This window comes from Notolabrus celidotus, chromosome 10 (genome assembly GCF_009762535.1).
Source record: "Notolabrus celidotus isolate fNotCel1 chromosome 10, fNotCel1.pri, whole genome shotgun sequence".
NCBI classification, from domain to species: Eukaryota; Metazoa; Chordata; class Actinopteri; order Labriformes; family Labridae; genus Notolabrus; species Notolabrus celidotus.
The window spans coordinates 15,936,374-16,044,985 of NC_048281.1; the positions used below are offsets into that span (position 1 = coordinate 15,936,374).

The following is a 108,612-nucleotide window of genomic DNA, read 5'->3' on the forward strand; positions in this document are numbered from 1 at the left end:
GCCTCTGAAAGATGATGGAGCAGCAGAGACAAACACCTGCATAAGCAACCATAACGTCATTATTATAGTTTTCATCACATTCATTTTCAGCTGCAGTGGCCACATGTTTCCTGTCCTGACCCATAGTTCCCTTTCAGGAGCAGGGGCAATGACAAACAAAGACTATACTACAAAACAAAAGAGCTCTGGATTACTGTCATGCCCTGGAGGAGGTTGTTCTGTTCATTTAGCATGCATGATAGCAATCACCACTTAGAGCCTTGCTTAGCTGCAGTGTAATTGCTCCTGAGCTCGTGCTTTTTTTCTTTAGAAAATGTCCAACAGAGACATTTACTATAGCAGCCTTTCAACTTTAACAAGTGCCACATTAGGTTTACACTCCCCAAGCTAAAGAGACAGGCAAGTTACAGTCCTTGCACTATTAATCTCCTGCTTAAGATTTACTTTCTGCCAAGATTAATCAAGCTGTGGACACACAGTCAATAAGAGGAGGCTATTTAGATAAGTGTAACCCATTATAATTACTTTAGGAGTTGGAGGCCTTAAGGTGCTACAATTGATTCTGTTATCACTGTTTTTTAATGTCAAGCAGCGTGGCTGTTTGATTTGACTTCAAGAACAAATTGCTTTGACACAAAACACACAATTATTGACCTTTCAGTGTAAGTCTAGGAGTAAAATATGCTGCCTGTGTTTGCCTGTGGATAGAAATTAGGTGAAAAAAAAAGAAATGGTGTCATGTGCCAAATTGTGGCCATAGCTTCATGTGTGTTTTAATGGTGTGTGGAAAAGAGGGGGGAAGGGTTGGCAAGCTGCCAGCAGTCAATATTATCATCATCATCGTCATCATCATCATCATTTCATTAGACTTGCCTTGCACAATGGGACCGTCAGTATCTATCAGGAAGCTAATGTGGCAGTGATTCCCAGGGGCGGCAGATATATTTGGCACATCAGTGAAACCACTGACAAGATTCATGGACGTTTAAGAGAGAGGAGTTACACAGCAGAGAGATGAGAGATGTGTCAACGGTTTATGGTGCGTGAGAAGAAACTTTGACCTTAAAATATATTCACAAACTAACAAACAAAAAAGAACACAAGTTGGTAATGAAGAAAACAATTAACACACAAGCAGGGGAGGAGAAGCAATGAGCCCAGTAAATTTGATGGTCTTTGTTTCAGTTGCAGTATCCCAATGAGGATGGAGCATTTGCGTGCCGGTATGTGTGTGTGTGTGTGTGCCAGGTGTGAAATGGAGGGTGAAGGGACCAGTGCAGAGGACAGACATTTCAGCAGTCTGGTGTTCAGAGTCGGCCCACACCCACACTCATCTACCCACACTCCAGCGGCTACACTGCAAAACAGAAACTGTTGCGACGCTGTTAGTTCTTCTGTACCAAATCAAACTGATTAGTTACAAAAATAAGAAAAGAAGTAAGACAAGCAGGATTCAAATATAAATACACTGCAAGGACTCAAAGCTTCATTTAATCTTTATAATAAAAAATGATATATAAGACTTGATATAAGCCACATGCACTGATAAACTCAGATAAATGACTCATCAAGATATTACAAGTCATAATATGAACCTGTATTGAGTAAAAAATACTTTTTAAGTTTCCTGAAATAAGATTTTTTGAATATTCAAGTATGTTTGAAATTAATTGTTATGTTTTTGACTATTTTTGCCTTTCCATTGAATAGTCTGATCATTGTAGACACTGTATCCGTGATTTACTTGTGCTTTGCAGGCCATTCATGCAGTATAGGCCTGGTTAATTTGCATTCAATCGTTGTGAAATTCTCCAGCACCTGCTTCCCAAATTAGCCACGTCATTATGCTTTTGCAGAGCTTTGTTTTGGAGCAACGAAAACGTGTATTCTCTCCTCCTTCTACATCCTCGTCCGTCCAGGTTTGGCAAGATGTCCAAGTGTTATTATTTTTATTACATCATTAGATGAGCATTTATTCCTTGAATCCTTTGTTCCTGTAACTTCACACAGCAGCAGAGACACCAGCTCTGTAATGATCGCTGCACTGAAGCATGAAACAAAGAAGCAGCAGCAGCAGCAGGGTCTGCCCGGTGGAGGATGGGAGGAGAGAAACAGCCAGTCCCTCAATGGCTGTGTTGAAATAACAGGCAGCCAAGCAGAGCCTCCAAATAGCCCCCCCCCAAAAAATAGTAAAGAGAGCACAGTCTAATGCCTTTTATGATAAATATCTTAGAAGTGTGAGTAATGAGAGGAGGTGGAGAATTGGCAGGAGCGACTCGTGAAATCTCAGCTGTGAGATGATCAGCCAATAAAAAAGTCCCTGCAGGGTGATTAATCTGACCAATAGCTGTGACTGCCAGGTGGATGAAGAGGGTGTCGAGACTTTTGTGTGGATAGTATCAGACCAAAAATGGTTAATTAATCTACCTTACTGTGAATCTTTCTACATCTATTGTGCTTATTTTATATATGTTAGTATAAAGGTCAGATACTAGAGCAGAGACAGACTACTTAACTCTCAACTGTCAATTCCCCCACACCTCTAAACATTTAACCCGTCTATCAAAGAGAGTGATGAACAGTCAGAGCTGTAGACAGACACCTGCTGACCCTGAGCTCTTTTAACAGCTCACAAAACATACATCACTTTTTTTGTTAAACACACTCAACATTATATATATTCATTGACTTTTATGAAGATTTTTTATGGACATGATTTTGAAGGAATGACTTTAACCAGATGTCTACTAGCTTGAATGACACAAGTTGCTGTTAGACCCCAGTTGTAAAATATGTTCAGTCATACAGATTTGATTTTGCTTTGTGACTATCATAAGCCTTTGAGAGAACTTTAAAGATAACACTACCCCTTCAAAATGCAATATACTGACAGTTTATTTTTATATTTCAGGATTTTAATTTATAGATTTAACTCTTCTGATGTCCAGTTGACCCTTAAGTGACAATATATTATGGGATATTACATATTTTGCTGGGCGATTTCTTTGATTCATTTGGGGATTTAAGACATCCAAAACATTTAAAAAAATGGTGTTATCACAATGCATCATGGGATTTTTTTATTCTTATGAGCATGCTGAGTTCATGGCAAAGATTAAGCTCACCATTTCAATATATTTCTGTCTTTCTAAAAAGGCTTCCTCCTTAAAAAAAAGTGCCCACAGATGTTTTACAGCTCATGTCTTTATTAGTGCTGTGGATACAACTGTAATACTATGCAAATGATGGCGTGAAGTTAAAGTGCCTACAATAAATGTAACAAGGGAATGTTCATCCCACTAATTCAGGAATGTACAATTTTACAATAAATAAATCTTATTCCAGTAGCAAACACTGTGCATTTCATTACTCAAGCTCAATTCTTAACAGATGAATAAAGCCAGCTTCTCAGATTGTTTTCTCAACATAAGAGTGTGCCTATAGAATTCATAAAGACAAACTAAATTTGCATATAATAGCTTTACTTCACTTAACACTTAGACAATCATATGTCCATAGAATAAAAGCTGCTCCAGCATTGTGCTCTTAAATTACTAATAACGCACCAGCAGCAGGAGCTGCACTGCCAGTCCTACCTCCCTCTTCTGTCACAACAACATTCAGTCAGTGAATCACAACGACATTGCACAGTTACACAACATAGATTGCACAAAAGTTAAGGGCGGGAAGTTATGTGTTCTTATACAACTGTCTGAAAGCATCTATCAGGGAGAATCAGGTCAGTGTACATGTTGATAAATGCAACTTAACCCCTCTTTGGTTCACAAACACACTAAAAGACTTCAACATTATTGAAAACATTGTGATATAATACAGTTTCCCAATAGGAAAGAGGATACATTACAAATGGACAGCAGGTAACCTATTCACAATTATAATCTCTGCTTACAAATAAAGTGATTTATCTATTACACACTATACGGTATTGTCCATTTACATATAGGATTTTCTCACTGTAAAACTAGGACACATTTGGCACAAAGGCAATGTAACAATACTATACACAATCTACACAAAGATCTCTAAAAACACAGCAGTCAGGTACAGATCTGTGTGAAATATTTCCACCTATGTAATATCAAAGAGAAGAACAGCTAGGGTACAATGTGGCGGTGCATCAGGCTCGATAATTACATAGACGACATGAAGCACCAACAGTCAGTACATCATATATTTATGTATATATTTTACATTTATACTGTTTGTGTCAATCATATATGGTTTCCTATATTGTGCTCTGTTAAGTGTGAAAAAATATCTTGGTTTCATTCTGTTTTTATACTGATCTTGATAAAGTACAACAGTGACTTGACATATTTTGTATCAGAGGAATCATTCCAGTGTGCAGATATTCTTGCAGCATCATTGTCCCATGTAAGATAACTGCATATAGTTACATTTTATTTGTTGTTTTGTGTTAATGTAGGGTTTTGCAACAATACCAGTGTGCTTTTCTTATTCTCTCCAGTTTTGAGCTGTGTCCTTTTTACTCAGATGACCATGTGTGCAAACTTTTTGAATATATGTCATCACTGCTAACGACAGAGGTGGAAAATATGAGACACACAGGGCATCTTTTTTGTTTTGCGTAGCCAGAAAAAGACCTGAAAGCAAAAGTTTTGATGTTTCTGTCAAACAGATGGGACTCAAAGCCAAGCTCATGGCTTTCCTGAGTCCTGAAAGATGAATGTTTAGGGGGTCAAAGGTGATTTAGCTGTAACTCTTACAGGTCATTCCCAAGTCGCTCAATCTCCTCTATCAGGAAATCGATGTCTGACCGGGTAGCTGCAGGGTTGGAGATGACCATGCGGAAGAAGTTGACCTTGTCTCCTTGCGGCTGGTAGCCCACCATCGTCGTCCCAGACTCCATCATCATCGCCTTGATCTTTGGTGCGACCTGATGTAGAAAACAAATCATCATTAAGCACGCTTGAGCACAAGAGTCCGTGACGTTCCTGGATGAATCACTAGATATAAGCACACCCTTTTTGAATCGATCTGTGTGTTGTGGATATAGAAATGTTTCTAGAGGAGCAGATTGACAGGTCATTTACCTTGTGCAACCTCTCCCGCCTCTCTTCACCATCAGGCAGGCTGCGCAGGCTCGGTGGAAGATACCAGAAACACAAATTTGTGTGTTGTGGCTGATAACAGAAAATGAGAACAACATTTGTAATGACTGCCGATAAAAAAACTGCTCTATGTAATTTCACCTTTTCCTGTCATGTTGTCAGGAATGTAAAATGATGTAATCAATCCTCAAAGCAAGTTAAGATACCAAACATACAGTTTATTTATCACACAAGACAAACAGATGTTTTGTATGCAGCAGTGACTGGTTTATATTCATCTGATAGCTCAGTACAAATGTGGTTGTTCACTACAAAGTATTGCAGTATTGAAAATAAAGTTCTCACCTCTCCATTGAATACCATCACATAACCATCTCTGTCTTTTATTTTATTGTAGAGGTAAGCTGACAGATCCAGGCACTTGTCAATATGTTGTTCAAATCCTTCCGTTCCCTTTGAGAAACATTGAGTTAAACAAACACAAAAAAAGAGTTGACACCTTGATATTCTAGATATGGTATAATGGGTAGAAATAGAGATCTAGGGATGGAAAGAAGAGTTAAAACACTCACCTTTGCCTTCCACATGAGCCAGAACTTGAAGATGTCGACATGGCGTCCACACTGAATGGCCTTGTCACCTGTGTCATACATGGTATCGTACTGTTTATCCGGCTGGAAGAGGTATCCAGCGCTCATGGAGTTGCAGCCTTGTAGTAATCCCTGCAGAGGACAAGAGAGGTAAGGTGCATTAAACACCAACAGAAAACTGCTATCTGTGTCAGTATATGTGCATGCATTTGAACAGCAGAGTGGTATTGTGTGCAGCAGGCAGCACAGTCTCACCCTCTCTCTGACCAGAATGGCAGAGCACTGCAGCGGCACTCCCATCATTTTATGGGGGTTCCAGGTGACTGAGTTGGCCCTGCACAGATATTGAAACAGTAAACACAGCTCTGTGGGTGAGTGTGAGTATGTGTGTGTGCATGGTATCAAATCTAAAAACAGAATTAGACTATCTAAGATGTTTATGAAACCACTGTGCACCCCTTTAAGAGGTATTTTTCTGTGAAATCTGTGGTTGTGTACAAGATAATCACACCATAGACTGCATAACCCATAGACAAAGTCTGTGTGATGTCACCCATTAGTTTCTGCAGAGACATTTTGAAGCGTAACGATGACGCTCAACATACTGGGAGTGCAGAATCAACCTTACATTCAGTCAATGTAGAACAGAGACAAAGAGGTGGAGCTGAAGAAAGCATTTAGCTACCTTGGAAACAGCTACAACACACCCAACAGTTCATCAATCCAGCTCTACCCCTTATAATACAAATTCATGAATAACTCTTACACTTTACATTATCTTAAGAGGTGCGTCATAAAAGTAAAAAAAAAAAAAAATCTCTCATAAAGTGCATATGAATAAAAAATTTAGCTATATCGACCAAAATATTATTTTGAACCAGGCAGTAAATATTTTTACTTCTGCTGTAAATTTTGACATTTTGATATAGGACCTACATGGGGATTCCTTGGCTTTTGGGGCAGGCCTCAAGTGGACACTCAAGGAACTGCTGTTTTTTGCACTTCCTCATAGCTTCATTTTCAACACAGTAGGTTGCTGCTTGGACTATACATCTGAGATTATCTTTACCCAGATTTTAAAGGTGACCTCCAACAATTTTGTTTTGTTTTTCAACAAAGAAGTTGTGGATTTGGGTCCTTCTTCGGTATTGGTGTTATGAGCAACAAGGCACTCTATTGAAGTGTCGCTCCCCTCATTTTACTATTTCAAGTTAGTTTTGGGGCAGTTTTGTGTTAATTAGAAAATACAGATGAAGAGAGATGGGGAATGTTGGCACTAGAGAGCAGGGGGTGACATGCAGCCGAGGGTCGAGTCAAACCAGCGACTGCTGGATCAAGGACAACAAGGCCTTAACCACTGGGATAAATCAACGCCCTGTCTCCCCTTATTTTGGCTGTTTCTCTGCTGCTTGCTATGCTGTCTAACAAAGGGATAACAGTATTGTATCTGTCGAAATCTAAGCAGCAGAGCTCAGGGTATCCTTACTTTGAGTCATAAGTATGTGTTAAGCTCCCAGAATGATTAACGACATTTCCCATAATGCAGCACTAAGTAGCATCCATCTCTTTCTTGAGTGTATCAAACTCAATACCCTGAACGTAATACTGGTGTCTTTCCTTAAAAGTTTGACGTCAGTCCAAACCCTTACACTATCATTAGATATGACATAAGCCTGATGATGTCATCAGCTTTATTCTAAAGTAAGTGTTGACTCTGTGATAAGTAAATTGAATTGAACCTGGTGGTGAAAATCTGTGTTGTCCCCCTTTTAAAGTAGTTGACATCAATATGTTAGTATACTGTGTTGTTGGTTTTTTTACCTCTCTACTCCGTTCAGCTTGTGTCTGTGCTTCCTGGACATGAGCAGACCTCCTCCCCATGCACCCTGCACAGCAAATGACACATTTATAACTGTAAGGATGCTAATATTCATTACAGTGTCTTAGCAAGTAGCTGTCATGCACAGATGATGCATTTTTATATACATTAAAGATAATGAATATTCTCTTACATCCACATGTAGCCACATGTTGTACTTTTCACAGATGTCTGCGATTTCATTGATGGGATCGAAGGCTCCGTAGACTGTGGTACCAGCAGTGGCATTCACAAACATGGGAACGTAGCCCTGCAAAGTAAAAGCATTGGAAAATAGCATTTGCTACAATTATAGGCTGAATTCAAGACATGTTCATCCGCTCTTTGAATGTTGACATCAAAGAGATCGACTAAAACACAGGTCTCGAATAATGCACTCCTTCAGTCTGCACCTCCTGCTTTCCCATTTCTTTTAGTCTGCACATCACTTTACCTCGAAGACTTCTCTCTAGGAGAGGCACTTAAGAGCGTAGGAGAATCACATGTGATCAGACAGAAGCATTAACCTTACAGAAACAACCAATCTGTTCTGCCTCACATCAGTGTTTTACTTTCCAATAAGTAAACTCCAAGGCTCAGAGTAGTGCTTCTTGTTGTATAGAGTCACTAATAGGAACAAACAAATAAGTAAGTAAGAGGGAACAACGTCTGAGTCATTGTTGTGGACATTCACCTTCTGCTTGGCTTCTATTACTTTGGCCTCCAAATCTGCAGGAATGACTCTCCCTCTGGGAAACAAGACGACAAACAGGAGTAAGACATCCAGATGGAATATCCACATTTGAAACCTTGTTTTTTCAGGTGTTTGAAGCAGAAAGCAAACCTCTCATCTGTGTTCAAAAGGATCAGGTTCTCCGTCCCGAAGCCCAGAGCTGCACTGGCTTTCTTGATGGAATAATGACTCTGCGAGAACACAGGTTGTTCAGTAAGAATACAGACAGTCATTTCAAACCTGCTGTTAAAGTTACTTGAATGGACAGATAGCAGGGGAGCGTGATGAATTTACATGCTCTGACGTGAAGAGGACCAGTCGGGGTGCTGCTGCCATGCCTTTGGTCTTAACTTCAGGGAAGAACTTGTATCTTGCAATCATCACACTGTACATGTTGGAGATTGCTCCTCCTGTAGAAAGTTAAGTACCATAGTTAGATACACAATTGAGGTAGTGTACTTTAATCAAATGTTTCTATTGTATAGTACTTTTGAGTTACACTAAATGAGGTGAATATTCCTCCCTACAGTAATATGATGGCTAAAATAACTAGTAGCATTGCAAATACTCGAGATCCAATGTAATCAACACATCTGTTATTATGGAAAATGTCATGCTGCCTTTTATGTTGTGGCTAAAATTAGCCCCATCTTTTCAGCCCATATTATTAAGAGATGCTAATGGAAAAAGGCAGAATTATCTGTTATCAATAAATACTATTGGTATGATCTTGAATGTATCATCCTACATAATAAGCATGTGGATGCTAATACTAGTGTACTTCAAGATTTGAATGATTGACTTTTGTTTTAAATGAATATCTCTCTGCACTTTCACATTGTTTATTTTCCTTGAGTGAAAAAAAGAAAAGAGAAAAAGAGATGGGACATTTTCTTACCTGGAGAGAATATTCCATCGCCCTCTCCATCACGCCAGCCGATGATCTCTCTCATCTTCCTCAGCGTCAGCTGCTCCATGAGTACAAAGACAGGTGCTATCTCATAGGTAAACCTGAAGGCAACACACAAACAACTGAGATCAACAGAAGCCCTCCTTTCATTGCTGATTAAACAGATGAAGATTGTCTTTATCTTTGTTATCCTGTGTTAATGAGACAAAGGAACATAATATTGTTTCTCCTCACACTTTAATTTTAGTGATAACTGTTTAACATTCATGCTGATGGGATCGATATAAAATACACTGCTATTCAACTAAATGCATTTATATACAGTAATTGTCTGTTTGCCTATTACACTGCTCTCTTAATACAAATGGGACAAATATAGCGTTCTGTACACAGTCACACTTCAGTAACAATACTATCTCATTGTTTTGAAAATAGCCTCTTGCTGTCAAGATTATGACAGAGAGAAGCCGTTGAAGTTTTGGGCTCATAGACACAGCAGCAACAGCAACAAATGTTATGCTTACATATTGAGAATAGTCAAGGTATTAATTCTGATGTCTCAATTACAAAATAAAAGCTTTCAGAGATGCCTGTATGTTTCTTATTAAGGGAATATATCTGTGTTTTAACTTGCTTAGTCAAAGTACATTAAAAATTCCTCTGCCTCAAAGACAGTCAATTAGAAGTTAAAGCAGAGGCACGTTCATCCATCTCCTGCAGGCCAATATTCTTCCACTTACATAAGTATCTGTCTCTTCATGCACAGAGAGTCAATGAATCAGTGGGACATTAAAGAATGTCACATTGTGCCCCTCAGCATCTTCAGTATACACACACAGATAAACAGACAGTATGTATGGAGGGAGAAAATAAACAAGTCAGATGCCACGTCGCAGATGTCACACATTAATTTCACCGCATTCATTCATGCAGATGACACTCAGTCATTGTGATTATGTAAGACCTTCATGTGATTGTCAGTCTATTAGTGTCAGTCAATATCTGCCAGGGGTAATTACAGTTGATGGAGTAATTAATAAAGGTAAATTACAAGTATGTAAGCAACCTCCACCCTATGGTTCAAGTCATCCTCGCTAAAGACAACAATGGAAAACAAGCTAACAGCACTGAGTCTCTCACATAGGCAGGGCGACAAGCTGTGGTTGAACCACCAGGCAGAAACAAGACTTTGAAATACCTAAGTGAAGATTGTTAAGATTTAAGACTTACACTTAAGTTCTAAACTAGTGTGAACTAGAGTCTCCACTGCAGTTACAATCTCTTTATACAATCAGATCATAATTGTTATACAGATGCTCCACATAAGAAATTAGAGTAAGGGGTCCTTTTAAAGGTTGTTTTAAATTATAACTTTCTACTTTGTTAATGGTAAGTAAGTATTTAAATAATCATTTACACATCCATTATAAGACATTAGCTAGCAACAAAAGGACAATTCTCCTTTTCTAGTGTCAGATCACAACAATGGGGAAGGCACTTAGACCAATCTGTCACAAGGACATTCCTCAGTTCAAGCTTTCAACACACAAAAAAAGAAACAAATTTCCACACATGAAGGGACACACCTTTCACAAACAACACTCTTTCTAAAATGTATAGACAATATGCTCCTTAAACTACAGTTGTGAAAAACAAATGATATAAATGTATTAGAATGGAAAAACTGGATCCTTGTGATAGCTGTTTATAATGTGTACAGATGGTCTGTGGGGAACGCTGGGTCCCCTCCTGCCATTGTTATATCCCAGGAAGTAGCAATAGAAACAAAGACAGCATGTAAACTGTGAATGTGAATCAATATGCAATTTAGATTGCCCGCAGGGCTGAATGATGTGACCCCAGCCTGAGTGCAGGCCAACATTGACAATACTGTGTTTGTGTGTGTGTGTGTGTGTGTGTGTGTGTGTGTGTGTGTGTGTGTGTGTGTGTGTGTGTGTGTGTGTGTGTGTGTGTGTGTGTTCACAAATGTTGCCTTTTGCAATTTTTGTTTTCCTGCTTGACTGACATGATATGAGAGAATGCAGGGTGTTTTTTCCCCAAAGATGCTAATTAACCACCTTGATTTCTTCCTCTACATTAAAAACTTAATTCTACACAGGATATTTAAAAACACTCAGCATAGAAGAGTAGAATAAAATACACTTTGTGGACTCCTGCATCTTATTGCTTTACCCCAAGGCATTGGCTGCATTTCTGGGGGAATCGTTACTTAAAATACAAACTGACCAATGACACTTTCAGTACTCACATGTTTGTGTTGGCTGTAGAGGTGAGCCACTCTCCTGCCAGCCCAACAATGTCTAAACCAGTGGACAGCTGGTTAAAGAACCTTGGATGTCCTGCAATTGATAAAAAAACAACAGAGCAACATAATCCCCCAGAAAACAATTAATCATGCGAGAATCTGAAGGAGAAAATGACTTATCTGTAATCATTACCCTGGCATGTAATCTAATGAGAGTTATTGATTGCAGCAGGCCCCACTGCATCTCCAGGCCTCTTTGTTCTCACCTGTCCTCACTCCGTACTTCAGGGTGTCCCTACAGTCCACCAAGATCTGCTCCAGGGACTCAGGCTGGTCGGACAGCTCCAGGTTGAAGCCCTCCATACCCTCCAGCAGCTGGTGAGGGTGGTGGAAGTCCAGGACCTTTGTGGATCTGTCAAAGGTCTTCCGGACATAGTTGGTGAGGATTTCCACAACCTCGAGCAAGAACTGCATGGTCGGCTCCTCTCCATTTTTAGCAGGCAACAGCTCTGCAAAATAAAATACATCTATTAAATTGATGTTTGTTTGTATCAGTGCTCTTTAGCCTGAATCTGAAGATTGCTATCATGTTGAGAATTCTATCTGTGTGTGGTTTACACTCAAATTATCTTACTTTGGTAAGTTTAATCGTTCATTTATGCAAAGTTTGAAAAGTTGGGTTCTGATATGATGTCTTACATATACGATAATGTGTTACTATTTGATTGCACAGCATTGGTCTCAACGATGCAATGCAATGTGATAGAATACAGTACATTATGATATGATAAGAAGGGATATAATGCAGTACAATGCAATACCACACAGTGGAATTTGATACAATAAAATGCAGTACATTAGGAAACGATGGGATACGGTGTAATATGATGTGAAACAGTATGAAACAATAGGATACAGTATACGTTACAATACGATAGGATACAATACTGTGATACAATGCACTTTACAGTCTCCGTGGGCCCACTTGTTTTGACGCAAAGTCTGCAAACAATTACCCAGTCATCGAAGTTACGTTAAATAAGTTATTATAAATAAGAAAACAACACAACAACGTGGAACCGAGCAGTAAAAACTCATCACAGTTAAAAAATGTCAAGTATTGCATATTACCAACCATGCACATACTCCACATACAACAAAAAGGGTAAAAAGCAGAGCTGAAGAGTTAATTCCATGCCACTACGGAGATATCTGAACTGAGTTAGCCAATTAATCATTTTTGAAGCAACCTGATTCGTCTGCATGTCATTTACTTCTTCTAATTTTATACAGTTTGCTGTTTTTTTGTTAAATCTATATTTAGTTTTCCACTGGGGTTTAGATTTCTCAAATTTGTGTAATTAAATCAAATTTGATTCCAAAGAAAACAAAACTCGTGTCTGTTCTGAAGCTTACCTCTGGCGTATAGGTTGGAGAAGTCGGTCTCTGTGCGTCTGAAATGCGCTTCTCCGCCGCTGTTATCGCAGGAGAGCAGGTTCTTGGCTGCGCGCTCCTTGAGGGAACTTACGATCCTGCTCCTTTCCTCCAGGCTGTTGTTCTTCTGCAAAAATCCTAAACGTTTACAAGAAGAAGAGGAATCCGTAGGGTGATTACAATTTCCGTACATGTTGAATGCTACAACTTTTTCGTGTTTACTACTACCAGGCCTGTTCTAATAATTCTCCTCTCCCTTATCTGACTTTTTCTCTTCGCGCAGGGGGCCCTATTTATGGGCGGAGGGCACTGTGGGATGTTCAGCTCGATGACATCAGCATAAACTCCAGTCAAGCATAAACAAATCGTTGTCATGTAGAGGCTGTAAATTCTTATTAAAGCTCCTCCGATGGTGTGCACAACAAACAGCACAAGTAGCCTATACCAGTGCAGCACTAATGCACATTTGAAAAAGGCGTGAAGATGTCAGTTAAGCCTGTTTTTGGGAAGAACATTGTCATGAAATACATTTATAGAAAATGTCTATAGAAATGTGTGCACCAAGCTACTTTGGAGACATTGAGTCTACTAATCCCCTCTGTGATGATCCAACCAAAACGCAGATTTGTTTTCATGTTCTTCACACACCTTGTGTTTTGCAGCTTTTTTTTATGTCCTTAGTTAATTAAATGTCCTTAATGAAAGCAGCAGAACGTGTCGGTCAAAAATACCTGGAAATTGCGCTGCGCACTGGCGCATGACATTCACTATTATGGAAGATGTCAGTCCGTCTTTGGTTGGGATAGGGCGAAACAGAAATAGACTGTTAGAGGGTAAATCGAAAAATCCATGCTGCACAGTCCCTCCTTTTATTTTATCAGCTGCAGGTCAGGGACAAAGATGGTTTGATGCTACTTTTATTTTCCAATTTTAGAAACATTTTACGACCAGTTTAGATGGTATTTTAAAACCTTAAATGATGTTACTGGTTCCTCTTTGTCTGGGTGACATTTTAAACTCCATATGGTCTGAAAATCCTTGTCATTTCCCATTGAGCCGCGGGGGAAATGATGCAGGCCGTGCAGCCTTAAGTCACGCTTATGGGCGCAAGAAACCTTGGCAAATATCTCTTTCTAGAATTTTATATTGTTTGGCAAAATTGCATTAGGAAACAGAGAAAATATGGAAACTTACCACATATTTTCATTCCCAATTTTCTTGTACATCCATGAGCAACTCCACACCAAGCATCATAGCCTAAAACAATTTAAGAAAACAATTACAAGGCCTCACAGAAGAAAAAGGAAAAATGGATATCAGCATATGTTTTCATCCTACTCGATTTAATGTTGGAAATAAAAGAAGAGACAAGTGAGGTCGAGTGATGTCGCATGCTGAAACAAAAATAACCAGAATGAGACACTGGAGATGATTTAACATTAACTCCCCTGGCCCCTGCATGTGGATTAGCCCATTTCTAGTGTATGTCACCGTTCATGACCCGGACCAGGACTTAAAATTAATTAGCCGTTTGGATCCACGCTATGCAGCCTAAAGATCTAATTGAGTGAAAAGATGCTGGTTTTAAAACGCGGGCATCAGTAGACATGAAGCGGCTGGCCGCTGACAGATAGAGAATTACTGCGTTATCAAGGGCTCACAGCCACACATGAAGGAGGGGGGAGGGAGGGGGGGACCATAAAAACGAGATCCTCAAAAGCAGCAGTTTAAGGGAGGAGGGGTGGGAGGAGGAGGAGGAGGGGAGGTTGGAGATTGGGGGACAGAACCATTCCCCACATCCCAATTTAACCCTTTGCTTTGGCTCATTAGATAAATCATTGCCCTGTTCAGCTCATTGGTCGCACTTTAACTCAGCGTTCAGTGATTTTCTTCACACAAGAGGGAGCGAGGTAGATAACAAAGAAGCAACAAAGAAACAACAAAAAGCCATAAAACAGGAAAAGGAAGAAAGGGAACAAGAGCATTTGTGCTGACGAGAGGCATTCAGAGGAGACTGCTAACATTTGTAAAGGTGCAGCCTCAATGCATGTTATAGGCTAGCTGCTGTAACTGCAGGGGCCTGACCCAGAAGAGTCACTGCTTTTGTCTGAAAAACATCAACTGACAATGCAAGTCATGTCAGTATCAAAAATAAAAGAATATATTATTCAGACATGCATTTTTCAAAAGCAAAATTCACCCATAACTGTGTATTTCTTCCATCAATTACACACATCCAAACCTGTCACATGGTTTTAGACCCCTATTCAAAAGGACAAATCAGGCTTTTTATTTCCCTGTATGCTGACAATGAATGGACGGCTCTCTACAGTGCCCCTTCTCCCCTTCTTGAAGGCGACAATGCCTAAGTGTGCCATTAGAGGCAATTTAATATGGCTGAATTAAAAGCCACTTCAGGGGAAATTTGAATTTTTTCCAGGCAGGCACTTTATTCGACCAGGGTGCATTCAGCCAAACCAATGAAAAAGGAGTAGGACATAATCATAATAATAATAATAATAATAATAATAATAATAACAATAATAATAATAATAATAATAATAATAATAATAATAATAATAATAATAATAATAATAATATTTGAAAGATAAGGAATGATATTGTAATTTATTGTAATGAGTTGTTCCGGTAGCTTCGAGCTAATAGCCGTCAGTGTAATGTTAGCAGAGGTTTCAGCTTCTGACAGTACATTCGTCTGTCAGCAGAAGCCGGGAGGTCTGTGATGCTGAATGAAACACAGCGGTGATTTGTGGCGAAGGAAGCCTCTTCAAATGGCAGCGGATTTTCTTTTCCCCCTCTTTCTCTCCCTCGCTCTGTCTCTCTCCCTCCTTCGCCCCTCTCTCACCCTCGATGAAAATGATTAATGGCATTGCCTACAAAGTAAATAGCACACGTGAAATAGCATTTTATCTGTGATGGACCTACTTGAGCCCGGTGGTCGTAAATTTGTCGAGTTGGGATCCGGTTCGCCACCAGAGGAGGAGGAGGAGGGTGCAGACGCCGCCATCACTCCCGAGACCCTGTGCCAAAGTCTTCACCTCAAAAAGCCTGGGCACTTTTTTTCCCCTTAGCCCCCAAAAAATCCCTCTTAATATAATTGAAGATGAAAAAAGAGCTCACTGGTGAGAAAAAGAGAAACCCATGGAGCGTTTTTAAACAATGCACATCCTGCTCTCCAACACTAAAAGAGATGCTCAAGTTTGCGACACAGACCTGTAGACGACAAGGACACTGGCTGTCTGACAAGTTAACATTTAATTCACATCGAGTTCTGTTAGCTCACAGACAGAAGTCCAACTTTAACCATTTAATAAACTCTGACAGGAGCACATTATTCCACCCTCATGTCCTGGTGTTTCTCAGGATGGCTGATGGTCAACACGCATCCTTACAATATCATATTTATCATAAAATCCTCACATTTCATTTCTGTTTCTAGAGATAAGGCCATGCATAAAGAGAGCAAAAATGCAAAACAAAAATGAGCCTTCAGAAATCAAATTACTGTCAATTTTTACTGTTTACAGAATTTGGCCTGTATGGTGGCTAGTTCCTTGGTTTTAGCTTTACAATCAGTTCAAGGTGATTGTTACATGAATGGCTATGATGCAGGTAAGTCAGCCATGGAAAAAGGCACATGTAACCTTTTTTTTCTGATGCGCCATTTGGGTATTAAACCAGTTCTTTTTTTCATGGAAACATTTCCCCCAGCGCAAAACTCACTATTTCTGCACTCATGCAATTTACATACACCCCACTGCTAATAACCAGCTTTATATTTCAGGGAGAAAACCTGATAAAACACCTGTTAGAGCATCTCCAAAGCTAACAAAGAAGAGTTCTATTAGTTAAGACGTGTTAAGAGATAAAAAAAAAGGAAAGCGAAAAAAGTCGCTTACCTTCTGTGTGTCAGTCCAGGTGAACAGGTGCAATCCAAAAGAAAAATATATGAATTAACCAACAATTAATTCCAGACTGCTGCGCTACTCCAAGAAGAGGGAAAAAGAAGACTGAGGATCAGACCTATGCTTCAGTTCTCCGTTAGATCCCACACAAGGTGACCTTGCCTTGGTTAAAGAAGGCTTGATTTGCTGATATTTAAAGCGAGCCTTGTCTGTTTATTGTCATTGCGCACCAGTGAGTCACTGTGAGTGCTGATACCTCCACCGGTGCTGCACATCTGTGGAGCAGAGCCCGTCTGCAGCCTGTCTGGCAGCTCTGACACTAAATATCGCCGCTTTCAGCCCCTGAAACTGGGACTTTTTTGGAAGTGTTGATAGTCTTCAGATCTTTATAGCTCTGATTTGAATCCCGGTCACGAACATGGACTTGAAGTTTGATGCGATGAGCAACACATTACGTGAGGAGGGATCAGGATCAAAGAGGGGAGGGGAGAGATGGAGAGATAGGTTGTGTTCCTTTGGAAAAAAAACAAGGGGACAAAAGTAAAGGGAGGAAAAAAGCCACAATCACGAGCCCAAATGTCCCCTTAATTGCTTTTATTTATTTATTTAATTTTCCCTTCCAATCCCATGGAAGCTTCTGCTAGCTCTGCGTCATGAACTGAGACGAATAAAGATGTTTACAATTGAAATTAATTCCACTTATCTAATCTTCTATCTTATCAATCTTATTTTTCCACTTTTTGTGCAGACAGGATGGTGTTTGAATGGTGAAGACGTAACCGACGACATCATGACACATGTGATAGGGAAGTAAAACCAAAATCCACAAGGTGGCAGTGAGAAACCAAGAATGGCTCCTGCAGGCGCACAGCACAAATGGGCCAGTCCAGAAATACTTCACGAAGCTAATTATAAACCCCAGCCATTTATCTGGAACACGTCACCATCACACATGAACGAAGGGACGAGAGTGGACACACACACAAGGCAGCCAATCACAAGCCACCATCTATAATTCCCCAGGAGATTTGTTATCTAGTGGATCATGAATCTGATTGAAGGCCATGTTCTGACATTGTTGGTATAAAACAAAAACATCCCGTTACATTACACACACAGGCAGACAGTGACGAGTGAAGTATTTCAGCACTGGACAGCTCCACGGCTGGCTCCTGCTTTTACAGGCTGCTCTGGGCCTGACTTATCCTCAGGTCGTTAGGATCGGATAAGCGGCAAATCTCAGCTTGTGCCCCCTGTTTGACCTCTTCGTTCCCTCAGGTTTGGGCTCCAACCATTGACTTGGCCAGTTAGGAGACAAAATAATTTGACAAAACATTCATCTATTTAGTGGTAAAGTATAATTTTAACAAAGCATAAAATGATCAAATAAGCAATAAAGACTTGTTAATGAAGGACCTACCTTTAGGGATAGGCACTTATTTTCATGACACGCTTTTAGTGTGTGCTGAAAGAGTGATCAGCAGCTGCTTTTGTTCCTTCAGTCCAAATTGGCAACCCTTACATGAAGAAAAGCCTATTTAGCACAAGATTTCCTTTTTGTTACCATGACTACAATGCAGTTTAGCATAGGAAACATTGTCTTGAAAAAGAAAGAAAGAATTTCATGCTAATAATACTGTAACGTTGAAAACACCCACTCAGTCAGAGTGCTGAAGACTCATAGTGGCCTGAACTTAAATATGCATCTCCAGAATGGAGAGGAGAAACAATACAGTGACCTATAACCCCTTTATAGCCTAACAGAGTGCTGTATTTATAGAGATAAGAAGGTGAATCTAGTCATAAAGGCTGATATCCTTTTGTTTTATATTGTGCTTGATGTGTTTTTTTGTAACCAGAATCACCTCTGTTGGAGTAATACGTGAACGCTTACCGGAGATTTGACTCCAATTGAAATTGCTCCTGATGAATTTACACACAGGGCAATTTAAACAAAAACAGAAGGATCAATAAAACTAAATCAGGGAAGAAAAGGTGGAAAAATAAAGGAAAACATCTGCAATGAACTATGGGTAAAACGTGCCAGCTTTGGGTACAATGGATACTCTTCAGAAAAAGTGCATTTGTCTTTGTAACACATCTATTGTGTACATGTTCTCTCTGAGAGAAAAAAAAAAGAAGCATTGAAGTGGTGCACAGGAACATTTCTATACTTTTAATTTCCCCAGCTGAAAGGGAGTGGTTAAGAAAAAACAACAAGAGATGTAAAAAAAAAAAAAAAAAGGAAAGAGGAAAAGAAAAGGGTGTGCTGGTTTTTTAACAGTAGCTGTATCAAAATGTCCACAAGATGGGGCATTCTCCAAACACACAGAGTGAGAATGGGAGTGAGAGGAGGGGGTGTCTTCCTGGATTTGTGTTTGTAACAGAGATTACCTTCACTGCAAGCTGACAGCAGAGTCTGTCTTTCACATCTCAGGTTTACTGAATTGACATGTCAGTGAGTGAATAAGCTGAAGGGAGACATAAAGAATCTCTTTGCTTTGCAGGTCAGGTTCTTGTTTGTCTTAAAATGTGTATCCCATCGTCCAAGTTTTGAACTTTTCAACTTTTTCCTCTGCTTCATGAGCCTGCCTTGAGGAAATAATGAAAGTTGTTATGGTTGAAAAATAGAATTATGTTATGGGGCAATTTATAAAACAATCAGGGAAAGTTAATAAAATTGACCCAGCCACATTTTGAGTTTTTGGAAGTTTTTCTCCATATGTCAATGTTATGGCAGGTGGCAGCTCTTAAGTCTACAGAAATCTGTTCTAAATCTTAGCCTCTGGCAAACAGTCACCTGCTGCGAGAAGACGAACACAGGTGATGTTCGACTGTTAACCCAATGCTGTGATGTAATGCTGCATCAAGGATAAGATTGGCAAATGCTGCAATATCTGAAAACTCCTGTTTGATCTTGTCAAATCAGGTGAAACTGTGCACTCATTAAATGGTAAATGGACTTGTACTTCTAAAGCGCTTTTTCTAGTCTGTCTGACCACTCAAAGCGCTTTTACATTACTTGTCACATTCACCCATTCATACCCATTCACTCACTGATGGTAGAGGCTGCTATTTAGTGAGGGACCATCAGTATTAGCTAATCTCATACGTTCGCATTCACACACAGCTGAACAACAGAGGGAGCAATTCGGGGTTCAGTGTCTTGCTCAAGGACACTTCAGCATGTGACTGCCGGAGCTGGGATGAACCGCCAACCTCTCGATTGATAGACGACCGTCTCTACCCACTTAGCCACAGCCGCCCCATTACCTAGATCATTTTCAGGGCCAGAGACAAAATTTAAGAGGAGCTAGAGACGTTCATATGGACAGCCCTGTGACGGAGCAGGAAGCAGTTGGTATGACCAAGTCTGCTGTGGGTTTTGTCATTATCTGTCCGAAGGTCAATGCAAGATGCTGAAAGAGCAGACTAGAGGAGAACCAAGGAGGAGGCTTGCTTCAAGACCAGAGGCCAGAAGCTGGGACACTGGCAGGTATGTTCAGAAAGACAGAGAAACATAAAGCTGGTGGGGCACGAATACAGGAGACCGCTGTAGCTCAGCTGCAGGACCAGTCTTTTGCTGCAGGTTCACATCAGGAATCACTGCAGCTCACCACGAAAATGGAGAAGCTTTCTGCTGCTGATCCACAGGAACAAGAGATGATTGCTGCAACTCAATAGGAGCTGAGAAAAAATGCTGCTGCAGCTCCACAGGATCTGGAGGTTGCATCTCAGCAGGAACAGGAGACTGCTGCTAAGGCTCTGCAGGAACATTTGTCAGATTTTCTACTAGCTGGTGCCCTGGCTGGGAATTTGCAGAGACAAAAGATGAGGTTTTAGTAGCTGAATGAGCTTGGACAAACCTGTGGCTCAGAAAAATCTACTGATGCTCAGCAGGTGTGGCTGACTGTCTGATAGTCCAAACTGGGGTTGACTGGGGTCATAAGTCCAGGCTGTGAGTTGATGGAAAAGACTGACAGGTGCTCAGACATGGGATGCCAGTGTTGACAACACACAGAAAATGAAGAGGAGATGTTGGCTGGGCTGCCCACTGGAGAGAAGGACAAGGTGTTTTTCATCAACTGGATACCAAACGTAGGTGTCAGACAAGATGCCCAGTGGAAACCAGACTGGAACTATGGTAGCTCTGTTGCACAGTGCAGTGAGGTCTCTGAAGAGACTCTTTGGCAGCAGAAAGAGGCTGGGAAGCAGAGGCTCGGATGACATTAGAAGCCATAATGACTATATCTGTTGCATCATCAGAACCCAGTGATATTGGCCAGAGGATTTTACATATGAGGAGATTGTTCAATGAAATGGTTAATCTTCACACTGTTCACAAAGTGCTCACATATTTCAGGAGATTCAGCATCAGGACCAGCAGGCATTAGGGTAGCTGGCTCAGAATACACAGGTAGTGGGCTAGATGGAAGGTGAGACAACTTATGACACAAAGGTTACAGGCTCACAAAGCAGAACCTTACAGACTGAAGATGGCTGAGAAAAAGGCTGAGGGCTAGAGTGCAATGAATCAGGCTGGCAGATAGGACATCTGGTTGAAAGGTGGCAGAAGGAATGCAAGAAAAGTACATGTCCTAGGAAAAGTGATCCGTGTCTAGAGAAAGGGAGCGAAAGCAGACTTTAACAACAGATTTATAAAAAGGAAATCTTCACGCTGTGTCAAGGCTGTCCTCAAGATGTCAAGTAAAGAGTCCCATAAATGTTTTCTTTCTGAAGGGTGTCCTAATTTACCGTTTCTAAGGCTGCTAGGAAAATCTCAATTTTTTTTTACAACACAGCATCACAAGAATTTCTCAACCAGTTGAAAAGATGTGATTGAGCAAATTGGCATGATTATGACTTTGAATGTAACCTAAGCTACACAACAAAAAATGCCTCCATTTCTATCTGAACATTCAGCTCAAGGTTGTTGAGAGAAAATCTGTAGTTTTGGCAGGTTAGAAAATACTAACAATTCTTGCAAAATGTTGCTCTGAGGGACTTGATGAAGTCCTCTAGTCTAAACTGTTTAGGGGGTGAACTTGTGCAACTTCATATTTTACTACAGATATAAAATACTGCTTTTGCCTAAGATCATCTGCAAACATTTTACAAATAATACAATACAAAATAAAAATTCTCTAACAGATGTAAGTAGTCAGCATTCATTTTCATTTTTATCTTTAATTAATATATTTTTCATAATAATTAATAATGTGCAATCTGGCATTTGTCATGTCAACAAATAAATAAATAAATAAATACATCTATCAATCAATCAATCAATCAATACATCAATCAATCAATCAATCAATCAATCAATCAATCAATCAATCAATCAATCAATCAATCAATCAATCAATCAATCAATCAATATTTGTATAGCCCCAAATCACAACAAACATTATCTCAAGACACTTTTACAAATATACCAGGTCTAGACTGTACTCTATGTTAAATTATTAACAAAGACCCAACATCAAGACAGGATAAGACTCAGTCTTATCTCATCTTAATCTACCATGAGCATTGCACATGGCAGTGTTTAGCTAGTTACAGCAGCAAGGAAAAATGTCCTTTTAACAGGCAGAAACCTCTGGCAGGACCAGACTCATGTTAGACAAACATCTGCCTCGACCAAGATGGGGTTGGAAAGAGGGATAGAGGTCTCATGTGGTCTCTTACCTGTGTTACTAATAATCAATATCCTTCTTGAGTAGCTGGGTTATTATGACATGTTAATCATCCCTACCAATATGCAGCAGTTAATTCAGAGTTGTTTAAAGGAGCTTCTCCTCAGCAATACATTAGTTATTGGGCCACTGAACCAGTGAAGGCCATTTAAAAGATAAATATACATGGCTGTGTCAGGTATCCCTTTCCCTCCAATATATTGAAATATTATGATTCTTAAAATACACACATTACGTCTCTTTGGCAGGAACAGTTTGACATGTGGGGAACAGATGTACAGTTTTGCCACATGCCGGCTGCTAAAATCTCTCAATAAAAGTAACTTGTTCTGTCTCAATGAGGGTCAAGGACAGTGCTTCAACAAGGTTAGATAATGATTTCTCAAGGCGTAAAATCATTTACATAGGGAGTGGTTCAAGCACTTTCAATGCTTTGTATGCTTGTGTATTACTATAATTGGTAAACGTTATAAATGTTATCTGCATCTAAACATACTGATGTTTTCAGTTAAGAGATTTAAATCTGTTTTGGAGAAAATATTATGTTTGAATGACACTTTATTCACCCTTCACTGCTGTATAAAACAGAGCACAGCGTGAGACTGACTGCTGACCTCTTACACATATTTCTCCATTCAAGAGTCGCCATTTTAATCAGAACTGGCATGAAATTACTCTTTATCATGGCACTTTTATATAGCTACATATAGTAAGCCAATGTTCCAATCCAATTTATCAAGTTTTTATGGTTTAACTACCCAATACCCCCTTTTTCCTCAAAAGCCAATTAAAATATGCAAAAGTACAATCCTTTAATTTTCTCATAAAAATGTAAATGACTCAAAATGGCTAATTACAATCAGAGGAATTATTTAAGAATGAAATACAAACCTTCATGTTCTCATAAAATCGTAAGGCAATGGCATCTCTGTGTGAGGTGAAGTAACACATGTACATTAAATAAACTATGATACAACAGGGATATTTAGTCTTTCATTCCTCTGATGTTGATGTTTTGAAGATGGGATGAGATTCAAATGAGGCCATCTTGATTACGTTACATTACAAGGTTTCTTTTTTTGTTCAGGGGCCTAGCTCTGAGCAGCTACTGAATGATCTTCAGGCACCACCATCATTTAACTGTAGCTGCTCACAGGCACTGCAACTTGGTCAAAGTAGGCACTAGCTGCACTCAGCTCTTTATGGTCAAAACAGCACTTAACTGGAAGTTATTACTTCAGTTGGACACGTTAACCATCAAAGCAGTCTGGACATCCACATAAAATGTAGCAAAATTTCCTGGCAAGGTTAAAGCAACAGTGTCTGAATTGCTGCTCCACTTCAAGGTTAGGGGTCACTTGTCATAAGGGTAGCAATGATTGGTTAGGTTCAAAGTAGGCTGTAGTATCAAAGTCTGTTGTTCTGTTTGAGTCACAGCACGGATTGATGCCAGGAGAGAAACTCAGCAGTAGGATTCCAAATCAATCTTAAGTCCACGACTAGATGGTGAATAGACTGCACTTAAATAGTCCCTTTTGCCACTTAGAGCACTTAACACTACATGCCAGCATTCACCTTTTCTCACACACACACACACACACACACACACACACACACACACACACACACACACACACACACACACACACACACACACACACACAAACAGAGTGTGCTAGAGGCTACCCTACTACTTCCTGCACAGTTTAAAAGCACAATTAGCTGAATATGGTACAATACACTAAAATAAAGTATGATATGATACAATACAAAATGATACCATACAATACAATTTGAAACAATACATTATAGTAAGGTACAATACTATATGATGTGGTACGATACTAAATGATACAATACCAAAGAAAACGCTATGATATCGAATGATAATTTATGATACAATAAGGCACAGTATAGTACTATCTGCTATGACACACTACTGTCTGGCATGACACCATAGGCGTTTCTAGCCCATCTTTGGGGGTGCTGAAGCACCTCTAAATTGAATCCCAGCACCCCTAGAATTTGAGCGATTTTTACATTTTATTTTTACTGTATGTCCTTTTTTTTTTTTATGACTCAACTTTATTGGATTTTGAATTTTTAACAAAACATATCAACAACATACAGGACAAAATAGTGCCAAGCCGAAGAGTGAAAAAAAACCCAAAAATCACGATAAAATGTGTGACTTTGACTGGCATGAAAAATAATAAAAAACAAACAAAAAAATAGACAAAACAACAAACAGAGAAGAAAATACTGTATCAAACAATAAAGAAAAAATAACAATAATAAAATAATGCACAAATAATGAGAATGACAAAATATCAGTATTAACAAGACATTTTGGACAAGTTAACAAGATGTCCAATGTACCACTGTCACATGCCCTCTACCCATACTTCACATATAGATATTTAATCAATGTTCGTCCAACAGTGTCCACACTGCTTCCTTTCAACGCACCATTGCCCCACCTCCTGCATTCAGTTCAGAGCCCCAACAACCACACACTGTATGTCCTTTTTAACAAGCTAGAAAAGTTTCAAAACCATACAGTACTTGGTTGAAACGTAATACTTTAACAACAGAAGTCCAAAAAATAACTCCAATGTCAATTTTTTAGTACTCACTTTAGGGGGCTGGTTTACTCCAGAAACATACATACTGTTTATATATATGTTGAGGAGCTGCTGTATCTAAAGGAGTTGTCTTTCCCCAGAAATTAGGGTTACCATATGTTTCTTTTATGATTCCAATATATCTCTTTTGCTGTGGCTCAGCATTTAAATAACCTTTATCAGATTTGATGAGATTGATGGTTTAGTCACAGACTTTCCCAAAAAGTGTTATACTTTTCTTTCACAAATGTGGGAATGAAATCGCATTAAAATGTACAAAACAGTGAAATGGATCTTGCCCGGCCGGGCAGCTCTCTGGGTGCTCAGCACCCCTAAACATCCGATCCTAGAATCTCCCCTGCATGACACCCAACACGATCAAAACAATATGACACAATATGATACTAGACGAGGCGAGACGAGATGAGACAAGGTGATACAATACGAAACGAAATGGAAATGAAACAGTACGGTACGGTAGAGTGCGGTGCAGTGCAGTGCGGTGCGGTGTGGTGCGATACGATACAATGTGATAAGAAATTGTCCAGTACGGTACGGCACAATACAAAAACAATGTGATACGATACGATCTGATGCGATGCGATACGATATGATACAATACGATACCATACGATACCATACGATACCATACGATACCATACGATACCATACTACACGACCCGACCCGACATGATATGACACTATACAATGTGACAGAATGAGACTAAATACAATGTCTTTATAGCAAATTTTGTCTGACTTAGACACAGTCACATTCAGCTGTTTCAGCATCAATACTTATCAATATAAAACAATAAAACTAAAAAACAATGAGCATAAAAACATACTATAGCTTGTACCAGTCATAGGTAATGACACACAAAGGACAAAAATAGATGGTTTCCTCTTCAACAAGAAACAAAAAATTTATCTAAAATTTAAATTAAAAGCTTGGTGAGGCCTGTTATTTATGTAGAAATGTGTAAATATCTGCAACAAGGTTTTATATTTTCAAGTTGACTTACATGGCACTGTTCAGTTTGTGCTCCTGATATTTTGCTCATCAGCCAAACTAAGAGACATGGAAACTCATTCATACCTTTTGCCATTTCACAAATACAGAGGACATTGGCTCATCAACTCATTAAGGATCTGAACGTATATACTGTATTGAAATACTGAGCTTAAAATGTAATTGTTTTAAGTTTATACTCATTAATTATTTTATATTAATTTTACTGTGTGTACTTTCTATTCTTTATTTAGATGCGTTTCATTATGACAGCTGTATAAACCAAACCAGCTAGGCAGTACATAACTTTTCTCAATAGAGAGAAGCAAAGCTGTTGATGTCAGGGATTATATTCATGTCACTGCTTGTCAGAGTCAAAGCAACAATGAAATAGTCTTTCCTATTGCTGACTGAATCTGATCCCCAAAGCTCAGGTGACTGCAGTAGATTTTATTTTTATTAGAGGGTCTCAACTTTGTTCTCTAAACATGAAATGTAACATTTGAACTTTTTCTTCAGTATAAACTCTTTTTTCTCTAACAGTAAATGTAGTAAATTTGAAGTGTTTGTTTACTGTATTTGTCCACAACTATAGTTTGAACAATCCAACTTAATGAATGATTGATAACACGGTGCAACAAAGCAGCAATTATACTTAATGATTCCTGATTACACACAAACAAACCTCAGGGTTGTATAAGCCTCTTTAACTGTTACCACAGGTGTAAAGATATTTCACAAACAAACTGAGTTATGTGTTTAAAACTAATGCAGATGTGGTGAGCCACGATTCATCGTGATGTTGGATGTAGAACCCATTGAAAATGTTTACCTCAAAATCCTCGTATTAGATTTCCCATGAAGATTTGAGCCAAATCCTGTACCCTTCATCGGGGTATCCTGGGGCTGTGATGGGGGAAGAAAATCTATCAACAAGATCATCAAAAGATTAATGATTTTTAGAGAGGATAAACAAACAACTTTAAAATGATGAGTATCATTATTTCAAATATATATATTTTACCATTGAACATCTGATGATGAGTATGACCTTTGACCTGTTGACACACTAAAAATAACGTTCAGATTTAGTCTGTTTATCAGTGCTACAAAGCTTTACATGTAACTGCTAAGTTATTACCCCAAGCATGTTATATTTGACAAAACAAATCAATTGCACCTTATAACAGCTACAAATATGTATAAAAAAAGAAAAAGATTGTGCATGACGTTTGAAACTACAAAATACAGACATTACGTTTCAGATCATTGTGGCATACAAACTGAAGAAGAGATGATGCAGATTGTAGTCAAAATACACCAAAAATATTATTAGCTGCTTTTCTATGTATCATATTGTGTAGGTTTAAACAGCTGTTGAGCCTACATACCCAAATCTGCTCATTAGAGCCATTGATTTTGAGGATGTAAAGACTACATCGATGCTCTGCGGGTGTTTCAACTGTGAAGCTTTCACAAACATCATGAAATGTATATTAGCTTATAACTGTGATTTAAGAGCACATATTAACCATTCACTTTCTGCTTATACATAAATATTAGAGCAGAACATGAAAAATTAATATAAAAAGTGACAGTTAATTACAGCATACAATGTAAGAGACGAGTTACCACTAAAGAGAGTGACATGCAGAATGAGATAATTAGAAATGAGCATATAATCTAAAATGGTTCTTATACTTCAATTATTATTGATGCTTTTCTTTTATGAGACAGCAAAGATTTAATAATATCAAATCATACACAGCCAGACCACATAAATATTTCAAGCTCTTAAACCTTTCATTCATTTTCGGGAAATAGTCCAAGGCCAAAACATATGATATTATTTCTATTACCAATTAAGCATGATGGCCCCCTGCAGTGTGAAAGAAAAGTGACTCCGTCTGTGACAATGAAGAGAGCCACAGCTGAATGACGCCTTTGTGCAGCCTGCTGCATTTAACTTATCCTTCCATATACCCTTTTATAATAGGATCATACAGCTTAGATCCATTTGGATCATACAATATGGATAAAGACTTAAACGTTCAGATGGTTACATCTCATTGTACTACTCAAGGTTTTTCCCTATTTGGTCCCCTTTTGTGATGCCATTTACTATTAACGGGAATTATGTGAAACTAGAAACATTTCCTGAATGCCCCCTACTACCAAGTTTATACAGGAACATGTGAACAACAAGGCTGTATAAAAATGTAATACAATTTAGAATAATTGATCAAATCTTCCAAACACCTCAGTGGAAAAAAATATGATATAATTCTAGAGCAGAAAGTCTAGACTATAACTTTTAAACTGAATGAATGAGTGCATTCATCACAAACCAGGAAAAAAAACATTGTAATTCCACTTTAATTTACTTTTTCAGTGCTTGTTAATTTATAAGAATGTACATTGTTTCAAAATAAGGAATGTAGAGAAAAAACACAAGGCATGTGGATTGTCCGTCGGGTTTTGTTGTCCCCCTTTTTCGCTCAGCTTTCGGTTAGGCTACAAACTCATGTTGTGGTCAGTTTGGATATGAGCGGGTTCAAATCATCCTTTTTGTGTGTTTTCAAACATGTTGGCAAACATTAATTTGGAGGATTATTTTCATCAAAGTCACACTGTAGCTTCTTTAAGTCACCCACTGGAATAAGGTCATTTAATTAATTAATTAAACGTGATCTTAAATTTCATTGAAAAAATGTTCTATCCTTCAAAGAAACCTAAAAACTCTCCATGTGTTCACGGTTACGCCAAGGTTGAGACATAACAGTAATCATGAATCTGAGGAAAACAAACCGACCCAGGCAGTCTGAACGTTCTTGTGCATTTACAAAAAATGAAGATGTAAAAGAATAGAACAATGTCTTTCTGTTTCAAATGAACTTGTCTCTGAAGCATTGACTTCTCCAGAAGAAAATTTGCCCGCTCTGTTGATCACCGAGTCAACTTACAAAAGGGGGCGCTGTTGAGGTAGAAAAGTCAGACTCAAAAAACACAGAGTGGCATCAGTAGTTCTCATGTCGACATCAGTGATTCCTCATAAGACTGGCAGGACAACTGTGTGACTGCTGGAAGAAGTAATGCTCCTCTCTGCATTACTGAAATACTAACCTGAAGTCTGGATTATTAGGTATTAGGACACATGTATTCGATATTGACAAGTGCATCTTAATTAAAGATTGAATATGAAGGTGTGTTTGTTCCAGATTTATTTTAGTCATGATGGGAAAACTTTTAAGAGCACAGTGTGAAATAATGAGCTGAAATTAGTATGATGCACTTTGAGTTGGGCGCTGCACTGGGCAGAGCATTGATCAATATACAAGACAATACATGTAGTGTGCTACTTAATGTGCAAGGTGACTCCAGGTAGCAGTTATTTCATCACTTTACCACAAAAAATAAGCCTGAATTGATATTTTTTTACAGTAAAGTGTTTAGTGCGGTTTTAGTTTGGCCCAAAAACTGGTCTTTGGGTGTCCATAAAGGCTCTAACAGGTGATAGTCGTAAAACCTGCTGCATATCCTGTTTAAGTGGAATGTAGTGGTTTTCCAACTGATAGATAAATGGGCATCATCTTAGCCTACTGTGAGTCTGCAAAGTTATCAGCTGTGGTGTGAAATGGGAAAAACTGTGGCATTAAACAAATAGTCAACATGTATTGGAGTGCATTAACACATTATGTAAGCCAGGGTTAATCTGAAGGTAGAATGATTAACCTCAACTATGATACTTTCCAAACCACTAGGTGCAATGTTATTTACCTTGATTCCTTCATATTTCAATAATATAAGAGCACATTTTTATAACTTGTTTAACATATATTGGAGTTACTACATATGATAATTGTATTTTAAATACTGGCCTATGTACGCTCAGGTATACCTATGATAAAGAGGATTCTCCGACCCGCTTCAGTCAGTTTTTACTAAGGTGGCGCAGGACATTTAGCTCTGACATAACTGTGATTTACTTTCAAAACACTGTGTTGTGTTTTTTTTTTATTTTAAACATTGCATGTCTAATTTCTGTGAATATTTCCGAAACCTGTCTGGCCCAACTTCTGTCATTTCTCCACCTCTCAAATATCAAACAATTTCTACTTTGGGTGAGCTATTCAATTTTCATAATCTCAAACAGCTGGACATGAAATGTTAGTCATTTTTTCTCCTTAATCCTTTAAATTTTAAATTCACAAGACAGAACAGAAGTGAATAAAGAGATGAACTGTTTAACTTTGTCAAACTTTGACCACATTTAACAACGCACAGTGCTAAATATCATAACGTTTAGGAGAAATACTTCTGACCTCAAATCTGATTTGTCATAACAAGTGAATGATTTCACATAAATTATTCTGAGTTGAAGAAAATGTTATAATCTTTATTCTCACACAGTATTTGGGTCATATCAACAATAGCAGATCTTTTCAAGAGCATGCTTAAAAACACCCCATATGGAGCAAAAAACGGACACTTTCATTCAACAAAAGCTATTAAATATAATTTACAGGGGAGTGAAATCTTCCACCGAAGACAATGATCCAAACACAAGTTGAAAACTTGTCTTCTTGATATGATATAGACAGTGAATTCAAACTCATGATCTAAAACTTCTCAATGGTCCCAAATTAACTTATGAAACTTTATATTTATACACAAATGTGCTACACAGACCAGTAATGTTAGAAACTATTGTCAGGGTGTAAGAAATCAACCAACAGAATGAAAAGGTATTTAAGAAATGCAGCTCACTGTGTACTAATGAAGGACTGACTGTATTGCACTAGAGTGATTTCTACTGTTTCAAACGACTACAATGTGTGTTACAACATATTCCTCGTGTCCTCCCTTTTCACGTGGTCGAGTGTCTTGTCGTGGCACTTGCTTTTTTTGTTCTGGTGAGTTTTCACATGTTTTGCCAAGTGGTCACTCCTCATGAACCTCTTGCAGCAGTCCGGGCACACAAAGCGCTTCTCCCCCGTGTGAGTCCTCAGGTGTCTCTGCAGCTCGTCCGACCTGGTGAAACTTTTGCCACAAAAGAGCCAGTTGCACACAAACGGCCGCTCCCCAGAGTGCCACCTCAGGTGGGCTTTGAGGTGTGAAGTTTTCCCATAAACTTTCCCGCAGCCCGGTATGTGACAAATGTGTTGCTTCTTCTTTCCAGGCTCGTCGCTGGACGTGGAGGACTGGCAGTTCGGACACCTGCACCTCCTGCACCGCCGCGCAGTCGCGAGAGGGGACTTTGTGTGCAGTAGAGCTGCGATTTGCGTTTGGTATTGCGCAAAGTCCGTATGTCCAAGAACCAAGCCCCTCTGCAGCTGGAAGCGATGGGGACCCAGGGCGGAAGAGTGGCTGACATGGTTCCCCTGCTGGAGGCTCCACCACGGGATATCCTCTCCAGGATTCGGGGACAACTGTCTCTGCTGCTGGTGGTGCACGAGGCCGGACGGTCCCGTGACAAAACTTGGCATCGCGGGCGGGATGGGAGTTGGTGCTGCGTAACTCACAGCGGGGACGTAGGTGGGAGGGCAGGTGGACTGCAGAGACTGCATGGAGCAAGGTAACATCTTCACGGGGGAGAAGTCATAGGGGTACGAGGGGTCCGCCGGAGGGGTGAGGGGCAGTTCGTGATGCGAGCTGAAGGAGCTCTGGATGTGCGCAGACAGCTGGGGCTTAGAGGATAGTCCGAAAGTAGTGTTGCCTGCCAGGCTGCTCTGTGGGTTCCCCTCGTTAGTCCACGGGTGAAATAAGCGCGAAGGAGAGCCCAGAGTGGGGTCGTAAGGGACCTGGAGGAACTCCGTGTGGTTGGATCCGTGGTGATGCCCGATCCGGTTACAAGTGGCAGCCAGGAGAGCCAGCGGAGAGTGCTTAGAGTTCTCTGGAGAAGAGTTTGGAGTGCGATCCTGAATAACCGAGACACACATTTTCTGAATTAGAATCATTATTTAACAAACTTTGCGTGGCAAAAACACGGATAATGAGACACGCTTTAATATTCAAACAATAATAAAGCAGTCGTATAAAAAGGCAAGCTCGGTTATCTGCTCCAAATGACTCTGTAGCGTGAGTCCTGATGATGTGACATAAAGTTGTTATAATGTTGCAGAGGAAGTCATTTACGCGCAAACAATTAACGTTAGTAATTAAATTATATGACACTGGACCATCAATGTAGCACGGGTTGGATTCATTCTATCTTTCAGACTCGTAACCGAGCCGTAAATCAACTCGGATGAGTGAGTTCACAAGTTATTAAAGTCGTATAAAGTAAACAGAAACTTGCGCACAAACCTGGAGAAAAGCCTGGAGTGTTTCATTCCGCAGTACAGCCACTGCTGCCATGGTAAACGTCCTCCTCCCTCTCGATGAAAGCAAATAAAAAAGAACAGCTAATTTAGATAAATGTGAGCATTCGCAGTAAAATATTGCGTCGAGCAGGTCTTCACTCCTCGCTGCTTCCTCTCTCTGAGATCTCCTTGCTCTATCTGAAGAGTGAGGGATCACTTCTTAGAATTTGATAAGGACTTTGGTGGGCCGCCAGCCAGTCAGAAATAAGATTTATTACTTTGAAGTTTGCCGCTGCCCAATCATCAAAGAATAGCGGCTCTTTGAGAGGGGAAAGCAAATCCTTTGAATCCACAAAGCTCCTATGGTGTGTTTGTTGGTCTGGATAAAGGAGCTGATTATTAGGGGGGATGGGAAGGGAGGAGATAAAGGCGGGACAATTAATGAAGTAATCACTATGTGGGAAATGTATATACACAAATAATTGGATTTTCTTGATCAAAGACCCCCATGCCGCCTGGAGACCCCGGTATTGGATGCTGTAGTCATCTGATCCTCTTTTTGTAATTAAGGATTTGTAGCAGAACCCTATGTGACAATGTGACATTGTTATCTCTGGAGATCTCCAAGAGACTGTTTGATGGAGGAAAGAGACCAAATCAAGTGACTCAACACAAAGTTCTCATCTCTGCACAATCTGCGTCTCTTTTACATTTCTAATTTGAATTAAAATTTCTTTGTTGTGCCTTTGAACTACAACACGGCATTAAACACTTAATTATGCCCTCTCTGAATTATTTAAATAAGTATTTCTTCTTCACTCATTTGCTTTATCGGAACCTTACTTCTTTTTTTTTTCTCCCTCTTTGTTGAGCATCAGAAAAAGCAAGGTCCTACAGCCTGAGGGTAAATTCCCTGCAGAAAACTCACATTAAACATGTTACTTAACATGACACAAAAGGGAAACCTCTGTTTTAAGTCAGGTGACAAAAGCAGCACTTGCAAATGGTGATGTCTCAATTATGTTGTAAACTTGTGGATATGCGAGGGGACAAAGATACAGAAAGAAGCTGTTTCTCTGAGGCACTAAGGCACCCAAATTAAACTGAGGTATTACTACGTGAGATCACTTCATTGCAAAAGCTAAACTTGCAAAAAATATCATATTATGACCTTTTTTGTCTCAGAACATTAAGGCAAAAGTATGAAGCTTTCATAAGATAAAATCCAAACTTTTGCAGCAGAGCAGCCGAAATGGAAGTTGCAGTTTTCAATATCAACCCTCTGATCTTTATCTGGCTTCCCTGCAGAAACAATCACTGTCCTCTCAACTAGTTTGGAGCGGCAGATTTTGAATTAGATCTGTTCCTTTGAAGGGATTAATGTTCCCAGTCCTCTCCCACGGCTTTACACACAGTCATGAGGGAAAGGGGGAGTCCTGCTGGGCTGAACTGGAGCCATGTTAAACTACAAAAACTGGCTACTGGAGTGGTGTAGTCACACTGTTGACTGGGAAAAAAACTAGTGGAGATTAACCTTGTTTACATCAAGTTATGATAGCAGTGGGAGATTTTTCTAATACCTAACAGAAAATATGAAGTAAACAGCAAGGTCGCTACTTTGAATCATGAGCAAAGTTGTATTTAATCTGTGGTTTAGACATGAGAGTGTGTGTGTGTGTGTGTGTGTACTTTTGAAGTAGCTTTTTAATAAGTTACTCCCACACATGTTTGTTGGAAAATCGTCTTAGAGAAGTCACGTTTGCAACCTCTGAATGAGTGGGTGGAAGATTTCTATTTACCACAGTATGATAGAGCCTCTTTATAAACACTTTGAAAGTTATGTAATTATTTGACTTATAAATCATGAATTAATGCTTTACAGTATCTAACCAGAAACTTAGAGGAAGGAGTTTCAGGTTGCCAAATGTGAAAATGCAAAGGTATATCCTTCAAGAAAACAAGGTAACACTAATCTAAAAGCACATTTAAATTGTGACTTATGAACACGAACACACTGCAGACTAGAGGTGTTTGTTAATATTATATTCACATTTATAATATAAACCAAACAGAAACAGAAAGCATGTCATCTCTGAAAGGATCAACATGTGCTAATGAGCTTTGTCACAGCTTAGCAACTGCATCCCTGTTCTTATCAATGAAAAGCATTTATAAATTATTTACTATCATGAAAGCTGTTAATTACTGTTCATATATTGTGCATCATTAGTGTCTATAATTCAATTTCTGAACTTTGGTATCAAAGGACTTTGACAAAAAGGATCTTAAAACAGGTGAAAAGAGAATTATAAAAGGGCTTAATGGTTTATAGATCAGTAAGAACAAGTTAGGGTTGCCAGGTTGTGAAATATTCTTCAACGGGTGTTTATCCTTTCTATTTGAGTAATAATTTAGTTAGAAATGTGGGTGAAATATTAATACACACTCCTTGGTTTCTCGCTTTCTACTGAGCATTTTAAGTCTGCAGTATGTTGATCAGTCATTAGAAAGGGCTTTTATTTTGGAAGACAATATGCAGCAGCGAAAGCGTAAAGCAACCCTGTAGTTTTTTTATTAATTAAGTGAGTCATAAAGCATTAATGAATGATAAACGGATAATTTATGTAGCAGCTGTTTAAGTGTTATATCCTGTTCAAAGATGCCTTTTCAGAGAATTAAATCATTTGTTTTTGTCACAGCTGGGCACAAAACAGGTAGAAACTGAGTGGACTGAAAAATGACTGATCACTGCGAAATCAGTTAGCTAGCTGTTACAATTTCCATCACTGACCAGCTCAGATATCACTACTGTAAACATTTTCACAGTGTACTCCTAAAGTTTGTTTTTGTGCAGAAAAATACTGTCAGCTAGTTTTTTTTCCTGCAGGTTTAAATGTCAGATAAATGTCAAATGTTGTAATCTGCTCACTGTCAAAGCAGATGACTGTTAAAGTAAAGGGAGAATTCACCCTAAAACTGAATCCTGACTTTCCTAGAATCCTGAACAGCAGCAGCCATGTGTGGATATTAAAAATAGCAGACGTTAATTCTGATTTAGGGTGGATTTCCTCATAAACCAGCTTTACATGTGGGCTGTCATGCCATGCAAAGGAAAATTTCAGCCATATGTGACAACTGCATGAATTTTGTGAACCATCAGCGTTACAAAATTATTGATATCTTCCTTTGAGGTACCCGGTTCAGCCCCAAAAGCAACTTCTTACATTTTAATGCATCTCAATGGGACTCCAGCTGAGGGATGGATTTGGCTGAGCAGGACTTTGATATAGTTTGTAAGAAATTCATGACTGTGGGCTCCACACAATGTCCAATCCCCGAGGTAATTTACTTGCTCCAAACCTTTACCTTCTTTTGGCCATGCCTCAAGTTTTACAGGGTCACCTCAGCAGTAGTTTTGGCTAAAAGATTTTATTCCGGTGGCATTTGATGGGAAAATTAACCTGGAGGAACCCCCACTAGAGTAGTTTTCTACCTGTACTCCCAAAGATTTGAACATGGAATAAGTCTGTAGCTTCCGTGTATTACATACAGTACTTTAAAGCTTTAAGCAGAGAGTCGATCAGAAATACTGTTACGAGTTGGAGGCACGTACGAAGCTGCATTCAAGGATTGGCAGAATATCTACGAAAGAAGACACTATCTTGCAGTAGTTAGAGGAAATAAAACTTAAACAGTTTTACTGTAAAAAGCAGGACATTAAAGTTGAAGCTATTTTCTGGCATAAAAGGCAAAAACTACAAGTCAGGTTTTGGTGCTCTCCAGGTTGTGGCTCCTACAGTTCTGCTTTGATTAGACCTGGAGTCCCCTGACTTTAGAGAATACTGAAGATTTTAAAGAAGTTCAACAGGTGACTCTCTTGTGACGGTTGTCCAGGGCAGAGTGTTTGATTCGTAGCTCATAAGTGTCATATTAGCTTCACTTTTTAACTTACAATATTAAAATATGGTTGGTTTCAAACAATAAAAAACGTCTTGTCATGATTGTAGAGTCACTGTGTCAAAAAAAAGAGCATCTGAAATTGTGTTACATGATTGCAACAAAAATGAAAGACATTACAGATCCAAACTCAGATAAAACTTTGTAAAGCCATGGGTATAATGTTTTTGAGTGTAAAGAATGTTTTTTATTATTATGTCATAGTTTTGCAGAAAGGAGTAATGAGTGAAATGAGAAAATATACACCATAAGTCAAAAGTCAGTTGTTTGAACAGATTTATTTGAGTCATATAAAACAGCAGTTTATTAGAAATAAATAAAAATGTACAATAGATGTAAATGTTGAGTTCATTTTGGTTCAGGTCCAGTTCAAAGTTGAAGAAGGCAATCTGTAGAGGAAAGAGAAGAACTGCATTCACATTTATGCAGCATTAAAATAATCTTTACTATGATTGATCACATATCACTTTGGATGGATGATTATATACCTATTATATTAAGACCAAATGGATCTTAGAAAGCAGAGCTGAATGTGATCTTGACATTTTGATCTCCCTGACAGTGAGCGCAGCAGATTTGACAGAGTCAGGGGGCAATGCCACGACACGGACCTCTTTTTAACTTTCCATATTCTCCGGACAGTTGGAGAAAAAAACAGGTTCCACATCTGTCTCATACAAGAGATATCAGAGAGTTGGGGATGAGGGCAGGGAGGTGGTGGGGGGTGGTGAGAGTGAGAGTGCGCTTGAGTGTGTGGGAGAGAGGGGGGTGGGGGGTGGGGGGCTGGAGAGAGAGAGGGAAAGATGCTCGAGGCTACTGGGTACTTGAGCCGCTATAATGGTGTCTCGTATGAGAAAACATCTGTGAATTTCCTCAGTGATCTACAACAAAGTATAACTCAGAGCAGTCACTCAGCGGACCTTTGAAGTTGCTGTCTGACAGAAAGCTGCCATTGTTCGCAGCCCCCAACACACAAAAACTCCAACTTTGGTCTCACTAATTTTCCCTGCAATGTGATACAACTCTTTTTTTTTTTTTTCTTTCCCTCTCTCTTCGGAGCCTATGAAGCCGGAGATCTCTGCATATTCAAGAGCAAAGAGCAAAGCCTTGGCAGTGTGCAGGGTTGGCCTGGGGTCAAGTAAGGCGGGACAGGTCATTTTACCTTCTCTCAGCCCACCCTGACTGCAATAATCCAGCCCTAAAGAGGAGAAGTCTCCCCCTCTATGATGATGTACGAGCTCACAGCCTGCAGTGCTGGTACAATAAAGAGATCTCTAATCATCACTTTTCTGCAGCTATGAACAACACTATCCATAAACATTCAGATTTTCTAAGCTTTTGGGAACAGGTTGCTCAGGTTTTTATTTTATTAACATTTAAAAGTTAACTTTATTGACTCCTTTCCAGGTGTTATTGCTCCAAAACACTTGAGCAGGAGCTGCTGCATGCTTCTTACAAGTTTTAGTACAAAATGATGTAATTTGGGGAAATTTGAACTACTGGCATACACAAACACTCCAACTGTTCACAACAAGGTGTTGCCTCTTGGCTCAGTGAAAACATATAAATGGAAGGAAATGAAATAGATATGTCGTATTTGGAAATATTTTCAAATTTAAATTTTTTAACATTAAAAGAAGATTAAAAAATACTGGTCAAAGTAAGATACACTGTTTGGAGATATCGACCTTCACCCCCTTAAATCAATATGAAAAATGTTAAAATAACATGTTTCAAAAGACAACGTCCCTCAAGAAATGTGTGACGTTCACATCAATTTCCACCAACTCAAAATCATCAAGAGACATGTTTTTAAAGAGAGCGTGGATATTATGTAAGCAGAGGATTTTAGGGGACAGTGCATCCCACACCTCCCTTTAACTTTTGAAGAATACTAAAATCACACATTACTTTCTTCTGACTTATCACAAAAGCTTTTTGGTCTCACACCAGGTGAGGCAACCCTTCTCCTCCTGGCAGTGGCAAAAAGACAAGCTTTCTGTAACACATCCCAAACTGAAACAAGGCCGTGGTAATTCTCACACTGTTACCCGTCCAGCGTTTATTCAACGGCAGCTGGTCCCACCATCTGGGAAAGCAGCACCGGGGCAAAACAAAACAGGTTACACCTTTGGCCATGCCAAGGCTGCTGGTGCCCCACTCCGTCTACAAACTGAGAGAGGCTAATCACAATTTCACGCTCTGATTTGTCGAATCCTATTCCAACACCGGAGGCACCAAGAAAACTTTTAAGTCAATAAATTTCATGCTGTACAGGATAACAGCTTCTCCATACTGGTACTATTGTTCCACGTAAGGCCTTTTCCTTCAAATCTCTGTTTTGCAAATGAGGAGGAAGCTGCAGTTCTGACCAAAACATTGGGTCACTGCTAAGATTAGCAGCTGGAGACAAACTCTTATCTCCTCTTGCATGTGTTTTATATTCATGTAAATGTTAACAACAAAACAGTGCATGAAGCGCCCTCAACAAACTGCAGGTGTGAGGAAGCAGAAACAAAAGCCACTGTAGCCCTAATGGCATCCCTTGTCATTAAGAGACCTTTGATGTATGTACTCAACAGACTCTTTTATCTCCTCCTTCCTCTGTGCCTCTCACTCTCTCTCTCTGTCCCTCGCCGGCTCGACCAGCTTTCTTTTTATTAATGTCTTCTTTGGGGAATGTCCTTAAACTCAGAGCCCTCAACACACTTCTGACATCTGGCTGATGCTCATGTGTGTCCTTTTCTTTGGTACCAGTCATTAGCCAGCACAATGCTAACTTTGTAGCTATTCTAGATGTCTGTGAGTTTGCTATCCTTGAAGTTGGTGGGAACAAAAACTGTTACAAAACAAGCTTGGGAATTAATTCCTCAGCTCTTAAGCTTTAAGTGCAATCACATATAGTGATACATTCCCACTGTGGTGGAAAACTGACACATCTGGATTCCAAAAGCACGTAAACTGCATTAAAACAGTATTTGAAAAGGCTTCACATGAAATACAGGTATTCAAGCCTTCCCTTTGAACTCAGAGGATATAGAAACAGGACAATGTTGGCCTAATCGTGCTCGCTCTTTGAAGTGAGACATCACTATTAGGTGAAAAGGTAAGTATGTTTCTTTGGAAAATAAAAGCTTTTCATCATTTGTTAAGGCTGCAGCTCGGCTGATTTTCATAAGGGTGGTTTTTAAAACTTTGATAACAGTGTTTGGGGGCCGTCCTTTAATGAAAGTGCTGCGCATGAGGCAAATAGCTAAAATGTCAAGAACAACACCAGCAGTAATGTTAGCCACATTAAAGCAGTCCTGTCTGGTGCACCAGATGTTGTCAGATTTAATGAGGAAAAACAAGAGGGAGCTGGATTTACAGAGACGTATTAAAGAAAACACAGGTGTCAGGCCTTGGAAAACTGTCATGACACTGGAGCAAGTTAGCATCCAGCCTGCTGACCTGTGAGACCACCAGGAGTCCAACAAACACGGGCTCATTCATGATGACAGGATTTCATAACATTTGCCTTTTGCAACACATAATCAGCTAACCAAGGCAATTATGTACACACCTCCGCTCACCTCCTCTCATATGCTAAAGCAGGCAATCAGCCAGGGAGTTAATTTGGCAGAGAAAAACAGGGGAAGAAACACCCACTCTGGAACCATTTGTCACCACAGTCCAACCTTGTTATTCAAACTAGTGAGCCTATTTGAAATTCCTCTCCGTGGTAAAAAAACAGGGCCAAAATAATCAAGGGAGCATGATCACACTTAATTGATTCAGTGTACTTTTAAGATGCACTACAGGGTGCTGGGGTGACCTATTTCAGACAGCTCTTCAGAGGAGCCAACTATCCCAGCAAGGGAGTGATGCACAACCAGGATTTTAATTATGGCAGGATCTGTGGCTACGACCGGAGGTGAAATGCTTCTGAACTAACTGTGACACCACATTATAACACTGCCACTGGTCCAGGCTATTACTCTTTGAATTTTTACACTGAGTTCAATATGACAATATATTGAATAGCATAGGGCTTTATAGGAGATACAGCTTAATTATGTGTTATGTTGTACTAGTTTGACCATGAAAACAGCTGATTCCTACTTTCTTTTTTAGAAACAGTATTCAGATAATTAAAACAAAACCTCAGACAACACCAGGATGTATCAGCATGAAAAAAATTACATAAACTAAATTTTCTATTCACTGTTCTCAAATTTCTTAGAATAATGGCTTTTCTTGTGCATATAGTGTTTGTGGGTAACATATCTGGGCACATTACTTTTATATCCCCATTATCTGTCATAATTTAGACCTCCACTCCACTTCAATTCAATTTACTTAAGTAATAACTATAATTTCTTTGCAGATGATACTGTCGTGTACAAAATCTATGATGAGCTTTATGATACAATTACCGCAGATTAAACCCAACAAAGTGCAACTTAAAAGTAGCTCCAGCTGAACTAGATACAGCATAAATTGCTGCCAAGACATCCATAAATGCATCATAATAATCAAATGATGAGCAGATAATAATTCAGCAGTATTAGTGGCTGTTTTTAGCATAAAATTCTGTGTTTTAAGTCAGCTTTTCTTCTTGTAAACTTACATATAGATGGTAATACAGGACTTTTTCTTGATATGCAGTTTTTGAAACTGTTGGATGGTTACTTGTTGAGGTTTCATGGCTTCCAGGGAACAAGTAAAATTTATAGAAATTTGGATTTACCATACCACAACAAGCTTTCTGGCTTTTCAGCACTACAAACAGGACAGTTATGGTCAGAAATGACAGGACTTAAACCACAGTGTTGTCATGTGGTAAAAGCAGTTGACTTGGAGGGATTTATCACTTTATATTTTTCTTGCACTTTGTTTTAATTATGCTGAATAATACAAAAAGGAGCCTGGTGAAATGTCTTTCATTCCACATGCTTCAAAAAGTCGGAACAACACATGTAATCATTGATATTTAGGTGACGAGACAGTGCACAGAGTCTGGACCCGAGCCTGACCCTCACAGTCCTGAGCAGTGGAATTTGATGGGCTCTTCTGGGCCCCTTTAAAAACCCACCAGGATCTCTGTGAACCTGAAGTGAAGCCAGTCTAGCTATCTAGGCAGAGCTCTAATGTTTTCCCCGCTGAGTATAAGGAGGATGAGCTCCTCAGTCATACCACCCTACTCTTCCTATTAAGATCAAAATCTCCTCTCAGGCCCTCGGGTGTCAACAAAGGGAGATGCAGTAAATGATATGCAAATTGAAAAGAAAAAAAAAAAAGCTCTACAAATCAACTCGCCAGCCCTGCATTTCCGACACTTCACATCTTAAAAGAAAATTCCTGTATTTAGGGTGAAATTCAAAGTGAGGTCTAGCTCTGCGTCTGTGAGGCTATGTGTGGTGATTCCAGCACTCAGACAGCACAAAGCCCCTCGAACTACAGGCGGCTCGCTGAGGGAGAACTCGTTCTGAGAGTCTGGGGTTTCAGGAGGATTTGTCTCTGGATCTTTCTTAGACAATAGACATAATGTTAAAAAGTAGATGTTCCCAAGTCAGGTTCAAACATGAGACGCCTGCAAGATGAGGCGCCTCTTAGATGTGCAAAGCTAAAACTATAACAAAGAAGTCAAATGAGATAGAATAATCCATAATCATGTTTTTATAAGAAGCTAACTATTATGATGTTTTAAAATCCAGATCTCTGATTAAAGCCAGTAATAAATAAATGAATAGCTGTGTTTGCTCTCCTGCAGTTCATATGATAATAAATTAAATGGGCTGAAATAAACAACAGATTTTCACTAAGGCAAGAGACAATTATTTTGTTCTTCACATTACATTGTCCAAAAATTAAATCAATAAAATAATAATAAGTTACATCAAGAGGAATAATTGTGTACTGCAGCCCTGTCATAGAACTTTAACATCTGACACAACAACATGTAAACCATGAATGAATGTTTAGTGTTTTTTGTGACTTTGCAAACAGTTTTTATTAATGAAACATTCCCCTTTCCCACACACACCTTCCCAGAGCATCGTATGATATTCAAGTAGTGCATGTGATGTGATTTATTAATTTATTAATGCAACATCTGTGTAGAATTTAAGCCCTCTGTAAAACAACATAAAAGAATATAATATTGTTTTTGTTTGACTTGTTGTGAGGCAGCATTTAAGCAAGTGCAGGACTATTAAAGTTAAATAATATAATCTAACTATGACCAAGCATTATAGCTTTAAATTCTTAAATAAAACTATTGTTATAATATTTTCCTGTTCACGTTGGATGAACAGCTGAGGGCATCACATGTACAGGTCGCTTATTCTGCACTGCTGCTGCTCGCTCCACATACCACAGCACATCCAACACTGAGCATGTTCTTTGGAGTGTCTGTCTACATGTCTGCTGCGTCTGTCTTACCGGTTGACATGGTTGTAAGGCTCAGCTCTGACTGACGAGAGGCCCACTAGAAAGGGTGGGAGGGGGGGCGGTCGCGTACTTCCTCGGGGATGGAGTCCACAGTTGACAGTAATTTGTAGTACTCATCTTCTCCATCCAGCACTTTGATTTGACTGGGATGGGAGAGGAGAGGAGTGAGGAGTTATACTGGGATACAGAGCAGGCTTGATGGGAAGAAGTAGACTTTTAGAATCTCTAAAAAGAAGTATTTGCAGATACAGAGATGAGGCGATCTCTGAAGCATCTGATCTACAGCAGGATGTCATTTATAGTACAGGTCAGAACTTAAACAATTAAAATTAGCATGCTGACAAAGCCCTTATATGTAACCCCCTCTCTAATGACGCAGAGCAAGCGCTCATAAAAAGCCTGTTATTTTCGTCTCTCCATTTACATTGTAAGAAAACAACTCCATTTCTGGATTCTCCTATTCCACAAAGGGCCTGCTCTGTTTAGAGCCGCTGTAAGTAGGAAAGCAGTTATTTACCCAAGTTTTCTCGGCTTCCTCTTGCTCCCCTGGTAATCCATGGTTCTCTGAGGAAAGGGCCAAGAGCACACAGTCAAAAGATGAGCAGAGAGTCATTAATTTTTAATTCAAAGTGATTTTGTGTTGAATGCGAGCAGATGCTGATAATATCAGAAGTCACAGCATAATTTTTTCTGATCAAAGGGCTCAAGTGAGTCTGATGAAGCATGCATCTTGCTCAGCTTTGATAAACCACATCAATTATTCACCGTGAAGGCAGACATCCTGACATGAAAGCAACAGATAAAGAGCATAAGCACATGTTCAAGACAAGAGGCAGAGAAGCGTGGGGGTGGGGCTCCAGGGTCTGGCACAGGTAGGTTTAATTGTATTATCATGTGGAACCAAAGTCAGACAAAGGCCTTTATCGGCACTTTGAACTCACATTTAGCTGGTTGTAGTATAGGCTGTCTTCGGGGCTGTTGAGCAGCTTGGGCTGCTGGCCCCGCCGGCGAGGAGTTCTCTGCTGCAGCTTCATCACTGGACCTGCAACAGAGGAAAAACAAGGGCAGTGATCCAAGTGAGCAAAACAACAAGAAGCACCAACATGACACTGATGGCGATGACAACGGCAGTAAACAGATTCTGCTCTTGACTTTTTCTGAAATCCGACCCCTCGTGTGACAAAGTGGCAGAAACGTTTCCAATTAACTTTGGTTTGGATTAAGATTATGTAATATCGTCAATGAGCTGACTCAATAACAGTTTTAACATTACATTAACTCTGCACACATGAAGTTTGTCAAATTATATCTCTCTTCACAGGTGCACAGCAGACTACAGCTCAGTTTTCTTAATTGCTGCAAAGGGAGGTGTGAGATTGGCTACGTTTCAGCCTACTCAAGCATCTTTTATATCTTTGTTTGTTTGACCAAAACCCCTGAAAAGAGAGAAAGTTATGCTTCATCTATTTACACTCAGACTCAGATCAGATCTAGCCAATCTTAAAACAAAAAGCTAATAAAGAGACATTGACAATAAACCAGAATAACTGACTATAATAACCGTGACTGTGACAAATAATGTACTTTGAGCATGTTGAAGAGATAAAACATTACTGTTTTTAAGAAATGCCACATACTGAGAGAATGAAGTAGTAAGTAAATATAATGTAATAACCCAAAAAATCTTATTCTAATGGAACTAAATAATGCTACAGTTTTTAAAAAGAATAATATATCTATTTTTCATTTTTTTCAGCTATGATAGATGAGTATAAAAAACACTGCCTGGGTGTGAGAACGCAGTATAAAATGTGCTGATCATCATCGTCAAAGTCTGAGAGAAAGTCAAGTTCATTAAAAAGAAAAGATCAGAAAATCTGGAACATTTAGAGTAGAGTTACTGCAGTTCTATCTAATATCTCAAACATTTTTTTTGAGGAGGAGTTAAACAATGTGGCAAGACGTTGTTAGTTCTGCTGAGGTTGGACTCTTGTCTCTTGATGTAAAGTTTAATGAGGAGGGTTGTCAGGAGTTGTTCAGATAGTCTTTACAAGGTGCTTTTTTCTGCTGAAGACAGTTCTCTGATGTTCACAAGCACAACTAAAGCTTACATTTGATCAAACAAAATTTTCATGGTTTACAAGTTATTATTTGCCAAAAAAGATTAAGGTCAGGTAGTGTTCGTTGTACTGTATTGCAACCGAAGTTAAAGGAAAACCAATGGGTGGAGAAGAACCACTAAAATATAATAATAATAATATGTAAAATATTTTGTCATTTTAAGAGACAGCTTTTTATCACATGAAGAAAATCACCACTTCATTGTGGAAGTCTACACATATAGCCAGCAGCTGCTTTTCTTAGCATTAAGACTGGAAGCATGAGGACGATAACTCGCCTTGTTCTGTCCAAAGTACTGTAAATAACCCAAAATAACAGTATACAGATATCAGACTAGCATGCTATAACCACATTACATTGTGCTTATTAAATCAATAAATGAAAAACTCTTCACTTTAGTTGTAGTATTGATTAAACAAACAGGGTTTACACACTAACTGTAAAACTTTAAAAGTGCTGGTCTTTGTTTATTTTGTCTTCTCACACAGCCAGGCTAGCTGCTCCCTCTCTTTCTAGTCCAGTTTTTATGCTAAGCTAAGCTACAGCACTGCTTGTTCAGAGATCATGTTTTGTGTACAGGCATGAAGGGTATCTACCATAGACTGTATAAAAAATGGACGTAGTATCCGTGACGTCACCCATCTGTTCCTGAGCGCAGCCATATTGGAAATGCGGAACTCAACCAGGCAGAGTGTGACGTAAAGGAGCAGAGTTTGAGCCTCTTAGCCAACAGCTATGTGTTCCCGTCCGGGAGTCAAGTCAGTCATGTCCTTATTTGGGCAAAAACTCGTAATCTTAATATCTTCTGAACCGTTGCGTTAGAAATAAATTCACCCCCCGTACAGTGTGTGCTGATAGAGAAATTATCTACGTAGAGCCAAGCTGTTTTTTTAACCAGTTCTGTAAACATGTTTATTAATGCTGCAAATATCGTTTTTTTTGAATAGGTGTCTATGTGGTTTCCGGTGTTTCTGCAGCCAGTTTATAACACTTCCGCATGGGTTTCATATTTTGAGACCGGAGGTTGCCACTTGGTATCTACCTACTCATAAAACTCTTGACAACAAAACTAAATAAAGGGTATTCCCCCAAATATCTAGCGTTGTTTGGTAATTTATTGACCCTCTCAAGTAAATAGTAACTATTAGCTGTCCTATCAGTGCATTTCACCATGTGGGCACTTAAGCAGGAACCTAATAAAAATCAAACACTGACTCAGCTGATCTACAGGGTCTCTAAATCTAGTGACATAAATGTGAGCTGTGGCTACTTTGTGAAACATGAGAAGTGATCTGAACCCTCTCGCATAGAATGCTTGTTTCTCTACAGCTCTCTTTCAGTCTGTGACAAAATCTTAAGCAGATGGTAAAGATGTTTTCCCAGATTTTTCCAAATGTAATGAATTATTCATTACTCCACAGAAACAATATGTTATAGATGTCTCAATGAGATAACAAGACGTGTGGTTGTTACCTAAATATTCAAACACAAGACAATATGAAGGCTTATTATGTTATTCTGCTTGGGCACACAGGGTTTCAACATTTATAGGTTTCAAAAGTGGGTTTTTAAAGCCGAGACACCTTTACAAGGAAGCATCTATATTTAATGTCAGATAACGTTTCATCTTCTTTGCCTACGTTTGGGGTGAGACAGGACATTTCTTCATCATCTCTTGCTACCTCGGCTTCTCTACCCTGACTAAAGCTGCATTTGCTTTTTCCATCTTAACACTACTTTGTACTCACTTTGAACAGACCTCATCACATCTCAATCCTATACATCAAAGAGTGAGCCCCCCCCACACCCCACCTCCCTTTCCACCCTTCCATCTTTCCTCAGCTTTCTTGATGTTATTCAAACCAGCGCAGGTTTACTAAAGTCACACTTTGTAAATGCCCAGAAAGTTCCTGTCAGGTCTGAGATATTAGCCAACTTTTACCGTGAATCTTATCTCTCTGAGCCTCAGAGGGGCAAACCGTCCACTGTGAATTCTTGTCACCCCTGATTATATTAAGGATATTTGGATGGATCTCGTGTACTGCGGAATTTAACTGTGAATAAAAACTGCCGTGTGTATTTCTTTTAACATGTAGCTTGGTTTAGCTGCACCAGAAATGCCCCTCTTTAAATAAAGCATGATGAATAAAAATGTACAATAGTGCTGCTAGATTTAATACAATGAACTAAGTAACCTCACAACATGTGGTAAAAACAGAGGACCAACAAGCACTAATAGAACAACATTTCATCCGTACATTGTTGTAGCAGAATATCTCTATGTAGGACGGGCTCTGTTAATGATGCACAAAACGGATTTGATAAGCAAATGTTTTATTCCCCTGAAATCGCATCAAAGCACTCAAACACACACAATGAAGCCAAATGCCCTTGAACTGGGTTACAAAATGTAATCATACTGTAAAAAAGAAGGCAGAGTCTGTTTATGGCTTTTGTTTATCTTAAAAAAGTATAAAAGAGTGAATGCAGACTCTGAGCTGCATTTAATTCAGACACAACTGAATGTCTTTCTATTTCAGATCCATTACTCTGGCATCAAAGACAACAGACCAGATCTTTTTAGGGAACAATATAGTTGGAAAAGGAATTCATCTAAATAATTGGTTTTTTTTGTTTTTTATACAAAAAATTTCAGCAAGCATAAATTAGGGTATTTCTCAATTGCTAAAACACTAAACCCTATTGTCTGAACCAAATTCCTTAGTGGCCTGAACCAATGTATTGAATCAGTCACTCTTTTGTTAAAACTATAAGCACTTTTCACCTGTTAGACACAACTTGCAAACACATTCTCACTCACTAAAACACATGTTGCACTGTGATGCACTTGTGCTGCATAATGGTAAGCACAGGTAGCAAAAGTGAAACACATTTGTCACAGCTTAAACACAACCACTCAAAATTGATCACACTTGTTGCTAATGATGTTAGGAAACCAATATAAGCCTGGATCCGGCACGCCAGGGGTTTGCCTGGCCAGAGAGAATGTGGCCTGTGATGAGGATGAAGTCCTGTGGCCTGACCCAGCACGAAGACATGATGCTGTGGCTGAATGATTGTAGATACTGTAAGCACTTCAGTTTGATTTTGTGGATTACACTGTAATGTGCTTCTCATTTATATTTGTTTATACTTTATTTTTACTGTATACAGGTGCTAAATTCAAAGATGATCTTTTTTGCAAAATTAATTTATCCTACTGTGAACAATAAACATGATTTCTACAGCTTCATGTCCTGAGCATTGTGTTTTCAATGTTTTTATGTAGTGTTTAATGACTGCTCAGTATTGTTTTAATTTTGATTGACTTGAGGTATGATCTGACAACATGCTTGGTTTTGCAGGAAGAGTCTGAGGTTTGGTGAATGTGGTTTGAAAATATGGGTTTTGTGCTTATTGATTTTACAAGCTAAACATTTGTCTGTAGTAAATTGACTCATCTGCAGATACTCACATTAAAGCTACTGTGAGGAACTTGTGTCTTGTGTCAGTATTGGTATCCCCTCTGGCCTACCTTTAGTCTCATTGCTGGTTTTGTCCTGTACATGATGAGAATTTTCATCCTGCTGTCTTACAACAGAGTCAAATGTATCGCTCACAGTAAATCTGTGCTATGGAAACTGTTAGCAGTGGCTCTTTCTGTGGCGTGCGGTGTTACAAGCATTCAAAATTTCCCATACAGAGGCTATCAGTATTGTTGCTGATGGTCTTGCTCACTTTTGCAGCTCATATAGGAGGCATCAATACTAATTTCAGTCTGTTTCAGAACCAGCTAAAAGCTACTCACAGGAGCTTTAATTTAGTATATAGGCCAAAAATAATTAAAATCAGATTAAATATAAAAGGCTGAATCCAAAATCACTGACTACTGTTTATATTGTCAACACCAGTCCACATTTATAGTTGGGCTGAAACATTGACTGTATATTAAATTCTCAACGTGTCTCTAGCTCCTCCCATAGGGAGAAGTGATGCCATTATACGATGTCGATAGGTGCTAACACATTTCACTGGTAGAACCAAGGCATGCACAGAAATGTTCTGGTTGGGTGAGCTGTGGGACTGACGTCACACCCCTTCGGCCAGCAATAAAACTCACATTTAGCTTAGCATACATCGTTGAAGATCCGCCATATCGATACAGTTTACAGCAGAACACGCTTGTTTTGATTTGATGCAGACACTTAAAAAAAGTGTAAACCAAAGTTCAATGACTCTTGTGTTAGCCACTCCTCTCACTGTTCCTCTTCTACCCTGCCAATCCAGTAAAGAACACTACAGGAGCCTTCAACCCCGGTCAACAGGACTGTCAATCGATCATCTTTTTAACATCAAATAGCTAATAAAAACTACTATTGTTCAAAATATGAACACTTGCATATAAACACGTATGATAATAACTAACCCATATGACAGAAAGGATATTTAAGAAAAAAGTACTTGAAGTGTATTTCTATTTTCCAGTCATCGACCCATGTTGCATCTGTTATTATGAAGAAGGCAAGGTTTAAGAGCTATACTGCAGCTAGCTAGCTAGCAGGGTAACCTCTGGAAGTTCTGGTTTCACAGGGAAGAGATGTTGTTCTGTCCATTGTTTCTACAGAAAATGGTCTAAGTGTGTATGTGTTTGTTTGTTCAGAAAGGTTTTCAGTTTTGATAATGACCCCCCAATGCTAGACAGTATACATAGTGAGTGCCTACAGAGTGATGATTTGGGGGAAAAGTTTTGCCAGATTGATATCCTTTTTGCAGGCAAGTGCCCAAACAAATAAGTAAAAAATTCTGCTCTACATTGGTTTACCTCATGCTATTAGCAATGCTCACAATGATGCACTCTAGTCTAGACTATAATTTATTTCAACAGTATTGGATGGATTGTCCCATACTTTGGTTTTAACTCTTGCCAAAATGCATATTCCATGTAGCCAGCCCAGTGCTTAATCTTGGGTCCCTTTAAAAAATACGAGAAATGACAAAATGCTAACAAAGATTGTGACCATGATTTTGCTTCTCTACTTCAAATGAGTCAGTCCACATGTGTTGATGTTTGCGTTTAGCTATAAGCACGTGTTAAACTAATGTCCAATAACAGAAAATAGAGAAAAGGTGGCAATTTTCAAAGTAGAATTTTTTTTTAAAAATAACTAATGAAAAAGAAAGCACAAAACTAAGAACTATAAAAGCTGTTTGTATAACTGTAGAGACAAATTCATTTTTACTATTTACAATGTGTGTATTCCAAAATAGAGCAAAAATAAAGATCTGAAGCTGCACTTTAAATTAAAATTGCAACCCTGGTTCAGAAAATCTCATGTTTGCCTGAAATGGCTCAGCTCCTGGATCTACAGCTGCAGATCTGCAGCCCAAAAACATGACACAGGGGGGTTGAGCATCACCGTTTATCCACTTTGACCTGCAGCGATTAGAGCAAGTAGCAGATCAGAGGATGGGTCAGGCCTCCCATCTCTGTGCCTCTGTTTGGGAAATCACTGCCATTTGATCCAGGCCAGCCCCAGAGGAATGCTGCTCCTGCAGATATATTACAGGCCGGGAGGCTGCCAGGGCTGCTGGCAGGAGAGTGCGGCTCGGACATGGGCAGGCAGTGCTGGGAAGGGGTCAGACAGTGGCTCACACCGGGGGTTTGCTAAATGATGGTGGGTAATGTGTGCTGTTTGGGGTGGGGAGGCATAATGGTCGACTGGGAATACAGAGGCAGCCTGATTCATACAATATTGATTCCTCCGTATCAAAAGGGAGCCAAGCAGAGTTTGCTCCTCTTAGTGTGAGACTTACATATTGTACATGTTTGCTTCTCGAGATAAAACGGGCTGGAATTCTTTTTGAGATAGGTATTTCTTTCATTTTCAAAGAGCAGCAGATGACTCGTATTACATCTCTAAATACCGCTTTGAAATCCCTTGAAAATCAGAGTGCTCCTCAGAAAACAACATAAAAGAGCTGCTAAAAGGGATTTTTAGTGGAATAAATTAAAGATGTATCGATTTACTCCCTGGATCACGTGCTGCAATCACCTGACTTTTCCCAGACCACAGAGAACCACTCGGGCTTTGTTTATTCAGATGGAGGGAGCTGAGGCACCAAAAGGCATGGATTATAAGGAAAAATCATCAGCAGGGGCCTTTGATGTCTAAATGAGGCATGTGCAACCCAGACCCCTCTCTTTACCTCACAGCCGTCTCCTCTCTCTCTCTTTCTCTCACACACTCACTCACTCACACTCACACACACACACACACACACACACACACACACACACACACACACACACACACACACACACACACGTGTGAACATTAACACAGAGACTAGTCCTCAGCTGCAAACAAAGACTCCAAACAGATATCTGAAGCTGAGGAGGATTTCCAGAACTTTTCAGAGATTTATTACCGCTCTCGTCATTTTGGACATCATACTTAGAGAGCGACTCATGTGCTTTAAATTATAAGCCAAAATTGGTCATGTCCTGCAGATAATGTTGAAAAAGAGTAGTTCCTGCATCTGTTTTCACTAATGCAGGCAGAGGATGTTGTTACTTACAACCAATTTTTCACACTGAAATCAATCATTTCCCCTGACAGCAGATTTGGAACTTTGACTCCAAAAGAAATGTTTGTGTGAGGGAAAAAAAAAGAAAACCCTGAACTTTGTGGAAGTCCATCATTTGTCAGAGACATAATACAGGTAATGTATAACTGTGACCTAACAGGATGAGTAAAGAGTAGGAGTGAGGAGGGAAATCAGGCCAAAAATAGATTAAATATGCAAATGAAGCTTTCTGTCGTCTGCTTAGTGGTATTTCTGTAAGTTTTATAAGATAAAAATAACTAATGATAATGTTTTTATCTCTGCAAAAACTTTGCTTAACTACATCAAATGAGTCAGTCCACATGTGCAAAACTAGAGAGAACTTGGAGTATCGTTTCCACCTTGATTTTATGTCTGAGGAGATTATTCTGCTGGAATTGTGATGATGAGTAGTTTGGAAGTACATCCTGTTAACTACTCCCACTGACATTAAGAGGATTACGTAGGTAGCGTCAGACAGAGGCAACTCCTTCCGTTAAGTTGAGTCTTTCCTATCCCTTCCAAATCTCTGCTGCCGCTATGTCGAGCCTGTAATTTGCCTAAAACTGAAGGCATCCGCTCGAGACGCTGTGATACGTGGAGACAGACAGATCAATCAAACGACTGAGAGACAGCAAAGAGGGTGGGAGCTTATTTGTCTGGAGAACATGGAGAGGGTGGATCGTTTGTCGGGCAGATGCGCGTTGATATGGTGATGCGGCTGCTACTTTGGCGGTGGTGGTGGTGGTTGTGTTGGTGGGTTTTGGAGCAGCACCTGGTGGCAGCAAACCTTGTGGGAGGACATGTGGGAAGACGTTTCAGAGCTGAGGGAGGAGAGGAAAGTGATCTGTTGAGGGAGGGTTTGACCTCAGTGTGGGTAAAACAGTGCCCACATTCCCAACGAGCTCCTCCAGCAGCAGCTATAAAGCGCAAAGAGAGCTCAGGGCGACAAACAAAATCAATTCTTATTGACTACACTGTGTTATGCACTGAGGGGACATAACTAGAACCAATAAGTCAACATGAACTTTTCTTTGCACCCCTTTTCATTTTTCTCCCCTCTCATCCTTCAAACGAGCAGGTTAACTATCTTTCCGAGGCGCGCCAGTAATTGCTCTCTGTGTTGTGGCTCCACTTTATCACTGTCTCTCTCTTGACATGTATGTTTACCACAACTCTAATCTTCAAAAAGCCTGTTAACATAAGTAGCTCAGCTTTCATAAACCATAAAGTCAGCTCTGACTGATCCTCAGCACCATCCTGTTTACCACGCTGAGGAGCATAAGCACCACTCTGATCATATCTGCCCGCTTGCTAGCAAAAAGGCTTTCTTTCTACGCACGCCTCTGTGACTCATTTCCAAACATGTTGTGTTAATATTCAGGCTTGGGAGACAGGTGACGAGAGGTGGCACTGCGTTGAATGCGCAGCTTATATGACTACACAACGTATTTGTAAGTTTTTCACTGACAAAAACATGGGAAATCAAAAGGTTGAAGCTGAAGACATCTGAGAGCGCCTGGAGTCAAAAGAAGTGCTTTCATGCTTCCTTTCCACCAAAAACTGCAACACTGGGGGTATTTAGATAAAGTGGGGGAGTAGTTGGCCAGCCTGGTGTTAGATATGCAGAGGAAAAGACATTTATCCACATCATCTAACTCCCAGGCCTGCTTTGTTTCACATAAAACAAAAACTGGGCTGATCATGTCAGCGTCAAACACCAGGATTTCTTGAATCACTTAGAAAAGGCCTAACGTCCGTCAAAGCCATTGAGGGGTTCCAGGTCATGCCCTGGTGTTCTGGCATTAATGGGAGCAGGGTGTAGGAGTGTGTGTGAGTGTCTGGAGGGGTGGGTTAATTTGATTTCCACGGCTAATTTTCTGATTTCTCTTTTTCTTCTCTCCACTGGTGTCCTGAAACACTCCAGGTTGAGCCCTCGCCCCAAAGAAAGGGATGCGATCACCAGAGGCAACAGCAGGATGAGACACAGGAAGGAGCCTGGTCTCCAAACATCTGGCAGGGCAAGGCTTCCACGACTCACTCAACCTCGCAAGGGGAAAAAAAAAAAAGGCCCCTCAGATCTGCAGGGATCAAAGTGTGCCCTGGGTGCCTGAGCCACCGTGGCCTCCCTCAACATATTCAAATGGGGTTTCCTGAAAGATGTCGGAGCCACAAGCAGACCTCGGAACATAAACGAGGCAGGAAAAGAGGCAACGATGAATACCTGAAAATCTGTGTGGTTAGTGAAGCGATAGTAAAGCCCATGGCAGATGAGGATATTTTTGTCAGGACATTCAAAGGAGTATTACTGAAATGTCACATGTGCCTGAGGCTGATTTAGTCTCTACAGAGACCTTCTAAATTCACCCAACAACAGACAGAGGGTATGAGAGTGTTTGACTAACTGTAATGGGTGATGCTGATATGATTAACAAAAACATTTAAGGTTACTTTCAGTTTCTGCTTCATACCTTTGAAGCTTGAACTGCCTGCCACACCAGAAATAACTGATGACAGCATAAACCCTGTTCTCACATGGAAAGTTTCTCTTGTTATTTCAGTCCTTGGGATCTTAAGCTCTTGAAACAGACAATGAATTGATGAATTTACAGAATTTCCACTTCTTTTAAATTGAAGTTAACTCCTTTCAAGTATTTTCTATATTCAAGAAAAGTAATCAGCTTGACTTTTTCTTGTTTCTGACAGAAATATTAATTTTGGGGTACAGGCTTGGCCTAATGCTTAAGTCGCGTGCCCATATATCCGGCAACCCGGGCTCAATTCCAGCCTGCAGTCCCGTTCCCTGCATGTCATTCCCCTGCTCTCTCCCAGTTTCCTCCTCTATCCACTGTCCTGTCCTCTCCAAATAAAGTAATAAAAGCCCAAAAAGTCTAATTTTAGAAAAAAAAACGTAATTTTGAAAAAGTCTTGAAAACAGTTATCATCAGGTAAAGGCTGAAATTTTAGTTTTTTATTTCTGACCTGAATTACATAAGGACAGAATAATGAACTCTAAAGAAAAACAAAAATGTATTTCATTTTTCAGACTCTACTCCACTCTAACTCTTGACTTATTTCCACACTGAGGCCATAACTAAAGACAGGACATATGTTACCATGCCTTAAAGCTCCTGTGAGGAAGGTCTGGCTTGTTTTGATTCTGGTGTCCCCTGTGGAGGAAGCACAACCTTGTATCTCTTTCCTGACTTTGTTGTATGCATGTGTAACTGGTGCTTTTTAACAAAATTAAATCTCATCATGTTTCTTCTAACCGTTTATTGTATCAGTCTTTTCTGTGGAAAGAGTGACTCCTACCCCCCTGCAGCGCTTTCAAACATTAAAAATAACAAAACAGAAATAGTCTATCTTTAAGCTGATGGTCTTGTTAGCTTCTGTGGGTCATAAAAAGGCCCCAGTATTAATATCAGTCTGTTTCACATCCAGTTAGAAACTCCTCACAGGAGATTTAAGGGGTTAGAAACCAAATGCATTATGTGACACAATGCAAAGTAGGACATTTCCATGAAATTATTTAAACTAATTTTGATTTTAAGGGATCCTAGGGGCAGAGGAATGTGACTTAACACCCTATTTAGAGTAGTTAGGTTACAAACTACAACAAAAATAACAAAAAGGTGACTGCATGTTCAAAATTCGTGTTCAGAAAACGACACAATTGTTTGGGCAAAAAAGCCCCCAAACTGGCACTGAGTGCAACATTTCCCTCCAACATCATTGAGACATTATAAATTCATCAAACACTACATCCCTTCAGCAGCAGTGATGGCTGGGAGCGGGGGTCACCTGTATGCAGCATTACCGAATTAGCCGCTATCTAACCCAGACCTGCTGTGGTGTGCTGACACTAATCCCGGGCTCGCTGGAGAGCCCTGTCTGTGTTACATTATCATGTCTAATCCCCGTAATCTCTCAGCCGCGCCGCTAAACGCTATTTCACCTCCATCTCCTACCTCATACCCCTCTAATAACATTAATGAAGGGCCGGGCCCCCATTACCCGGGCTACCTCAGTGGTGACGGCCGTAATCAGAGACCCCCTGCACAGCCACCCACTCAGCCTTCAAGGCAGCAGGAATTAATGTAATTCATCGCCTGGGGCAAAAAGCAAACCAAACATATGTTCAACAAATCAGGGTTTGTGTATTTTCTTGTCACCGTTACTGTGCAGGTCTATTAGAGTCATTGATGAGATCCTTAGTGAAGGGCTCGCCGTGCGGGAGAGCGAAAGCTTTGAAGTGCTCGTGCCACTTCGAAAAAGCCCCCCCACTTGCCATGAGACGTTTATGATGAGCTGACCTGGGTTATTAAAATACCTCAGAAATGATCACCCATAATGCTGCTCTCTTTTTGCTGTCAACGAAGAATGGCAGCAGAGGATTGGCTGGGATGAAAGGTTGAAAGGGGCCCCGTATTAAAAATGGCACTTTATCCATTAAAGCAGGATTTCTGCTGTCTCTTTGTGTAATTACCTGCACCCGCCAGCTCTGTGCTCGGGCTTACCTTGTTTACACTGCATGTCTCGCAGTCTAGCTGTCTCCCTGAGAGGCTTTGTTACACTGTCTTCTGCTCTGCCTTTGTCTCTCTTGATGTCTTTCAGTTGTCTGTCTCGGCTGTCGGGGCCAACCTTGAAAGAGGAGGCGTAAGAAAAAAAACACACCCAGAAGAGCAATGTCAATGAAAGCAGTGGATAAATAGACACAAGTTAAAGCAAGCCCCGTAATGTGTGTTTTTTCAATTTAGTCATGTCGAGGCTGTATTCATTTATTTACAATTTACAATTTGGCACTCATATAACTCAAACCCATTAATGTGCTTTGCAATGTTAATCAAATGCTAATGCAATTGCATATCCCCCTTTGCTAGCCCTACCTCCTAGCAAACAGCACCACACTGACTTAATTGTGAGGCTGAAAAACAGCTCATACAGACTTCCTCTCATATTTAATTTTATCTTTGAATAAAAGAGCTATAGGAAAGTATTAATCTGCTTAACATTTCTAAGTACATCCTCCAAAGGATTTTGCTTTTTTAATCTTACATATGCTCAGCAGAGTTACTGGCAAAAACTGTACATTTTCCTCATTTCATCCTTTCAACATCAAATGGTGAGCAGCAAAAATTGGATCAGACTTCAAAGACTGTGATGTGCTCCAAGTCACGGAGTGGCTCTTCTATTTCACATATTGAATCCGAGCAGGATATCAAAGTGCTACCAAAGAACCTCAGGTCTTTACTAAAAAAGGGGTCTAACATCTGTAGAAAGAGGAGCGCAAAGACAAATCACCTCAGGGAAGAGCGAGCATTTATTCTCAGCCGTGAATTTCCAGCCTTTTGATTCTCTCGTTCCCCGTACCACCCTGTCTTCTCCACTGAGATGGAGGTTGGAGCAAGAGAACTCTTTTGTCTCAAGGACTCAAAAAAATTCCCAAAGAATAATCTGGGTTAAAGCTGCTTTGTAGAGGAGCTGCATTTTACATACACGTCTCAAGTCAGGCATTGGAAAACACTCATTGATATTCTCTTACTTACATTTCCTCTGTATATGTGATCCGTGTGTGAGTCTTTGCTGTTTGGAATGTTAGACCTGTGAAAGTAAGAAACATTGTCAACTTAGATGAACACAAAACAACACACACCCTCTGTGTCTTTTTAAGTGAGTATTAATAGAGGTATTTGACTGCTTGTTTTATTGTAAAACAGCTCTGCTTTCATGATTACGCCATTTGCACAGAGCAAGTAAGAAATATTATTCTTTGTGATTACATACATTTGAATTATTTAGAAAAACAAACACCAAAAGAGACAACATCTGCGAACACAATGCTGCATGCCAGTTGCAGTGATGTATTTCAGTCTAGAAAAACAAAATCTCATCCACCTTGGATTTTGTGATGCAACGGGAGGCTCTTGCTGTTTGGATGCAAACACAGTATTCATGCGTGGCAGAGAGGAGTGATATCAAAAGGGAAAAGAACAGCATGTAGGTGAGAACATAGATCTTACAGGAGGAAAATGGGCCAGATCATGTCAAAATAAATCTATATGGAGAGATTCCAGCACTGATTAAACAGAATTGTTAAGTGGAGGTTTGAAGTTTTTCTCACCAAGGAATATGATTGTAAACACGGAGAGAAAAATCCCAGATGAGGCTCTGCTCGGTTTGAGTATACAACAAGCATAACATTTTCTGATGTGTAAATCCAGTATTTTGGAGTTTGAGTCTGGAGAGAGATGCACGGCTTTGACCAAAAGTCACCCAAGATGTTTGATTTCTTATACATGTGAAATCCTCTGAGAGAGTTGTGCACTGTTTTACGATGCAGCTCAACATATTTGTCATTCTCATGATTTTATGGTGCCCTTTTCTTGACCTGCAGCACATCAACAAACCATTCAAACATATGTTGTCAGAGCGACATCCATAGTATGTAATCTGAAACCTACATTAGAAAAATTTGTGTAAGTTGTGGTTCAGAGAGAAGCTAAATATGGAGCGAAAAGCCGCCACGGACACCACGTGTGCTGCTGTTCAGTCGGTGGCTGCTCTCCTGCTTTGCGCATACTTTCTTAATGACCAGCCTAACCATATGCTGAATAAACACAAAGTCTTCAGCTTGTACATCTGGAGACCAGTGCAGCGCCCAACCCCATTTGTGGTCAGACAAGTGTGGTATCTTGGTGGAAAGATATTTATTACATTTATAAAACTAAAAGAGGTGGTGCTTTGGGAGGAGCTTTTCTCTTCTGCTTGAAACAACAGAACATAACAGGGCCACACAAAAATGTCCAGCAGGGCTCAAAATGAGTGATGGGCATGTGAGATCTGCTCATGAAGTTGTCTATGGGTGTTCTCATTTTTGGGTCACATTGGGGGCATTTTGTTTTAGTTGAAAGCTATACAGACACACAATAACCAAACTGCAGGAAAATGTTCTTTCAAAGTGAACAAACTCTGAAGGACAAGAGATGTGGAAGCTCACCCCGTATGTTCCTCCTTGGTGGTCTTTCCTCCCGCCCCAGGGTGACATCTGTGCCTCTGGGGTCCACAGTCCCTGCGCACTCGATGGCCTCTGTAGACTGCAAACGATAAGAATGTCAGACATCCTATTACAAGGACAGAGAACTATTCCAATCTAGACGATGAATATATAGGTCAGAGTGGCAAGTTAGTTGATGAAATTTAAATACAACAAACCCTCTTTTAAAGTGCTTCAACAGCCTTTAATAATCATACTTTATTTGATTTGAGGAAAGTGAAAATGTGTGTAGCATCCATATAAAAGAGAAGTGCAGCAGAGAGAAAACACTGTGTGATTATTGAGACACACTGGGCTCAGATGGACGTAAACTCAGACTGCTGACTCTCTCTGTCTACCGGCTTTGTGTTTTTCTTGTAAAATTATATGCGCAGAAAAAGAAAGCTCAAGTACATTGTTGAGCCATGCTTCTATTTTGCATGGTCTAATCTGATCGATGGTGAGCATGTCCCTCAGGCCCTGCTGAGATCTGAGAAGCCACCAGGCTCATACATTTGAAAGGCATCTGTTTATTTTCAGAATGCAAATGCAGCCCACCTCAAAGGCTATAAGCTGCAGAGAACACACAATGTGAATGTGCTGGAGTGCTCTGCCGGGGGGCTGAGGCCCCACTTATGTCAGGTTCAGGGCCCCCCCCCTGCACCACCACCCCACCTCCCTTCCTGAACCCCAGCGGCCACACACAAACACACTTCTCTAGAAAGAAAGACAGCAGACACAGAGAGGCTTTCCTCACACCAGAACCATGTTTACCCATTCTGCAGCGTTATTTACAAGGGTTTAATGGAGGACATTTACACAAGGTGTGCAGGCGACTGAGATGCTCCATGTGCCAGATGAGGGCAGCCCTTAGGAGAGCCGGGGGAAACAATGCCAAATCTCCTCCCCCTGCCCTCCTCTCTCCTGCCCCTTTTGGCACCCTCCCCTGTCCTCCAGTGAGAGGCTCCAAGGAGGAGGAGGAGGAGGGAGAGGTGGGGGGGGGGGTGGGCCCGGGAAGGTTAATGTGCCCACTTTGATCTTCGTCAAGGCACACTGAGTAAGAATTAATTTACATTTCAGATGAAAAGGTTGACAGTATAAAAAGGCATCTTGTTTCTGGTATGTGAGAGCTGTGTAATAGGCCAGGAATTTGAGAGAGGAAGTCGTGAGGAAACAGAAGGGATAAGCCCCTCTCTTGCCTTTACTGGGAAAGAGATGAAAGGAAAAAAAGGATCTCAGTATGCACTGTTCTTCTGAAACATGGGGACCAAATGCTGCCCAAACTTTCAAAAGCTTTTCTTTATGCATTATTAATTAATTATTACTGTTTCGTGGGCTACTCATTGAGATCAAAAAGGTGTTTCACAAAGATGTAAGGTTCTCAGGCCTTTATCCCTTTTCCTTTTGAAAATTTAAAAAAGAAGAAGTGGCGCGCATTTCCACCGGACATGGGGCGACATGAGAAATTCCAGAGGTCGGCACTTGAATATATAACTTCAGAGGAAAAAATGTTAACACTTCTTTACCTGACTGAATACGAGTAGCGGCCACTTCCCGCTCTTTTTTTATTTGCTTGAGGTTCTGCCGGGCAACATGGCCCCTCCAAGCTGCAGAGAGAGAAAGAGACAGTGTGTGTGTGTGTGTGTGTGTGTGTGTGTGTGTGTGTGTGTGTGTGTGTGTGTGTGTGTGTGTGTGTGTGTGTGTGTGTGTGTGTGTGTGTGTGTGTGAGTGTGTGTGTGTGCAAGAGATTGCTGACCTGCCTCTATGAAACAAAATAGACTGCACATACTACACAAGATCCCACTTCAAAACACTGCTAAACCAGGTGGCAGAGGGATGGATCCCTTTGAACTCTCTGTGGTTTTATTGTCTGCTCTGAAGCATTGCTCTTAACCCTTGTAGGTCAAGCTGTGGTTATCAAACTCATCTCTTTTATGAAGACTCACAGGCACATAATAGACCAGAAGACAGTAGTCAGATTCACAACAAGTTTGCACCTGTCGTATCATTACCTGATAAAGAAATATGTAATCCTACATTAACTAGCATTATTAAGACTTAGGTGCACTTTTTTAAAACTGTGAGGTTGATTCTTGCATACCTGACTGGATGACGATGGCTCCATGGTTTCTCTTCTCCTTCTCTTTCCGGTACCGTCTGGCACCCAGCCAGCCTTTAGTGTAAGCCTGCATCACCACTACCCGAGCGATCACCTCCCTCAGCAGCAGGTTCAGGTGCTCCACATGGTAGTACCTGAGGAAAACCTGACAGCATGTTTAGCCTGGGTTAGAAAGTTTCTACATCTCTGTATTATCAGAAGTTGATTCAACTTTTTTTACTACATGAAAATTATTGAAATGTTTCTACTTATTGAGGAACAACATCATAGATTTCCTTATTGTTCATTTCATGATGTAATTTTCACATTACCTTTGTCGTGCCCAGCACCCAGCCCTCCAGTCTGGCCCGCTTCAGTATAGCAACAGCGTTCTCTTTGCTGGTCTCAGGCATCTTGTGAGCCCGAAATGCAAGGTAGTAATATCTGTTGAGAAGTAAAGGGTAAAAAAAAGTTTTTAGAGAGTTTAAAAAAATCTAACCACTATAACTTTTTTCAAATACAAATGGTTTTATTTATGTAGATAGCTCATAATCTTTTGTGTGTTTAACAGTAAAAGTGATAAAACATCTTACTCTGATGTAACTCACAAGCACCAGATTGTGAAAAGAGAGTTAGAGAAGAAGATTGATACTTCTTTTATGTCTGCCTGGTTATAAATAGTTATAAATATTAGGCTGAAGCCAACAGCCTGCTGGCTTGTCATACAGACAGGAAACGGAGGGAAACAGCTCGCCTGCATCTGTCTGAAAGTAACAATATTCATCTACCAGCACCTTTCAGGGTCAGTAATCAACATGTATTATAATTTGGTGCATTTAGAATCACAATGCAGAAAAGACTTCAGCAGAATGTAGCTGTTGCTAAGTGTATTATGTATAAACACATGTTTTGCCTGTGGTTTGTGTTTTCTGTGAACTCAGAGGTGTAAAATAGAAGCTTTGATTAGACAAATTCAAGACGGTAAGGTCCAAAAATTATTCACCAATGGTCATGGAGCAACAGATCCTCACAGACCTGCCTCTTCACTGACAGGTTGAAGTGTCCACTTACGTTTGAGACTTTCTCAACCTGTTTCTCAATCATTCTTTTATACTAATTTGTTGTAAATTGCAAAATATGGGATAACTGGAGAAATGTGTATTATAAAAGTGAATCTACAATGCCTGGATTCATTAAGAAAATGTCAAAAAACAAACAACCCCCTCTTCAGATACCACCATCATCAGTGCGGTATAATTCTTTCATCTATCCCATTCCTCAGCCAAGCCGGTGGAAGCAGATGGCTGTCTACCAGAGGGACTGATACTACTCCAGGTCTCTGCCTATTAAAATACGTGTTTCCTGTGGAGTGTTCGCTCACAGTGGATATTACAGTTAAAGCCTGCAGCAAAATATATATATTTTTTGGTTTTGACACTGAACAAATATGTAAGAAAAAGGAATGCAATGGTTAAGATTAATAATAAAAAGTTTGGAGGATTGAAAAACTGTAAATAACAAATACACCAAGCCAGTGGAGTAGACAATGTTTCCCTTCCACAGCATCCATTGCTTATCTCTACTTTTCTGTTGTTTTTTAAAATTATTTCCCCAGCCTTTTTTTACAAAATGATCCTGCTTCATTTCAGCCTATATGTTAGATTCTTCATCACAAAGATGACATCTTTGATGGACAGCCATTGCTTGTGGTTTGGTGCTTCAGTCTTTAGCCAGTTCTTAGTGATGTCATTCTTTGTAGCTGCAGGTCTTCTGCATGTACAGTTCCTTCTAAATGTCCCAGGTATGAAACAAGGCCGGATCAAGGGATCACATAACTCAACACTTTGTAGAAAACTGCATGCACACTAACCCAGAAATATTTTATCTTTGTGCGATTAATCTGTTTATTTTTGATCTGGGTTGTAATCACAGATTTAAATTTATTCTACAAAATAAATTCCCTCCATCTATGTGTCTGTGCTGTGGTTTGAATACTTTCCACATATCATACCACATATTTTCTGAGATCTGCAAACATATTCTTATAGTCCAGTTTAGTTGCACTTTGCACTTTAGCTATTTCAAAGAATTTAAACACATTTTAATTATTTTACTCCAGCTCTGTGCCTTTTATTATGTGTTATTAGGTTGTATTACCCTGTAAAGCATGTTGAATGGCCTCAGTGTGCAGAGTGACATGAGATAATCTTTGTTTTGATTTGGTGCGGCATAAATTGAAACTGATAAATGGAGCGATTTACCTTCAGTGGTTGAGAGGAGAGACTAAAAACTTGACAACTTTTCCACACAACTAGTGGAAGCATCACCACAGCTTAAAGGTGGCCTGCTCAGTCAGAGCAGAAAAATGAGCCTGACTGAGACATGAGTCTTCAACAGAGGCTCTTTGTTGGAGCCCCTTTGAATGAATCATCGTCTCTTATTTCAACGGCCGCAGAAAATGCCCATCAGCCCGGGCCTATCAGTGTTCATCAGCGCTGCCCTGCATGTTTATCGCTCACATTGTCTGGATCCGTCCACTGATCCTCTTGTTGTAGTTTACAAAATACCAGCATAGGACCAAAGTGGCTCAAAATGTTTGCTCAGGGACATCAAGGCTCCAAAACGACTGGTTCATCTCTTGTGTTCTGGAGTTGGTCAGAAAAGAAGAACAACAACAAGAAGAAAAACTTCTTTGAACTCGCCTCCCCGCCTCGGTCTACAGCCTTTCATTCTAATTCCTGTTGATACCTGTTATTTCTTTGATGGTAAATACAAAGCACTGCTTGGCAACATCAGACGAGCCTTTGATATGAGAGCACAAATTTAAATCAGTTTTCACTAAAGCTGCAGTTTAGCCGTTCAGGTCTGTCTGTATGACTTCTGCCTGGCTTAGGTAGGATGATATGGATTCAAAAGCAAGGTTTAAATGTAGTCTTAGTGCTGATACACCCTCTCATTCACACACTTGCACAGGTGTTGTGAAGTAAACAGTCAAATCGTGGGTTGGGTTTAAGAAGCTTTTAAAATAATAAAACTCTAAAAATAAGGACTTCCAAATAAAAAATTAAAAAAGTGCTCATTCAAAGTTTTAGGTCATCAAAATTAAGCACAATTTTCAAAGCGTCCCTGAAGCAGTGAGACTAACCAGTCATCTCTAAAGCTTTCCTTCCTACAGGCCACAAGCCAGATTTAATTAAATTTGATATCATATTAAAGTCTCCACATTAGAGGTGGCTGGATTATTTCTCAAAGGAAAACTGATCAAACATAAGTTTCCACGCATTTTTCTACAGACTTTTCTAAGCATGTGCGTTTTTCCCGAACAGAGCTTAGGACGTGTGGGTCAACACTTGATAAAAATTGTGTGTTACACTTATTAACATTAACTTATCATGTCCCACATTTTGAGAAACAAAAACAACACCCTTACATAAAGTCCTCCTAATGATGAAATCCTATTTTAATGTTGCTTTAATCTCGTACCAATGGGACATGTAGAGACCAGAATTCATCTTTTTCAGGTCACCGAGTTTAAGAACAAACTCTTTATGAATAGCAAAAAGAAATCTATTAAAATGCATCACCCCTGTTAATCACAGTTCCTCCCTGTTTGAATTGTATCCATATTTTACAGATTGGAGTATTCGCCGAGCTAAAAGAGAAGTAGGATTTAGTCTTGCACTATCACTAATGACTGCCAATTAGTCAGCCTCGTGCTCTGCTCAACTTGTACCCCTATCTAATTAAAGAACCCGTGTTTTTGTGTGATGCTGAGCACCACTCACTTGTTCTGCGTTATCTCTGGGGTTGTGTCGGCACTCAGCATGTGTGTGTGTGTGTGTGTGTGTGTGTGTGTGTGTGTGTGTGTGTGTGTGTGTGTGTGTAGGTGCTGCGTGTCTGGACACCGCTCGTACCTGTTGACAAACTCTTCAAACAGGATGCGGTGGGAGTAGCCTTGTCGGCGGATGTTCACCGTCTCCAGGATCCCCGTGTAGCGCAGCTGCACCATCACCCTCTCCTTGAAAAAGCGAAGTGCCTGCCTGTCGTCATTGGGTTTGATGCAGCGCACAAAGTGTGGCTTACCCACCACCATCTTGGACAGCAGGTCCATCAGAGAGAACTGCACACACAAAAGAAAACAATGAGAAGTGGGTAGAGACAGACCATAAAACCACGGAGCAGTGAACTGTTATAACCTTAAAACTCATCAACAGTCCAGCTCTATAAGTTTAATCATAAAGTCTGAGCTTCATCTTAAAAAAATGTTCTTCAGACTTTTTTAATAATAAATAAATAATAAAATAATAATAAAAAAAATGATAAAATACAAAATAATGCAACATTTTCTTGTTCAACTGCAGTAAAGATTATCTTAAAATAAGCTGAGTGTGAGGAATATATTATATCATAAACATATGACTTTCTTATTGTACATGTTCAACCTACTGCAAAATTCCACCTCCAGCAAACACATAAACATGATTATTCCTCTGATAAGATTTTCTGGCCAACCCAGGAATTTAATTCCAAACTATTTTTTCATTTTAGCTGTTTTGGTCTCCACCATCTCCTCAAAGAAACATTTGTCTCTTTAGCTTCTCAAAAGTCCTCCATGTTTACCAGCTAGCAGCTTACTTTGTCTGTCTACCCGTTGATCTAGGAGTTATATTATTGTAATATTTAATGTAATGAAGAGATAATGTATTTGCCTTTTTTCCCCACTTTTATTTTGATAGGATAGCTTGAGAGAGACAGGGCATAGGGGAAAAGAGGAGGACCTGTGTGATAAGGACTTTAGCCTCTGTACATGGGGTGCCTGCTCTACCAACTGAGCCACCAACTGAGCTACAACAGCGCCTAATTCAGATTTTACTTAAGATGGTTGTATCAACTGAGACATGCCAAATAACTTCAGTAATTTATAATCACATAATGGCATTGAGCATCCTTGTTTTCTCCTTGAAACCTCTGCTCCACATTGGTTTTTTTATCATGCGCTGTGAAAGTGATTTACTGTAAATGCACACTCATCACATCTTCAGTGTGTTTCACATTAAAATCCCTTCAGTAGCCCAGGAAGAACAGTCATTTCCTTTTTTCACAGTGATATATGTTCAGGATGTGTTTTGTTTCATGAAAAGCAAATTAACAGTGAGAAGGCACAGAAGAATTATATTATCCAACAATTAATTACCAGGAAGTGACAGTAGCTTCTGATAATAACACAAAACTGAAAGCAACATTGTTAGTGGTTACAGTGTTGTGTCACTGATGGAATTAACAATAAATTCATTTAGATTTCATTGAATTTGCTGTTATAGTTGATGTAATAATATTGTTATCTGAAAACTGCTGGAGGAAGGGAAAAATATAAAAATGATTTCTGTGGTGGATTTCAGCTGTTTTCAAAGACATGTTTGGTGTTTCATTAAAGTAGATAAATTAGGTTAGACTACAGTGAATTTGTAGGAATTGATGATGACCTAATTTACCACTTTGCATTTTTTTTCAAGTGGTCATATTTTCTTTATGTTACATTCAGGATGGTGAAAGGTCATGTAAGTACTTTATTTTACACATCTGCCAGAGTGGTTCATTGGTTGATAATTCTTTGTACATTAGTAACAATTTAGAAATGCCTTTCATAGAAGAAGAAAAACACCTTGAAAGAGACACAGGATTCAAGTAACACCATCAATCTTTGGAATAATAAATTGATACAAGCCTTTGATATGAGATATTTTTAAATATACTGTAGAACAATTTGTTTAAGCCAAAACAAATATTGTCTTCAAATTGAACAGAGCAGTTTACATCATGTTTAAACAATTTTTTGTTGTCAGAGAGTCAGGCAGCATAAAAGAGACAACACCTACGCGGAAATAGGAGGCCACAGTCTGTCTCCTCATGTTGGTGGTTTCTCCTGGGTGACGCATCATCTCCATGGTGTCCACCTGAACACAAACAACCTGAATGAGCACACTGCATTGATAAACAGTCCAGATTCAGGCCAGGTAAGTTGCTGTGAAGGCGGCAGATTACGATGAGATGCCGTTTATGTGCAACCTGCCGTCCTCTGTGGGCTCTGTGGAGATAAAGGTGTTATTACAGCAGGTCTCCTTCCTCTAAATGGGCCAGTTGGGGATACACAGCTGTACTAACTGTGCCGTCTGTAAAACAGAGCCCCATAAACACTTAAAGCTAACAATCTAGAGAATAATTCTGCACTGCTGAGGGGCATGAGAAAATTGCAGAGCATTCTGAGTAATGAGACTAGCCGTCACCAAGCAGACAGTCATCCCGACGACGGTGGATTAACGAGGACACAATATGAGCTTTCTAATGGCCCTCGCAGTTCATGGCTTCATCAAAGTTAATGATGCAATGGATATTTTATAGGAAGTCTATGAAGGAAAGTGCATACCTTAAAATTTTATTCTGTCCTAGAGCAGAAAAAGAAAGGTATGTCAAATGTTCTCTGAGTTACATGAAGGGAGGAACCGGACGCTTTGACACTTTGCTACTTTGAATGCAGATCATAAAAAGTACCAACAGTTAACTATTCTAACAACCATCACACAACTTCAAGTGGTCGTACTGGTAACTTTTCAGAAGAGCCAGTTACTGTCAACTTTTCCCCCAACTCTGATTGAGAACATGATGGCATACATATTACATCAATCACACTGAGTTGTTATTAAGGCGGCCTTTCTTGTTGGAGAATAACTGAGTAGGTGCTTATGGGAAGTTCAAGAAAGTAGAACAGATAATTCCAGTTATTTCAGCCTGTGTTTGTGTCCCACGTTCAGTTTTTCTATGATCTAAAAAGATATATCACAGAGCATTTGTTTACATTAAGAATTTTGTGGCTGCGTGAGAAAATAGTTCAAAAGAAGTCATTTACATTTTCCAAAGCCAGACTGTGATTGATGTTTGAAAGAGCTGCACAGGATTCAGAGTTTGAGGAAAAAAACAGTTCCAGTTTCAATTTGGAATACAATGCTGATCAGTTGATTTCATGTATTTTCACAGACAATTTGAAGTTTTTAACTGGTCTGTAACTCAGAAATACATTCAGTTTCAGAAACTATTTTTTGAAGTCTTACCTTTAACAGGTATTTCGGTGACTTTGAGTACAGGAAAAGTTGGCGAAGGATGGGGAAATGAAGGACGAGAGAAGTGGATAGACAAGAAAGTCACCTTTAAGGTTTGTTTCCACTGTAAATCATAATGCCATCTGTTTGACTGTTTGTCCAATCAAACAGATGGTTTAAATTATGAAAGATATTCTCAGTTGTATGTCTTACAGACATTACAATTTGATCAAATCTTCACCTTAAATAGCACAAAATAGACAGTGAAAGGAAACTGTTGGAGTGTAAGTTTACAGGTTAGACAAAAGAAAGCATGAGCTGTAAGAAAACACAAAGAAGCTCAAGAGAAAGCATAAAAAGGCTCTGTCAATTGTGCAGAACCTCAGTTAGCATATGAGTTAACTGGCTTATATGGATTCCAACATTTATAATAAACTTCTTAAAAATGCATCTAAATGTTGCTCTATTAAGAATTATTGTACTAATGAAACTATTGTTGCCTCTTGAGTGTCTGAAAGCTGTTGGACCTACAAACATTTTTATAATACAAGAGTGCCCATTAACAACACAACAGTTTGTAAGTCCTAAAAACTTTTATGCCGTAGACACCAAATGCCAGATGGCAATGCTGCATCACCACAAGCAAGACAGCAAACATAACAGTGGTAGTCAATTAACGTGGCTATGCTTCGCAGCACAAGTTTTTACTGGGTTTCTTATGGTGCGATGCCTGTGAGCTACTCATAAAAAGGCATTATGTTTGTTCTCAGGTGATTTGTCTAGGAACACATTTCTCACCTTGGTCCGTCCTGAGCCGAGCTGAGGAGGCAGAGATCTGGAGGCTGCAGTGACCCGGGCTCTGGACGTCGCCAAATTCCCTGTTCAGAGCCACAGATATGAAATAGTCATGAGCAGAGATGTTTGAATTCAGTTTGTCTCACCTGAAACTTAACTCAGATCAAATCTATTTAAACAGCACAAACATGCAGCTGAAAGTGATTCACACAGGAACAAATAGATATGATCACGATCACAGACAACAAAAAACAACTTTTTAAAAGTCTTAAAAAATAATAGAACAATGACATGTCAGAAATTAAAAGAATAAAATCAGTGAATTTAGTTAAATATAATTCAAAATAAACACCAGAGATAAGACTATTATAAAATAAAAGGCCAAAATCTTTGACTAAGTCTATCAAATTATACCAGATTAAAACTCAGATAAAATTGTTTTTCCTTTTCTTTTCATACAGAGAGAGCTAGCCATTTTGATAAGGAGAGGCAGAGGCAGAGTTCAAAACTTTTGGGGCATATAAACAGAAGGACTTGTTGTGGGAACCACTGCTTGTGTGGGAAACCAGATGAACATTCAAAAGACAAGCATGAATAGCCTGAGGTGATCTGGCTGGAACATTAAATGACAGATCTCAGTTGTAAGGGGGAACAAGGTTGTTTAAGACTTTGTTAACAAATAAAAGTACTTTAAAATTCAAGTGGAGGCATGTACAATCAAAAGAAATGGGCCTGAGAATGCTTCTTTGAGGAATCCCATACAAACCAAATGTCAGAATGCCATATGAGCATTGGATGGTACAAGGTACCCCTTTGATGTCATTAAGTTAAAAAGAAAATAATAATGATTGATGGAAAAATGTTGCTGAAATCTATACCGTTTTAATTGACATAACACTTCCAGGTGGAACTGAAGTAGCAATCCCCTGTGTCTTAAAACGAAGCCAATGAAATAAACTGCAGTACCTCAAGTGTCCCTTTAAGGCCGGCTCCAGCAGCATACACAACAATTCAAAAAGCCGATCTTTACAGCAAAAACAAACATGTTCACAGTCTGGTTCAAATATCAATTTTGGTCTGAACAGCTAATTTCTCTATCTGCACACACTGTAGTGAATCTTTTAACTCATCAGTTATATAAGTGTCTGATAATTAGGGGCATGGCTGACCTGAATGACAGGCAGGCACACTGTATCTGTAAGTAAAGAGGCAAAAGGCCTGCCTCAACTCCACTTCTTTGCCTCATGTTAGATTGACCAAAAGTTAGTTTGAGTCAGCATTTCCAATATGGCCACTGGCTACATGCCTCAGACCTCTGCTTCAGAAATCAATGGGTGATGTCACGGTGACTATGTCCATGTATGATACAGTCTATGTTCCAGAGCCAGGAAACCCTATCAGAGCCTGTTTAAAAAAGCCTGTTTTTCCAACAGAATTATGTTTACAGCCTGACAACTGTAAGGCGGTAGTGGGCAGGCTTAGAGTTATGCATAATCACAGGCATGGCTAATTTTACTGACAGGTGGGTGTGTAGTAGCTGTTTGCCAGGCAGCAAGACTATGGCTTCAACTCCACCTCTTTGCTGTTTAGTTAAAGTCAGCATTGTCAATATAGTGACCACCATGAAATAATTTGGGCTTTAAAATCCCTATTCACAAACCAATGGCTACAGTAATGACACTCAGCCATATCTTATACAGTCTATGCAAGAACGACACTATTGTTGCTTGCTATTGGTACATAATATACAACATACCTCAAATCCTTTTTTTTTTTGTTATAGGTTGATAAATGATGGTATCAGATCAAAGCATTGACTTGTTGCATTTTTATCTAAATCAGAGGCTGAGAATGAAACTGGCAGAAAGACAACTCAAGTCATAAGAAGCCATGTATGGGCTTTTTTGAAGCTTAGGGCGAGTTTTAACAGCTGAGTAAAGAAAAAGGAAATAGTCAAGTGATGTGAAGTATTAAACATGAAGATGCAGTAAACACGTTTTTCTATTTTCCTACATGCAATGTATGCAGAAAACAAGGGAGCAGAGGCTCTGCTATGTTAAAAGTCGTCTTACTGCAGCACGGCATTAGACAGTTAAGAAGAAGCCTGAATCTGAGCTGAATCCCATGGACTCAGGACTACAGCTGTGTGCACAGCAGTCCAACAGCCCCACACACAGCGGAAAGGATATGAACATAGCATATGCAAGACAGTCTGAACATTTCAAAGTTTCTGCACAAGATGTCCAAATGTTTTCTCTGGCTATATCTTCAGAGGCTAAACTGTGATTAATAGCAGTGAAAGAAGCCTTTGAAGCAGGATTGGTGACATCAAAGTCCTAATCCATGGGTGGCAGGATTTTTATAATGAGTGGGAAGTATCTTAACACATTTCAAAGGGTTTACTCCATGAATAAACAATAGCTGCACAGATGTGCCACACACACCTTTAGAAAAATACGTCTGCAGACACAGGAGGCAGCGTTACCCAAGCAGCCGTGTATGGCAAGGAGGAAAACCTTTGTAAGTTTTTAAGATAAAGCCGAAGTGACAGGGCAACAATTGTTCTAGATTTTCTCCAGCACGCAGAAGAACTTTGAAAATGCAAATATGAAGTCGGCTTCTGCTGTGAAATTTCAGAACTCATGTCGGTTTTTAAGGACATAGTCTGACAAGGAGCCAAAAACTTAAACACTGGATCAGTAACTGACTTCTTTAGAGGACTCTGAACCATCAAGTGTGCATTAGAAGCATCAATCAAACACTGAGAGAGATCAAAATCAATTTATGATGGATTAATTAGGAGCCAGACCTCTTCTAACTTTAGACAAAGAATTCCTCACTTGTGCCAGAGGTTTTACAGTGAGCCAAAGCAATGTGGTGTCTCATGGGCAAACACGCACACACACATGGACACACATACACACACACATGCTGTAGTCAAAACAAGCCAAAACATATGATGTGAGAGCACTTCAAAAGAACTCAAACCGTCTTTTAAGCTAGTGAGGATGTGGCATTTGACAGTTATCTGCTAACTTTTATTTATTTATCTACTAATTTATTTCCCCATTTAGACATTTAGCATTTGGTAAATACACTAAAATTCAGATATTTTGTCACATGAAAACATGCACTTTTATACTTGTTAGAAATGTGTTTAGAAGAAGATCCACAGGGTCTGAATCAGGAACTAAAAATTGAAAAAAGGGAAGTGGAAAATATGAGAACATTGAAACATGAGCAGTTAATTGCTCTTTATGAACACATGTTTGTGAGCGGGCTATGTGTTAAGGAACACGGGGACAGATTTTACAATCTCCAACGCCCCTTTGGCACGATGTAAACAAAATAAAAAACGAGCACACACAAAAAGAGTATGATCTTTGAGAACAGGAGCTGTTAAACTGTGTCGGGTGTATTAGCAGCACACAGGCAGGGAGGGCCCTGCTCCAATTAGCCCAGAGTAAAGCTGGATGGATTAATTGGAGTGGGTCTTGTGCAAATGAAGTGCGCTCTCTCCTCTCCCCATTAGCGCTGCTGGGCCAGATCATCTGAGCACATTTGTCATGATGAATTAGCGGCTGCGAGTGGAACGGGCTCGTGGAGTGTCACTGTGCTTTCACGCCTCTCACTTCCATGACACCATCAAGGGGGAGATGAAGGGGCTGCGCCGCGATGAGAGAAACTATGACAGTTGTACCTAAGCCTTGCAAATGGACACTCGCTGCTTTTCTTCATGTATTCCTTGGCGGGTCGAATTAATTCATTCTTCTGGCGGGTTTCATATCCCCTCCTGACTACATGATTAGAGCATGGGTTAATAGTCAGTATCCTCAAAGATTTCTGCCTCCCGAGACATGAAACCAAGGGAACACCTGTGATGTCCGGCCTGAAAGAAGACCTTCTAATTTAGATACAGTGTGGAACTTGTCTAATGATGTGGGTTATAATTATTCAAACCAAAGAGGCGAGCGAGAAAGAAGAAGATTTGTTCTTTGACAGAGGACTCAGTCAAAGAAAAAGGGCACATGTGTTTTTAGTTGCAGCTGGAGGCCATTTCTACTTTTGTCTGTGCTCTCAAATGGACTTTTAATGAAAATAAAATTAAAGAGAAGAAGTGTTTTTGGATAAAAGAATTAATAAGTAATAGAGAAGAGGAGGTGAGGGGAATGTTTCCCATCAGGTCAGTCAGTCTCGTGAAACAGGCGGTGGAGGAGCGTCCCACTGATCGTTTCTGCTTCACGCATGTTGCTCTTGGCATGGACTTCCAGGGCAAACACAGAGAGAGGCAGTGCAGTGTGTGGGGAAGGGAAGTGGAGGAGGGAGGGGGGACAGAAGAGAAAAAGCCTTCCTTGGCATCTGTGCGTTCACTTTGAAAATTAAGCCCAGCAAGAATCCTGTAGGAAAAAAAAAGCTCAAGCTGGCAGTTGTATTGGGGCTCTATTGACAAGAATAGTCAATGTGCTTGGGATTAAAAAGCAATCCTGCGTTCAATATGACACCTCCCTACATGCTTTTATGAGTGCCAGTGTGCGCCTTGTACTTCAGAAGCTGTGGATCGAGCTGTCGACACGGGGGACAATCAAAGTTGTAAGAGAGAGCAGCCTTCGCCGAGCTGAGTGAGCAGACGCTCGCTGGATATCTCTGCCGCTCTCCCGCTCTCTTTTTCAAAAACATGTGATCTAGAAACTCAACTCAGCAACCAAGCAAATGAGATTAAAGCACCCATAACCCCCCGCCACCCACCCCACCCCTCCATAACCACCACCGTTTATGCCTAGAGATGGCTCCGGGGGCTGTTGATTTAAATGCCATCCACTACTGTCAGAGCAGATCAATCATAAAAAGCATGGTGTAATTGGCTTTTAGTGACACAACACAGTGTTGCATTTATCAAAGGATGTTGTACCATGTGACTTAGGAGAGCTGGCTCCTCGCTATTGATGTGTGGGGCTCTGTCAAAAATCCCACTGCTGACTCAAAACATTCTCCAATTCTGCGATTAGGGGAGAAATTGAACAAAAGTATTACTTGGTGAGTGTCTCTTTTGGGGGAGAGAGTGCAAGTGTGGAAGTGGAGTGGAGAGAGTGTGCTGTTTGCCCACTGGGATGAAAAAAAAAAGAGACTTCTATTGGGGGAGAACAAAGAGCCAAATGTGTCATATCGTAGGGAGAAGCCTGTCACTTCAGCACAGGAGGATCTCCGAACATGAAGGGAGACGCAGAGGGGCACTACTGTGGATTCCCGTGAAGAAGGAAAACCAATGTAAATTGCTTGACAGACATGAAGGACTTGACCTTATAACCCCTGATAGCTCATGGGAGAATATTGCTATTAGCTTGTTTTGTCATACCACACAGTTTGTCAGATTTTAAACAAAAAAAACCTTTTCCTGGGGAAAAAAATTCTAGAAACCTGAGAGTTTATAAGAAATACTAAATCTGAGATTGAGACTATTAGGTGAGTTTATGGAATAGAATTATAAAAAGCATTACATTCAAATTAATCCTACTTCCAATTAGAAATAGGGTACAGGCAAACAGATGTTGAGAAATTAGATCCTTTACTCAAGTTAAGTAGTAATCCCATAATCAAACAAGCTAAACAAGCTAAATTATTAGATTCAGAATGTGTAACAAATTGCACAAATGTAGTGCAAGTCCTTCTTTAATCAGTGATTTTCTTCATTAACTGATCAAAGATTCTAAAGATTGAGAGCCATGATGTAGATAAATGGTGTTTTTTACATAAAGAAGAAAAATAATTTTAACATTTTGTCTTAACATGTCTGTGAACTTTTCATAACGCACACATCACTCCTCAAGTCCTCCATTTTCGTTTCTCAGTAACAAAGGATTGGCAGTCTGGACTGGCAGTCTGGAGATGCTGTGTGTGCAGATGTTCTGTGCCTACAAGAGGCAAGGCCAGACAGCCCTACAGCTACACACACACACACACACACACACACACACACACACACACACACACACACACACACACACACACACACACACACTCACACACACAGCCGCAGAGGCTCACACTGTGACCGCAGGCTGCCCAGGCCCCTAGCAGGCCGTTCTGAGCCCAGCCAATTCAAACACGGTGATCCCCATGATCTGGGAAAGGCCCCGGCTCTGATGAATTTGTCCATGCAAATACATCCCATTTCCTCTGACAAAACACCACCACATGTCCAAGCCTCAAGGAGCCACATTCTGCAGGGCTCAAGTGGCCTCGCTATTCACTGCCCTGGGAGCTTTTTACTTTCTGGGGCCCTTTGGTTTCCTTGTGTTCCTCAGACATGAACTGCAGCAAAAACTCAGACCACTGCATCTGTTTTGTGTGATGAATGAGTAAACTGTGGAAATGTTTCATACATCAGTACTTTCCTTAGATAAAATATAACGCTCTTATAATGCTGTCTTATCAAAAAAGTTAATTCATACAGAAACAGAAACATTCACAGCGTGTTTGTGTGAAGTACAACATCCTAGATCCATTATTGTACCTCTGTAAGACTGTCAGGCTGCAGGTCTACGAGGGTGTCCCCTAGTGGTGACACTGAGTGGAGACGACCCAGAGTGTGAAACCACCCCGGTGTAAAACAGATTTCCATCAGATCCCCTCTGATAATGGTAATTTCACAGATAACAGCGAATCTATAATGTGGAGTAAAATGCAAATTAAATCCCCCCGCAAATTTTACCCTGCAGAACAGATTTATAATTTTCTTATGCTATACTGTATCTCACTTTAAACGGCACTTCATCTTTTCCAGAATGATAAGCTGGAGCAGAGTGTTTCATAGCTTTTATCTAATGAGATGATCTGCAGTTTGTAATATGAGAATTGGACCTCCAACTTTAAAGAAAACAGAGTTTACTGCCTGCATTTTAGGGTTGTAATGCCTTTAAATTAACATTCAAAAGAATCTACAATCTGCGAGCTCTCGTAGCACTTTTTGGGGTTAAAAATATGTGATAAAGAATCAGCACATGCACTTCATCCAACAGTCTGAATGGCAGAACAGACAGAAATGCAGTGGAAATAAAAAAAGCTTTTAGACCTAGCTAACGCTGAGTCTGAAGCTGTAAACATTACAGCACATCATAGTATCTATTAAGGGCCTCTGAGCAGTGAAATAAAGGGTTCAATGAATTTGTGGTATAGAGAGTACTCCTTTGAAGCTGTTAATTGTAGAAGCCAAGTGGCTGAAGGCTCCCTCGTGCACAAACTGCTGTTGCACTTTACAGACACATCACACACATTTCTACTCCAGTCTCAGTTAAGGTGCCTTTTGTGAATTGAAGCCTCTTTTAATGCCACTGGGACTGAAAGCAAGCATTTACAGGTCCCTCAAAAGGAAGTGAATCACATAATGTGGCTTAGCAGAAATAAAGTAGGAAGTGGGAATCAGATAATTTAACACATCTATTAGCATTCCAGCTAAGTCAAGTGACCAGGAGGCCTCAGCTACGGCTAATGACGAGCCCATTACTCCACCTTCATTTAGCCAACAGAAAAGAGGTGGGAAGAGTTGCTTTTGTGTTCTCTAAATACTGTTTCTTCATCCCCTGGGTATTTAGGAACCTTATCATAAAAATATCCCACTGCACCCACAATCTGTAGATAGCATTCAGCAGTGGGAAACCAAGAGGGACAGCTTAGTGAAAATAAAAACAGAGCGCCGTGCAGAGAGCTGAGCCTCTCAAGAGATAATGGAGACTGCAGATTTATCCAAGCACGGCACACAGAGGCTTGAAATGAAGGGGGGGACCAGGAGATGCCTGCGAGCCGCGTCTTTAAGAAACCCACTTACCTGAACATTTATGGAAGCAGTCGACACCAGCACAATTCATAGAGTAATACAGAGAGAACCCGGCACTGTTAACAATAGTTTGTCTAAAAGAAAAGTTTCCATTTCTATTTCCATTGTGATTAGCTGTAATATAATCTGCCTGTTAGAGGCTGGGGTGTTCCACAGCACTCGGTTTGTCATTGAGGCCTATATGATGGCGTACCTGTTTTAGTTAAAGGGCTGGAAAACAGCTGCTGAAGAAGTTTGTTCTCTGATGTTCTCAGGACCACAACGATGTCCGCAGGAAGAGTGTCTCTGTTCTTCTCCAAAAATCCATTCACATTGTACATAACCTGTCAGAAGGACATGAGGAATACACACTAAAGGTTACATTTCTCTCACATCCAAGGCAACCAATCGATAAGTGTTTCCTTCATGTACAGAGTCAGGAAATACAGCCTCAAAATATCATCAACATTAAATATAAAAGTATGTAATAATGCTTTGAGCATGAGACGTGATCACATAAGATATTGTAACATGTCACAGTAATTAATTAACAGTAATAGCTTATAGAATAAGTGCTTCTGATATTCTGAACACCTCTGATTTCTCTATTATGAAGGGTCAAAATGTCTAATGACACTAAGGCCTTGAAACTGTGTTCAACCATTATTTATTTCAGCAGAAGAGGTGCTCCAAACATGCTGTGCAAAGAAAACCTTTGTTGTGTTTTAAGTCAGTTGTCTTGCAGGCTTCTGTTTTAACAGTGAGAAGTGTCACTCACTTTTTCAATGAGAGCATTTGCTGTAAAAAAAAAAGTCAAAAGTAGAACCTGCATTTTTAGTGTGCTGCAAATCAACTCGTGTGACACCTACCTCAAACAAGACCCACAACAACATTTTCGTTGTTGGCCTTGTTTGCTTTTATAGATTATAAAGAGTCATCACTGTTAATCTAAGTCTGTTTCCTAGCCAGTTAAAACTCCTCATAGCAGCTTTAAACTGTTAACACACTTCTATATCACCACTCTCATTAACACCAAAGTAAAAGGTGCTGACTAATTCGTTTTTCAGTTATAATAACTAAATTCATACTTTTCCTGCATAATGCTGAATCCCAAAACACAGCTCCACACGTTTGGGTATCCAGAAGTACTTGCAGCGCAGATTGTCTTCAAATTTATCTGGATGGTAAGAAATGAAAAAGGTAGAAAAGATACATCAAGTTGAACAAGTAGGAACATTTTGAAACATGACCTTTAACCTTTGTGATTCATATACGACTACATGTGTTTTTACTCTGCTGTCTGAGTATGGTGTAAGCGCAGCTCCAGTCTTACCCACTAAGGTCTGGTCAGTGGCCTGAGGGAAGCGGCTCTCCTCGTCCAGCAGGGACAGCAGGCCCATGGGCTTCTGCAGGAACATGTCCAGGATGGGCCTGTTGTCCTCGTACTCCACCAGGCTGGCATCCACCCCCTCACTTTGATATTCCATCTAATTCAAACCAGTGAATGCAGCATAATCTAATTAATGATTTCTCTAAATGACCCAATTAAAAAATCTTGGCTAAATATGATTTGTGTGTGTGTGTGTGTGTGTGTGTGTGTGTGTGTGTGTGTGTGTGTGTGTGTGTGTGTGTGTGTGTGTGTGTGTGTGTGTGTGTGTGAGAGCGGGAAAGAGTTCCTACTAATCAACAGAACCAAACAGCTGCAGCCGGCTGTGTGTGTGTGTGTCTATGACTGAAGTTTACAGCATAATAGAGTCTTTTCACTGAATTCATAACACAGAGCAGCTCTGAACTAACAAATAGAGCCACTTACTTATTCATAATTTATTTCACTTTGCACATAACCCAGAGTCAAATCATATTATTGCATCTATTTAATTTCAGATCAAAAACTTGTTTTAAATATATATTTTACTAATAAAGTGGAACCAATGGATCTAAACCGTCCTCATGTTTAAGTCATTAACTCAGAATAATCAGTGTCTTTGTGCAGCGGGACTGAAGTCATCGACACGACATATAAAAATCCCTTTCCACTGAGCTGCAGCGCGGGCTTGTTTATGGAGGAGGAACTTTTCGACAGGCTTAAAGGCCAGACTTCAATGATCACTGCTGTCATTAATGTGTACAGCTTTAAGTTACAGCTCTCATCATGGACAGTGCTGGAGAATGTAAATGAACAAGCAGGAAGTATATCTGATTCAATGTATGAATCCTGTCTTAATAATTGATCATGATTCATTCAGTGTCTTCTGTTCCTGTATGCTTTTAAATGCAAAGCAGGTTCATTTTCCCCCCTTTCAGATGTAATGTTAATGTAGACTAAAAGGTAAAATGCTTCTTGATTAATGGCTTTTTATTTCCATCAAGGAAAATAAAAAGTCCTTGCGCTTCAGGGTAAACAACTTCATTAAATCAATTAGAAGATTCATTTAGTGTTCTGCAACAACATAAACAATCCTTACACAACACAGCCAGGCCAACAGCAAATACAGAGACCATCTCTTTCTGATGTTAAGACACATAAACGGTATGAATATGACTCATTTCACTGCACTTTTTTTTAAGGAAATGTGGTTTTCCTATCATGTTTCACTGCTGTATGTATGGATTCAAAGCCCACAACAGTGACATCTTTAGCATGATGCAATAGCACAGACATATTATCAGTCACCCCTCTGCGTGTGTCAGACCCACCTGTTCAAGGGCAAATATATGCTGGTTGAAGTAAAACTGGATCTGCTCGTTTGCGATGTTGATACACAGTTGCTCAAAGGAATTCTTTGTGAAGTTTTCAAATCCAAAGATGTCCAGGATTCCCACATTCATGCCACTCTCAGCGGCACTTCAAAGGAGAAAAAAGGGGACAAACAAAGTTATTCTTCTACGCAATGAGCACTGAGCAAATCCCCAGCAGCCATATTAATTGATAAAACTTTAATGATAATCCTAGTTCAACCCAAATACAGAATCTGAGTCTGGACTGCCACAAAAAAACATTAGTTTTCAAAAAGTCAGAGCTGCTTGGATGGTTTTATTTCTGCCTCTATTGATTTAACCTCCAGTCATTTTCAATATCTGCACAAACAATTCCCCTTTCTACAACACAGTGTGAGCACCCTGCATTTCATATTCAGAGCTTGGAGCTGCTACTTCTCATCATCAGTCATAACCCGCAGTATGCAGAGGTCACCTTTAGTCTGTGCAATCGGGTTATTAATGGCAATAAGGAAACAGCAAAGATGACTGGACTGTAGACAGGAACTCTGGCTTTTATACATCTCTGAGAGCCAACTTCTTGACAGTTGACGCTCATATTTATGAAGGAATTCTTGTGGATCAATGAACAGCCTCTTTGCAGTCTCTCTGAAGTCTTTTTAATCATCTGAATATTATTTTCTCTGCACGCAACTCTATCAAAAATTTATTAAAAATTCTTTTTTTTCCCACTCTCCTTTTACTTGTCTTGCGCTTGCCCATTGATATTCTCCTCTGCATGTTTGCATCTACCTCCACAGACTTCCACAAAGGTCATCAGAGATCGGTAGAAACTCTGGATAATCAAAGAAGAGAGAGCAACGGTAAATGTCCGCACAGATGTTCGTCACCGGCGCAACACTCACCAGATATTCATGTCGGGCTGCAGCAGGGAGTTGATGCGGTTGACTATCCAGCTGAAGAGGCGGCCGTACAAGGCCTTGGACATGGCGTCTCGGACGTCTGTGGCTTTGTCCACTGTGTTGGTGCGGATGATGGTCTCGCCCCTGGTGACCACACACTGGGAGGTCAGAGCCTCCTGCAGCTCCTCTGGGCCGATGCTGAGGAGAGACGCAGCTGAGAGAAAAGAAAAGGGAGTTAATCAGTGTGATAATCAAGAGCTCATCTGTCTTTATCATTAGCATAAAAATAAGCAGAGACAATCTTTTACTCTGGGTGTCTCAGCTTCTTTACATTTGTTATGTAAATGGAAAGAGGGGCTGTGTCGTATATATTATGCTTCAACCGCTTACAGAAATGTGTCCTCCTTCTGTTGCCTCACCAAATATGGCTGATTCATGGCTAATTCTGTGTAATGACAATTAAAGTGCCCACAAAGGCTGTATTACATGAAAAGCAGATGCCTTTATCACTAATATAGAAACATATGCATGGACAAAACTAACAGAGTCCTGAGAAAATGTCTGGAAAAGATTTAATTCTTTAAACAAAATTCCCCCCACAGAGAAGGAGGGCATTTCACTTGTCCGCGCAGTCCTTAAATCATCACCCAAAGAGGGAATAAAACATAAAATAGCCTGCGGTTTTTAAATCTGGCCTAAACCACAAATAAAAAAATCCCCAGGGAGACCATTAAAGCTACCTGTTTCTTCGGCTTAAAGGAGAGTATTTCTGAGTATTACAACACACATTGCACTAATATATCTCACCGCTCTCTAAGGCCTCGGCGTTAGGCACTTCGCTCTTATCAGTCTGGTGCTGGGAGGTGATGGAAGCAAATTCAATGTTGCCGGTGTTCAAAATGGCTGAGAGAATCTTGTAAACAGAGTTGACCTCCTTAAAAGTGAAGAAGAAACACAAACATTGAATCTCTCAGATATGCTTCACCAATGCTTAAATGTATTTTCTATTACACTAAATATCTCAGCAGGTATATTCATACCTCTTCTGTGAAGCCGATGTTTCGGAAGCACTCCTGAATAGCGTCAAACTGCTCTTTGTACAGCTTGCTGGAGACAATGTCTTGCACCACTTTGCAGTGCTGGCTGTCAATATACCTGTCGATGCACATTATGACATTATGATAATCAACATAATGTTAATACAGGATTATTATGATCATGTCAAAGTCAAGCTGCTATGCTCACCTGGGAGGTGTCTTGTCAGGCAGCCTGTAAGTCTTCAGCTTGTCTTGATGGTAAAGTCCGGCGTAAATGTAATAAAATATGTGGAAGTTTTTCTCCCCCCTGAAAAGAAACAAACAGAACAGTTAGAGGTATGAAGAAGGGATGGGCCAATCAGATAAAGCATGAGCAGGACGTACGTAGCCTGTTTGATGACCCTCGACTTCTCCAGTAGGTACTCGGATATCTTAGCTCCAATCACTGCTCCAGTAGGAGTGAACTTCATCTCCAGGTATTTCCCAAAACGGCTTGAGTTGTCATTGATAGCTGTGCAGGCGTTTCCAAAGGCCTCTACGAGAGGGTTCACCTGCAAGATCTTCTCCCGCAGTGTCCGATTGTTTGCCTGAAAGAACAAACATGTTTCTTTCTAAAAGTATAATATTATGATAGTGTAAAGACTAAGCAGTATTCAGCACTCAGATTAACACATTTTGATGATGGAGAGAATGACAAAATTGTCACGGTACCTTTCCCAAGAAGGTAAGATGTTGAACAATTAAATGAGCGCTCTCTGTTTTCCCTGCACCGCTCTCCCCACTGATGATGATACACTAAAACAAAGGGACACAAATGAACTTAATAACAATCAAGCAAGGAAGATTCACATATAACTTAAAAATGCATTCTTCTCTTACTAATCTACAGTACATAAACATGTTGCATTTAACCTCTCCCAGATCAGACCTAGCTGGCTTTCCCCCCTCTTGTTTTTCAGTTTTACTATCACAGGGTTGACTGTTGCCATGCGTCTAATGTTTTTTTCTGTAGAGTACCTGGTCTTTGCAGAAAGTCACCATGCTTTGGTAGGCTGCGTCTGCAGTAGCAAAGATATGTGGGGGGTTGTCTGCCCGCTTCACACCATGATACAGCTTAGAGAACTGGGAAAAGACAAATGTATACAGGGCATATGGTGTTCAGATATTTGCAGACAAGGTCATAAACCTGATCTCATTTATGTTTTCAATATATTTTTTCAAATTAGATTTTCACAATTTGATTCCACATATTAGCATGTTAACATTTATTAATGATAGCAGTTGACAAAAACTTCCGCTTCGGCAGGTATTTGGTCATAAACAGAAATCTGAAACAAACTGAGACTTCATTTGATCTGATTATGTTGTTCAAAAGCGATCATCATTTTGGAAAATTCTTGAAAGGATCATGAATGTTTTTATACAATTTCAGAGATATCCATCTAGATTTGTTGTAACATTTTGCCAAAAACAAAGAACTTCACAGGAGCATGAGAAAAAAGTAAGAGGATCAGCTAAATCATGAGCATTCACTCTTTAGGGACTATCATTGTTTGTACAAAATAGTGTGACAATATATAAGGTTTGAGATATTATGTCTTGACATGATTGGTGGACCAGTTGATGGACTTGGCATCATGATGGAAGTAAGCTTAAATTTGAGTGTGTGTGAAGGACATTGTGATTTATATGTCAGGTTTTGAAGTCTTTGTTTTGATTTTTCAAAACTGATCAAACAAAACTAAGAAGACCTCCACATGCAGTTCAGCATAATTATTCAGGTTAGGTTAGTGGCACAACTGGTGGGAAATCAGGCATTACTTCCAGTTGTCGCTAGATAATAACTGGGAACATTAGTGTGACTGGTGCATAACCAACCTGGGGAGAGTAGATGCTGAGATTCTGGAAAGGATTGAGAGCGATGAGGATGTCACCGACATAAGTGTACACTTGCAGCTCATCATACCTCTTCTGGAGGTGGCTGATTATTTTCTCCTACACAGAAAAAGAAACGTATGGCATCAAGAACATTGTACCTTGAAGCGATCGATGCATGATGCGATAAACACATTAAATCTTACCTCATCTAAGTACTCCAGGTTTACCAGATCATCATCGGGACAGCTCTCTATTATGAGGGTTTTACGAGTATTGATCCGGTCGTGCCTGTATAAAAGCCAAGGACATGATAATGCCTGAGAAAGCTGTAAAGTGACCACACAATGAGAAACAGTGTTCTGACTGTGTGGATGTGAGACCCAGTCACTTCCAACGTTTGTGTGGAGCCCTTTAAGCTCTCCCAGGGGACACATCTCCCATTATCACAGGCTGAGATTGCACTTCATCTGTGTTTTGACCTATCACTCTACAATGAGCCCCAGTGGGCAGAGGTCAACACTGAGCCAGCTGGCTCTGAGGGGCTGCCGAAATCCTCAGGGGACACCAGAGAGTGTGTGAAAGAGAGCATGAAAGAGCAGCGCATGTGAGCGCCTCATGCTGTATGTGTCTTTACATGTGTGTAAATATACACTGTTGGCTCCAATGCAATTTTAACAACCAGCTATTGCTATTAAATCTACAGACCAAGGTCTATGATAATCAACACGTTTGGTAGTATCATCAAATCCTTTTCAAAAAAAGAAACAAAAAAGCAGAATGAACCTGAACTTGACTGTCGTGCTGCTGTGGATATCACTAGTACTGGGTTGCATCAGTTATTTTTTAAATGTGTTATTAGATTGGTGCTCAAGTCTTAACTAAGTAGGCAGGTACAATTTAAAACCGTATATTTTTCAGTTGTACCAATAAATATCAAATTATCATGTAAATATGTTATTACTTCAAATGAAAAGCTAATTTAAAGTTAACTTCCATAACTCCAAAGTCACTGTAGCATCAAAAATTGAAGCAGAAATGCCAAGAAATACAGCTTTCTCTGTTCTTATTTAATAGCTGATAGTAAATCATATGAAATATTCCTCCATGGAAAATTAAGCTGAGTGACTTGTATTAATGAAGTTAAGGATGAATGTGAGTTTCTGAATCATGCTAGGCTAACCAGGGCTACGTTTTTTTGGCTAGCTTTTGTGTGTGTGTGTGTGTGTGTGGGGGGGGGGGTAATTTTTTTTTGGTATTATAGTTAGTCTTTTAATGGAGAGCATTTAAATGTTAGCTAAAAAAAAGTGTCAATAGTGAAATTAAAGGATATGAACTCTGACCTTTAGTTCTAAGGGATGATATGTTTACAAGCTAATGCTAGCTTACACAGTTAGCTCCCTTAGCTAGCTTACTGTTACCTGGGCTCTGTACTGAATCTTGATATCAAATTAAGGCCTCACATTAAAGTCTACTTGAGAAAAGTTCATGTAGAGCTTAGTGTTTCAATGAGTGATGAAGAAGACTCTCTTATTATTATAAAAAATCAACAGCATTAAAGACATTTCACCAGTTTCCTAACACCTATTTTGTATTCTAAGCTGAAAATATTCCACAAAAAACTGAACTATTTACTCATTGTTAATATTAGTGAATGTCTATTAATGCTACAGTAAGGGGTCAGTTTTAATTGGATGAAGTATAGAATTTAAACTGTATTTCTCCTGTACAAAATAATTGGCTTGGTGCCACAGAGTAGTAAGGTCTGAAGGTAGTTAAAAACAGGTTTTTTTTGTCTTTCATGGGTATTGCCAAAGGAGATGATAAAAACACAGAAAAAATGGCTTGTCCTTTACACTTAATGTTTCACCTCATTAGTACATTCAAGCTTAAGGAAAAGGCCCAACAATACTTGTCATGACATCTTTCTCAATTCTCAAAGCTGCAAAACAAAAATCTCATCCACAAGATGTATCTATATTCAATAATAATAAGTAATCAATCATATAATGATTGGAGATTTTCAAGCTTCAGGTTAGGAACTGTTTCCTATCCTGCCTTAGTTTTCATTCTGTATTCTGAATATAGTGTAAATGCAATAGTTCAGTAACAAAGTCCCACACTCGATACACGACCCCTCTTAAGTGAGAACTCGTCACCGTGTCCCTTTAGAGGAAGACTCAAGACCTCTCTCCTCTACCTCTCTCCCTCTTTGAACTAAATCACCCTATTCCACCTACGGCAGCTACTTTTAAGTTCTCTATGTCTTTATTCTTATCTGGAGTCATTGTGTGCTGATCTGTGGCATGAGAGACTAAACCAGGCGAGCCCAGTTCTCGCCCTACAAGCTCCTAATCCCATTATCCACTCTCACTGTGGACAGGAATTCGGGATCAGGCTCAGACTCTGCACACTCTCTGGAGTAAACAGAGCTGGCACAACATCAACACTCTCTGTCAAGGGCAGGTTCAGCGAACTCCTTTATAATGAAGATTAAACATTGCCATAGTCAGTATTTCTCTGGTAAATAGCAGCTTTCTGGCTTTCTGTTCTGTCATGCATTGCGATGAGCGTGTATCTGCCAACTATTCATCATGAAACATTTTTGGAAAAAATCTCATGAAATCAGCCTCTCCCTCTCTGAGTGTCTATTAATATATACACTTTTATTCCTAAAAAACATAAGGAACTTTATAGAGACTGCCATTAAAATCTAAAATAGAAAATAACTCTACTTAGCTCACTCATAAACAGAGCTAAAAAGAGGGCAGTGCAGTTCAAATGTCCCTAATTTTCAGAGGGGAATCAATCTTAAAGAGAATATTTACTCCATCATTGGTTTAATCTCATGGGTGGAGATGTACTTTGTACTAAAGACTTCCTTGAAGAATGGTCTCCACTTCAACTGGACTAAATGGCATTTATTAATCTAAGGTTAGTCAGCACAATCACTCCTTCTAAATTAGTCACACTCTCCTAACTTCTCTTTAATCACACACTGTAATGTCCATTACTGAGGCTCATCATCATCATCACCTCTGACTGAAAGGAGATGAGACCCTGCCCCCTACTGGACAGAAATTATATCACAGCCCAGTCGGTGCTGATCTGCTGCAGCTGAACTCTCCACTGATAGCACAGATATGACGCATTCAAAAACATTACTGTGCAATGGCAGTTTTGAAAAATGAAGTCATGCAATGTAGATGGTGGTTACTCACTTGGTTCTGGTTTTGCAGCCCAGTTCTTGCTGCTCCTGGATGAGAACCGCCAACTGCTGCTGGAGAGCCACATCTTTACCATGCTTGATGAAGGGATGCTCCAGGAGGTGGGTCACAGACGGACGTGCCTCGAAGTCTTTTATCAGACATCTTACGATCACAAAGACAGAAAGAAAACATTGCAAACAAACCAAAGCTTCAAATATTATCCACAGTTTTTACATATATCTAGATTAGTTCAAACAGCCCAGGAGAAACTTTACAATCACCTGAACATTGTACAGATTGGGATGAGTACTGACAGATGCTCACACCAGCATGTGTTTTAAGTCTTGGTCACCAATCTGTCCCTCTCTGTCTGAGTATCACATGGTCACTATTACCATGGCCCCCAATTCACAACAAGCCCTGCAATAACAGTACTATCTGTGATGTGCAGTGTTTGCCAATAGGCTATGTTTCTTTGTGATACTGGTCTCCAGCAGCAATTTGGCATTCAGTTAGCTCTGATAAAAAGAGCTGCAAAATATTGACTGTGAAATAACAAACAGCAAAAGGTTAAAAAAAAAACCAACTTTTGTTTTTGACAGTTTTGATAAATTGTGAAAGAAAAACTATAAAATTAGAGGGCTTGAGCTCCCAACCTGAGCTCAACGATCCAAATTTGTACTGTTCAATTACTCGTTCAGCTAAAGGCTGGATTTGTGTGTGTGTTTGTGTGCATGTGCATGTGTGTGTGTGTGAGCAAACCAGCAATTGCAAGCAGAGGCAAGATAGTAGAAAAACACCAATCTAATTCCTACCTCCTAATCTAACTGAATTTCTGTTTCTTTTATCAGTTTGTTCGGCTCTGAAAGTTAATTCCATGAATTCATTAGTGTCAGGACATTAAGCAGAGGTTGCTGCTATTAGAGGGCTGTGCTGCCGGGACGCCGAACGGCAGGCCACTTTGTCACAGGAGTCAGCTCTTTGGCTGCAGAAGTGCAGACACTGGTGATGAATTTATTATCCCAAAAAATACCCCCCCTTTACCACCTCCGTTTCCCCTGTGCACACACACGCGCACGCGCACACACACGCGCACGCGCGCACACACACACACACACACACACACACACACACACACACACATACACACACACACACACACACACACACACACACACACACACACACACACACACACACACACACACACACACACACACAGAGAGAGAGAGAGAGGCCTGACAGGTCTGAAAAGGCTCCACCAACAGCCTGCAAAGCTTGATAACATTGTCCAGACTCCCCACATTGAACTCTTCTGGGCTTTTGTTCATGGAGATTATTCCTGATATGATATCAAACAATCCATTAATCAAGATTAAAGAGCTGCAATCCTCAAAGTATCCAATAAAAAAAATACACCTGTATAAATGATAAAAAGCAACATCACAACTATCTGTGTTTCAAAGGGTAACATTTGCTGACTCTGTCCTGTCCAATCAATAACCACACTGACACAAAAAAAGACCTTAAAGGCAGATGGTGTGTTTGTTTTTTCAATTACTCCCTTTCAGTTATTGCACTTCAACGCTGACCTCAAATATAAATGTTAGCCAGAAAGCGTGCGTACACAAATAGTTCACTGAACAAATTGAATTTTATTTTCTCATTATGGTTCAGACTCACACACCTCTGTGTGGTGATATTAAGGTTGTATATCCTCAACAACCATTACAGGACGAACCCCCCTGACATTATTAGCTCTGCACAGTGGAGGAAATGATAAGTTATCTGGGCCTCAGATAGAACTGATAACTCAGGTGAATTAGTTTGTTCCTCTCTGGCAGATTTACACAAATGAAAGTCAATGAAGAGAAAGACAAGAGGGTTGATAGAATCTGGCAGTAAAATATCAGTTTCAATTCCCACAGTGTTTACATGCACATTCACGCCTGCTGACTTTGTTGTATAGCTGTTTCTGCTGTTAAAATTAGCAGGTCAATAAAAGTTTTATTGTCTCATACCAACTGTTATTATGTAATTACTTTTTTTCTGTGTGCTCCTGTCCGATATAAGCTTCTGATCAAATGAAATAAACCAAGTAAAGTGAATCTTGATCGTGTCACGTGTTGTTTAATGTAGCTTTCAATGTTACGTGTATATTTTAATGAATATTCTTACATGTGTTCATTACTTATCATTAAAAAAAATTATTTTCAAGTGACGTTCAAGAGTCCAAATGTCAAGTTTTGGTTATATATTTTTTTGTTTGTCATAATTAAGTAAATGCAAAACAATTAACTTCAACTTACTGTATGAATACAAGCTAAAGGATTGGAGTACATAATTATGTAAACATGAATGCAGATCTTTCCTCCAGCTCCATCTCTAAGCATTCAAACTCTATCTTATATCTGCACCTGAAATGTCATGTGATTATCCATCAACCAAACAAACAACATCTACAATAAAAAAACAGAATCAGAGAAATATTTTAACCAGGCTCTTCTTGGAGCATAAAATATGGCTGTATAAACTAAACAATCCCTCGGGGAAATAAATGCTTTGCAAAAACAATGAGGACAGAGGTTGAGAGGTTGTAAATAGAGGACACTTACTGGCCGATGAAATGGCTAAAACTCCTGCACCATTGACCTGGGATTCGTAATGTAGGGGAAGGATTTCTGAAACAAAATCACACATACAAATGTTAGTAAACAGTGGCTTTATGGAAAGCATTCAAATCCCATCATGATCATCATTTCAAATACAACTCTTGAGGCTTGTCTCCTGTGTTAGCTAACAGATGCAGGGCAGGCAGAGTGTGACCATTTCACTCCTGTGAGAGTTTTTTTGGTCAGAGGATGAGCTGGTTGGGGTCCAGGTCTGTGGCAGCTGCAGAAAAAAAGTGACAAATGATAACAGCCCCTCCACTGTCTGGCAGCAAGCATCTGCCATCGGGAGCAAAAGTTATGGGAGCTAGTTATACCTCTGTCAGCAGCATTTACGGAGGCCATCTATAATGAGGATAATACTTCTCAAGTGAGCACGATGACAGGAGGCAGGTCTCTATGAGAAGCCAAGGCTGGACAGGCCTTAGTACAGTCGACTTCACAGGAAGCTGACGGCTGGAGGGTGAGCTGTTTGTCAGAGTCATGTAAACAGTGACAGACTTGGTTCAGATTTGGATTAACTCGGGTAATTATTAGTACGTGTCTAGAATATGAGATCTCTGGAGTAACAGAAGAAAATGATGCAAGAATTTAAATTTGAAAATGGTTGCATTTTGTTCAACACTAACAAACAAGATGCAGATGAAGTTACAAAAGACAATGACAACATTTTTTTCCATTTCCTAACATATTTCTTTTTGGGGTAAAAAAAAATCTGTCATTTTCCTTAGCCCTAACTTAGCCGAGTCTTTGATAAGGAGTCAGGCAGGCAATCCTTTCTAAAGTGCAGATCAAAGCCAGTAACTGACTGCTTCAATGCAACCTCTAATATGCGCCTGAAGACACGTTCTCGCCTTGATGTTGTAGCACACTGCTTATACATTACAAAGTCAATATAGCAGCGCACGGTTGATAACACTGTCAAGCGTGCTCATTGTGCTTAGCAAATTCAGGCAGCTTTTTTTTCTCCTCCAGTATTTGTGAGAGTGCTGGCTCATATTGTAAACACAAATGGCTTATTCAAATCTAGGTCCACTGTGAGCGCGTACTGTCAGACGCTCCTCACAGTGGATTGAGGCAAAATCTCAGAGGTGTCAACAGCACTTGATGGCTGTAACTAAGCCATGAAGGAAGACAAAAATCAGGCCAAGTGCAATATTTGAATAAGATACTTCTTATGCAGAATGTTTAAATCCTCAGTTTCCCATATGATGTGTAAGGATTTTTTTTCCTGCTACATTTTATCTAACATTGTCAGAGCTCCCTTTAGACCTACTCAAAACAGTTCTATGTAAAATTTTAATCTATTTGAATGTATCATAGCGTCACCCTATTAAAATAATGGCTTATGTAATTTTTTTGGCCTAAATCATCTCTTGATGATTCTGGCCACCTCTGGTAAAATCGCCTTAACCCTTAGTTGAAAGGATTATGCTCTTTATGCCCTATAGGACAATGGCCTATGTCAAGAGGGTGACTTAGGCCATTTTATTCTTGTCCTAAGTGAAAATTTTTGATTCTTTAGGATAAAATGTCTGACTTTGGCATTTTAAAAAGCTTTCATGATGGCTCTGCTTCAAGAAGCAACAGAATCTACCTTCAGTCGATGAAACATGTGATGCTGTCGAGTGTCATCACTTCTTTGACAATTTGCCACATAGTTAGGCAAATCAAGATGAAGGGGAATGAAGATTCAGGGGATAAACTGAATAGCACTGGGATAGGTACAAAAACCCAGCAAAGAAGAACTGGGGAGAGGGACATGCCTCCTCAGCATTTGATTGACCTCACATTTGTTCAATTTAGATTAGAGTTATTTATGTTTTGAGTTTGCTTTATGGAATTAAAGGACAGTTAATATTCAGGTTTCAAAAAGTTGTCAGAACTGGATGTTGGAAATGGGTTAAGTTCAATAAAAACCCAGCAAAGAAGACTTGGAGAAGTGAGGAAAGGGACTGCCTCCTGACCAATTTGATTTACCTGACATTTGTTTAATTTAACTCAGGGTAATTTTAGTTTTGAGTTTGCCCTATGGAATGAAAGGGCAGTTTAAGCCAGGTTTAAAGTTGCTTAAGTCACACTAGAATGTTCGAAAATTGGCCTAAGTCACTTTATTCTTTAATGTTACATGATTGACACACAACGTTCTATGTATGTCAACAGTCATCCACTGTCAAGGCCTTTTTGATTGAAATGATTAATAAATATCATATGCTCTGCATTTGGTTAGGTTTTTTGTGTTTTCCAAAAAACTTTAAAAAATCACTTAGGCCATTATTTTAATAGGGTGACGATAGAGTAATGATATTCTCATGATATTGGGATAGAACAAGGTGAGCAGAGGAATCAAAACTACATTCAAAACTCATACCAACTGTTAAATGTTAATGTATTTCCTTCCATGAAAGACGCTCATTTGATCTATTATCAGAAAAGTGTTCCCAGAAGCAGAAACACAATGGCCTTTGAACAGGCTTAACAGAGGATGACTACAAGAGTCCAAAATAAAGACTTATTCAGCGAGTAGACCTCCTGCTTAAAATTTCAGCTCATCCATCACTGCAGTCAGAGCACCAGCACTTCTTTGCAAATACAGGCATGAAAAAGAAGAAGTGCGAATACATTTATCATGTCTCTGGTGGCCACATCGCCAAATACTGCAGTCCTGGGCACCAGACAGGGCAGTGAAATAACAGCATCAGAGATGAAGGCTCTTACTCCTGATCTGAAAATCATCCAACCAGACAATGATCTCCTGTCAGGGGTCAAGACTACACCCAAGTCTAATAATGGGCAATGTGTAACATTAAGATGTATCCTTAGTCTTTTAAAACTTAAAATGTAGCAAAGAAAATCCCAGATGATTGAGTTCTTGAAATGATGGATTGAGAGAAAGTTTCTTGAGAGAAAAACTGTCAGGATGCTCAAAATTCTAAATCAGCCCTGACAGCCGTATGAGAAAATAATCAATCATGATCATCCAGAAGTAACTTATTCAACTTTAGCTGAAACATAGAGATATTCAGAACAATGAGTCTGTCAAACGCTTCCAGATAAAAGGAGCCATAGATCTATTGAAAGCAAATGTGCACACATCTTCAAATATTAGCCACAAAGCTAGCTCTGGATCTAGTATTAGCACTGGTGATCAGCTGGTTGGGCCACCTTTTGGGTATTGACCACTTATATGCATTTAAATATCCCCAAAAATCATAAAGTTATAGAACTGCCGTTTCACTTTGAACAAAGATTCACTGTCCCCAGAAGATGAATCGTGGCTTTAGGCTGTATAGTGATCACTGGACTCCTAGCTCTCAGTCCTCTAGCTAAGATGTGATTTGAAAATAAAATTGCTCCCTCACCTCAGTGCTTCTGCATCAGTTGCATGTCCTGTAAAATGACCCTAAATTACCTCTGCAACCCGGTCGGCATTGCCACCTTCAAAGATCCAAGCTCCATTTATACAAGTTACAGGTTTCCAAATAATAATCTGTTCAGTAATTCCTAAAATGTAATTAATGTGGCATTTATTTAAACAAACAAACAATAAATGAAGATATTAATAAATATCCTTCAACACAGGCAATACATAACTCCCTCACCTTTTGCTGTAGCTACTCCACAGATTTTAACCCATGCCTTTCCCATGAGGAGTTGTCTCTAACCAGCACACTGATCTGTATTTCTCTCTTTGGGACTCATGATTTGATTCGCCTTTGTTGCCTCTGAAAAGCCATCATTTACCTTTGTCATCCACCCTGCTCGTTCACCCATACAGCTCCTCATACTGTTAAATATGTGGTCAATATGTACTGGGATCTAGCTGAAAAAAAAACTCAACCTTGGATGCCTTTTTCATCTGCCTCTCACCTTTACAACATTCAACACATGCTTTGATGTGACTTTACATGGACACTGTTCCTGAAATGTGTTGAGATCACTGATGCAAGCAATTAACCTTCCTGCATATTAAATATCACAGACCATCTTTGTGTTGAGTGTCTGTAATTAATTTTGCAGTTGATGATTTTACAACTTTCACCTCTGATATGCTCCATTACCTCCTCCCATGCTCACCATGGACATCACATATCATCCCCATCATGCTGTAACATACTGTGTTTATTTCTAATCATAAAAAAGATCAAATTCATAACAGCCTTTGATTTCACTTACAGCATCTGAAGCTACAAAAATAAAATACAGCATGATCTTCTTGGGATTTTATGCACTGAGCCACATTATGTCACAAGTCATCAAGTATTAGATGTTTCTGAAGCACAAACAGACCACGCACCAAGGTGACCCTAATTCATGGAGCTCATCAGCATCCCCTCTGACAGATATCAGAGCTCCTCTTATCGTTTATAGCCTGCTGGGATCAGAATCATTTCCACCTGTGCAGGTTTTTTTTAAGCACAACCAAAGCTGTGACATAATGTCTATCTGCTGCCGGTCCCTGTAGGCAGAGTGCTGATAGCATTGAGTGTTTATTTGGTTCTTTCCAGGAGCCATTAAATCTTCAGCTTTGCAAGAGTGAACAGTTCAGGGAGAACTTAAAGAAAAGAAACAAAACAGGAACAGGAGGGTTATAACAAAAAATAGGGCTGGAAATATCATGCTTGAATGTACTTTTTCTCACACACTGAGTATTGTCTGTCTTATATTCCTGCATTTAGAAAGGCGGAGGAATGATAAGGTGTTTGAATCACACAAGATTAACTACATGACAGTGAACCCTTTAGCTTGGAAACACATTACCGTGTGCACCTGTAAAATATCAGGATGATCAAAATGCTCATTGCATGTTTTAGTGCTTGCATTGTTACATAAAACATATAAAACCCAAGGACAATCCTTCAGAAAAAGCTCCTCTGGTGTTGTGCTTTGTGACGTGTTAAATAGAAAAAAAAGAATTCCTGAACTTTGCAATCATCAAAACCTGCTACGATGAATCTCTTTGATTTCAACATGAATCACTTTCACCGCCACAAAACACCGGAAGGTGAAACACATTTCCCTATTTCAGGAGCCATTCATTCTGTAGTCATAATTTACACCACGTTTGCGTGTGACTTTTGGCCTGCCGTGCAGCAGCGGTGAGAAAATATATTTGAGATAAATGACATGTTAACAGGATCATGTCATGGTTCAGCACATTTGCTGTGATTTATACCCCAAACACCGAGCCTTTCAGGTCCCAATTCACACCAAAAAGGGCAAAATGTGTATTTTGATTGGAAAGAGATGGAGGAATGTCAGCTTAAGACAAATGTCTAATTCTCTTAATGTCCTAGTTATCCCCAAAGTCATAGTCTTCGAAATCTTCTCTATTGAAATAGGGTTGGACATTGATAAGAGAAATGCACATGCTCCCTCTTTTTATGGCTGCTATTTGTTGAGGAGAAGTGCTTTCTTCTTGACAAAAACTACTCATCCATCCGACGTTGCTCTTTCAGAAATTTACCAAACAAACCTTCCCTTAGACGTGTTATGATGTGCATATTAGGGTAAAACTTCAGTCTTAATTAGTGCCATTCATTTTAGCATGGTGTCCACACTCTTGTAATTATTTTATATTCTGGCTGAATTTGGTGCTGATGAAACGCTCCATAATTCCCGCCATCCGTGTTCCTCCTCTGGCTTGGCAGGGAGGAGATAACATTGTGACGGGGAGGAGGTGACAGCCTCATCTCAATGTGAATGGAGCTAATCACCAATGCAAATTGCAATCAGAAGGGCATATCTCCACCTAACTGAGAGATAATTGCGTGATTGTGCTGATAACAAAAGGTCAACCGTGTGTAGCCACTAAGCTCTCAAATGATCATCAGACACACACACCGTCTCCAGCAGTGAATATTTTTACAGACTGAATCACTGCATTAATTTTAAGGCCAAACACTACAAGATTTTTTATGTTGATGAAGATTTGAAACACTGATTATTCAGCAGATGCTGCTTTCCAGATTGGAAACATGATAATGAAATGACAACAAGGCATTTAGATCAAACCAGTTATGTCCAGTTTAACTACACACCATAAATTTCAAGCGCTAAAAAAAAAGAATTCACATGGAAATCCACTGTAGTTTTTTCATCCTCTACTGTCAAATTCAGTTTGCCATTGTCTCCCTGACAAGGAGTGTTTGGTGTGTCATTTTGTGTGCAGCCTCCAGCTGTGTGGCAGGAGTGCCCTCTAGTGGACTCACCGTGGGATCTTGAAGAGGGCTTTAACTGGATGCATTTCAGCCAGCGGGGGATCTCCATCTGCCAGCTCGATGGCTGTGATGCCAAGGGACCACACATCACAGCGTGCATCGTAGGAGTAGTCATACTGCTGTTCACAGGCGATAACCTGGTGACATAACACTGTGGTGACCAACTGAACAGCTCGTTTTGAATGTTAATAACCATGAGATACAGTTTATTTACGCTTAAATCTGCAAGCAAGGTGACACTATTATGGTTTTTCTTCAACATTGTGTGCATTTCTCTTGAGCTAAGCACTTTATAGAAAATCAACTTTAGAACATTTAATGTTAATTTTAAGAAAATGTGGTCCAAAATGATCATAAAAATACATTTTATGTCCCTGTTATAGCACTCGCTTTCTTTCAGCCTTAAATCTGAGTTACACAGGTCTACTTTTATGGACCATTTAAACACTGAAATGTAGGCGGCTTCCGTTGCCAGTGAAGTGAGTCTCCCTTTTCCACAGTTAATAATTATAACTGACACTACATTTTACAGCTGAGTTTATTCTAATTGCCCCTGAGGTCCCTCCCTACCAGCCCAATCATTGCACCTCATTTCTGCCAAAGAGTAAGCGGTTGGGGCCTCAGACTCCCAGCTATTAACCTTGAGGAGACCTCCAGAGCTGCACCCGTGGAGGAGAATACACAATGACAAAAGGGGGAGTCACACAGAAATAACTGAGCCTTCTCCTTTTCTCTTTGTTGCATTAATAAGACACTCTGTACATGAAAACTGTCACATAAGCACTAAAACGTGAGGTGTTTTTATGCACTATAACAGATGAAAATGTGAGTAAATTTGAGCAAAGTCTCTGACCTCAGGAGCCATCCAAAACGGGGTCCCAACTGATGTGTTCCTCCGCAACCGTGCACTGGTGAGTTGAGCTGAAACACCTGAGAAAATATAAAAATAACATTCAATATCTTCTTATAAATAATAATTAAGATTAGAGTGTTTATCAGTTTGAAGTTGATAAGAACAAGAATACAATTTATAAAAATGACTATCAATAACACCTAGCATATAATTTAGTGTGGCAACCTGCCAAGCAGTAATAATAGTGGGCTATAATCGTTTCAAATTATGTAGGACAGATTTTTATCAGCATGAGTCCACTTCATCTCCATGACACAGAGGACATAAACATGCCTAGGGGTGACTCCAAGTCATTTGCCATAACAGCTTTCTTTTAATATGCAAAGGACCAAATAACGCAATTTAAATGAGCAATAATAGCCCGAGGTTAAGGCTACGGTCCATGAAATAAAAAGATGTTGTGGTGAGCATGGGACCAAAGTGTGGAGCACGTAAAATGGTTTATCTTGTGCTTGTGTTCGCCTTCACAAACACTTTTGCAAGAACGTGCTTCTTACACTACCCATAGATCTGTCAAAAAACAAACAGGACTCATTTATCTAAGAATGCACTACAAAAAAAGAAGTAGAGCTGAGAGACGATACGCAGTCCTTAATGCATTTCTCTCTTTCTATTAAATCCATGAATTGGTCAAATTGCCTCTTTCAAAGATCATTACCAAAGTCGACCAGTTTGACTCCTCCCTCAGTTGTCAGGAGGATATTGTTGCCTTTGACGTCACGATGGATAATCCGGTTGTTGTGCAAATGCTGGAGACCCTTTTAAGTTAGAGGACAAAAACACAAGGTGCACAGAGTGAATCACAATCTTATTATTTCTCATTTGTCATTAGAATTAATGGGAATAGATTGCATTCAAAGCTGAGCTGTACAATCTACATTAAAAAAACTCCCACAGCTGTTCAGAGGGAGAGACATACATTACTGCCTGCCACACTCCCCCTGCTGAAAATAAATCCTCAGCACGCTCTCTGCATGTTTGCATCCTATCACCCCCTATACACATTAGCAGCTTTGCAGCGGGCCGTCTTACCAAGAGGGCACTGTATAAGATGTATGAGATAACGGGCTCCTGCAGACGCTGGCCTCGGATGAGCAGGCCTTTGATGAGTTCTGTGACAGAGCCGCCGTTGCACAGCTGGGTGGGAGACAGAGAAACGAGAGTGACTCGTCCATCACTCACCACTCGAGATTATGATTCATGGGAAGAGCTAGCCCACACAAACACACAAGCAAGAGGGAGCAATGCAGAATCACACGTGGCAGCATAATAGCATCAACATTTATGTAGGTGGGTTGCTTAACACACTTGAGGCCTTCTTTCATGCTACTTGAGCATTAGAAAGAGCTTTAAATGTGTTTGGCAGCACAGACACAAATTGCAGAATTTGGATGACAGTGACACGAAATTGGCTCAAGGTATCGCATGGAATATTGAGGGTAAAAAACACTTATTCTCATCAAAACACTCTGAATGTGTTCTGCAGGCCTTATTAAGTGCTAAAGGTTTTCTTCCTCGTAACACGTTTCCATAGTCAGTTTATTTTGTTTCAATTTTGGTCTGAAGGGAGTTGTTTTACCTGTCCCTCTGATGTGGTTTATATTTGACACTGTAGTAACACAACTATTAACTGCTAGAAGCAGCTGTATGTTTCCACATCAAACAAAGTAATATGGTAGTTTGGAAGCTCTACATTTCTGAAGTTGTCTTATTACATCCTTACTAACCGCAAGTCCCTTAAAGAAGCCTGCAGCCAATCTCTGAAGCAACTTTGACTAGACTATGTGGACATAGCTAGCTCACTACCTAACTAGCTGTGCCTGTGCAGAGGGATTTAAATCCTTGTTGGACGCACGGAAAACTAGCATGAATGCACACCACACACTACCACCGACTTTAATATGGTGATTAACTAAGAGAAATTCCCAGGTTTGGGATTACACTAGCAAAACATTGTAAAATTTCACAGACTATCTTTGTCATTTTAACAAAAATGATCAACTCAACTCAACTTTTTTTATATAGCACCTTTCATACATATAAATATGTTGCCCAAATTGCTTCACAGAATAAAAGAGAGACAGAAAACAACAGCAATGGTAAAATTATAAAAGGCATGATTATAAATAAAATACTTAAAATAAAATAAAATCAATAAAGTAAAAATTAATAAAATAAGTAATAGCGGAAAGGAAAGTTAAAAAATAAGGTAGCGTTAACAAGATCAGATGAATACAAGAAACAAATAGATAAATAAATAATTTAATAAGATGAATAAATGTTAAAGCAATGATTCAAATAATAATGACTCAAATAAAAATAATAATACAGTCTAGGCCCAAAAATAAATTACTCCAAATTAAAAGCTAGATTCAGAAGGTAAGTCTTAAGTTTACTTTTAAAAACATCCAGAGAGCTCACTGTTCTGATGTCCAGAGGCAGAGTTCCAAAGCTTAGGGGTGTAAAAACAGAAAGCTCTCTGGCCGGTGCTTGTGTGAGACACACAAGGAACATTTAAAAAGGAAATGCTCATTCTCTTTCCTACCAAGAGTTAGCTAGAGGAAGGAGATTATTATGAACATCGTCTCTTTATATTTACCGCTGAAACCTGGCAGGTTTGCCTAGCATAGGCATAGGCATACCTAGCCAAGGCCATATCCAGCATTTTTCAACTGTCGTTTATATATGGCATAAACAACCAAATATAAATCATTAACTAGTGGGTTTTAATGTTTTAATCAATGAAAGCTTAAAAGAAGAGAAAACAGGTAAAAAGAGCAAGGGTATGTTTATACTCCTTATGCTACGCTAGCCTTAGCTTCCTAATGTACAGGTATCATTGTAGCAACACCTTGTGGTGCGTTCAATTTGTTCCACTTAAGTCAACAAGACGCCCTTTGAAGTCAGAATTCAGACTTGGAAACTCAGAGAATATTTGATTTAATGTAAAATTTAAAGGTAGTGAAAGTATTCAAACTGACTCCCAGTTGACATTAAAATACTAAACTACAAAGTCTACTTTACAGGAAAAGACAACTCTGGGAAAACAGTACATCATATCTCAGGGCTGCGTTGATACAAAGACAAAAGAGCTCACCTCAAGTACCAGCCATAGTTGTCCCCCTGATAAGTTGTCTGACTTGTAGAACATGCCATAAAACTTCACTACATTTGGGTGGTTGGAAAGGGACCTTAAGATGTTGTACTCCGCCTCAATCTCCTCATCCACATCCTTCCAAAAGACAACAGAACCAATCAAAGTTATTAAGCAGAGCTACCAGATATGCTTCTATGCAAATGAATAGCAAACACAAGTGTACTCTGCACAGTGTAATACAATTCATAATGATGCCTTAATATTTCAGGTTGTGTTTAATTTTACACTCCACCATAAAACCAAGTAATAGGTTGACTATAATTAGACTCCTCGAGACAGGGTTATAAACTCTGTTACAAAGGAAGGGACAGCCAAGGTGCTAAACTATTTCTGGAAGTGCTTTTCTATCAAAGTAAATCTCAGAGGAAGGAAAGAACTGCAGTCAGAGAGGCTAAATTTCTCTTCCTGGATGTCTGAGTGATAGTGTCAGCAGTCTAATCAAGGAGAGGGATGAGAGAGGAGGCAGCTTCATCTTCCTGGCCATCAGGGGAGCATTGTGGTGAATGGTGGTGCCAGGATGGGGATTGTTCCATTGACACAATCACAGGCAGCTTCAAACCAAGTCTCACCAGCACAATGCGGTGCCAATGCAGTCTACTGAGTCCTTATCAAACAGACAAATGAACAAATATACTGAGAGGAAACAGCCAACACAGGAGCTACATTTTCAGGAAAGGGTTTGTTAGACTTAACATGACAGGTAATAAATGAAAAAGGGAGACATTGATATATATCACTATAGCAAGTACAACTGCATCAAGATGGAGAGGAGGAAAAAGTACAGACAACTTACTCTGTTTGAATGGCTTGTGTGCTGAGACAAGTCACATAGTTATAAAGAAAACACAAGGGTTTAGTTTTTGATTTTTTCCTGTCACAGCACTGAGTTTTTGTGGTTATGAAATAACTGACAGCAACAGTAGTGGGGTATTTCACCTTTATCACTAACAAATGAAACTTGCAGTGTAAGAAGGCATGGAGAATTTTATTTGAATCAGAAAAATATAAGGCCACCAGAGCAATAAACTATCATTATTGCAGCAAACGATCTGGTTTTAAATGAACATCTTTAGAAACTGTGTGCAAATATGTTATCCTATAACACTTGTATGTACATTGGTACCTATTTATCCACCATGTTGTTTTGAGGTAAAGGCAAACCACTGAAGTTGAGCTGAGTTGTTAACTGTTCACCATTTTAGTCTGCTATTATTTGGTAGATGCTCTAAACACAAATATAATCTGCTGCCAGTTGATACCTGATCAAAATGTCAAGGAAAACCCGTCTTAGAGCGGTAGATATATTTTGGCTTAGGTCAGGCATGTCCAAAGTACGGCCCGGGGGCCAATCGCAGCCCAAGGTCCATTTATTTATGGCCCCAAGCTTGCATCTTAAAATGTTATATTTATAGCAAAGAAATTAATCACATTCTGAATCATCTGTACATTGGCAGTTTCTTTTAAGCACACAAACAAAACTAAAGTCACTCCAGAAACATCTCAAAAAGCTTCATATGGACTACATGTATAAAGCCAAAGCACTGGGAATTCTGTAAGACTGCAATAAAAAAATAAAATTAAAATTATTGTTTATCATATTTGAAGATGTTCTTTATGAACACTAAAAGTTCAAAAGACACAAAAGAGGAAACAAGACAAGATCAAAATTATGAAATTGTGCAGAAAAGGCAAATTTTGGTGCATAAAAAAATGTTCAGAATGCAGAAAAACAATATTTTTTTTCTAAAAATGTCATCTGCTGGTCAGAAATGTCTTACAAACAACATGAAATAGAAGTGTGATGAAATCCAGAACGTGATCCTGCGATAGAAAAACAATGATACAATATTTTTCCCACATTGCCCGACCCTAATGGAAAACATTTTCCTCCAGAAGAAGATAAAAGTTTTCTAATGTTTACGTGGCTTGTGAAGAACTGAGGGCTACCGAGTTACTGATTTATTGAGAAAAAAAAAGTTAAATAATTGTTATCAGGTAGAGATTTCATATATAACTTTTATGATTACCAAGTCTCAGTAGGAGCCACTGGCCCTGAGGTATTCTGACAACTTCAAATGTGGCCCTCTGAAAAAAGTTTGGACACCACTGGCCTAGGTGGTGGATCGAAGGATTGGGTCTTGTTGTCATGCTCTTGGCATGGCTATAAATATTGCTGCTACACTGTTGTACATATCACAAAATATAGAAACCTTGATCTAATCTTTGCTCTTTTATCTAAGTTCAATTATTGAGGGTATTTCTTATCTAAGCCTCTAAAGATTCATCTTTCATTAGACGGCTAAAATATGAAGACAAAGGTAATCTCAGAAACTCTTGTTGATGGGTCACAAGTAGGTTTAAGTTTAATGGAACTAAAAAATCAAAAGGATGGAAACCACTTAATTAACTTAGCAGTGAATGGGGCCAGATCATTTGCAGTTAGTTGTTCAAACAGCTTGTGAGGTCTGCAAAATGATGGTTATCAAGCTGACAAGCCAAGTGTGAAATGCAGCTGTTTCAAGTGAACCATTTCTTTGCACACTGGTAACAAAACTCAGAGCAGGAACAGTATATTTCTGCAAATCAACATTTAACAGACATGTACGTTTTTTAAACGTTAGGTTGCATGTAGTCATTTTGAGTTTTTGCAAAAGGTAAACATAGTTCAAGAAGTTACTCACATTGATCGGGTCCAGCACTTTTACTGCAGCCTGGCTCCCATCCTTCTTGTTGGTCACTCTGTAGACTTTGCCATACGTTCCTTTCCCAATGGTCTCTACTATATCCCAGTTCCCTGATGGGTCATCTAAGCTTTCCATACCTATCATGCTGGACTTGTAGGGATACAGTCCATATAGTGACCTCCTGGAAAAAAACGCAATCTGAGATTTAAAATTATGGGTAGACTAGTATTAAGAAGCTTTCATAACGCAGATAAAACCAACCAAAGAAATGAATTTGTAATAAAATTACTCATGTTGACATTGAAACCTAGAAATTGAGAGACATGTTTACTTTTTCTAACCAAGGCCAATAAAAAGAAAGCTTTTTGTGAATAACTGAAACATTGAGCCTAACAGGAAACACTTTCATACAAAATAATGAGCCACCAGAAAGAAGCAAGTAATTAAAAAAGAAAAAGTATTAACCGTATAGAGCTGTATATATGGCACAGAGCAGTACATCAGTTCCCACAGGCCTTCTCATTCAGCTCAGTGAAATGACTTTAAGTGCCAAGGGAGCCACTTAACAGGTTTAACGCTGAAGAAATCAAAGCAAAAAGCAGTCCTGACAGCTGGAGGTGGAGACGACAGCACTCTACTTACATGGCAAGTGTTATTTTCTTGTGATTCATCAGCGCTGGGAAAAAATACAACTAAAAAGTCTCGTGATCATAATATACCAGCTCCAGTAGCTACAGCAATCGCTTCCTCAAGAGGATGGGCAACAAGTAGCATTTCACACAGACACTGAATTAGCCCTCTCTACGGGGAACTTGACACTAGCCACTAAGAAGTGCAATCTCCTCAGGATCAATTGGATTGGACAGAGATTAACTTGACAAGTGCCGCCCTGAATGAGCGTTGAACCTGCATAACACCTTCTAACAAACTGATTATATGTGGAGAGAATTACAAAATGATTTGCATTCAGACTATACTATGATAAGGACTTTTGATCATATAATCAATATAAGAACTGTCATGAATCATCTTTAAAGTCTAAAAATTATGTTTCTGTGATCAAATAAAAAGACCAACAGTGCAAACCAATTAGTGTCAAAGCAGCGGAGAGGGAGTAGCATGATATATAGGGAAACATGCATCCTACTTTTGGAAAAATGACACATATTCTAGATAACAAATGATGGAGAGGAATGTTTGTGTGCCATCTCACGACTGTTCCACTTGTCATAAATGTTATGCATCAGAGAGGGTGAGCGACCCTGAGGGAGGAATGTAATCGAGGAGGGGATCGGAAAACTAATGCGAGACAACATGAATGATGTTTAACCTGCTGGTGAACGTGAGACAGATTTATGAATTGTTGTGCAGGCAGGTTGAGCGATGGAAAAGATATTAGATAGATGTACCGCTTTACTGCGGAAACATTCAAAAAGGAAGCACCCAGATCAGACTGATATCCTTCACTGTGTCCTTCAGGGAGAAACATGGGGTACGAGCAGAAGCTAAAGCACCTTTTGTATACGTGTTTTTATAACACAGTTACACAACACTTACACAAGCTAGCTACTGAAACTCTAGATGCAGGGGCGTGTCCAAGTGTAGCAGGGATAGCATAGGCCACCTTGATATGGCAACCTTTGGTGCCACCCAAAAAAAACGACTGAACAGCTAAAACAGACTGCGAGTAGCTTTTCTTATGTTGCATTTCCTTATGTTAGCCCCCAAAAACAGACTGTCTTATGTGCCGGTGTGACTTTTATTACGGATTTTATGGTCCAGCTTTACTTTTAACTTTTTTTATTGAGTTATCCATATCATATATTTCCATTTATCATAATACATTTTATTCGCAGCACACATTGCTGGTAAACATATATATATATATATATATATATATATATATATATATATATATATATATATATATATATATATATATATATATATATATATATATATATATATATATATATATATATATATATATATAAAACAAACATAGAACAGCTGCTGCAGCATTTAAGGTTTCCATTTCCCTTCCATGCCCCACCCTGTCCCACCCATAGACTGTAAATAAAAAGGTCCCACCACATCCCACCCAGCCCTTGTTATAATAACAACAATAAATAAACACAAAACAAAGGGAAAAAAAGGAATTAAAATTGAAATTAAATTTGGAAAATAAAATACAATTAAATTAAATAACAATAAAAAAAATTAGAAACTAAAAAATAATTAAAATTAAATTTAAAAAAAAATTAAAAAGAAAGAAAGAAATTATTCTACTCTGCTATTGTTCATCTCTATTTAGAGGGACTTGTGAGCTGTCATGATATTCTAAAAAGGGGGTCCAAGTCTTACTAAAATTGTGTAAGGAGTCTTTCAAGGTGTATTTTATTTTTTCAAGTTTAAGAAAATACATGGTGTCTCTGATCCATCTAGTGAAGCTGGGAGGTGATTGCGCTTTCCAGGAAAGCCTAGCTATTAAGGAGGTGAACGCTATTACTGCATGAGCGTTTCTTTTAAGTAAAGGGATCTCCTGGCTGTATCCAAATATGGTCCATCTTATACTTGAGTCTTTAAAAAGTAAACATGGAAGATGCATACGTTGCCACTCTGTTGAGTTAAAGTTAAAGAATCAAACACAGGGAAATAACATTACATGATACTAAATTGTTAGTTATTAAAGTAGATATGATCAGTGGAGGCAGCAATGGTGTTCATATGTTTGTGACGTGTACACATACTTAATGCCACGCTTGCAGGTGAGTGCCCCAGCTGAGCCACCCTGATCAAAACAGCCTGGACACGCCCCTGCTTGGATGTATTATAATACTTTCTTTATGTAGTGCTTTTCAAAACAAGTTACAAAGCACTTGACATATGATTAGCGGGAAGGCAGCAATTGCTAAAATATAAAAAAACCATCAAAACAACAAACCATAAAATCAACTAAAAGATAACATAGTGAGTTTTCAAAAGTGACTTAAGAGATGTCGGTGTGTTAGCTTCCCAATTCACGTCGGGCAGGTCATTCTGCAACTTAGGGGCCCAAACAGAAAAGGCTCAGTCACCTTTAGCTTGACATGCATTTGACCGAGGAATGCTCAGTAATGACCTTCTGGAGGAGCTGAGGTTACATAAAGGCTTGTTACAATGTTACAATGTTACAATGTCATTTAGCAGACGTTTTCATCCAAAGCGACGTACATACGAGAACAAGAACAACACAAGCAAAGATCTAGACAAGAGGAAACAAGATCAGTAAGAGTAACAGAGTGCTTCAAGTCAATTTGGGTGCAGGTACTGCCAAGCAGTGTAAAGGCAATGCAGAAAAAGTAAGTAAGGAATTTTTTTTCTTTTTTTTGTATGGGTCGGAAGGTCAGAAATGTATTCTGGAGGCGGCTGTGGCACGGTGGGTTGAGTCGGTTGTGGGTTCGATCCCAGCTCCAGCAGTCACATGCCGAAGTGTCCTTGAGCAAGACAGTGAACCCCGAATTGCCCCCTCTGTTGTTCAGAGGTGTGTGAATGTGAATGAATGAGACTAGCTAACACTGATGGTCCCTCACTACATAGCAGCCTCTACCATCAGTGAGTGAATGGGTATGAATGGGTGAATGTGACGAGTAGTGTAAAAAGGGCTTTGAGTGGTCAGAGAGACTAGAAAAGTGCAATGTAAGTACAAGTCCATATATAAGTACAAGTCTATTCTGGGGCTGACCCCTACAAGCACCATGTATGGTTATTACCATCATTGACTGTGTAAAGCTAATTGCCCATCTCGACCTGCCTGTGAATAATGCACCACACACCTGCTTCCTCAATAAACCAACCTAAGCACTTGCCATTAACACTGTGGTTGTTTTGTTACATAACTAATCTGCTCAATGCAGAAAACATTATCGTCCACCTGTTGCCAAGTTACCTTTTCCACCTTTTTCCAACAGACGTATCATATTTCCAGACGACCACTCTTTGTCTAAAATGTCAGGCACAAGAAACCAGCTCTACAATACCAAAGATTACTGCAATGTATTACTGTAAGTTTAGTCACCAGATGTGCAGCAGCAGATTCAAAGTCAATCATGTTTACCAGCATAATAAAAAAAATAAATAAAGGACCAGTGTCCATTACTGCACCCAGTGTATTTATCTGCAAGAGCTTGCTTTCAAAACTGCAGTTAAACTGCACTTCAGATACTCATACTTTAAGTTACTCAGCAGAAATAATCTCTTCAACTGATGAAATGAAAATCATTGGAAAACATAGCAAGAGTCTGCCACCATCACACACACTGAAATTATTATATCATTGACTGTTTTGCATCCATAAATTATGCAAAAATAGATTTCAAGGATCAATAAAGCTTGGATCATAAAGCCAAAAGTCACCCGTACCTGTTTGTTTCTGTGAAAGTGTTCGACTCTCCCCACAGCAAAACGCTCCACACTAATTCATGCTAATCTAATGGGTTTAATAATTCACCAGCAATCAGCAACCTGATCTGCAGGCGTGTTAAATATTCAGGTGGCAGATGTATCCACTCATAAAGAAGGCTGATATGAAGCCTCTCAGGTTGCATGCAGGTTACCAGGAAGCTCCCATAGTTGCTAAGTCACATGACTGCAGGTGATCTCCCCCTCTGTACATACTGTTAGATACACAACCCACTGTTTGTACTTGAATCATCCTAGTTTCTTATAACACAAGGACATCATGTAAAAAGCCAGTCTGCAGCTACATAGTGCTAGTAGGTTGAGGAATAATGATTCTTCTGAATTAGTCCGTCCATAAAGTCAGATAAAGTCCGTAAGGGGTTTGTAACTAAACCTGGGTCTGGCTTCTTTTTTTTAAAACATATCAATAACAACAAGAGAAAGCCAGCATGCCAAGTGAAAGTGATTAACAACAAGACATTATTCCACCTGAAAAAACACAACACTTGATGCTGGTGTTGCCATGAGTTTTAAGCCTAGGGGATCCAGTGAAGTTAAAATAAGCACACTCTGTAGAGAGAGAGAGAGAGCGATGATATAACAGTATACTGTACGCAAAGAGTAAAGATTTGGTTTCCAAATATTTTTGATTATGCCCTCATTTTAAAGCCTCCAGAAATACCAAACCTTCTCACAATAAACAACCTCATCAGTTCATAAATAAACACAAATACTGAGGATTGAATTAACACATGGAGTCAGGTTGAATTTCATTTAAAAAATAGCATTAACAAGCGAGCAGAGTTTCTTTCTATGCATGTCTACATTTGTTGACATTTGTTCCCGATATCAAAAAGAAAAAAAGCTCTAAATAAAAAAAAGTGGTGCAAAACATATGGGCCATGGCACCAGGTAGAAAAAAAACAACCTCTTTTACAAAAAAGTCAGGATTATATTTTGAAGCCTTTGTGCAATTTTTGTTTTTGCTTGTTTTAGATTAACTGATAATTTCCATCCACTATTGCTTTGAGGATAACCTGAAAAAGAAATACTTGACCTGGTTTTAATGTGTTGACTGGGAATTAGCAGGAATACTTAGAATTGCTTGGGTCAAGTGCAACAGGATTTTTTTTTCACTTTCTTTGATTCCTGACTGCTGTTTGCTAGTCCGCAGTTTGGTTGCATGGCTAGCACCAGAGCACAATGTTTTTGTATTTGCTTCAGTGTTTCCAAATGGTTTGATTTAACTTAAAATCCCCTCTTAAATGGTCTCTGTGACCTCTAACTATGAACCACTTCTTTCATGTAGCTTGCCATGTTAAAGTCCAACTGACTGGATCTCAGAAGAATTGCTAAACCCAATGTTATATTTCCTTTTAAGGTCAACAATATCTTTTTTTGTATTGTCATAAAGTAAATAAAAAAGCCAAATGATGATGTTTTCAAAGGACAAGAGGCACGGGATCATAGCTGCTAAAACAGGACACCGCTGGTCCTAGACGACAATGGTCAAGTTACCCTTTGTTTACCATCCTGTGTCAGCATACATTGAAAGGGACATTGTACCTAGTGCACTAAATGTAGGTCAGTGAGTCTCTGTGACACTGTGAAATTGTTTCCTAAAAGAAAAAAAAATCCATCAATGTTGGCGAAAAATAAATAAATAAATAATAATCTGGGCTTTCTGTAACAAGTGAAATGTCTCTATGGTAATGCGTTGCTTAGTGTTAGTAGTAAATGCAGATGACTTCTTACTGTTCATCTACATAATTCCAAGCTTCAGTGATGGTTGGAGGTGGTATCAGCTTTATGTGGTGTGAACAGCTGCAGCACATGGATCGTCTTTGACACCAGAAACAGAGCAAAGAGAGAGTGAGTAATCTAATTTTCTGCTTCCATCAGACTCACACAATCCCACCCTCTGCGGTAAATGCCTTGTGGGTACTCCACTCGGTAAACCCTTTGGTAAGTCTGTGGGGAGAAAAAAACTCTGAACTATAATCCCTTTTAAGGGGATATGAAGAGGCTTTGCAGTAAACCTCCACTCGCCACAAGCCAGACCGAAAGCACAGTGCCCTTGTTCTCACCCTGAATGACCAAAGCCTCACACAACCAGACGCAAACACGTATTTTTTTCACAAGTAACAAACTGCTAAGTTTAGCAGTGCAGCTGGATGACATCACGAAACATCAAGCTAATTAACAAGAGGCCAACATCTTCATCCAAATAATCAATTGAAAGTATAGTCTGTCATTTTATCACAAATGTCACAGCTGTTCTAGCAGCCAATGCTTGATGCAATACAGCTTTAAGATTGTGCAACCCTTTGCAGTTTCAATTTATGAGCGTGTTAAAAAAGACCCCAAACTTTTAGAAAATCTAACTGTTGCAAC

General features: G+C 39.6%; 4 protein-coding genes across 4 annotated transcripts in view; all 4 read right to left on the reverse strand.

The window, feature by feature from the left end:
* LOC117820296 overlaps positions 1–4,166 on the reverse strand; it is a 40,746-nt gene extending 36,580 nt beyond the window's left edge. The window contains exon 1 of the mRNA XM_034694020.1: positions 4,156–4,166. Within this exon, the coding sequence (XP_034549911.1) occupies positions 4,156–4,166 (11 nt within the window). The remainder of the gene's footprint in view (positions 1–4,155) is intronic.
* gad1a (glutamate decarboxylase 1a) lies at positions 3,189–16,146 on the reverse strand. Its single transcript, XM_034693210.1, has 16 exons — positions 15,831–16,146; positions 14,079–14,141; positions 12,867–13,022; positions 11,717–11,959; positions 11,454–11,544; positions 9,173–9,285; positions 8,569–8,684; positions 8,386–8,465; positions 8,236–8,290; positions 7,696–7,812; positions 7,505–7,569; positions 5,939–6,017; positions 5,666–5,815; positions 5,439–5,546; positions 5,076–5,165; positions 3,189–4,918 (listed from the first exon to the last, which is right to left on the reverse strand). Exons 1-16 carry the CDS (start codon positions 15,910–15,912, stop codon positions 4,745–4,747), a joined length of 1,782 nt encoding a protein of 593 aa, XP_034549101.1. The 5' UTR covers positions 15,913–16,146; the 3' UTR covers positions 3,189–4,744.
* Positions 16,147–30,517: 14,371 nt separating this feature from the next.
* On the reverse strand, positions 30,518–32,744 carry sp5a (Sp5 transcription factor a). Its single transcript, XM_034694110.1, has 2 exons — positions 32,449–32,744; positions 30,518–32,060 (listed from the first exon to the last, which is right to left on the reverse strand). Exons 1-2 carry the CDS (start codon positions 32,497–32,499, stop codon positions 30,981–30,983), a joined length of 1,131 nt encoding a protein of 376 aa, XP_034550001.1. The 5' UTR covers positions 32,500–32,744; the 3' UTR covers positions 30,518–30,980.
* Positions 32,745–36,660: 3,916 nt separating this feature from the next.
* myo3b (myosin IIIB) lies at positions 36,661–102,291 on the reverse strand. The gene is made up of 36 exons (XM_034693981.1): positions 102,244–102,291; positions 101,776–101,959; positions 99,035–99,169; positions 96,970–97,074; positions 96,596–96,695; positions 95,878–95,954; positions 95,016–95,161; positions 88,750–88,815; positions 86,147–86,296; positions 83,132–83,216; positions 82,929–83,045; positions 82,068–82,172; positions 81,762–81,845; positions 81,435–81,637; positions 81,259–81,357; positions 81,054–81,168; positions 80,821–80,947; positions 80,017–80,227; positions 79,091–79,238; positions 77,727–77,880; positions 77,482–77,570; positions 76,608–76,737; positions 68,587–68,666; positions 67,801–67,821; positions 66,571–66,648; positions 64,609–64,814; positions 61,027–61,138; positions 60,698–60,860; positions 60,123–60,203; positions 58,561–58,657; positions 57,110–57,164; positions 56,081–56,204; positions 43,775–43,875; positions 43,351–43,397; positions 42,825–42,976; positions 36,661–36,790 (listed from the first exon to the last, which is right to left on the reverse strand). Exons 2-35 carry the CDS (start codon positions 101,920–101,922, stop codon positions 42,871–42,873), a joined length of 3,864 nt encoding a protein of 1,287 aa, XP_034549872.1. The 5' UTR covers positions 101,923–101,959; positions 102,244–102,291; the 3' UTR covers positions 36,661–36,790; positions 42,825–42,870.
* Between the last annotated feature and the right edge of the window lie 6,321 nt (positions 102,292–108,612).

Excerpts from the sequence above, each read along its gene's own strand:
- sp5a (XM_034694110.1), bottom strand. The coding sequence starts at position 32,499 with ATGGCAGCAGTGGCTGTACTGCGGAATGAAACACTCCAGGCTTTTCTC. Across the intron at positions 32,061-32,448 it reads CACTCCAGGCTTTTCTCCAG|GATCGCACTCCAAACTCTTC; the intron begins GTTTGTGCGCAA and ends TCGGTTATTCAG.
- gad1a (XM_034693210.1), bottom strand. The coding sequence starts at position 15,912 with ATGGCGGCGTCTGCACCCTCCTCCTCCTCCTCTGGTGGCGAACCGGAT. Across the intron at positions 8,291-8,385 it reads CTTTTGAACACAGATGAGAG|AGGGAGAGTCATTCCTGCAG; the intron begins GTTTGCTTTCTG and ends CTTGTTTCCCAG. Across the intron at positions 5,547-5,665 it reads GGCTCATGTGGAAGGCAAAG|GGAACGGAAGGATTTGAACA; the intron begins GTGAGTGTTTTA and ends TGTTTCTCAAAG.
- myo3b (XM_034693981.1), bottom strand. The coding sequence starts at position 101,922 with ATGATAGGTATGGAAAGCTTAGATGACCCATCAGGGAACTGGGATATA. Across the intron at positions 81,638-81,761 it reads ATCTTACCTTCTTGGGAAAG|GCAAACAATCGGACACTGCG; the intron begins GTACCGTGACAA and ends TTGTTCTTTCAG. Across the intron at positions 43,398-43,774 it reads TATACTACAACCAGCTAAAT|AGAACCATGGATTACCAGGG; the intron begins GTGAGTTCAAAG and ends CCCTTTCCTCAG.